The sequence below is a fragment of the Platichthys flesus genome, chromosome 5 (genome assembly GCF_949316205.1).
Source record: "Platichthys flesus chromosome 5, fPlaFle2.1, whole genome shotgun sequence".
Taxonomy (NCBI): Eukaryota; Metazoa; Chordata; class Actinopteri; order Pleuronectiformes; family Pleuronectidae; genus Platichthys; species Platichthys flesus.
This window is the reverse complement of record NC_084949.1, coordinates 14,547,958-14,683,076: the sequence shown is the minus strand read 5'-3', so window position 1 is coordinate 14,683,076 and position 135,119 is coordinate 14,547,958. Positions and strand designations below refer to the sequence as shown.

Here is a 135,119-nt window from a genome sequence, read left to right as displayed (position 1 = left end):
CCCTCAAACGCACCCCAAAAGTTGATCCCCCCGCAGCCCACTGGCCGGCCCTCTCCTGCACCCCCCTCAGTTCCTCCTGCTGCCTCCCCAGTAATGCCTCCGCAGACGCAGTCCCCCGGTCAGCCAGCACAGCCCACTGCCATGATGCCTTACCACGCCAAGCAGAGCCGCATTACCCCAATTCAGAAGCCCTGTGGCCTCGACCCAGTGGAGATACTGCAGGAGAGGGAGTACAGGTATGACAAGGCCTTTTAGGGATGTAACTTAATTTCTTAATTTTAAGACACAATAAAGATCTAACTCTTGTAAAAATATATAAAAAATCCAGACAGAGAAGTGGGTTATCTTTACTTCCGCAGGTTACAGGCTCGTATCACTCATCGTATTGTTGAACTGGAGAACCTGCCGGGTTCTCTCGCTGGGGATTTACGTACCAAAGCCACAATAGAGCTCAAAGCTCTTCGACTGCTTAACTTCCAGAGACAGGTACGTATGTACGATATCGTTTTTACCTTCACCTTTGACCTCAACACATCACACATTCCCACTGTGAATCTTTTGCCTTTCACAGCTGCGTCAAGAGGTGGTGGTGTGTATGCGTCGGGACACAGCTCTTGAGACCGCCCTTGACGCGAAGGCCTACAAGCGCAGCAAGCGCCAGTCTCTGCGAGAGGCCCGCATCACAGAGAAACTGGAGAAACAGCAGAAGATCGAGCAAGAGCGCAAACGCAGGCAGAAGCACCAGGTAGAGGACAAACTAGGCTGAGACAAGGCTGTTATAATTTTAAAGTTCGTTCTTTTGATCACCTCTTCTTTTCGTCCGTGGTTTCTCCCCAGGAGTACCTCAACAGCATCCTCCAGCACGCCAAAGACTTCAAAGAGTACCATCGCTCAATCACAGGCAAAATGCAGAAACTGACCAAAGCTGTGGCCACCTACCATGCCAACACTGAGCGAGAGCAAAAGAAGGAGAATGAGCGGATTGAGAAAGAGAGGATGAGGAGGCTCATGGTAAAAAGAAACAGCAGCAGTAACAGCGCAGACAGAGTTACACAAGCATGCACGTCACACACTTACCTGTGCACACACCCTTCAACTACTGCTTATCCTGTGTATGTGTATCTCCTCCCAGGCTGAGGATGAGGAGGGATACCGCAAACTGATCGACCAGAAGAAGGACAAACGTCTGGCCTACCTGCTGCAGCAGACTGACGAGTACGTCGCCAACCTCACCGAGCTGGTCCGAGCTCACAAGGCGGCCCAGGCGCTCAAAGTAAAGAAGAAGAAGAAAAAGAAGAAGGTATAAACAACTGGAGGAGAGAGCGATATTTATAAATCAACATTCAGTCTGGGAAATTGACACACTGAGCTGGACTGTGCATCTCTTAGTTTCTGATTATGTGATGTATGTTGTGTGGTGCGGCAGTGACTCAGTTATGATCTGTTTTGCAGATAGAGACCGCTGAGGGTCAGACTCCAGCAATGGGCCCTGATGGAGAGGTGAGCTGGTTCAGCATGAGGAGGAAGAAATGGTTACATCATACGTTCACTGTCACTGGTTTTCTTTCTAAACATATCCTCTTGCTCTTTACATATGCAGGGTCCCTGAAGCAACTGTGATTGGTCGTTATGTTGCTCTCTGTGGTCTCTATAGAGACGTTCTCTAAACACTGCACAGATCAAATATCACACAAAGCTTCAGGGGGTAGTGTTTTCTTTTTCCTTTTAAATGTTGTCATGGCAGAAAGTTGACTCTGCAGACTGCACAATGATTTCCTCTGTTCACTGTTGCTGTGCAACTTTTTGATCAACTAGATTTGAGCTTGTTTGAACAGCATCCCATCATGTACCGTACGCATATCTATAAAAATTATATTTTCTATAGCCACAAATTACAGCCCCAGGTGTCGGTGTGTGTGCATGAAAACAGTGGAGTAGGGAAGCAGTGTGTGTAGCTCAGTTGCTATCACCTGTTGTCATCAGTCCAAGAAAGAAAGATTTACCTCATCTGTGTTGACAAAAAGCTGAACTTTGATATTTACTTGATTATATTGGCAAACACCAGTGACTGTTTGCACATTTCAACTGTCTGAGGTTTAGTCTCATTTCCTTCAGCTGTTTTAAAAGACTCAAACTAAGCCAGTAATTAAAGTCAGCCTTTTCCGACGCCTCTTTTTTGGTACAATTCACCACAGAATGGTTCATATGATCAAGGCAGCAAATCGCTTGTTTTAATAAATCAGGGGTCCGGAGCTGGTCCAAAGGATCCATGGAAACATGGAGTGTGAGCAGTCAGGTCACTTCAGACACTCGGACCGTACAGTGGGAGCTCATGAATTGTGAGCTTTGGCCTCTCATCTCAGGCGACTTACTCATGCAGTGTTAGGTGGTATTTAACAATAACTTTATTTGTATAGCACTAATCTAAACAAGGTTACAAAGTCTTTCACACAAAAAAAAAATCTGTCGCAAGATGAGGAATGAATTATGATACAAGTTATTCAGTTCAGATCAATTTTAAGAGCCAAATCAAAAGATAAGAAAGTCAAGACCTTACATTTTTAGAGAGAGACACAACAGCTCCGGCAATGAGCGAGCGCTTTGGCGATTTAACAACAATGTTTCTAACGCTGCACAGTGTATGCCCAGATAGAATAATCTGTGTCCTCCCCCTCCAGCCTCTGGATGAGACGAGTCAGATGAGCGACCTGCCTGTGAAGGTCATCCATGTGGAGAGTGGAAACATCCTGACAGGTTTGGATGCTCCTAGAGCCGGACAGCTGGAGACCTGGCTGGAGATGAACCCAGGGTGAGACTGGAGGGAGAGGAAGGACTTGTGTATGTGGATATCGTGCTCGACCAATCACGTGTCAGTCTCAGCTCTCATTCATCAAGTAGAATATCATTTTTGGGAAAAATTAACACTTGAGATAAGAACTACCCAAGATTACATCTTTGGGACTTTATTTTACTTTATAGTTTGGTTTGCTAACATGGAGGGGGCGGGGTTTATAATCTATAGAACCAGCCAGCCAACAGGAGGTGAACAAGATGATTTGGCTTAGCTTTTGGGAGCCTTCATGGTTTCCATCTTTATATACAGCCTGTGCCGAATTTGTGTGGATGTCTTTTAGCCACACAGTAAAAGATACACAAGGCAGCTTAAGGGGCTAAAGTAAAGGTGCTAACATGCTATTATTGTGTGAACATAACAGTGTGCTACCTAACCTGCTACCTGTAAAATGGGTTTAGATCATTTGATAGTATATGGTAATTATATCATAACGTCATGAAGTTTGAAGGTCACATCATATAGTGTAGGAATGCGGTCATAACTTGTACAGATCTACATCTTACTTAGATTAACCAGTCATTCATCAATATATGGTAAAAATGTGGTTATTATTAAACGGCATGATTGCAACATATGGTATTTACAGCATGTGCAGGATCTGCCTACTACCACTGATGCTTTGCATTTCTGATGATTCATTTTTCAAGGGGCTTGGACTGTTGTTGGTAGATATAATCATGAGAGTGTTTGTGTTTTGCTCAGCTACGAGGTGGCTCCCCGCTCAGACAGTGAGGACAGTGAGGAGGAGGAAGAGGAGGAGGTGGGTTGATTTGTTTGAAGCCTTTTTCACACTCAATGCTCCAGTCGCTGACAAACTGCTCTTCCCAACATCTGGCAGGAGGAAGAGGAGGAGCGTCAGCCTGCAACAGCTCCGGTGGAGGAGAAGAAGATCCCAGACCCCGACTGTGAAGATGTGTCAGAAGTAGATGTTCGCCACATCATTGAGTGAGTGCTTATATTGAGTACTACAGTGGAATGCAACTCAGTGCCATTTAGGCTCTAAAACAAATTAGGTACAATAAAAGGTGCTCACAAAATGAATTTGTGCCGTCATTTAAAAAAACTTTTTGTCTGTGCTTCCTCTGCAGAAATGCTAAGCAGGATGTGGATGATGAATACATGGGTGCGGCCTTCGCTCGAAGTCTCCAGTCTTATTACGCAGTGGCTCACGCTGTCACAGAGAAGGTGGACAAACAGTCAAGTTTGTTGATAAATGGACAACTCAAGCAGTATCAGGTATAAATGCATGATTAGATGCAATGATATGATATTTTCAACCTTGGCATACACAGAGATGTGTTTGCTGCTGCCATGCGGTAAAAACACATTCACTGATTTCCCATGGAATATCATATATCTTGATTGTAAAAAATCGAACATATTTAGAGAGCTGATATCTATGAATTTAAGAAGTATTGGGCCTTTGCGGAGTTGTCCACTCTACCGAGTGCCTCTCTCTCATATCTCTGATTAGGGAGGGAATACTAGTCATGTTCGAAACCCTTTCAGGTTAAAGGTCTGGAGTGGCTCGTTTCCCTCTACAACAACAACCTGAACGGGATCCTGGCGGACGAGATGGGTTTGGGAAAAACCATCCAGACTATCGCCCTCATTACTTACCTCATGGAGATGAAGCGTCTAAATGGACCTTACCTCATCATTGTACCCCTCTCGTGAGCTAAACAAAATGATTTGACATCATATTTGCTGTTTTGTTTGATAAAATCACTAACTGATCGGCCTCTTGTTGACAGAACTCTTTCTAACTGGGTGTATGAGTTTGACAAATGGGCCCCGACAGTCGTCAAAGTGTCCTACAAGGTTAGTTTCTGCAGTTAACCACACTCTAATGTGTCTTTGCTTTTAACTTTAACTTAATAACACATTTTTGCTTTGTCTTTAATGGCTTTTTTGAATTGATCTTTTTTGGGGCTGCCAGGGGTCTCCTGCTGCCAGAAGAGCCTTCCTCCCCCAACTGCGTAGTGGAAAATTTAACGTTTTACTCACCACCTACGAGTACATCATCAAGGATAAACAAGTGCTGGCCAAGGTGAGATGATGCGTACAAACAAACACAGGCAGAAGGACATTCACAAACACATACCTTTCCCTCTAGACATGTACACGTGCCTGCAGTGAGATGTTTTTTGTTGTTATTTGTTAGATTTTGCTGTGTTGTTGTGTTTACCAGCATGACCTTATTTCCCAACGTGCTCTAAAAGTGTTTGAGCCCGACCAATCTGACTTCCCTCTTTACTGCGTCTCAGTGTTCTCTCCTAGGTCCTGCCACATACTGACAACCGCCTGTAAACCACGTCTTCCACTGTCATCTGTGACCATCATGCTGCTATGCACTCATGTAGTCATGTAGGCTTCCTGACTGTGCTGCAAGGTGGGTGTTGTAGTTCAGGCAAGAGTTTCCCCCACCAGGCTGTAGCATGGGACCGAGCCATTGTGGGGCCCGGGGACAAACTGGAAGAGAAATCCTCCGCTTTCTGTTGTTTTTTATTGGATTGGCAGAAACGGTAAGTGACTCCACTGGCAGATTCATCCAGGTGTTCTCCTCTCCTTATGTCATCCCCACCAGATCCGTTGGAAGTACATGATCGTTGACGAGGGCCACCGTATGAAGAACCATCACTGTAAACTCACCCAGGTCCTGAACACTCACTACCTTGCCCCACGACGAGTCCTCCTCACAGGGACGCCGTTGCAAAACAAGCTCCCTGAGCTCTGGGCACTGCTCAACTTCCTGCTGCCCACCATCTTCAAGAGCTGCATCACCTTTGAGCAGTGGTTCAACGCTCCTTTCGCCATGACTGGGGAGAAGGTGTGCAGGACGTTTAGCTGAGGCGCAGTCCGCCAATGCTGCTTCTGATTTGTCTCTTTGTGCTCGGGAGATGCCAGGATTCTCTTTGCTTCTCTCTCCAGGTGGACCTAAATGAAGAGGAGACCATCTTGATCATCCGTCGTCTCCACAAAGTGCTCCGCCCCTTCCTGTTACGCAGATTAAAGAAGGAAGTGGAGGCACAGCTTCCAGAGAAGGCATGGCTCCGTTCTTTCAGTCCACAAACAGCAGACAGACAAACACATGTCCAGATGATCTTCATTTTGATGTGTCCTGTCATTGACTGGCCTCGGGTCTCCTGCTCCGTCTTGAATTGACTGAATGCGTCTCTTCTCTCTGTCAGGTGGAGTATGTGATCAAGTGTGACATGTCGTCTCTTCAGAGGGTGCTGTACAGACACATGCAGGCCAAGGGGGTTCTTCTAACTGATGGATCCGAGAAAGACAAGAAGGTGAGGACATGAACACTCCGACATTTTCACAACAAAGGCTCTACCTCAAGTCTGAATTTGGAAGTGTTAATGTCCACATTGAAAATGTTCAATCTGCGTTTTTTTTTTAATAGGATAGAATTATATGTGGCACTAGATGATTTAGAAATGTTATTTTATTTTATTTTATAATAAGGTTAAGCCTTTGCTGCAAACAGATGAAATACACTTCAGGGTTAGTGGTGGAAATTGAAGTTGTATTTCTTTTTAGACTTAGCCTGTGTCCTTGGCTCGAAGAACCTGTTCAGAACCTCATTTAACTGGCTCTCACTGTTGGTTTCACGTTGCAAATTTGATCTCATCGTGTTCACCAGGGTAAAGGAGGCACTAAGACACTGATGAACACCATCATGCAGCTGAGGAAGATCTGTAACCACCCGTACATGTTCCAGCAGATCGAGGTACTGCTGAGGAGAGAGATGTTACAACCGATTTTATTTCGATATAATAAAGCAGATATTGTATAACAAATGTAAGAGGACATAAACCTAAACTTAAGCACAGATTGACTTATATGACATGATCTTAAAAAAAAAAGCCCCAATTAGACTGAAATCCTTGACTGTGTGTGACAGAATATTTCTGACTGATTTTGCAGGAATCCTTCTCTGAACATTTAGGATTCTCTGGTGGAATAGTCCAGGGGTGAGTTCTGATTCATCGATCTCGCTCTCTCTGACCCCTTCATTTGTCCTGATTGATCCTATCACGAGTGGTCAGCACTAAGTTCAGGTCTGAATGGATCCAAATACGTCCAAAAGATCCAAACAATCAAAACGCATTTGGAGGTGATTCTGGAGGCAGGTGGCCACATTCTTTTCTGTGTGAGCACAAATCCATCCTGGGCCACATATGAAGGCCATCTACTCAGCTGACGTCCTCTGACTCTAACAGTTTCACAATGACTCAAACTAATGTTTGTAGCCACCGCCATTATATCAACAATTAGAACCACACAATGATTAATAGCTTTATAGCTGCACACATTCATTCATTCAGTTGCTCCTGAGTCCGCTTGCTCTCCTACAAACAAACACATCTGTAAACTCAGACATCAACATCATTTAGTCTTTACATCGTGTTTTGGGGGATTTATCTGCATTTATGTAGCCGAGAAGTGAGATCCTATCACAAGAGTCCACAGGAGACACATTCAGGATCTTTCAGGACGGTTTATACCAGGTCTGAACAGGTCCTCTCTCTCTCTCTCTCTCTCTCTCTCTGTCTCTCTCTCTCTCTCTCTCTCTCTCGCTTTCTCTCTCTCTCCCTCTCTCTCTCAGTGAAACACACACGACTTTTAATCTGTCTCGTTTCCGTCAGACTTGACCTGTATCGAGCATCAGGAAAGTTCGAGGTGTTGGATCGTATCTTGCCCAAACTGAGGGTGACAAACCACAAAGTTCTGCTCTTCTGTCAGATGACCACACTCATGACCATCATGGAGGACTACTTCGCTTACCGCGGCTTCAAGTATCTGCGTCTGGACGGTGAGATTATAGAGGTGTTGTCTTGCGGTCACGGAGCAGTTTTGTTGCCAGTCAGTCCGTTTATCCGAATGCTCATCATTTTCCGTTGCCTTTTGTAGCATTTCCTCACTTCATTCGTCCATCTGTTCTTCTTCTCTTGTCCCACCTCCCTCACTCGTCAGGCACCACAAAGGCTGAAGACAGAGGAATGTTACTGAAGACGTTCAATGATCCAGAATCGGACTACTTCATCTTCCTGCTGAGCACAAGAGCTGGAGGTCTCGGCCTCAACCTGCAGTCTGCTGACACCGTGGTCATCTTCGACTCGGACTGGAACCCACATCAGGTTTGATGATGCTTTCATTTACACAAATTTAGAAAATCCAGTTGACAACGCTTTAAAGTTGCTTGGCTTGTTTATACTGTAGACTTAAGTAGAAAACAGAAATAGACGTGAACACAGCATGTGGGCAAAAACAGTTGCACCCACAGAAACTCTCTCTCCTTCCTGATTGTGTCTCCAGGACCTGCAGGCTCAGGACAGAGCCCATCGCATCGGTCAACAAAATGAGGTTCGTGTGTTGCGTCTCTGCACTATCAACAGTGTGGAAGAGAAAATCCTGGCCGCTGCCAAGTACAAATTAAACGTGGACCAAAAGGTCATCCAGGCCGGCATGTTCGACCAGAAATCCTCCAGCCACGAGCGCAGGGCCTTCCTACAAGCCATCCTGGAGCACGAGGAGCAAGACGAGGTCTGGGGCCAGGAAGTGTGTCTACGCATAAATGTGTGTGCATGCACCAGCGACACCACATTTTAAAGAGTGAGCTTTCTTATTCTCTGCATGCCAATATGTGTATGCTGTATTCAGGAGGAGGATGAGGTGCCCGATGATGAGACGGTCAACCAGATGATAGCCAGGAGCGAGGAGGAGTTTGATCAGTTCATGGTAAGTACCCGGTCTTTTGAAGTTAAATTCAGATCCAACTTCAACTCTAAAAAGTCCTCTTCCGATATCTTTGTCCGTCTCTTAACTTTTCTTCCTCGCCTTCCCTCAGCGTATGGACCTGGACCGGCGGCGGGAGGATGCCCGTAACCCGCGGCGTAAGCCTCGTCTGATGGAGGAGGACGAGCTGCCCACGTGGATCATGAAAGATGATGCCGAAGTCGAGCGGCTGACCTGCGAGGAGGAGGAGGAGAAAATGTTTGGACGAGGCTCTCGGATGCGTAAGGAGGTGGACTATAGCGACTCACTGACCGAGAAGCAGTGGCTGAAGGTGAGTAGCTTGAGGGTAAAGTGCAGAGCTGAGAAACGAGTATAAACCGAATTTAAAATCCAAGTGAAACATCCGTGCTTTGTGTATTAAAACTTCACTCTCGTGTCCATCATCACTTCGAGCAGGCGATAGAGGACGGCTCGCTGGATGAGGTCGAGGACGATGTGCGTCACAAAAAGACGACCCGCAAGAGGAAGAGGGACCGAGACTTGGACCTCCCCGGTCCCTCGTCTTCCTCCGGGGGACGGGGACGAGGGGACAAAGACGATGATGGGAAGAGGCAGAGGAAGAGGGGACGACCACCTGCTGAGAAACTCTCCCCGAATCCTCCTGCTCTCTCAAAGAAGATGAGGAAGATTGTGGACGCTGTCATCAAATATAAAGACAGGTAGTACAAATGAGCATGATATTAAATTTGCAGCTGTAGAGAATAATTATTCTGCATCACTAAATGTTTCTGTTCAGTCTTTGCACCTATTATTTCACTCAGCTTGTTAGAAATTCAATAATCTGATCTTTAAGGCCTTTAGATGTTTTAAATATGTTAAATATTGGGTCTTAAATACATTTGGGTAGGTCTTAATTTAATTAATGCTACTTCTATTGTGCTTTTAGATTAAGTTTATTTGGGGAAATGGATCTCTTTCAAAAGAAATGAGCCATGCGTAGTTTGTAGTTCTTTCTCAGCGTTCCAGATATTAGCATGGCGTTATCAAACAAATGTGGAACTGATAAGTGATACATACGCTCTGATCAGATTGGATCTCAATACACTCAGCTGGCCTGTGGGGAAGACTATGGCTACCAACTGTATCTATCTGTAGTTTGAGTTAATGTGGTGTTTTGAGGGTTATTCTCTATCTGGTTACTTCATCCTATCTTCAATTATGGGGAAGTGACAGTAATTCACGGCCTGTGACATAACTTCTTGGACTTAAATTTCATTCGTAATGGTCTTTAAAAGTCTTGAATTTAATGTATTAAAATCTGCATGTTTGTGGTTAAAATATGATGTATTCAGTTTTCCAGTCAGTTTATTTATGTTTTTGCTGATCCTGATGACACCACCTCCCGCAGCGCCAGCGGGCGTCAGCTGAGCGAAGTGTTCATCCAGCTGCCCTCTCGGAAAGAGCTGCCCGAGTACTACGAGCTGATCCGCAAACCTGTGGACTTCAGGAAGATCAAGGTACGAGCAGGAAAGGTGGTTCCAGCTGGAAACGTGGTCACAGCTGCTAAGAGTACTAAGAACTAAGTAAAGACAACGGTCAAGGATAGATGTAGGTTTAAAAAAATGTCACTTTTTGTTATAAATGTAGTATTACATAACACTACTTTCCATCACCAGGAGGGGATTAGAGGTCATCGCTACCGCAGTCTGAGTGACCTGGAGAGAGACGTCATGCTGCTCTTCCAGAACGCTCAGACCTTCAACCTGGAGGGATCACTGGTGAGACGGATCTGCTGGTTACACACAAACACAGACAAACCCACTCAGTGTATCTACCATGACAACATTTACAATTCAGGTCTGTTTTCTTTTTTCCTGGTTTTATATTTCAGAAACTAAAGAAAGTAGGAGGGTTGGTGGATTTATGAATAGTTTTTATTGGTATATTCTTTTTATTTATTGACACCAATGTCTCTGATTTCAAAACTTAAAGGTCAGTATTAACTGATGTGTGAACACTGGACGGTGTTTCTGTCGCTGTTTCTTGGACATACATGATGACAATGGTACTAAGGGGAGTACCGTATGTTTTCTACCGTATTTATCTTACGTGAGCAGATTTATGAAGACTCCATCGTTCTCCAGTCGGTCTTCACCAGTTTGAGGCAGAAGATTGAGAAGGAGGAGGAGAGCGAGGGAGAGGAGAGTGAAGAAGAGGAGGAGGATCAGGATGAAGGATCCGAGTCTGAATGTAAGCGGAGAGAAGAAGAGGAGAGACTCTTAAGACATGTGTATTTCAGTGTGAAGTATCCGCTGGTTTTTAAATAGTTTCTATGCCGCCACGCTGTCAACGGTCAGCACAATCCTTTGTTCACAATCCAGTGAACAAAATAATTTCTTCTAGTTTGGTTCAAATGTTCACTAGGACTCAATGATAAACTGATATTCCAAGTCTGTCTATAGCTAATTTGTTCAAGTTTTGAACAGTCCGACATTTTGACTCAAAGATGAGTTTATTCGATTTCAGTGGTCAAAGCTCATTGTGACCTCTTGAGTCAGGAAAAGACATGTATAGAGACTGAACCTGCATTTGTTTCGTGGAGGCATACAACTGCAGTGCAGGTATTGTTAAATTATCCTTTAGTCAATAATCGTTTTGCTTTGTGAGTGACTTGATTCAATTTAATTTATACAACGTGTGTTTGTCTCCAGCTCGCTCAGTGAAAGTGAAGATCCGTCTGGGCAGGAAGGACAAAGGGGGAGATCGAGGGAATCGACGCAGCAGACGGACGGGACGCAGCAGAGCCAAACCTGTCGTCAGTGATGACGACTCTGAGGACGAGCAGGAAGAGGTAGCTCCTGCTGTGTGCTTGTGTCCATTAGACTACATCTCAAATGGGAACCACTTGGGATTGCAGTGAAAATGGGTTGTTGTAGTATTTCTTTACGAAATCTGCACTGCTTTGCAATAGATGAGACTACAGTGTTAAAGTTAGGATAAAATGAAGGGCTGAAGGAACGATGTTCAGAGACCTTGGTGACATGAAGCTGAAGAGTTTCTTCTTTGCTTTTCTTGACTTGGACATGATCCGGCCACGTGTGTGGTCTCTGCAGACATCGGTACTCAAAATGTAGAATCTGTTTTCTCTACGTGCTTCATGATTCCTGTCAGGGAGGTTTTGTGTTACTCACTCTCTGCTACAGATTTCAGTTAAATTGATGAAAATTTAAGCTTTGAGGAGCAACAGATTCATTTTTTGTTAATTATCGAGGAATTCTTCATTTTCCAGACATGAATCTGTTTGTCATTTTTTCCAGGAGCGCTCTCCCAGTGCCACTGATGAAGAGTCCTGAGCTGCACTGCTACTTGGAGGAAAGGAGGGGCAAAAAGGGATATTCCACTAATTCAACAAAAATGTACAGTAAATAAAAAAGACTCAACTCCATTCACCCTCAGTCAATAACTCAAATAGAAGGTTTACAGTTCTACAGTATCACAGGGAAACCAAACTATCACCATCAAATACAAATTCATTAGACCATTTAATTCTTTGCTGAAGAAAGTCTGAACACTGAGGAATCAAATTAGTATTTTCAGACAAATGAGTTTGACGTCAGAACAATATCTGAGTTCAGTTGTTAAAGAACTTCACAACCTGCTAACAGTGTGATGGTTTAACATGTATGAAGACAGCGGCTTCAAAAACGTTATGAATCCAGTAGTTAGTGATGCCACGATGATATAACAATATATTGTGATAACTAAATATTCATGACAGCAGGATGTACATTTTTAAAAAGATGTTAATGAGCATCGATTAAGATGTGTTAAAAGAGGTGACATTTCATCGATTTATATACCAACCTCCATTTATGGGTCCAAACAGGAGGAGTTGTAGTTGTTGACAAATACATTAAACACTTTATATATTATATACTATTATATTTATTAAAATTTAGTAAATGTTTATATACTGTTTATAACGCTAGATGTTACTAACATGAGGGGTTGCTAGCCTAAACCAGCTTTAAGAACAAAGACCCTTTAAATTCAATTAAGCTGAACCAAATTTCACACACTCATATTTATATGAACTAATTTCATTGCACAAACAGTAAAGTCCTTAGCTAACCTGAAAAGTTAGAACTGTAGGGAGCCAGTAAGTGAAATAAACAGCATTAAATATAAACACAAAATAAAGCTGTTTCTATCCACCTTACCTTACTTTACCTATGGACACAAACAGACTTGATGTTTCACCTCTGCTTCCCTGTGGCAGATGTGTTGTAACATCACTCATTTGCGAGCATGGCTCAGTGTTTGAGTTGGAAATCAAACCCGCTGGGGGCACAGGGCGCGACTTCTCAGAATCTCTTCAGCTACTTACCACAGTTATTTGACTGAGGTTTAATGGAGTTGAGTCCAGGTCGCTGTCCAGGGGTGAATGTGTGGTACAGTATAGAAATATAAAACTACCCCGTACTGCTGCTCCGGCCGCTCACCTGTCTCACTTCCGGTCTCAGCACTTCTTACTGTTGATTGTAGACTTGTTGTATCGACGAGAACTGTAACTTTAAATGTTTCTTCTTCCATTGTTGCGTAGTGATTTAAGGATTACAGAACTATTTGTTGTACTTCGGCACTTTTTAGGTTTTATGATTTCAAGACAAAGGACCAGAGGGACAGTGGCTCTTCTCTGCTTGTGAATGCCTGATGGCCGCATGGTGTTGGATATACTGTATAGGGACATATAATGTCCATGCACGTGTGTACAGCTCGCAAGCTCAGTTCTGTACTTTTCTCATCATGCTAGGTCACTAGAGTGAAGAACATACAACCAAAGCATCAACATTTCCACCACTAAATTATTCATTTCTGTCTGTTGTGTTGTATCATTACTACTGGAACTTGAAAAGAAACAATAAACCACAGTAAAAGTGAATATTGACGTTATTTTGTATGTATTGCAGGATTAAAACAAATTAAATTAAAACCACTGAAGAATTTGAACTATTTTGATAATAGATAAATAGTTCAAATGACTTTTTAAAGCATAAAATAAATATTTGCCTTCTCGAGACTGTAAAACATAATAATTTGATGTTTTCTTCTTTGTGTCTTCTCTTGAGTTTGTATTAGTTGGACCAAATTAATACGAATATAATAATATAGTAGTAGTTTAAATATAATATTAATTTATTCAGTGTTGTTTATAGTGCTTTTACCAATGATCAAAGTCATTTTACATAGGATTAATAAAAGGCACAAGGCGGCTAAGTACAAATCTGAAATGCACATCGTACTCGCACATTTAAATATAAAATACACACAATTTTTAGTTTTAAATTAGTGGAGACTATAGAAGCCATGTGCATGACTGGGTTTCAATATTGAGCCAAAAAATACAAAATCGGCATAAGCTATAGTCATGAATGGACGATGTAATGCCTCTATTGGGCCACTAGAAGGAGGTATCATGTAGATTTAAGTCATACCGAACCATCATCAAAATAATTGAAACTGTTTTATTTCCCAAAACTTTACTAAAGAAACTCTACCTGAGTATTTGTTTATTACTTCAGTTCAACCTGACCTTATGTCTCGGGTCAATCCTCAAACCTGAAATCAACATCAAATCTGGGTTGTTATCCTTCCTGGACTCACCTGTCAGTTGGGTCATGTAAATATAGGAACACAGACGAGCTCTTTATGCAGACGATATAAACAATCCTGGTGTGACCCTCATATTTATGTTTATGTTTCCTAGAGTTGGCCCAGATGTAAATATTTTGAACATACAGTGTTCATTTGGAGCCAGTTAGTGGGAACGTGTGGAGATGTGTGAGGTTTTTTAGACTGAACCTGGACACTGAGGCCTGTGTCGGAGGTCGCCGTGTTTGCTCCATTTGGAGTAAAGGGGGGGATGGGCTTCACGGATTTCTGGAAACCCCTGGATTGCTTCAGTGTCTCAAAACCAGCTGTTAACATCTGCCAGGGGGGAGGGGCACGTCTAGAACATGGCACCACTTCAACAGTAGCAGACTCAGAGGCTTTCACAGAAACTACTCAGGGGTTGTAGAAGGATGTGACGCTGTTTCTTAAAGGACCACATCCACCACACAAGAGGACACACATGTTCAGTATTATATATACACATGTAACTGCTGACATGATGAATACTCATTCTTTTTGGGTGCTTGAGTAATTGATTCTCTAATCTAATATTGTCTCTGGTGATGGACGCTGAAGGTAAATTAAGTTTTGTTCATGTACAATATGTGAACAGAGTTGCCCTCACTTACTTGTGACCTTTATACTCCCGCATTTCCACTATAGATCTATAGATACAAGTTTTAAAAACCAACTGAGGATCTTTCATTCAAATAATGTTTAAATATTATTATGTGCAGGCTGGAAGGCCAACGTCAATGAAACAGAAATACATTACATCATGGTGTTGGTCAGATGACAGTTGAAAGTATTTTTTTAATTCTGACGCACTGCAAGACTGCTGCAAAAACTTTGAAAAACAACAGCTTACAGGTAAAAAAAACAAAAATCTAAATGACTGTAAGACCTTGGTTTTAAAAGTCATCTGTAGACATGAGAGAAGGAGTGCATGTGTGTCTGTGTGTGTGTGCCTGTGTGCGTGTGTGTGTTCAGGCTTCTGATATGTTGACTGTAATTTGATCAAATCCTGTTAGTTACCACTGTCATCACCGCTGTCCTTCAGTTCTGTCTGTGTGTGTGTGCGTGCAGTCTAATCACATCTGTTAACCCACTGGACATGACTAGGATTAGAAAACATGCACACGGTCACTATATTAGATAAAGCAGCACACAGTATGTAGTCCTGTTCTCTGATTTAGGGACGAGTAGTCATGTCAAGTGCATGATAAGAACTCTAGACAATGAGATGAGTCTGGCCTCAATGTAGCCCTCATTTAATTGTATGTCATGTCATGTGTAGCCTTGTTTCCTCCCAGTAAGAAGGTTACTGGTTCTAATCCTGGTTTTGGCCAGGGTCCCTCTGTGGTAGTTTACAGGTCCTTCCCATGTCTGTGTGGCTCAGCTTTCTCCCTTAGTTCTGAGACATGCAGTTGGACTGATTGAAATAAATTGTCCAAACGTGATTGTCAATGTTTGTGTCTCTCTGTATGTTGTCCCTGCGATGCACTGGGGACCTGTCCAGGGAGAACCCCGCCTCTCACCCAATGACAGGTTGTCTCCAGTCCCCCTCAGACCCTGAAAGGATACACAGTATAAATAATGGATGGAAGGAACAAACTGTTCAGCCTAGTGCTTGACTTCTGAATCACCACTGATTACATCTGATTCTTTGTAATAACGCCAACAGAAATAATCTTTTGACAAAAGGCCTGATCAGAGTAAGCACACAGTGAGCACAGCGTGCGCACAGAGTGACTGAAGCTAGATAGGAGCCATCAGATGCATTGGAGTATATTAACTGGAGTTCATAAAGCTACTGGTTTATTAGGACAACATGATAAGTTGTACAACATGTTGAAATCTAAATATGTTAAATAAATATGTGTTTAGCAGCCAAGCAAAACAACTGTTGTTTATATGCAACCATGCATATTTCACGAAGTGTCTGAACAGGAACCGGACTCACTGTATCAAATTGTGTCGAACAGCCTTGAAGGGACATCAGGGTCATGCTCTGTATTTGATCTGGAGGACAATGTATCGTAGATAAAAGGAGACACAGGTTCTTTTTTGGCGGCACATACAGTTCTGACTAATGACAGAATGATTACTTCATCACAGCCTTTTTTTATTACACCAAATCGTGGGACATGCAGGGATAGAAATGTACTGTGCAATCTCTTATACACACCACAGTGTGCACTTCTCAGGGGGTGCATTAACAGTGTGTGTATTCATGATGAATGTAGTAGAATATGTAATCCAGCCGCTATTTCAGCATTCCTCAAATAACACCCACAGCTCAGACTGCCCTCAGGAGCTACCCCCGTCTCTGCACACACACACACACACACACACACACACACACACACACACACACACACATACCCTCATGGAAACATACACACAGTTTCACATAAATATTATCATGGCCATGTGTTCTATCCCCACTGCAAAGTGATGTCATGAACCCACATTTACACTGCATGTTAAACAGCCATGATGATGGATGAATGAAGGAGAAGTATGAACATTTTGGAGCTGTATTTTATTTATCCTGAATTTCATGAATCTGGGGTAAGAATCTCTTTCTTTCAGTGAACATCACCAAGTGGGATACTAACCCTGAACCTTACTGCATCTGCCTCCAGGTAACTCGTAATTTGTTTTAAAATGAGAGGAGAGTATTTTATTTCGTGGACTCATTTGCGTCACTAATGACGGTGATGTTTTGCTTTGCAAATGCTCTGTTTACTTTTAAAGTTGAGCAGACTTCAGCGGCTGTGGAAACATCCGACAGATTTACATCTATGCAGGCCCATGCTTAGGCAATATATCAGATTTTCCAGGATCTAGACGTCTTCAGCTGTACAAACGTTACTTCTTTACAGCTTTCTTATTCCGGTGTAACATCGCTATTCTTATTCATCTATAATCTATGCTTAAGTGTGTCATTTTTTTTATTTTATTCAACTTTTTTCTTTATTCATTTTAGGAGTTTAAGAAAACATCATATAACCAGACAGCAAAATATACAAAGCGAGCAATAGAAGAGATGGACTCAGTCATGAAGACAAAAAAAAGGAGAATCAGCATAACATATTTTAAAGGGGCTGCTTATTGTACAGAGAATTCCAAGGTTCTGTGTGTTTAATCTCAAACATTCAAGCATGTGTCAAAGGTTGAAGCTGAAAGAGTCGCTCAGTCCCCCTTGGCCTCAGCCAAACAGAAATGTCTCCCGAATAGATGAAAGTATTCTAGTTGAGCTGGTTCTCAAAAACCTAAGTCTTTCCATCTATACGGCCAAAATCATTCAAATCTGACTCTCCTGTTATTGTTTTGATAATAGGAATCAGGCCAGGGTGGTATAACTTTTTAGGTGTTACTCAATGTGCTAGTACCAGGGGCAATTATGGAAATATATTCAATGATGTGTGACTTTGCACATAGCTATGTTTATACAATAGAAAACAAGGAATGACTCAGGGACAGGTAGAACTACAATAGTCACTTTGATCCCCTGCACAAAGTATGTCTTTTCTTTTACTTTTCCATTTGTTATGTGTCTGACAGACAGACAGAAAGAAAGAAAGAAAGAAAGAAAGAAAGAAAGAAAGAAAGAAAGAAAGAAAGAAAGAAAGAAAGAAAGAAAGAAAGAAAAAGAGACATGTCAGGTACAACAACGCTTTTCAGTTACATTTTGTGTATAGAAAATTGAAAAAAAATTAATTGGGAAATTGTGTTGAAATTCAGCAGGTGATTGTGTAAACAGATATAGGTCCCCACCGCACACACACACGCACACACACGCACACACACACACACACCCACACGATCTAAGTGATACGGCAGTAGCTTCCTGGCTCCACCCCCCAGCGATGATCTGGTCTAAATTTCTAACATCACACCACCGCTGTAGCCCCGCCCCCTGTCTGCCTCATAGAAGACGGTCAGTTGTGAGTCAAGCGTCATAATCTTTTGGCATCACTTTGCATCCTGCGTCTGAACCAGAGGCCGTTTTTACCCACCGCTCTCTCTCTCTCTCTGTGTCTCTCTCTCTCACACACACACAACACATCCAGCTTTTGACTTCAGCTGTCCCAGAAGGACACACAGGGAGAACAGGACATGTTGGGGATGTGGAGGGGACTCGCAGGACTGTCCACTTTTTGCTGTGTGCTGATGCTGATTCACTCTTCGCCTCAAGCAGGTAAGAAAGAAGCTCTTCGACGCACAGGGATGCTCCAGACCGATTTAATGCAGTTGCACTGAAGACAACTTTTCCCATCTTACATTCTTCATCACTTAAAATCAATATGAGTTACTGTTTCGTTTTGACTTTATCTTGATTCATTTCAAGTTTCCATGGAGCTTTTTACGCGTAAATGTTCAGGGGGATGAATCCTGTCCGATTTGGTGCATTTTTTGTAACTCATGTAAATTCTAAAAAACTGTCATCAATATAATCTACCGGTAGCGATGATCAATACAAATGAGAATCTCGTCCTTGAATGAACGGAATATACGCACTGCGCTTTGATTGGTTCGTTTCGCTCCAGAATGCGTCACAGCAGCCAATCGTGTTCTACTCGGTGCCGGCCGGTTTCAAGTGTCAGACAGCAGGAATAAATGAGGAAACAAGCGGTTGTCAAAGAGATGGGTGCGGCCGGGGTTTCTGGTCTCCTCCCTGCAGCAGGCTGGATTCTAAGGGATGCTGGAAAATCAGCATTTTTATTCTTGCAGTTGCGCACAAATGTTTGTTTGTGTGTGTGTGTGGGTGTGTGTGTGTGGGGGGGGGGGGGGTACTCCCCTGATAGAAGTTATAATGTGCTACACCAGAATAAAGGAGGAGGAAATGAGGGGGTATGAGATACAGTATATTTATGAGATATAGAAAACCATTTACAAGCAGAATTAAATGTACAACCTAAACAACAAACAAAAAACAAAGATAAGAGATGGTTTGTAAAGATGTGAGCGACCTCTGCAGGAAACCAATCAAAATATTTACATTGTATTGGAGGAAAATAAAGAATAAGTACATAATAAGATGAAAGAAGAACCTTCTCTGTTTTCCAATTGAACTCTGGTGTTCAGAGCCAGAGGCAAAGTCCTGCGTTATGGCCAATAATTATCTAATTGTTTTTAAAAACCACAAAAATGTGTAGTGAGTGAACCTACTGCCCTTCAAGGCTGAGAACTAACCCCACCTGCCAGCTGCTCCACTAATCCCCCAATAAGCTCAACTCTCCTCCAAGAGATTTACCGATTAAAACAAGACCCTTTTTACACTTTGTTGTGCTCACTTCCAGTCATAAGATCTACTCTGTGTGTGTTTGTGTGGGGGGGGGGTCAGGATTGGAGGGAAACATCCATAGGTGTGTTCTCTCTCTCTCTCTCTCTTTAGGTGAGGCTCTGCTGTCTTTAATTCACTTTGTGCATAGCAGACTCTGAAATGAGGCAGAGCTGGAAAGAGGAGGAGGGGAAAGAAGACTGGAATTTAAAGACTCTGGTGACTCGTGAAGACAAACACTGCAGTTTCACCTCTCAATCATTTAGAAATACCTCTGTGGCATCTCTCAGTAGGCAATCAATATAGCAATTACTAACTCAATCCATCACATTATAGCTCATGTTCACAAACCACAATTTGTCTCATTGGGTTTACAGAGGTGTGACGTCCTCTGCTCTTAACCCTCGAATAGAGTGAGAAGAAAAAATGAATTTATAATCAGAAAGCACAGTTTGAAACAAATTTCAAGCAAAATAAGACAGTAAAAGAGTAGAATAAAAGAGGTAAAGAGATCAGAAGAAATACAAAAATGGTGAAGTTAAAGTTGTAAAGCACAACAAATAAAGAACAGTGTAATATAAAAATAAGAGCAGAATGAATACAATGATGGTTGATCTCTAACTAGGATGGTTCGATATGTTGTTGCATGTGAGAATCAGAAGTTTGACTGTAATGCTGCACAGCAGTATTATTTATTACCCAGTGATAAATATTAACCTCAGAGTTTACTGATGAAGCATAAACCCAGATCCGAAGCAGAAGGGAGTTGCTGTTTCATCCTGGTTATTTATTAACTGCTGGGTCTATGTGTGAGTCAATATACACACCTCACACCACACCTGTGAGGGCTAGTCAGCTGTGTGTGCATGTGTGTTGCATGCATGTGCCGTCGAAAAGAGCCGTGAATGCATCGTTAGCGAGCAAAGTCACATGTTACCACAAAGGAGCAGAGTTGTCATGCAGCGTTGTACTGACGGACTGAACCTTACAGCAGCCGGTTGTGTGTGTTTGAGGTGGTGGCTGCTACTCCAGCAACCTTATTTGACTGGGTGGGTTTCTGGTTGTCAGGTCCAGCGGTGGGTATAAATAGGATCCACTCGGATTCAGTTTCACTACAGGGGCAAAGGATGCTCTCTCCTTTCTGGCATACTGTTCTGACTGGTAACCTGTACAAGTATAGCAATCCTTTTCTCTTTTCTATGATGCGATTGCTTTTTTCTAACTTTCTCAAGTGTAGCTGTCTGTTGTGCAAGTTCTTCGATACGGGAAGGATATGGCTGTGGTTTAGGTGACACCTTTCAATTTCCGCATTAGCTGCACAAGCCCAAAAAAGGTGTTTAGTTAAAAAAATTGATTAATGACCTATTAATAACTGATCTATGTGGTTATGCTAGTTTCCAAGAAAAGTGAAGTTGATGTACAACTTCACTAGCTAAACTAATCCTGCTCACTTTTAGTGGTGGAAAATGAAAGCATCTGCCTCTACAGTTTATAGTTTCCACGAGGTAAGAGGAGTCTGAATGTCAGGAAGTGTGAGCGTTGGACCTACTTATAGATAAACTCTATTAAATTTTATTGTTAACTTGTCACACAGCAAATCTTCAGGGGCAGTTGGGAGACCCTATTCATTACATTACATTTCATTTAGCGGATGCTTTTATCCAAAGTGACTTACAATAAGTGCATTCATCCCCGAGGATAAACCAAGAACAACAAGAATCAAGTAGTATTCCTGGAAGCTCCACTGGATGTGTGCCTGGCCTCCATGCAACGAGTGTAAGGGTTTGTGTGTCACACTTTCCCAGAAAGCATGAGTGTGTGGGTTAGGCAGGAGGATCATCTCAAGTTCAGTTTTCATTCCTCTATCAGTGAAACCACACATTGCCTTGATGGTGCCAAGAAAACGAGAAACGGTCAATGTCTCACTTCTCTTTTTTTCGTTTCACATTTTCAACGGCGGAGAGCATCCCTCTCGAGGAGCCTGGGGTAGAGAAAGCATCCTCTCCCTGTTTTCCAGTCTCCTCACACCCTTCACTTTGTTTTAATCTGCCAGGTCTATTCTGCCCTTGTTTTAAAAGATCTGTCATCGCTCATTGACACACCGAGGCTGACAGACTTCCTTGTGTTCAGAGTCGCCTTGTCACTGTGGTGATGCTGTTATGAGGAATGCCACTCTGTGACCAATCGGTAACTGGTGGTGTGATTGTTCAACTCCTCCCCTAGCCTATTGTCTTAAAGAGATAGTGTGACGTACCCGGCCACAGCCTCCAGGCATCAGGAGAGCCGGGCAGGGCAGAGGTGATGGGGGAGGACACACACACACACACGCACACACACACACACACACACACACACACACACAGACACACACACACACACACACTGTGGATGGCCTGTGTCCCTTTCACATGTTCCTTGATGTGGATGCCCCCTTCGCTCTGGCTGGAGGGTTCACTGAGGTGTGATCGTCTCAGGGGACGACCTCAGTGCCCAGAATAAATCTGGGTCAATTCACGGCCGTACGACTTCAAACTCAAACTAGTGAAGCTGTTGACACCTGCTTTACATAAGGTGTGTGAGGCCTGCTCCACACCTGCAGTGTGTCACACCAGGATAAAACCTGCTTTCATTCCAGTGACATTAATTAACACTGAGCAGACGTGGCAGAGACGATTAACGTGAATAACACGGAGAATAAAACAAGGAGAGAATGACCAAAATAATAATTTTGTGGTACATCCAGGACAATATGAGATTGAATTTAAATTTTCAATATTTTCATTGATATGAGTGTGTGAAATTTGCTGCAGCTTAATTGAATTTAAGGGAACTGTGTGGCCTTGGCAGAAGTGTGTGCTTTACTCAGGGCCAATCTGGTTCTAACATATTTTGCATTTAATTTGAATCTTTAATTAAATTTAAATCTTTTCTTTTTCTTTTAAATATGTCCCTTATTGTCTGGAAGTAAAATGAAGTGAACTTGTGGTTGTGGGGGGTGTGTGTCTCATCTGTAACCAACAGGAGTCAGGGAACCTCACCTTGTTGTTATCTTCATGTGGTGATTCCATGAGTTTGGCAAAGAGTAAAAGGTGTGGTTTTCACACTGTCACTTATCTGAATGTCTGGGACATTCCATTTTTTTCGTCATGTGTTTAATTTCCAGTTAAACATTAACCACTCAGGAAATCCTTTCCTCTGCGTATGTAGACACAAGCTCACGTTAACCCAAGGTGCTCACGAACAGAGAAATGTAGATTAAGCAGTAATACGCTGATAAGGTCAGCGGCCATTTGTCATGTTGAATGTAAAAGAAGCTGTCGGTTTGTTCTAGTATGACACTGCATGAACTCCTGTTTGTTTCATCCTTCCTCACAGATGCAGCCAGCGCATGCAGCTCCACTCAGTTTATGTGTGGGAATGGGAGGTGTGTCACCACAAAGTGGATCTGTGATGGGACGGACGACTGTGGAGACGACACTGATGAACTTCCTGAAACCTGCGGTGTGTGTTTTTTTTTTTTTTATCACTATCAAATTAAATGCAAATGTTATATATGTTATATAATTGAGATTAAGCCAATTATTATTTCCATTAATCTGACAATCATTTTTATAATTAATAAACATCTTTCATACAAAATGTGAAAAAATACTGGGGAAAAACTATTCATACTTTCAAAAATCTTAATTTACTGTAACTTGTTTAATCCAATCAATGATTAATATAACAAAGAAATTTACTTTAGTATCATGTACGAAAAGACAAACATCAAGTGTGCAGATTTGAAACGATGGAACACATTATTTTGAGATTTTTTCTTAAAAATGGTAACAATTAATCAACCTCTTCTGTTAATAACACATTATAACGCTACTACAGAGCAGTAGTTAGTTTGAAATGATACTCTGCTGTATAGTGACAGGCCTTATCTCTCTGTAAGTACATTCAAGTACTGCCTTGAGTTTTTTTTAACATGTGTTTTGTTTCTGTCCTCAGCAAGTAAAACCTGTCGGGAGACAGAGTACAGCTGTGGCCTCCCCATGAACCAGTGTGTCCCAGTAGGCTGGCACTGCGACGGCAAAGAAGACTGTGGAAACGGGGCTGACGAGAAAAACTGCAGTACGTTGAATACCGGAACTAGAAAAGTGTTTAATTAACCAATAAACCAGTTTATTCACTTTCAGTGGATGACAGTTAAACATCACAAGCAGCAACTGAGAATTTAAAGACAACAGGATTACAAAGAAGGACATGCAAAGCTATTTAAACCATTCCTATAATAACTATAACTAGAAAACTATAAAACATTTACCTAGATAGATGGATGCATTGATAGATAGAGTCTTTATTGTCACTGTGCCTCAGTACACAACTGAATTTCATTTGGCAGCAGTCCACTTAGCAGCATGGTATTTATGCTGATACGTTGTTATAGTATGTAAACCTGGCATTTAGAAACAAACACAATGTCTAGATTATAAATTAACTCCTCTCTTCTCCCGCCTCTGACTCACCACAGCAGCCAAACAGTGCAAAGGTGAAGAGTTCCGTTGTGCCAATGGCCAGTGTATATCCCAAGCCTACTTCTGTGACAGCGACATCGACTGCACCGACGGCTCAGACGAGGCCTCCTGCCCTAAGCCCTCCTGCAGCTCTCGCTCCTTCACGTGCAACAACTCGGTGTGCGTGCCGGCCCTGTGGGCCTGCGATGGTGACAAGGACTGTTCCGACGGGTCTGACGAGTGGCCAGAGAACTGCGCTGAGAAGAAGCCGGACGTGGCGCCACGCTGCGACGTCCAGGAGTTTCAGTGCGCTAATGGGGAATGTATCCACAGCAGCTGGAGATGTGACGGATCTCCGGAATGCAGGGATCATTCGGACGAGGTCCACTGCAGTGAGTTGGCTTCACCGGAATATTCTTTTATTCATGGTCCTCTCTTTGCTTTGAAGCCTATCCCTGCTTTATATAACAGCATAATATCCATCAAGAAGAGCCATGCTTTTCTCCTTGTCCTGTGTTGTCTCATTCTACCCATCTCACTCCGTTGCCTCTCCCTCTCTCTGTCTCTTTTTCACCCATTTGTCCTCTTTTTCTAGGTCATCCTACTTGTCGACCAGATGAGTTCCAGTGCATCAATGGCGATTGTATCCACGGCGCCCGCCAGTGTGACAATAAGGCCGACTGCAAGGACCAAAGCGATGAGATCGGCTGCCACATAGGTGACTCTCACAGAAATCCGGTCCGGTTTTCATCCATGGGAAAGTCTTAAATGTTAAATTCACACCTGCGTGTTCTTCTCTCCGCAGAAAATGCATGCGAAGGCCCGACCAAGTTTAAATGCAGCAGCGGGGAGTGTATCAACATGGAGAAGGTGTGTGACAAACAGAGCGACTGCAGGGACTCGTCTGATGAACCTGTCAAAGAGTGTGGTAAGTGAAACCTTATGTAATCATCCACCCAAAAGGGCAAAAATCATCAGTTTATAGCATGGGGATTAGAGTTCTGGTGTACGCTAAAGTGAAACCACGTCACAGTGAGGAAAATATATTTGGGAACATTGAACCAAGCGGAACCACTGGCCTAGATAGTTTGTGGTCAGTGTGAGTTACCGTTAGGAAAACAGTGGACATGAATATCATTTGTATTTCCCGTGTGTCTGCGTCTCCACAGGCAACAACGAGTGTTTGACAGGAAATGGCGGCTGCTCCCATCACTGCAATGATCTGAAGGTTGGCTTCAACTGCTCCTGTCCTCCTGGATACATCCTGAAGATGGACGAGAAAACCTGCGAAGGTGAGAGGAGGAAGGAGAGGACTGGCCGAATTTTAGAAACATTTGAAAAGTCCATCTTGTAGCCACATTTACTTCTAGGACAGTTCATTTAAGCAGTGGTGGAGGGAGTAACTCATTTTATTTTGTAAAAGTACAATTAACTAGACAAACATGCACTCAGGTAAAAGTTAAAAAAAAACTTTTCTACTTGAGTGGGAGTAAGTAAGTCCCTGGTTTTAAATATAAATAAAGTTTTAAAATAAAATAAAAGTAGCTGTCAAGTGTAGTCTAAGCAGGGTCTAGTGTTTATCTGCTCACTTTGATTGGATTAGATTTCCCTCTTGTTGTTGATTACTTCTATAAAAGTGACAGATACACGTAAAATGTAGAAAGAATACTGAACTAACTTACACAAAATTAGCTAGTATGCGTTTTTTCTTAACACAAATTAGTCCACAAAACAAAGCCGAGTGTCTATTTTTTCTCCCCAGTGAGTCATATTCTATGTCACAAACGCATCAACAACTGAGACGCTCTCTAACCTCAATGTTAGTACATTCCCCTGGTTGTCACGTTTCTATCTCTGCCGGGTCAGTGCCAGATGTAAGGAGATGTCGGTGGGTTTTTTGACCAGTGGAAAAGGAGCTTAAATATATGTACTTCTTTACAACCCGCCAATAAATTTAGCATACACTGTATTAGCAACTTGACTGCTGGTGTAACTGAATTTTCCTCCTGACTGTTCGTTCCCTTGCAGACATTAACGAATGTGCCGAACCGGACACGTGCAGCCAGATCTGCATCAACCTGCCCGGCAGCTACAAGTGTGACTGCCAAGGCGGCTATGAGATCGACCCCGCGACCAGGACATGCAAAGCTGAATCAGGTAACGTTTGAAAGAAAGCCTGTCTCTCCTCAAAATGTTCTCCTCTTTGGATTCATGGTGTTGCTGTGTTCCTGTGTGAAAACTCTTTTCTTCTGTGTCCTCCAGGCACCGTACCTACGCTGTACTTCACCAACAGACACGAGGTGAGGAAGATGATGGTGGACCGCAGCGAGTACGTCGGTCTGATCCCACAGCTGAAAAACGCAATGGCTCTGGACATGGATATGCCAAACAAGATAATCTTCTGGTCTGACGTGGCCCTGAAGAAAATCTACAGGTTAGAACGACTGAGGCCTTACTGCTGATGATTTTTTGTTATTTTCCGCTCCTTCTTGTAATTAGTGCTAGCAGTGCTAACCAAATGTAGAGAAACTAGTATATAGCTGCCAGTGTTGTCGTTATTTCTGGCGCATGCTCATTACACAAAGGAACAATGGGCGTGCATGAGGGTGTGACCTCATTGTTTCCCAAACATCGTGCTTTAAACCCGCGTCCCATTCCCGACAGCTCCAAGCTCGAGGTGGCCAGTAACTCCTCTTACCACACTGAAGTAATTGGCAGTGGGATCGAGGCCCCTGAAGGAATCGCAGTGGACTGGATCCATGGAAACATCTACTGGACCGACAGCATGTTGAAAACTATCTCTGTGGCAACGACTGACGGCAGCAAGAGGAAAACGCTCATCACAGAAAACTTGGAAAAGCCAAGAGCCATCACCGTGGACCCGGTGAATAAGTAAGTGAAAGTTTGAGAACGGTAGTCATATACAGCTGAACTCAAGTGAATCGCTAAATAAATGTTTTTCTTCCCCTGATTTATAATTCATGTTTTGTTGCGTCCCTTTTAGTTTTGTGTACTGGACAGACTGGGGTGAGGAGGCTAAGATAGAAAAGAGTGGATTGAACGGAGCCAATCGTGTTGCCCTGGTGACAGACAACATTGTGTGGCCCAATGGCCTCACTCTGGGTAAGCAGGAAACCAAGAATTCCAATCCAAACCTCACAGAGATCATACAGCCCTGATAACCAATCAAACGTCTTGTTGTTTGCTGTTCTCTCCGGACAGACATGGTCAACCAGCGTCTGTACTGGGTGGACTCCAAGATGCACACGCTCTCCAGCATCGACGTGATGGGAGGGACGCGGCACAGGCTCATTTACGACGAGGACAAGCTCTCCCACCCCCTGTCCCTCGCTGTGTTTGAGGTAAGCAATGAAATAAATGTATCCACAGATGAAAAATGGAGCCACTGAAGATCACAGATGTCCTGTCTGATACATTAAAGCACTTTTTGCACAATCACCTGAGAACGTCTGCACTATTGGGTTTCGTACATTCTTTGGTGATTGCGTTTCACTTATGAGGAATCTAGCTGGAAGGAACATTTCCGGAAAATGAAGCAGCTGACTCAGACATTTGTGCCCTTCCAATCACCCCCTCCGGACCATTTCAGGAGAAAGTCTGGAGTTCAGTGCATGTCTGAAAGCACAGTCTGATGCAAATTCATTCAAATGTATTTCACTCTAATTCAAACCAGTAACTCATTAATCCAACTCATATGCAGTTATCAGGCGGAAATCTTTATACTGGGAAGTCAGAGCTTTAACTGCTGTGGTTATTCAGTCCCAATAAGTAACGATATTGAACCTTGTCTTTCAATAACCATCAGCAAACTTACTCAATTTGAATCCTTTCTTTTAAACAGGAGAAAGTGTTTTGGACAGACATGGGCAATGGCGCAGTTTTTAGCGCCAACCGTCTGACGGGGAAGGATATCAACGAGCTGGCAATGGACCTGGACCAACCCGAGGACATTGTACTGTACCACAACCTCAAGCAGCCCAACGGTACGGAAACATCCCTCAATCTTGGAGTCATCATGACAAACAACGGCCATGTAATGTTTTGTAATGCTTATTGTTGCCACTCTTCTGTCGTAAAGGTACTAACTGGTGCAGAGAGAGCAACAGGATGAATGGAGGTTGTGAGTTTCTGTGCCTTCCTGCTCCTCGGATCAACCAGCGCTCTCCGAAGTACACTTGTGCCTGTCCTGACCACATGACAATGGGGCCTGACATGAGGACATGCGTGGCAGGTAAATACCCCCCTGTGCACGGCCCTGCATATGAACTGGAAATGAACAGAACCTCTATAGTGACCCTTTTACATTTTTTGTTTCCCATCAGGATCAGTCGCTCCTCCTGTGAAAAACACTACTGAAGCTACGCTCCCACCTAAAGTTCCCGCCAAGCCGACTACACCCAGGCAGCTCGTCCCTATCTCTACAGCCACAACCACAACCACCACTAGAGTGACTGAAAAGCTCCCATCTAACTCATCCATCCAGCAGCCTGTCGTCACTGCTCAAGGTACAGAAACGAGTCCTGTGTGTGGCTAATGAAAGAATCAATGAAAGGGTCTGAATTAAAGTCCATGAACCCAATCTCATGGCAGTAAAAAATTAGCTATAGCTTAGCATAAAGACTGGAAATGGCTGAAACGCTGAAGTTCCACCTTCCAGCTCGTCTAAAGCTCACAAAACACATAGAGCCCTGACTCACACCTGGTGCAAAAAAGCATGAAGTGGTGATTCAATTGTCATATTCCGATCCAGCCCCCATCTTGCACTTGCACCCAGTTCCAGGATGTATTATTAAGATCATGATATGCCTTTACATAGCAATCTGCTAAGGTGTTGACTTGACTTTTTAAAGTAGATTTTTGGGACTTTTTTGATTGGACAGAACCAAGGTTGTGAAGAGGGGATGGAGATAGAAAGGGGTTAACATGCCGCAAATGGCCACATGCCGGAATCGAATCCTTCAACTAGGCCTGAAGCCACAGTATGGGGCAACTACTCTACCAAGTGAGCTATACGGCGCACTGTGCACTGGAAGTTTTTAAATAATGGCAGACGACATTAAAAACACACCCATAATTAACATGACACTAAGTCCAACCCTGTTAAACAATGCGCCTGACGCACTGACATTTATTACGCAAAAGTGGTTAGGACACACCCTTGGGGCACCTTCGCCACGTGCTTCCAACTCTGTGCATAGATCATTAAAATGGAGCATATACTGTTTATTCCCAACACAAACCAGAAGTTCAAAATGATAATTTGCCCTGGAAGGCACATTATTGTTTGTGGTCTGGTCCAATGACTTCCCTGAGTCTCCTTTGCTTGTTATGCTAAGCTCATCTCTTACAGTATTTATCACAAAAACACACAAGAGTGACACTAACTTAATTTTTTCGAAGAAAAGAGGATGTATATTTAGAAAAGATGGTATTCTTTGTTTTTCCAGGTAGCAAATTTGCAGCTGTGCCTGAAGAAGCCGACCCATCCCACCCTATCGCTCTCTATATCGTGCTGCCAATACGTAAGTTCCACATTTCAGCTCCTCTGTGTCAAACACTCGAGAGCACAGTCTGTGCCCTCTACAGTCACACATACAGTCTGAATGACCTGTAACCCTTCTCCTGCTCTGCAGTGGTCATGTCCCTGCTGGTCTTTGGAGCAGTGTTGCTTTGGAGACGCTGGCGTCTGAAGAACACCAACACCATCCACTTTGACAATCCAGTGTACCAGAAAACCACAGAGGACGAGGTGCACATCTGCAGGAACAACTCTGACGGCTATGTTTATCCTCAGGTATGTTCACTGTGATGCCACTTTTGTTTTCTATCGTTATTCAATAGGGTTTGTTCAGTTTGAAAGCATGACTTATTGATTTCACGTTCAGATTGTGCAATGCTTTCACTCCGAACCCTGCACTTACACTCACATAGCTCCTGCTTTTGCTTAGATTTGCAATGCTTGTGCGCTTGAACTCAGATATTTTGTTGCTTGGACAGATTTCCTGCGCTCCGGTTTCAGCTCGTCTACTGTCAGATTTCTCCTCTGCCAAAATTCAAATTTATAGAATGCCAGGTGAAGTGTTGACAAATGAAATTGTCAAGCCCTAGTTGTGGGTGTGCTTTACTTCTTTGAGAGACCTATACTGGCGGTAACTGACTTCCTAAGATGTTTTTGAAGAAAAAATGAGGACACCATCATGGGAGGAGATCAGCAGATGCTTGGTCAACATTGCAAAAATGAAGGATCTCAAATAAGTGTTTTACATTGGGAACACAATTGAAAGTGCCCTGTTTCTTTTTTCTTCCCCTATTTTATGGGAACAGCAGAAGTATCCATAAAAAGGGAAGGACAACTTAATTTGAAAACTCTTAAACATGACATTCTATTGGTTGGGGAATTTGGTCTTATTCCACAAAACAAGAATCAAAGCGCAGAAGAAGAAAAGAGAGAGAGCAAATGTTTCAGGCAAGCACAGAAGCACAGTGAGCAAGAGGAGAAGAGCTGAAGCTGGAGCACAAATCTAAGCACAAACGTGTAAGCGCAGGGTTTAGAGTGAAGCATTAAAAAATCTGAAGGTGACATCAAGTCCTGGTCAAAAAACTGAAAGACCACGCGCTTGTATGAAAAAAACATAATTTTACAGTATTAATTATACAGTATTTCTTTTTTCTACAGAGACAAATGCTGGGCATGGAGGACATGGATGTTGCTTGAACCAAAGATGAAGAAGACAAACACGAAGCAACAAAGGCCATTTCTTATTCTGCTGCTGCTTACCAGCCGCCTCCGCCCCCCCCCCCCCCCCCCCCCATCCCCCCAACCCCCCCCCACCCCCCCACCCCACCCCAGTGACCTCATTTAGTGGCCTTTGTTTCTGACCTCAGCACTGTGCCGTCCAAGTCAGATGAAAGAACTTAAAAAAAGAAGAATAAAAAAACGTTGAACATGGCATAATAGAGTATAACCACCGGAAGCCATTTTGTTAAACCACAAGATGGTTTCAAAACGAAGGACCAATGCGCGCTTTTAGAAGAAGAAGCATCATGCTGCATGAGAAGGTGTAGATGGATGCTCGCTTTACAGCCAACACATCACCTCAGTATGTTGCCCACCTAAATACACATGGATCAAAATCTCTGATCAATGAATTTAACTTGAAAAACTTTACTGTCCCAAAACGCATGTGTGCCTTTCATCCACACTCTGGGTGTACACACAGTAAATGCCTTACTGATCCCACTTCCTCTCAAACCTGTTTCTGTGGTAGTTAATGCTTGAGTGCTTTAACCCCAGAGAGTGACGGCCTCCATTACAAACATATCGTGGCCTTCTCTTTTCCTGGACACAGCTTTGCACATTTAGTATCAGAGGCATTTTTCTACTAGCAACTATTATAGTCAATCACATCTGAATCAGTGCTTGTTTGTTGTCATTCTCTGAGTGAAGCATCTGTTTGTGAAGAGTCACAGATGGTTTGTTTCATAAATGGAAAATGCTGCTGAGTTTTCTGAAGTCAACCAAAATGAAGTAAATGTTCTTTTTTTTTCTCTTTTTTTTAAATGAAGATTGTTAAAGTAAAAGAAATGATTTTACTGTAAGTGACCACCTATCGTAACACTGTAAATAATGTCTGTACATATTCACATATTCACTCTGGTGTTGCCTTTTTACATTTGTAAATTTGAATCAAGAAATATTGTACATATGTGTAAGATTCTTTAATTTATTTATGGATGTATGATAGAAGGTTTATTTTTGGTGTTTGTCAACTGGCTGCAAGTACAGTATATACTGTATTTTAGTGATTTAGTTACATCTCAGCCAGATTAAACTTATTTTAACTTATGCCTGTCCAGTTTCGTGCGCGCCACATTCTGTATGAGTCAGTGCTGTGGGGCAGTGCGTATTGTTTGGAACCGTTGTACATGTTACAGAGAAACACTGAAGAAACTCTCTTTGTTCCTTAAATCACATAATTTATTTTTGCTCCTGCCTTTCTGATATGATGCAGTTACTATCTACAGTCTACAAAGAATGAAGTACGAGTATATTCATGCACAACAGCCTGCACGTCACAATGTTCATGTTTATTTGTGTTGATCTTTGTTTTAATAAAAGAAAAAAAGTTTCTCATATTCATGTTTGGGGGTTTTATAATTTGGAAAGGTTTTTATCATGCCACACACGGGTTTAAAGCCATTTGTGAGGATGTTGTGTTCTCACTGGAAAATAACAAAATAAAGTGTTATGGTCAGTATGCAGACGAAAAACGTTGCGGTGAAATGGCTCCAGTTTAATTGACACCCAGTGTTTTTGTATATTATCATGTTAATACTAGAAGTGCACTCAGTAGAGCCCGGCCCTCTGCCAAGTCCCCTGAAATTAAAGCAGGCCTCATTAAGGTCACATTATGTTTCTCAACTGGACAATGATGATGGTTACAAGTTTCTAGCCCTAATCTTTTACATTTTATACTTTTACAAGTTTAAATCCACTAACTCCAGATTTTCATTAGGATCTGGATTAAATCTATAGGAGTAACACAAAAAGGTCAGAAATTTGAGCTATCTTGCAATGTTAGAGAATTTTTTTTTAAATGTTCCTAGATCTGCCTACTGATACAGATCAATACCAAAATATACGTTTTCTTCCCATAACACATCCTTCAGCCCAGTTTTGTGTTAATCCATCCAGTAGTTTTTGGGTAATCCTGCTAATAAACCAGCACAGATGAAAACCTAACCTCCTTAACTGGCTGAGGTATAACAAGTTAAATAAGTCGATTCCTCATATTACAAATGCAACTATGCTGTAGTCTACTATGAAGTTAGGAATATAACACATAACGTGCACACTTAAGTCGTGTAAAATTGAGACACAAATCCAACCCTAATCATTAGACTATTTCAGCACATGAGATACAAACTGATCTCAGTTTCTCCTCTGACAACACTGTTTGTTCTTAGAGTACTATCAATGTCCATGAAAGCTGTTATTGTTTCTGTTGCCTGGTCACCATGTTGCCATTGCTCCCTGCATCTACAACACAGAACAAGCCCACGGATTGGACGGGTGCTTCAACTTATCACAGCCAGTATCTCATCCTTCCTCCCTGCCTCTTATCAAAGAGCAGATTTGTCACCACGTGATGGGAACTTTCATGTTTTTCTACCTGAACCAGTTTAAAGAAAAATATGGATTACTCTTTGTGAGGGACCTGCTGGTTTCACCTGTTGTTGTTGTTGTGTCAACAGAGTTCAGTGTTAATCACAGTGTTGTGACCTTTGGAGGAAGATGAAGTGATTAAAGCTCTTTTGTCTACCATTCCTAATGACATTCAGAGGACGATATATGGTTCAATGCTTGGAACCTAGAATTTTTCTGCTGATTAAATAGTCTGATACTGATACATGAAATTGTGCCTTTACGTCTGAAGTTGGCTTTTGGTTTAAAAAAAAAAAATGTCATAGTTTTCTTTGTATCTGCGTTTTTAATCCCTCTGTCCCTAACCTTTACATTTTCCCTTTAGAATTGAACTCCTCTCATTTTAAATGTAGGGTTACTGATTTCGTGTTAGAGTGAGAGAGTAGCGCTGTTTGGACTGACGGACCCATAAAACAAACAACCGGTGAACATCCTCTCTCTAACCTAATAAACCTCCTCCATAATTCATCTTCAATAATGCTTCCTGTCTGTAAAAGAAAAAGCTCCGGCAGAGCTGCGTCTGCTGCAGCGCACCAGAGAGCAGTGGGGGTGGATACTGAGTAAGCAGAGGGAAATCATATATCTACAACATACAGACCTCCTAACAGAAAGGGAAGCTATCTAGTGGTTGGGCAGGAACCAAACCTGCTGTGAACATTTGTTGAGTAATAAAAAAAATAACAAAAACACCATCCATGACAGTGCGACTAGAGGAACTGGATTTCCATTGTGTTACAAATACTTCACATGTCGCCAAACTCGTTTCTTCCTCACTCTGATGTCTGAAGGGAATTTGCAGGAGTTGCATTCATTTCATTCACACATGTCGAAAAATCCAACTTCAGCATCGGCCTCAGGGCACAGTCACACACATATCGTGGTTCAAAGGTAAACTCCTCGCAAAGCTAAACTGCGATTTGCTTTATTCACCTCTTCGCTTGTACCAAATGGAAGTGAACAGGAGGCAAAGGCTCGCTATTGATATGTCTTTGTGACCGTGCCATTGAGGACATTTTGGAAAAGACAGGACAATATGGCCGGTCTTTTTCCGTTTTAATGGGTTAAAGACTTTTTGGGTGAAGCTTAAACATAAATTGTGATTGTTGAGGTTAGGGTAAGGGGCTGGGGATGCATTATGGCAGTTGTATTAATCTAATGAATGTGAGGTGTCTCAGCAATGGTCTCAGCCCCATAGAGGTGTGTGTGTGTGTGTGTGTGTGTGTGTGTGTGTGTGTGTGTGTGTGTGTGTGTGTGTGTGAGTGTGTGTGAGTGTGGGATGTGCTGCTTTAACCTGGAAACTGTGGCATGTGGTCTGTCAGGAACTGGGTTTCACATTCCAGTGAGGAAGACTCCACACCCAACAGAGTCATCGTATCTGACGTGGGCAAAATGTCCCTATTGGCTTTGTGCATTTACTTTACTGAACATTTGATTTGACGAGAGGATGAATCTATGATTTCCACTGCCAATGGAACTAGTGGGATATCGTATGTTGCCATCACTATTGCAGCATCATTGTTGAGACTCGGCTCTACTTTACATATTAGCCTGGGTATCACTGTGTGGTGAAATTTGCTTAGCCCATGAGGCCACAGGCAAATACACCTGAGGCTCAGGTGAAAAGTGACACCTGCCTCCAGCTATGCTCTGTCAACCTTATCCTCATCTCTATTTACACAGCGATACCATCCTCTATTGGTTGGCTGGTACCCGAAGGGTGGAGCTGCATCTCACACCACCGACTCGTAAGCAAAGGGGAGTGTCCTCGAAAATTGACAGTGGGGGAGCAGTTGGAGGGGTGGAGGGTGGATGGATGATAGATGTTATGTTCCGATGATATGGTAACAGCAACAGCCTGGTTGGTCTCTGCCTGACAACCCTGGGCTGAACTACTGCAGCATCTCTGGCTGCATGAGTCAGGTGGATGTACAACTGATACATGCAGTGTAACACACTTATGCTGCTAAGTGGACTGCTGCCAGATGATATTCCGTTGTGTATTGATGCACAGTGGCAATAAAGAATCTATCTATCTATCTATCTATCTATCTATCTATCTATCTATCTATCTATCTATCTATCTATCTATCTATCTATCTATCTATCTATCTATCTATCTATCTATCTATCTGTCTTTCTATCTATCTATCTATCTATCTATCTATCTATCTATCATGAAAGCTGTTTACTTTAATGAAGTAAAAGGCAGGTGCTGAAAGGTCATGAGGATCTCTGTTGGGTATATTGCATCAATGCCAAAACTTTCACTTACATCCATTATCACAGCACCTATCACAGGAGGTCTCACTAATATCTCTTTCACTCTGATCCACCGTGCTGCGCTCAACTCGTCTGACCCTGACAGTGTGTTTTCACTCTCAACAATAGAGCCCTTGAGTGGTAGAAACATGACCAATCCGCAAAGGTCAGAGAATACAGCTCATAGTTGTCTTTCTCATGATGAATTCCAAGTGAGGATTGTCTTTGTAGAGAGCTCAGTTTAAAGAATGTATAAACTGGAGAAAAAGGCTCCTCCTGAAAGAAGTGTGTGTGACATGATGATCCTTCAGAGAGCTCACATCCTGTGTGAACACATGTCTAAGAATGGCTATCACATTTATATAGCTCTGATATCTCATTAGAAAAACAGTGTTCTGATAAGGAGAACCAGCGCTCTATGGACAAAAGGAGTGGGACACTGGAAAAGACTGATCTCCATCTGGCTCTCCACAGCACACATTTACACGCCTGTATTATGACTGTTTTTATGAATGTTTTTCTCAGTCACTGCCTTCCTACACGAGGCAGATAAGAGGCAGACAAGGGAATTTGAATGGAAAATAGGATCTGGGGCATAATACCACACCGATAGCCTTAAAGGCGGGGTGAGCGAGTAAAACGTGGATATCTTGTAGAGCAAGCTTTATGGGTCAAGAGGTTCCTGAGGCATGTGATCAGCAAGAGTTTTTTTACAACCCTGAGGCCAAAGGGCAGCAGGTCACTCAGGAAACTCCAGCAGAATCCAGTGAAGAATAAAAAAACATGTGAAGGTAAACATATATCTAAAGGTTTAAATTTGTGCTAAATAAACATTTTCTGTGTCATGCAAAAAGCCCAGGACATGTCCGTGAAGAAAAGGACCATGTTCATAGTTTACAAAGGACTTGTTATATAAGTATATTTTGAATATTGGATTGTTTTGCTTGTGCATTCAGAATATGGATTAGAGGAAATAAACAATATTTGTTCGATGTCTTGGCCCCAGGGGGAGAGATATAATCAAAAAGAATTAAGAATACTAATAAAAAACCTATAAATACTTTGATGTATAAATGTGTATGTATATATGTATATATATATAAATATGAATATGTATGTTTATATATATATGTATCATTTGTATCTAAATGTTGAAGGGTAAGTTGACCTGTAAATACTGTGGAATAAAAAGTACCCGGAAGTCTAGTCGAGCTTCAAATAGTACATATTCCTCTGATCTGTGTGTCTACAGCGCCTCTTAGCGGTTAGATTGGATCAGTACACCAACCTCCCCTCCCCCATCCCCCTTCCCCCTCCCGTACCTGCTCAGGTGAATGTTTCACCTGCCTGCGGTGACGTCACGGCACCTCCAGGAAAAAGAAAGGGTCGCGTCGGTGTCGAGCAGCTCGGGTCGGTGCGTGTGTCTGTAGCGTGGATGGAGAATCTCCAGTGACACCAGTGGAGCCTCCAGTTGAGCTTCAAGTTTGTGCGTGTTTGTGCGTGTGTGTGCTTGCGAGGCCGCGGCGGGTTCGAGCACGATGTCCGCCTCAGCGATATTCATCCTGGATCTGAAGGGGAAGGTAAGGAAGGAGCTCAGTGGAGACACACACACATTTGTTCACTTTATTTCCCCATTTGGAAAAACACACAACTTGTACAACTGCACTAAAGCGCTGAGTGTGTAGGCTGAGTTTGTCACTGTTGCTTTAACTGTTAAACATTAATGGCATCAGCGTCGTTAAAGATTAATGAAGAGCTCATTCATTGGCCCCTTCCTCTTCACTTCCGTGTGTGTGACTGTGTTATGTTGTGTGTGTATTACGTTTATTTGTTGTGTGGGTTTGGGCTTTTCTTTTCTGTCACCTTATTTGCCACGACATAAACAGAATATCAGCCATGAAAAGACAATACAGTTCAAATTGAATATGGATCAAGTCAATTAAAAAAACAAACACTTTTCATTATTTATCCCCCACAAAAGGTAAATAAATGAACTATGAAGAATGATAACATGTCAAAAACTTGCATCCAGCATCAGACAATATAAAACTAATATAATTCTTTTGTTTTTCGGGGGTTAGGGTAGATGACTCCAATTACAAATTCATTTCAATCATAAAATCATCATATTTTGTGGAGGACTTGCTTTATAAATGTGAGGATTACCAATGGTAATTACAGGGTTAACCATGTCAGTCAGGGGCTAATTGTTGGATTTAAATTTTGTGATAATGTTTAGGTATAAGGTTACAGAATGTCTCCTCAAAAGGTAAGGCAGTATTATTTATAAAGCATCTTCCATAACTGTAAGGTGCTTCACAGGGACATTCAACACAACACAGAGACAACATAGAGGTAAACTACCCCCGTTTCAGGCCCTTGTGAATTCAAAAGTTTTCAATCTGGTTTTAAAAATTGCAATGGCTGGGCCCCCAGCGCTGCACTGCATATAGAGACTAAAAAGCTGCTTCTCCATGTTTGGATTTGGCCCTGGATACCACAAGCAGACCACTCTCCAGGGATCTCCGGGGTCTCTCTGGGGTTGTATGACTTTATCATGTCCGCTCTGTACTCGTCAGCAGCTCCACCAGAGAGATTTAAAGATGAGTAAAAGATTGAAGAGTAGGAACAGGGACAAAACAAGTGCATCATTGTGACTGGCTCAGCTCCTGAACAGGTGAATTCGAAGAAGATTGTTAAAATTAATTTCTCCATCGTGTTTTTGTCGCAGACAGTGAGTTTTGTAGAAAATGTAAACGGACACATGAGCTGTTGTCACTGAGAGTTGTGGAGGAGCACATGGTTTCTGATGTTTGAGTGTTTGATTTCAGGGTGTGGGACTGGTACAACAACACCTGATTTGATATGACCCCAAAACTTTGCTGCTCCCTTGTGACTTTCAGCAGTTTTTTAGAAGAAACTTTATTAACTTGGATGGCACTCAGTACAGTTCATATCTACAGCAAGGTCCAACTTTCCTCTTATGAAATCACATTTAAAATCACTATCTCCAAATTTGTATTTTATTTCTTCAGCCTTAACATGTCTAAATTAGTCTCTGATCTAGATCTTCACCAAAAGTGAACGTGTTCTTCTCTGACACAAACCACATCCTTACACCAATGTGTGTGGTAATTGGTTCAGTAATTTGTGCAACATCATGCTAACAAGCAAACAACCAAAAAACACAACAAATAAACTGGTGTCATTAATGAATAAAACTATATTATAAATATTATTCTTAGACAAAGACTTAGATAAAATGGTAGCCCAGCCTTGTTGTAAACAGTGTTCCTCTCTGAGCATCAGTCCTGCTCTGACGTCAGGTCTGATGTCAAAATGTTTGGGGTCAGTTATTGTCTGATAGTCATGTTGTGTTATTCTCCCCGCTCAGGTGCTGATTTGTCGAAACTACAAAGGCGATGTGGACATGGCGGAGGTCGACCACTTCATGCCTCTACTCATGCAAACTGAAGAGGATGGGCTCATCTGTCCTGTGATGTCACACGGCAAAGTTCACTTCATGTGGATCAAACACAGCAACCTTTACCGTATCCTTGTGGCTGACGTTGTTGTTACTGTGGAGACGGAGTCATTATAGGCAGAGGATTGTAGTCGGCTTTGTACCAGATCATGTCAAACATATTCTACTGAATTTCATTCAACTTAAGGCAAAACTATTGAATATTTATTGCTCAACAGCGCCCTCTGCAGCCTGGTAATACATTCTGTCGAACTTTTTTCAGTCATCGGTCAGTTACACAATTCTGCAGGAGACACTCGCTCACTAAAGAGATTACATGGTGCAGGAACAGTGGTTTGGACGAGTGGGAATGAAAGCGGCACAATTGTCTATATTCCAAGTCATTGTACCAGCAGAATGATTGTGAAGATGATATTTTAAGTTTTTCTGGATAAATAACTTAAGCCTTACATATTACAGCGACTATAACTGTAACAAAACATGAACGTGTGGAGGACTCCTTGACCTGATGCACAGTGGTGGCCACTACAAACAAGAACTCCAACGCCTCTCTGGTGTACTCCTTTCTCTACAAACTAGTCGAGGTGAGTGGCACATGCAACGCATTCAGTGGTGACGTACCATTCAAATGATTATTATGCATCTGGTTTCCAAGAGTAGATTTGCATGCACAGTAGGTTGAAAGCTGGTGTGGTGATTATTCAGAGTGGGACTGTTGAGGCTGATGTGTGTCTTGGTATCGTGCAGGTGTTCACAGAGTATTTCAAAGAGCTGGAGGAGGAGAGCATTCAGGACAACTTTGTGGTCGTCTACGAGCTGCTGGATGAGCTGATGGATTTTGGATTCCCCCAAACCACTGACAGCAAGATCCTCCAGGAGTAAGACTCACCAACGTGCTCGCTGACGCACATACCGCCATATAAGCATGATGTGTATATTGATTACATCGCATTACGTTGAGTGTGGTGCTGAATTATAGCGTATAGTCTCATTCTTACATCATGCCCTGCAGATACATTACACAGGAAGGCACCAAGCTGGAGGTGGCAAAGACCAAGGTGCCGACCACCGTCACCAACGCCGTCTCCTGGAGGTCAGAGGGCATCCGATACAAGAAGAACGAGGTGTTCATCGACGTCATTGAATCCATCAACGTGCTGGTAAGGCCAGATAAGGCTCTTTTATTGTTGTGCTCGGTCATGGTGGCGTAACTGGCATCTGTTCACCTTTATATTTACTAAATGCATAGTTCAGTGTTGATTGATGAGAACTGTATCTTATCAATCAACAGATAAATAATTGAGTTACTTGGGGCATACTTTATACACAATTTTTATATTAACTAAAATGTTTATATATAATAATTATGGTATATATCAGTATGTTATATGCTCTGTAGTGCCTCTTTGTTATACTTTTTTTATTTCTTATGTCATACTCCATCCATTAGATGTTAGTTATTAATCCTTTATACATGTGCACATAGTATTAGTGTTTTTGTGTCAGTTTACTGCAGAAGATGGACTGATTGCATGTTTTCTGTTATACTGAATTCTCTGCTGTTTGTTGAGCTTAATATCTCTGGCTGTTTAATAAAGTAGTTAATAATCGTTAATTCAATAAAAACATAATTTCGCTCTCCTTTGTTAATCACTGTGCTTTGTTTGTTAAGGTGAACGCTAATGGCAGTGTGATGAGCAGTGACATAGTGGGCTGCATCAAGCTGAAAACCATGTTATCTGGGATGCCTGAGCTGCGCCTCGGCCTCAACGACCGGGTGCTGTTCGCCCTCACAGGACGTACGTACACGTGGACGGCTCCTGATTCATGTTATGTCTGCTAGTCCACTTGTATATGACGATATGTTGCTCATCAATCTGTTGAAGTTTAGTTTAAATTAATGAGCACTCCCTGTGTTGTTTTTATGTTCAGGTGACAAGGGGAAGACGGTGGTGATGGAAGATGTTAAATTCCACCAGTGTGTCCGTCTCTCACGGTTTGACAGTGATCGCACAATCTCCTTCATCCCTCCAGACGGGGAGTCTGAGCTCATGTCCTACCGCATCAACACGCATGTTAGTCCAATGAAGTACCAGGGATTTATATGGGGGGGAAACTAATAATTTTTTTATTTATCTCATATTTAAGCCTCACAGGTTTCATTGTTTTATGAAACCCAGAGAACTGAAAATGATTTAATTCAGCATAAATGTTTGAATCAGGGTCTTTTCTGCATGTTAGGGCAGCGTAATAATATATAAGAGAGATAAATATTTAAATAAGACTTTATTGAGAAATGTGCATGAAAATGTCAAATAAAATAAGTATTACAAATCAATAAAACAGATATTACATTTAAATGCTAAATATTACAGTACTTGAGCAAATATACAGGATTTGTGAAATGCAACCCCCAAAGGATAAGTGGTATAGCTAATAGTGACTCTTTAAGCCTCATATTTGAGCCTGATATTAGTTTGCATGTAAATGAATGGTTTAAATTGTCATGTTTACTGATTGATTTGCATATGAAAAAAAAAACACATTGTTTTAATTGTTAAATAATTTGTATAATGAGACGCCATCCTTTGTCTCTCACAGGTGAAGCCTCTGATATGGATCGAGTCAGTCATAGAGAAGTTCTCTCACAGTAGAGTGGAAATCATGGTGAAGGTACTACTGACCAACTGTATGTTTTACTACACAAGCAACAGAATTACCAGCAGTACTTAAATACACATTTTGTGTCAGTGACGGACATATCCACTCTGTAAACTTCTATAAAATATGTTTGCAGAACATGGAACAGAGCAGAAGAAATAGTTGTGTCTTGTCTTGTGTCTCCAGTTTTTGTTTATACAGAATGATCACTGGCCTGATACCACAGTGAGGAGGAGGCTTCCTTTACTTATCCTGCAATGTTGTTTTTTCTGTTTTAGGCGAAGGGACAATTTAAAAAACAGTCTGTGGCAAATAATGTGGAGGTGAGGGTCCCTGTTCCCAGTGATGCCGACTCGCCCAAGTTCAAAACCAGCACAGGCAGCGCCAAGTATGTGCCCGAGAAGAACATGGTGGTGTGGACCATCAAGTCTTTCCCTGTAAGAAATGCATTGCATTATCTTTATTTTCAAATTATATATATATATGTTCAGTGTTTGCTGACATTCAGACCAAGTGGTGACTTGTTTTGTTCGATTCATCTATCATTAGGTCTTTCATCCTGTCTGTGGATCTCTCAGTATGTATCTAATCCCTTTGTCTCTGTGTGCATTCATCTATCCAGGGAGGTAAAGAGTTTCTAATGAGAGCTCATTTTGGTTTGCCCAGTGTGGAAAATGAAGAGCTTGAGGGCAAACCTCCGATTACTGTCAAATTTGAAATCCCATACTTCACAGTCTCGGGAATACAGGTATGTGTGCACCCAGATTTTGGTTAGTTTCTTATTTAATTCCATAAAAATAATATATTCTGTGCAATACATTTATTCGGGATCAGAACTTCATATACTGTATCTTGCTTATGTGGATTTGGACAACTAACTCATTTTCAGACAAGACACGTTCGGAAGAACGTCTGCACAATTGGAGCCAGAGTTTCTTTTTTTTCCATTGTATTTTTCTGCCTTTGTTTTTTTATATTTTTTACATTTGTTGCCTGTTGGAAATTTCATCAGCGCGCCCACTTGTTCGCGGTGAATCCTCTGGAGCCTCCCCTGCTGTGTTCTGACACGAGCTGATTCAGATGTTCTCCTGAGTTTTACTAGAGGGCTGGTAGGAGGAAAAACTCTGAAGGCTCTCACTCAGACATTTGCCTTCTGACTCACAACCCCTCCGGACAAAATGTCTGAAAGCAGCTTTAGAAAGCTCTAACCATCGCCTGAGTGAATAACAGCTCTGATTAGGGCGTCTAGTTCACAACCGGTTAAAAGTCAAGCCTACTCCAGTACGAGCTGTTATTAGGTGGCTATTCTAGGTAATTTGATTTGATTTGATGATGCAAATCTATGTTTCTTGCCTCAACACGTTGTCTCTGTGTGATTCACTCTATATCCTCAGGTGCGATACATGAAGATCATAGAAAAAAGTGGTTACCAGGCTTTGCCCTGGGTGCGCTACATCACACAGAGTGGAGGTAAATGTCACATTTTCATTGGGCCTTGAGAGTTTTTTAAAACACATTTTTCTGTTTAGGCAAGTGGTGGTCTACCCATGCATTTAGAAGATGGATCCAATATAACCTGCAGCTAATATCTGTTCCCTTTTTATTTAGACTACCAGCTCAGGACCAACGTTTGAAGCCTGAGAGACTACACTGCTGTGGTTTACTCACTTCCTGAGGGAGCGTCAATGATCACATTTAACTGGACTGAAAGAATGTCTTTAAAATTTCACCGGCTCTTTGTAATGTCTGTTTGTTTTTGAAGTCTGTGTGCAGCTTGATTTTAATGTCTCTATTATGGGACCACTGCTAATTATTTAAATGATTTAATCGAATGATCCCGTTTTAATCTATTTGTGTGTAACCTGCTCCTCCTTTTGTTTCCGTCATGGGCTTGCAGCTCCGCATGAGCGCAGGTCACGCCCTCATTCTGTAAAAACACATTGTGCAATCACGTCACTAAAATTCCGCCTAAAATAAAAAACTGGAACCGCCTTTTTTCTCCACTTGCCTCCGCACAAACACACGCAAAGGTCAGAAATGTGAATGAACTGCCTTTTGAAGACAGCAACGTATACAAATCGCCCGCTTTCTTCGCCGCGCCCTCTGATTGGCCGACCGCAGCTGTTGCCACGGTGATAGTGTAGTAACCGAGTTGTGGCCCCGCCGCTTTGACCGTATATGGAAGAGCCACGCCCTCTCGGCGAGCGCTGATTGGTCCGCGTGCGTTCTCCCCCAATGTTTGTAAATTGTAGTCTGGAGACGCCGCAGTGGGGATCTCACCGCGCAAATGTATTTTCTAATGTTGATAAACTTCGCTTGCTGGGATTCCATTTAAAAATTCAACTCAACGGACTCCGGAAAGAGCGGGACTCGACCTCTGGGACGCGGTGGATCTTGAACCGAAGCAGGTACGTGGACGAGCTCCGGTTGTTCCCCCTTTAACAATGCTAGCGGTTAGCCTGGGTGCTATCTGTCTGTGACACTGCGCCGAGCCGCGTATCCCTCGGTGAAAACAGCGGTTCACCCGAGGCGGCGTCTGTGTAGGCGGACGGGGCTGTTCGGAAGACCCGACCCGGTGGAGTAAGAAGCTAGCACCGCCAGATAACATGGCGTACACGGGGAACCGAAGCTAACGTTAGCCGGACGCTGTAGCTAGCTGCTCCCTGGACGCTGGCTCCATCGTTCAGCTGTCAACACGGGCAGCCCTTTGTTGTTGTGTCGGTGGCGTTAACGCGACATGTTGGTCTCCCACCGAACAGGCAGCAGCAGACGGCATCATGGTGCGTTGTCCGATGGAGACCGGCGAGGATCTGACGGCGGCAGCAGCCCGAGGGAGTACGAGCGAGGTGCGGCGGATCCTGGAGGAGAGAGGAGTGCATCCCGACACTGTCAACGAATTTGGCAGGACCGCGCTGCAGGTGAGGACCTGTCCCCGTGTTTCACTGCGATCAAGCCTCTGAGCGACCGAGGTCTTCACTGCACTAGTGTCTGGGGGGAGAGATATGTATGACCAGAGGGTTCGTCGGCCACAGACTCGATCCCTCTCCTCCCGAAGCACGGTTCACGTCCTGTCTGAAGTCTGATCTGAATACTATCACCTATTATTGCGCCATGTATTGGAACCAAAGTCGCTGAGACAAGCACAAATTACCTGGAAACAGTTCAAAACCTGAAGCTGTTTACGTCACAACAAAGAGAAAAGCTGCCGATGCTCACATTTGAGGAGATGGATCCAGAAACTGTTTGACATTTTTCGTTCATATTTGACTTGACTGAATAAATAATCAGTCAGCTTTCTTGCCGATACAATTTCTGTTGATCGATCAATGGATTAAATGACCAATCCTTGTTTCAGCTCCATTAAATAGTGTATATACTATATCCTCCATAATTATTTTAAATTTGAATCTCCTCCTCCCTAGCCTGACACAAAACATGATAACTTTCATTAAAGTTGTTTTTATTTTAGTCTCCTCTCCCCCCCCCCCCCCCCCCCCAAATGAACCTGACAGTAAAGACATGCATTTTTTTTTTTAAAGTGCCACTTTTCTAACTTCTGTCCTGCAGGTTCACTAAAGCCGTTTCAAAATTTTACTAGATCCTGTTTGACTTTATGTCTAAAATTTGACCTTTTATTTTGAATTTGTCGTCTCAGTCCTCTAATGAAACGTTAACAACACCTCTGTGTTTGAGAATCACCATATGTATTTAATTCACTATGGGTCTCTTAATGTTTTCAACAGGTGATGATGATGGGGAACACCAAAATTGCCAGTTTGCTGCTGGAAAAAGGAGCAGAACCCAACGTCCAGGACAGGCACGGGATAGCGCCCGTCCACGACGCAGCTCGCACGGGATTCCTGGACACTGTGCTGGCTCTGGTGGAGCACGGTGCTTCGGTAAATATCCCGGACCAGAGCGGCACCTTGCCTATTCACATTGCCATTCAGCAAGGCCACCGGGATGTTGTGGAGTTCTTAGCCCCACGGTCCGACCTGAGGCACGCCAACTTAAGCGGGCAGACGGCGATAGACGTGGCCCGAGCTTCCGGCGAGCCCGATATGATTGACCTAGTTTTCGCTCACATACATCGCTAGGCATTCTGTGGTGCCGGGTCCCCGCTGGGTCACCATAACCTCACGTTTTGTTTTTGCTTCAAACCTGGTGACTTGAATTCATTGCTGTGTAAAGGATTAATGTTTTGTTCATAGTGGTTCAGCATTAATATGTGACACAGGACATATTGTCTTGGCAGCTTATTTTCAGTTGACGGGTGGCTACATACAGTAGACACCTCTTTTGCACAGTGCAGTTTAGGCACCTTATATCTCTGTTTTTCCCTATTAACTGGGAGTGCACATCTGTAGTTGGTTTTCCCTCAGTGTTTTGTTGTTATTACATTATTTCCATTGTGTAAGAATTGTAACAGTTGATACCATTTATTTGTTTTTTTTAATTTAACAAACTTGACATGGTGCACCCTGATTGCTTTGCATAGTTGTGTCTCTTAACTACATGAACTTAGACTTTGAATTTACTCCTTATTTATTGTTGGTATAGGACTGAATGTTCCTGTCACTTTGTAAATGGTGACATTTATTGTGATTTGTTGAAATGTTATTTATATAAATCCTTTTAAAATGAAAGTGAGAGTTTTTCACTTTGCTATTTGAAGATGAAAGCACAATAAAGTCATGAACTTAAAGTTGTGAAGTCGTAGTGTGGATTTTGTCCAGTATCATGTATGCTGTGTTTTTGGAACGACAACAATGTGGCTATTACTAATACTACTGTGGTCATTGCTCTATTTATTTCTGGTAATTTGGGGATTTAATAAATTTAATAGTAGTTTACATTTCATTATCAACATTTCCAGGTAATGCAATTTGCTGTGCTCTGTCTTAATGGATCACAAGATAAATCTGACTAATGAACATCTCTGTTAAATCATGTTAACAACATAACGCGTTCCTTTTAAACTCCCAATGATTTGCTGTATTTTAACCTTTGAGTCCAATCCGAGTGCTTCCTGTTGATTGCGTTGCTCAAACCCTCAAGTGTGCAGTGCGTCTTCAAGGTGATTCATCAAGGGCATTTATAAATAACTGAACAGTGGAATGTACGCACAATGAAAAGCCTCTCAAAGGTCAAACCGATAACTGGACTGAAACTCGGCATGAATGAGGGCCCTGTTGTGTTGCCGATAGTAGGTAAGGTGCGGCACAGTTTGCTGATGTCTGTGCTCTTGTGGTACAATGCCTATTCTGTTCTTGTTTTTTCTCTTTTCTGTGCCAGTGGCCAACTTCAACGGCCGAGAAGGGAGACACAGTTCAGCTCCTGATGTGCTGCCAGCTCTGCACAGAGGCCCATGATGTCACGATCATAAACACATTGTTCTCGCCACATTTTAATGTATTCAAACATTTAAACCTTTTTCTGAGTTGATTAAGCATCATAGACATTCCTAAACAATCATAGATAACTGTCTGTAAACGGAGAGCAGGCACAGATTTGTATATATATTTTGAGTGTTTTCATTTTTTTTCCACTGTTCACACTTCAATTTCACAACAGGCGAAAGAAGAATGGCCCTCCGTAAAGTGCATAGCTCCGCGTAACCAACAGCTGCCCTCAAAGTCACATCAAACTGCACCAAACTGCTCACACTCAGAGACATTATTCTCCATAAAAAGTGTGCCTGATTGTTTTCATCAAAATCCACGAACAATTCTCTGGAAAAGTTGTTCTCAAAATGTTAAACACAATTTAATAAAACCTGGACCACCAAAATGTATAATAAGCTTATACAATATAATACGGATTATTAATATAATTTACTACTAAATTGGTTACAATTGATTCTAACTTAATAGCTACAACAATAAGAGCTTGTCATCTCCAGTGTGAATGTTGCTCTTATTCTACCACTGGACTTACTGTTCTGCAGTCACATGTTGTTTTCACCTTCCTGTTTTACATATTCCCACACACCTGCTGCACAGTCTAGCCACAGTCTTTGACTTCTGGGTATTTAACAACTCTACTGCTCGAGCTGCTCGCGTTTAAACGTCTGCCTCAAGGACACTTCAGCAGATGTTGTTCACCAGCCAGTCTTGGGCTTTAATAAAAGTAAATGCATTCTATTTATGCCTATCTTTGAAAAAACTCTAAAATATAATAAAACAAAAATGTATAAATGTTAAGATGAATGTAAAATATGTGGACTAAATCATTATAGGCAGAAGTTTGCTTCTCTTTCTTTCGTGCTTCCTAATCTTGTATAATAAAGACAGACAACAGTGAATCATATTCCTATAAATCCCCCCCCCCTCCACTGAGTAAATCAGTCATAAAACTGTTGTTAGTAGAATATTGTGTTAAATTACAGACTCAGGCGGTGTCGCACACCCAGTCTGATGTCTTTGTTTTGTACTATTGTGGGTGTATTTGTGGGTGTGTTGTGCGATGTGTGAAAACACCCTGTGTAAACGCTGTTGTTGTTGGTCAGAGAGATAACTTCCCAAGCAGCAACAGAGAGCAGGAGTAGAAAAAGGAGAAAACAGTGTCTGGCCGCTCCCTCACACTCACGTGGGCGAGTGTACAGATGTGTGTGGATACATGTTGATAAGAACGTGGCTATATAAGGCTTGAGTCAAGGGTGTGATAAGAGCTTTTGTCTCTATCAGAGATTGAAGACAATGAAGAAGACATGAACTCTATGACCCATTCGTCTGACTGAGAGCATCCCCTCTATATAGTTCAAACCTGCTGGGGTTATCTGGAGTGTTTTACCGGTAGAACCTGTAGAGGGAGAGGAAGAGAAGGATGCAACACAGACCTCTGATCAGACTCCATAAGGATGCCCTTTTATTATACTTTAGAAAATCGATAAATAACCTGAATAGTTTAACAGGAGGAAATGAATTGTTTAAGTCGTATCTCTTTTTGTTTTTTTACTAGCTTTTACAAAGTTAAAGTATCATTTCAAAGTTTCAAATGCAATTGCTTCAACATATTAAATTGATGTCAGTGGATTCTGTCTGAAGTTTGGACACAGCAAGATGACTGAATACATAACTTTGGGTACATTCTTCTTCCCTTTTCTGCTGTTTGTTGCATTTTAGGCCAAAAAAATTAATCAGTAAATCAGCATGGCCCTTAAAAGTATAGATTTCAGATGGATAGATAGACGGGTATCCAAATTAAAACTTCCGCGAAACGTCCCTCCTATTATTATGATATTAAGACTTAAAAACCACAGTCCCTGTTTGTATTAGATTAAAATACACCATAAAAGTAAGAAAATCTTCAGAGTTTCCTTCTGAATTGTTTGGTCTGGAATTATCTTGGTTTTGATGGGTTTATTTCTTCGCTGTAGCCACATTGCATTGTCACTATGGAGATTCTCTAGATCCATATTACTTATTTGGATCTGCAACCACTCATAAACATCAGTTTCCTTAAATTGACAGATTTTTTCATCAAGATCCATGAATTACTCTCAGGCAAATAAAAGAAAATGTTGAAAAGAGTCCCATCTCGTCCCCTGATCCGACTCCACACCACGATTTAACGGGTGCTTTCTGGACCCATATTTCATCCTTTCACCAAGTTTTGTTGTAATCCGACAGACAGTTTTTGTGTTATCTTGCTTACATACAAACAAACAGGGACAGGGGTGAAAACATAACCTCCTCACAGGAGGTAATCATGTGTTACAACAAAAACACAGAAACTCCTTCTGGTGGTGTTGTAAATTGTAGATTCTGACCCACAGAAGAAGTTAGACGTTAGGAAATTATGTATTGCCCTCATTGTCAGAACACAGGGGGCGACCTTGTTCAAGTGAAGCCCAACCATTCCACTGGCATCTCTTACTGTACCTTGTTTTAGATGTAAGTTTTGTTGTAGCAGATTTTTTATGATTTCATTATATAATTCTTTGAAAAAATGAAATGATATACACAATCTTTAATATAAAGTAGCAAATTTCAGTTCATACTCAGCTCTTTCTTGTTAAATGATATGGTACTTACTGTGGTCAAATGACAAATTTGAATAGTTGTATAAATGTAGTCTGCTCTTAATGTTTACTTACCTATTTGTTATCCTAAGGCCTGAAAAGAAAGAAATTAGTTACATTTCAACTAACCTAAAGGTTCAGTGTGTCGAATTTAGTGCAATCTAGTGGTAAAGTTGCATTCCTAGCATGAAAGAGAAACTGTGGTAACCTTCATTTGTCATAAAAACGCAAAAGGTGTTTAGTTTGTCCAGTCTGGACTACTGTAACAAACATGGTGGCCTAAGTAGAGAAGAACCATTTCGATGTAAATATAAAGTATTTAAATATAAAGGACCCATTCATCAACAGTTTGTACAATCTAGATGATTAAACACTGGTGAAAACACTGTTAGGATAATTTTATGCCAACAGATCCATTTCTCCTAGATCTTACACACTGGCCCTTTAATTTTCATTTTATTACCTGCTAGATTAACATTGTGCCTTGTTTGTGTTTGTCAGTTTCTCTCTTTGCTATATTAACGCCTGCCGAAGTTAAGAGGACTGTTGATCTCAACATAAAATAGTTTAACAGAGAGCATTCTGAGGAAGTAGAGGACAAAACACACTTTACTGCACATGAACTATATTAAAAGTTTTAAAAAAAAATCACTTCAGCTTTCTTAGAGGTCTAATATCAGCCATATCAATCTATATAAAGACAGTGGTAAAATACCATAAAACATCTTATGAATTATGGACTTTGATACCAAATTGTTAATTTTACAGTTTAAATCCTAAACGTCCGTTATTACCATGGTGATTTGGTTGATACGCGCCAGCATCAACAACGTGGACAAAACTCTGTTGTTTAAAGCAATTTATTTCCTTCTTCTGTTGGACTTTCCTGCGCAACGATACTAAATCATTGATTGAATTTGTGTGAAGTTGAGTAAATCATTGAACTCAATACTTGAGTCAGGCCACTTTGCTGTCAAAGGGAACTGAACCTTTGAAAACACAGATATTAAACATGGTGTTTTCAACAACATCACATATTCTGAGTTGACTTCTTAACAAGCTACAACCTTCCCTTTTCAAAGTTAATTTTGTACATTTCAACAATGGTACGATAATGCTGACAATAGTGATAATTTGTTCACTCTTATCATCATTTAATCCTCATACAAACTTTTTCACTGTTTAAAAAAAAAATATGGAAATGAAAAAAAAACGATTATATAAGGTCATGCAGTTCTGAACCACAGATTGAACTGATTCCACAGTTCAATCCCCCTCTTTCTCTCTTTTGCTGAAAAGGTTCAGTGCTCGAATCCATAAAGGACGAAATGTGAAAGAAAAGAACAGTTGGCCATGGAGGTGTGTGTCACAGTGGGCAGGTCAGTGTACGCTCAAACATTACTGTGGTATGTCTGTAACCCGGCTGACAGGATCACATTTAATACTGTGCAAGCCAGGACATGATGGCAGAGCAGTTCAGGCAGAGAGGTGGACGTCCTGTGTGACGTAAAATGCAAATCGGAGTCTGGGACAGAGATACTGCTCTTATGAACATAGGGAGAAAGAAAAAAGGAAGGAATTTCTTTGTGTGAGAGAGAGAAAAACACTTAGTATAATATGTAACATTTAAAGCATTTAAACCACAAAAACTATAAAACTAAAACAAGTTACTAGATGGACCTTCAGTTGAGCTACAGAAACTTTTTAAATCTTAGAATTATATGAGGGAAATTACAATATAGTTTTTAACATGTTATTACTCAAATCACTTGGTTGACAGGGTTTTCTGGAAACCAAATACCTCACAAGTTACTAAAACCTGAGTGAAACTTTGGTAGCCATCAATTCATAACATGTTGAAATCAAGAGCATCATCCCTCACCGAAGACATCATTGTGAATCTAAGACATTTGAAGACTGATGTTTTGTCTTTTCTCTGGCTTTATGATTATTTACTCAGACCTGCTTTGCATGACCAATATTATGTTGACTTGACCTTTACCTGATTCATACTCATCTTTGAGTATTCAGTCTCCACCTCAGTTGGACAGAATTGTAAATGGAGGAGTGGACACTTATTATTCTCCTGCTGAAAGGCTTTTCTTCTTCCTACTTGTTTGGTGCCTGAAAGGCAGCAACTTGAGCCCCCACACTGTGGGACATGCGCTCAATTCTGTAGGAACCTGTTCAACAGGAAACAGCACAGTTACTAATCTCTGGCTCTGAGGGAACCTGCTACATATTGTGCACAGAGTGAATAAAAACGTTGGCTCATGAAAATTACAAGGTTTTTCTTTTATTAATGCTAATTATAAAAGAATTATAACATTAGTCTGACTCTGTATTTATAATAAAGTTTACAATAATGTGCAATATGCACCATTTAAAAAATAAATAAATACAGTTAGGTATTTACAGGACACATATGACCTTCAAAAATGTATTTTTAGAAAATGCATCTGACGTAAATTGAAACATACATGTTATAAAAAAGTTTCTTTTTTTTTGCAGGTTGACTTCTGGATTTAATGATGGTTTTCGTTGCAGAGGAAAGGAAAATTCCATATCCCCTCTTTGTCCTTCCTGTTTATCCTAGACATAACTGAGCTTTAAATGTTTAATGTTAAACGTCCATTGTGTAAGGCAGAAATTGAATATTAAATAACCCTAGAGATGTTTTCACTAGTGTGTAATAACCTAAATTGTATGAATTGTTGTCTACTCTACCCTTGAATGGGCCCTTTATATTTAAATAATTTATATTTACGTGGGGAAAGGATCCTCTCCACAGAGGCCGCTATGTTTTTTACAATAGTCCTAACTGGACAAACCAAACACCGGTACACAGGTTCTCTTTCACGTTTGGAGGTTGAACCTTTAATCTAAGATCAGATATTCGATTTTGACTTCTCCTATCCCATAAATTTAGCTCCTGAGAAAAAGCCATTCTCTTGTCTCAGTCTGATCCATATTTAAGATCGTAAAAGTCTCCCTCCACTTATCTTTATATATCTCTCTATAGAGATCCACAAGGGAACATGACTGGCTTGCACATGAGCCAACACAATATCTGAAGTTTGTGATCAAATTTAAGTGTAAAAAGAACTCTGAGAAGCCAATGAGCAGAGCAGAAGAAATCCTGGACAGGACAAAGTTCCCTCTAGTGCTACAGATCAACAAACTGCTAATTTTCCATGAGCTTCGACCATGACAGTCCACGGAGAGAAGAAGCGTCCATTAGCTCTACAAACTTAGCTCATCGCCTGCCTGCTTCGCATATCCGGTGGCAGCAGATCCAGCAGGTTGTCCTCTACTATCAACCCACTGACATTCAGAAGGGGACAATCTGCTATCTCCAGAGGAAGAGACTCCAGACGATTCCCCTTAATCTCCAGCCGGATCAGTTGAGGCAGGTTGGCCACGCTAGGGCTTAGGTATGACAGGCAGTTGTTTCCAAGAGCCAGCGTCTTTAGCTTTTTACAGGAGAACAGCTCCTCTGGCACCATCTCTAAAGAGTTGAAAGCAGCCGAGAAGAACTGGAGGCCTTGTGGGATGCCCACCTCAGGAGGAAGAGAGGTCAGCTGGTTGTGGGAAACATCTATGTGCCTGAGCTTGGTGCAATAAAACAGTCGAGAGGGAAGCTTCCTCAGCTTGTTCCAGCTGAGATCTATCGTCTCTAGGGAGTGCAATTTACTGATGTGATCAGGGATGTAAGTGATTTTGTTGTGCCACAGTCGCAGGGTCACTAACCGGCGACAGTGCTGTAAGCTCAGTATCTCCTCCACAGTGGTCAGTTTATTGTCTTTCAGGTCCAACTCCTGTAGATTGTTCAGGCTGAAGACAGCACTTGGGATGCGCTCCAACTCACAGCCCACTAACTCCAGTGAAAGCAGGTTGGTTAACTTCTTCAGGCTGCTGAACGCCTGGAGTCTGACACCTTCATTATAGATACACAACCTCTGCAGCTGCACTGCTACATCCCCCACGCTGGGCGGGATTTTTGAAAGGTTGGAGCGGAAAGTGAGGAGTCTCAGAGCTCGAAGGTCTCGGAGGGAGTCCAGAGTGGCACTTTTGGACGAATCAGTTAAGGGACTGTTCAGATGTAGCTCCTCCAGACCACTCAGGGTGTACATCCACAAAGGTACTTCATCGAAATTTTCAAAAGATAGACGAAGGATCTTCAAATGATCCTTCAGGTGGTTCAGGGCAGGCAGCTGGAGCTTTGCTTGGCAGTAGAGCAGCGACAATTCCTGGAGAGAGTCTAGCTTTACCACAGTCAGTGGGATGGTAACGTTTTTAACTTGCTCCAGTTTGAGCGATTCCACCTCAGACAGCTCAAACACGGTGTCAGGAAGCCCCGGCAACATTGACAGGTGCAGCTCCAACAGGTTATTCGTGTTCTTGACAAGACGGTCGCGTAGCTTTTTGGCGGTCCACTCGTGGTTGAGGTTGAGCTGATGGAGACGACTCTCGCTGACCTCAGAAAGAAAGACGGCAAATCTCTTAGAGTAGAGGGCATCATATTGGTCCACAAGGTGCAGGAGGAATGCAAAGTCATTCATTACGTCTGGTATATCGTTAATACCTGTCTCTAGTCTGACCTGGTCAAAGGAGTACACTTTGAGTGGCCGGTGGAACAGCCAGTAGAAGGAATAGATACACAGGAGACCATACACTCCCACAAAGCAGATGTAGCAATAAGCAAGCTTGGAGAAAAGATGGGCTTTGTTGTGGTTACAGCAAAAAATGTCAAAACCAGTCAGATCAGGAGGAACGTAACAGTGCACTACAATCTCAATGTTTGGTGCCATCACTGCAGTGTAGATGATGATCAAAAGGAACTTAAAGACCTTGACCGATGTCTGTAGCACATACATGACATAACAGAGGTCTGCCTCCTCTACATGAGTTCTCAACTTCTTAACCTTTTCAAATAGAGCTTTGGCCTGCTCGCCTTCCTTCTTGTCCAGGGCGGAGGGGGCAGACTGAGACTCTGGGGTTTTCTTTTCTGAATTAGACTTGACAGACAAGGAGCGAAGAAGCCCTGTGGTCTCCTCCTCATCCCCTCGTCGCTCTGCATGTTCCTTGGAGGTGGTGTTCCTCCTCCAAATGACCAGCTTCTCCTCTCCTCTTTCCTCTGACACTTCACTTAGGGCCCTTGTGGTCCACGGGGACTCAAAGCACTTCACGAGGATGGTCACAAAGAGGTCAATCTTAGAAGATGTTCCGGGGAACTTGAACCAGAAGCTGCTCGCTGCCATGAAGATCACAGTGTGGATCACGACGAGGTAGGGGAAGTACTTTGCGTACCAGTGGACGAACCTCTCGTAGCAATAGTGATTAACAAACAAATACTGATGGATGTCCAGGTTGTTCTTGCGGCCGGTCACCTCCACCATGATGGGACTTGCAGGTTTGACCAGTGTGTGCTGCCTTGTCTTGTTCTCTGCGTAAGTGCTGATGTGGCTGCAGTCGATTGCCTCTGGCGTTGGGCTGGTGAAGTGACTGGGCAGGCATGCAATCTTGTCTTGAGTGAGCTGTGGAAAAAGAGATGCATGAATTAATTAAGAAGGGAGCAGACAGCAAGTATTTATGATGAACCGTGAAATTAGAAATATGTATAAGTGAACAACAATAAACATGTCCCCTCCCACACAGAAAGCCCTGCTCATGAAATTACTTGTCAGCAGCCGATACTTTCACATGTGAGGCCATTGTGATGGCGCATGTTTGCATAATGCACTCCTAACTGCTGGTCTGGCACGCCCCCTAACAAAGGCAGGTAAAGCCAGAGAGGAGGCCCACATTTCCTTTACGCAATGGAGATCATTGACCAATCACAAATAAGTGGACAAGCTGACCAATCAGAGCAGACTGGTCTTTATTGGAAAGGGGTCTTAAAGAGACAGGAAGTAAAACCAAGCATGAAAAGAGGAATTGCAGCAATGGATAGTGTGAGCAAAGTGGTTTTACATTAGAGCCTGTAAACCTTTTCAAGTAATTAATTAAAATAATTTACCTGAATTTAAGCATACCATCTCTTCTTCAAAGGTTCAGTACGAAAGATTTAGGTGAAAGGGATCTAGTGGCAGAGATTGAATATAAAATAATCCTAGTGATGTTTTAACTAGTGTGATTCATCTAAATTTTCTGAATTGTTTTCTCTACCCCAGAAAGGGCTGTTTATAGTCAAATACTTTCTGTTTACATCGCAAACGTCAAAAACTGTTTACATGTTTTTATGACAACTGAAGGCTACCACAGGTTCTCTTTCATGTTTGGAAGGGGAGGGTGAGGTGAGGGGTATTCAGCTGCAACAGGCAACTTCACCATTAGATGTCAATCAATTCTACACAGAGAACCTCGAAGTAAGGGGTTTTGAAATAGAAGTCATTGTAGAAAAAATCTGCTGTGACTTGTATTTAACAAATCCGCACAATTACATTTTAGTGTAAATTAAAGACATGGGGCCAAATGGGTAGAGATATAGATATTTTAAGAGCGTGTACGAATGATTCCTGAAGCTGTTATATAAACTTTTAATTTATATTATAAAATTTGTTTTAAACTTTGTTACTGGTATGGCAATGACGGTCCTCCGCTTTGGATGGATTGCAATAAAACTTTGTACATTCATGGTCCTCAGAGGATGATTCCTTTGTAGTAGTCCTTTGCTACAGTAAAGTTGTGCTCCTGAGCAACACACGCACCCTCCTCACTGAGACAGCATGTATATGAAACACAGGAACGAGTAACAGAAGAGGACAAGTCTGTAACGCTTTTCTTCTGTGCTATATTAACGTGACACAGAAGTTATAAGCAGGTGGTGAGAGACAAATTAAGGAGCAAGTTAGAGCTTTGAATTTACAGTAAGTGGGTCAGGAGAGCCAAGTTAGTTTAGTCTCTCTTTGTTTCCACCTGACGTGGAGGTCAAGAGCTTGTTCTTTACACATAGTACAGCAGATACACATGATGCCACTGTCTAATTGGACAGGTCAGGCTGTCATTTGTTAATAATGATCATGTCACTAAACAGGCTAAAATAAACATTAAAGAGCATGTGATCAGGGTTAGTTGTTAGATGCCTCACCTGCAGGGTACAACCAAAGACTCCAATCATCAGCATGGCAATGCACAGGTACTCTGAGAAAACATCCCACCACGGCTTCAGCACCCGAAACTTGGAGTTCGGCTCTGTGCCGAGGTTTTTCAGTTCACCCACCGGGATCATCCTGGCTGCTGCGGCTGCTGCTCCACGCTGATGAGAGAAACGGTTGGCTGTGAACACTGAGGCCAAACTAGGTTTTCAACACAGTGCAGCCTCTGGAGAACATCTTGTCAAAGGTTTTAAGTCATATGGCGCAGAGAAGCAGAGCATGTGTCAGCAGTGAGGGTTTGGGTTTATTTACACAGCAACTACAGGCTTCAGGTATCTATGGCGTTAAATACACGAGCAGCCTGCTCCAGTGGTCAGGGTGGATTCAAAGTGGATAAACTAGTTTGACAACAAGGTCTGACTGACTGAAACTGAGAAGAACTTCCATTTAGGAAAACGCTGACAGCATTTTAGGGTATTTTTTCCCTGATAGATACAAAGTAATTTAGGTAAAAAAAATCCAATATATGTGGCAAATCTTAAAAGATATAATTACATTAAAAGTGTCAAAGTAGCCTGTTTAAATGCTGATGTGTAGAAGTTACACAACAATGGACAAACAAGTGCAGTTAACTTTTTAATCCTATTTGTGAGCACAGCTACTTCTTTGTGGTTCAGAGAAACTGTTAAACGTCACACCATGAAACTTCATACATGTGAAATAAAAGTCACGTGTTCTATAGTTAATTAATTTCTGTATATATCTTGTTAGTGGTAGCACAAAAAGAACAGGAAACACACATATTGTGTTTTCTCTGCTTTAAGCAGGTAAATTCAACTCACCTGAGCCCAGAGAAGATCCTCAGGTGTCTGTTCAGGATCAGGATCGGAACTCTACTTCTCATAGTTGAACACGAGCTCACCGTAGTCAAGTTACCGAGAAACAGCACAGCACATACCCCTTCAAAATAAAGCCCTGTGTTGTTGAAAGGCCAGTACAGTACCCGTGAGAGCAAATTTTACCAACGATCCTGTTTGTCATAGACATAACTGAGCCTTAAATGTTTACTGTTAAAGGTCCAGTGTGTAAGGCAGAAATTGAATATTAAATAATCCTAAAGATGTTTTTCACTATTGTGTAATAATCTAAATTGTATGAATTGTGGTTTTCTTTACGCTACAATTGGCCCTTTATATATTAATACTTTATATTTACGTCGGGAAAGGATCCTCTCTACAGAGGCTGCTATGTTTTTTTTTTGGAAGGGGAGGGTGAACCTTTAATTTAAGATCAGATATATTAGATTTTGACTTCTCATACCTCTTAAATTCAGCTCTTGAGAAAAAGCCTATCTCTTTTCTCAGACTGATCCTTATTGAAGATCGAAAAATTCTCCCTCCACTTATCTTAATATATCTCAAATAATGAGATTCTTGAAATAAAGATCCACAAGGGAACATGACTGGCTTGCACATGTGCCTACACATTATCTGACATTTGTGATTAAATTTAAGTATAAAGAAGTCTCTGAGCAGAGCAGAAGAAATCCTGGACAGGAGAACATACCCTCTAGTGCAGTGGTCACCAGCCTTTTCGAGCCCAAGATCACTTTTTAATTCCAAACTTAAGCCGAGATCTACCATTACATTACAGTTCATTTAGGTGACACTTTTATCCAAAGTGAGCTACAATAAGTGCATCAACCATGAGGAACAAACCCAGAACAACAAGAATCAAGATAGTACAATTTCTTCAAAAAAGCAAAACTACAAAGTGCCATTTAAGTGCAACTAAATTGTTAGTTTAAACTTTAATTCATGGTAAAATCAGAAGAGGTGTGTTTTTAGTTTGCGGCGGAAGATGTGTACACTTTCTGTCCTGATGTCAATGTGGAGCTCATTCCACCATTATTTTTTGCAATTTTTGTTAAAGGCTGAATGTACAAGAAATAAATATACACATAGAAAGGCAGTTATGCAAATTTTTCTATTCAATGCTCAATATTCAAATTATATCAATTCAAATTTACAAGGCAAATATTGTAGCTTCTCAGTTCCACATCATATTCTGCGAGGAGCTTCTACTACAGAACAATGTTTTTTATTATAGGCTTAGATTTGAATATAGCCACAAATATGATTATTGCCTTTTATGAAACAAGTCCCTTGTACTCAAATAAATACCAGTACTACACAGTATGAAGCTGTGCGTCTTCCGCTCCAGCAAATATTTCACAATAAAAAAAATTGTTAAAACAAGGGAATGGTTCCATCAACAGAAACGCTCGAGTGCTTTTATTTTGAAAAAGCATACAGAAAACGTTGCAACCATTTGTTTGTGACATAAATTCATCATATAAACATGAAAAATCATTTGAAAGATCATCTTCTTTGTTTATTCTGTTGTGTCCCACAATGTTAATCCCTCTATGACACAAACACATTTACATCACTTCTTGATCCCGTTTCAAAGTAAAAGCACTCCAGCGTTTCACCATCTGAATCCACTCATTTGTTCGAACGGGCTTTGTTATCGACAGACCGAAAGATGCACATCTTCATACCGTAGAGTCCGGACATTTACTTTAGTACATGAACCAGATTGTTCTTGAAAGAAATACAGGATATAAAGCTGCAGCTCCACTGCCAGTAGCAAACACAGAGCACGTGTGAAAAACATAAAAACGACACACAGCTTGTCTGTAGCGCGATGACAGCCAGTGAGTCCAAAGAGTTGGGGGGTCGACAGTGAAGACTGGGAGATCAGCCGGTGACCACTGCTCTAGTGCTACAGATCAACACACTGCTAATTTTCCATGACCTTTTAGTGTGTCAGCCTTTCATCAACCATGACAGTTCACTGAGAGAAGATGCGTCCATTAGCTCTACAAACTTAGATCATTGCCTGCCTGCTTCGCATATCCGGTGGCAGCAGATCCAGCAGATTGTCCTCTACTATCAACCCATTGACATTCAGAAGGGGACAATCTGCTATCTCGAGAGGAAGAGACTCCAGACGATTCCCCTTAATCTCCAGCCGGATCAGTTGAGCCAGGTTTGCCACACTAGGGCTTAGGTATGACAGGCAGTTGTTTCCAAGAGCCAGCGTCTTTAGCTTTTTACAGGAGAACAGCTCCTCTGGCACCATCTCTAAAGAGTTGAAAGCAGCCGAGAAGAACTGGAGGCCTTGTGGGATGCCCACCTCATGAGGAAGAGAGGTCAGCTGGTTGTGGGAAACATCTATGTGCCTGAGCTTGGTGCAATAAAACAGTCGAGAAGGAAGCTTCCTCAGCTTGTTCCAGCTGAGATCTATTGTCTCTAGGGAATGCAATTTACTGATGTGATCAGGGATGTAAGGGATTTTGTTGTGCCACAGTCGCAGGGTCACTAACCAGCGACAGTGCTGTAAGCTCAGTATCTCCTCCACAGTGGTCAGTTTATTGTCTTTCAGGTCCAACTCTTGTAGATTGTTCAGGCTGAAGACAGCACTTGGGATGCGCTCCAACTCACAGCCCACTAACTCCAGTGAAAGCAGGTTGGTTAACTTCTTCAGGCTGCTGAACGCCTGGAGTCTGACACCTTCATTATAGATACACAACCTCTGCAGCTGCACTGCTACATCCCCCACGCTGGGCGGGATTTTTGAAAGGTTGGAGCGGAAAGTGAGGACTCTCAGAGCTCGAAGGTCTCGGAGGGAGTCCAGAGTGGCACTTTTGGACGCCTCAGTTAAGGGACTGTTCAGATGTAGCTCCTCCAGACCACTCAGGGTGTACATCCACAAAGGTACTTCATCGAAATTTTCAAAAGACAGACGAAGGATCTTCAAATGTTCCTTCAGGTGGTTCAGGGCAGGCAGCTGGAGCTTTGCTTGGCAGTAGAGCAACGATAACTCCCGGAGAGAATCTAGCCTTGCCACAGTCAGTGGGATGGTAACGTTTTTAACTTGCTCCAGTTTGAGCGATTCCACCTCAGACAGCTCAAACACGGTGTCAGGAAGCCCCGGCAACATTGACAGGTGCAGCTCCAACAGGTTATTCGTGTTCTTGACAAGACGGTCGCGTAGCTTTTTGGCGGTCCACTCGTGGTTGAGGTTGAGCTGATGGAGACGACTCTCGCTGACCTCAGAAAGAAAGACGGCAAATCTCTTAGAGTAGAGGGCATCATATTGGTCCACAAGGTGCAGGAGGAATGCAAAGTCATTCATTACGTCTGGTATATCGTTAATACCTGTCTCTAGTCTGACCTGGTCAAAGGAGTACAGTTTGAGTGGCCGGTGGAACAGCCAGTAGAAGGAATAGATACACAGGAGACCATACACTCCCACAAAGCAGATGTAGCAATAAGCAAGCTTGGAGAAAAGATGGGCTTTGTTGTGGTTACAGCAAAAAATTTCAAAACCAGTCAATTCAGGAGGAACGTAACAGTGCACTACATTTTCAATGTTTGGTGCCATCACTGCAGTGTAGATGATGATCAAAAGGAACTTAAAGACCTTGACCGATGTCTGTAGCACATACATGACATACAAGAGGTCTGCCTCCTCTACATGAGTTCTCAACTTCTTAACCTTTTCAAATAGAGCTTTGGCCTGCTCGCCTTCCTTCCTGTCCAGGGCGGAGGGGGCAGACTGAGACTCTGGGGTTTTCTTATCTGGAATAGACTTGACAGACAAGGAGCGAAGAAGCCCTGTGGTCTCCTCCTCATCCCCTCGTTGCTCTGCATGTTCCTTTGAGGTGGTGTTCCTCCTCCAAATGACCAGCTTCTCCTCTCCTCTTTCATCTGACACTTCACTTAGGGCCCTTGTGGTCCAGGGGGAGTCAAAGCACTTCACGAGGATGGTCACAAAGAGGTCAATCTTAGAAGACGTCCCGGGGAACTTGAACCAGAAGCTGCTCACTACCATGAAGATCACAGTGTGCATCACGACGAGGTAGGGGAAGTACTTTGCGTACCAGTGGATGAATCTCTCGTAGCAATAGTGATTAACAAACAAATACTGATAGTTTTCCAGGTTGTTCTTGCGGCCGGTCACCTCCAACATGATGGGACTTGCAGGTTTGACCAGTGTGTGCTGCCTTGTCTTGTTATCTGCGAAAGTGCTGATTTGGCTGCAGTCGATTGCCTCTGGCGTTGGGCTGGTGAAGTGACTGGGCAGGCATGACATCTTGTCTTGAGTTAGCTGTGGAAAATAGTTACATGAATTAATTAAGAAGGGAGAAGACAGCAAGTATTTATAATTGTACCGTGAAATTAGAAATATGTATATGTGGACAACAATAAACATGTCCTGAAATAACTTGTCAGCAGTCTGGCCGCTACTTTCACAAGTGAGGCCATTGTGATTAAGATTAAGATACATTTATTAGTCCCAAACACATGCACAGACATGCACAGGCACACTCATGCAGGTAGGGAAATTTAACCTCTGATTTTAATCCATCTGGTCAGTGGAGTCACGGATTGGCCTCTTCCCTCAGTAAGGAAACGCTTCATCAGGATCTACAGTTCTGCATCAGCCCCTGACCGAGTCCCCAGACCGAGGAGGCCTTCCGTTCTCTTAGGCAGCAGTTCTCTTCTGCACCCATCCTCACCTTGCCTGACCCGAAGCTTCAGTTTATCGTCGAGGTCGACGCCTCTGGGGTGGGGGCGGGGGCAGTCTTCTCCCAACGCTGGAGGAGATTACGGTGCCATCTGCTCAGGCCTTGGTGTGCCGCTGCCATCTCACTTACGGAAGAGAGTGAGCGGCTCGTCTCCGCACCTCCAGCCGCTACAAGCATGTGGCTGACAAATGCCGTTATAAAGCTCCGCAATGCAGAGTTGGCGAAAGAGTCTGGCTGTTAACCCAGGACCTTCCTCTCTGCCTGGAGTCCCACAAGTTGGCACCCAGATTTGTGGGTCTGTTCCCGTTATCAAAGTTGGTAAACCCTGTGGCGGTGCAGCTCAGCTCCCCAGGACCATGACGGTCCATCCGATCTTCTATGTTTCCAAGGTCAAGCCTGTCAGGACAAGTCTCCTGGCTCCCTCCTCCAGACCCTCTCCAGACCCACTCTGGAGCCGTCCCTTGGGGGGGAGTTACTGTGATAATCTGTTCTGTCTGTTTTTTTTGTATTCACTTTGATGTCCCGGTTCTTGGGTCTAGTGTCTAGTTTTACTTCCTGTAGGTTTCCCCACACACCTGTATCTTGTAATTAAGCTTTCCCTTTTTATAACCTGTGTTTCCACTCACCCTCTGCCAGATTATCATCATCTCCTTTGTGTTTACATGCTTTCAAACTGTAAGTTCCTCGTGTTTGCTGGCCTGTTTTTTTACTCTGCCTGGATAATGTAATTTAGATTTTTAGTTTTTTCCCTTATTGGACTTGTTTGCTTTCACTGACTGCCTTCCTGTGTATGACCTTTGGATTGAAGTTTTGTATTTTGTATTTGTGTCTCCCGCGCTTCCTTCTGCACCTGAGTCCCAGCTTTGTACAAAAATGTCAAAGAACGAGTAACAGAAGAGGACAAGTCTCTAACGCTTTTCTTCTGTGCTATATTAAAGTGATACAGAAGTAATAAGCAGGTGGTGAGAGACACATTAAGGAGCAAGTTACAGCTCTGAATGTACAGTAAGTGGGTCAGGAGAACCAAGTTAGATTAGTCTCTCTTTGTTTACCCCTGACGTGGAGGTCAAGAGCTTGTTCTTTACACATAGTACAGCAGATACACATGATGCCACTGTGTAATTGGGCAGGTCAGGCTGTCATTGGTTAATAATGATCATGTCAGTAAACAGGCTAAAATAAATATTAAAGAGCATGTGATCAGGGTTAGTTGTTAGATGCCTCACCTGCAGGGTACAACCAAAGACTCCGATCATCAGCATGGCAATGCACAGGTACTCTGAGAAAACATCCCACCACGGCTTCAGCACCCGAAACTTGGAGTTCGGCTCTGTGCCGAGGTTTTTCAGTTCACCCACCGGGATCATCCTGGCTGCTGCGGCTGCTGCTCCACGCTGATGAGAGAAACGGGTGGCTGTGAACACCGAGGCCGAATTAGGCTTTCAACACAGTACAACATCCGGAGAACATCTTGTCAAAGGTTTTAAAGTATGTGTCAGGAGTGAGGGTTTGGGTTCACTATGTTCACAGCGACTACAGGCTTCAGGTATCTATGGCGTTAAATGCCAGAGCAGACCGCTCCTGTGCTCAGGATGGTTTCAAAGTGACTAAACTAGTTTGACAACAATGTCTGAATGCGATAGGACTAAATGCTGATGTCTAGAAGTCACACAACAATGGACAAACAAGTGCAGTTAACTTTTTAATCCTGTTTGTGAGCACAGCATCTTCTTTGTGGTTCAAAGAAACTGTTTAACATCACATCATGAAACACACTGGACTTTATACACGTGAAATAAAATCACATGTTCTATATTTCATTAATTTCCGTATATATCTTCTTAATGGATGGGAGTTTATCTCCCAGGTTTCAGCACAGACAGAACAGGAAACACACAAATTGTGGTTCAACTCACCTGAGCCAGGAGAAGATCCTCAGGTGTCCGGTCAGGATCAGGATCGGAACTCGACTTGTCATAGTTGAACACAAGCTCACCGGTGTCAAGTTACCGAGAAACAAGAGAGCACATCTCCCTTCAAAATAAAGTTTGGATTGAATTGTTCTTAAAAATATACAGAAGTATATTTCAATATTATTGAAGTAAAATGAAAAGTATTTTCATTTATTTGACTCAATCGCATACTAAATCACAAAGGTCATACCATACTGTATTACTGTGCCTGTGGATGGTCTTATGGTTGGGGGTCCTGTATTTCTGTTGTCAAATAATGTGTTTGTTGTCTGGTGAAATAAGGATGTCGTTTTATAAAAGTAGTTGTAATTCATTGCAGAGCATGCGTTTAAAAAAAGTCATTCAAAATGACTAAACCTTATTTCCCCTGAAGGACACAGCTAAGACTGCAGCTCACGGAGGTTTCCTTTGTTGTGGTCTGTTGTGGCCTTTTCTCAGTTTGGCAGGATTAGGTCTTGATGCTCTTTTAAATCCACATAATCGGGAAGTTTTCCTCTTGGATGATTTAATAATGGTCTGTCTCAGGCACCTGTCAGGTACAGTGAGGAAATGAGGTGTGTTGGCTGCCATCTTGGGTGGTCGATTAATAGCACATAGGGTTAAAACAATCTATTATTATTGCAATATGATTTCCTCAATAGCGATATGATAAAAATGCAGTATATTGATGTATTGATTAGACTGTGCAAACATAGTGAGGATGTATAATAAATGGACTGTATTTATATTGCACTTTTCTGGTCTTGTTGACTATACTAAAAGCGACTCATAATACAACCCATTATACTGCGCTTCTTCTTTCACACACACCATTTCTACACTGCTGGCATAGTTGTAATTTGGGGTACCATATCTTGCACAAGGACACTTTGGATTATGGACTGAGGGGATCGAACCAACAACCTTTTGGTAAGTGGACACCTCACTCTACACCTGTGGTTTAACTTATATATTTGAGGGATCTTTCCGTTTGTCACATCTTTGCCATTATCTGCTTAGAAAGAAGAGTTTTGAAACCACAACCTTCACTCTGGAGCAGAAATTAGTCTTTAAACTGAACAGAAATATGAGATTTATCTTGATTTATAATATACTGCCCTGCCAAAATGGCCCAAATACAATGGCTCATTGACATCTGCAGTGAAACCTAAATTTGTACCATTGACCTGTTCGTCAAAATAGCTTATTCAGTATTTCTCTAGTATTTAGAGCTTTAGCTCCCTCTATTGGTGACTGCTGGATACATGCTGATCTACATCAGATTGACGTTTTAAAACTAATATTCCAATTAGAGACTCAATGTCAAAACAAGAGACATTTACAGATCATTACCAACAAATAATTAAAGGACTACATCATTGCAATAAACATATCTTTTACTTTACAATGTACAGGACAATTTGCTGGAAAAGAAATGTACAAAGCAGACCTTAAATATTCTAATTTCCATTCCAACTACTGACCAACAGGAAACAAAGTCCCTTTTTAAAGTGAAGCAATTTTTTTTACAAACATTCAAAATTAGCATCGACAGGCATTCCTACTCAGTTACAATGCATGCTAGTTGTTTAAAAAACACAACACCGGGGTCCGATTCAATACAAAGCTGATGTCAGTTTAGAGGAATGAGAAAACCCAAAGAATCGAACAAATAAATAAAAAAAGTGAACTCAAATTCTGTACAAGGCTTCTTAAGAGTATCAATGTACAAAATATCACTTAAAAACCTTTGCAGCTTAAACTGCTGTTACAAATACACTTCTTTAAGTAAGTTGTTGTCATTAGCGTACAATAAATGAACACTAATGCACCACTTCTGTTTCTGAGGTCTGTTGGATTTGAAAACCAAAGGGTTGACTGTAGAGACAGGTTCGCATGTCTGTCGGTAATAAGTGTTTTTAGAAAACCCATTCAGTTGGATTCTTTATTCCAAGTTTTTTTTCGATGCTACAATATTCTCTGTCTCCCCTAAACACAGACAAAATCCCATTTCTCCATTTTCTTGGCACACCACAAACAACTTACACCAAACAAAAAGATAATTCCCTCAATATTTCCCCCCCAAATATTTTAACATTTTACAAACCTACCAGTGGCTTTTAATCAGAGGGCATGTTGGTTCCTATGCAGTTACTGTAAAGTGCTGCTTCTCCTGTCCGGACTCTTAAATTTGAGGCCTCGTGCAAGAACCACTTATATTAACTAATGGCATGTACAAGTACAAGAAGTTATGCGTTTGTATTGCCTTGTGTCTGGTATAAGTGCAATTTTGTGACTGTCTGTTTATGTGCCTTTCCAACACAAGCACCTTCAGACAAAATACTGATGACAGTATTGCCCAGAGGAATTGTAATGGCACGTTGAACTCTACTACCCACACTGAGGGACAAATGCTTATATTTTACCTAATGGGATCATTTAAATTTCTTTCCTCCCCTCTGATTAAATATTACCAACCTTTCCCCTGATGACTTCATGTGCCAATTAACCGCCCTTTTTAGTCTGCAGCCCTTTCCTCCCGCGGCTCAAACCTGGGAGATTATTGTCCGACTGAGGTCTAATAAAAGCTAAATGCTAACAAGTATTCTGACTGAGGTCCAAGTCAGATTTGGCGAAAACACAATTGACCACAAACAAATGAATCAAACGTCACATCTTGGAAACTTGTGTGAAAGACCAGGAGTCGTACATGGTTCCGACGGTCCAACTGAGATACTCAACTGACATTCGTTTTTTGTCACCTTATCAACATTGTACTTTGAAAAGTTGTCGTGTGATATCTACAACCAGTGAGGTAGCATTCAGAAGTTTCAGCTCACCTCTGTCTCTAATCAGTTGATGAGAAACCCCTATTTTGATTCGGGAAGACAGTGTTAGGTTTCTGGGTGCTTGTTTGTAAATGTGCATGAGTGACAGGGCCTAGCGATGAGCTTCAGGGCCTTTGCCGAACGGCTCGTTGTGCCGCTGACTGTGGTGAACACCAAAACTGGAGTTGGCTGACTGATAGGTCGGTGAAGAAGCGCCGTTCTCCCTCTCAGAGCCCAGACATGACGGCCCTTCTTTCTGGCACGGCTCCATGGTAATGGCCACGCCCACACCACTCCGCCCTGACGTCATGTGCGTCACCTCCGACCACGTGTCGTTCTCTGGGTCGTAACACTCCACGCTGTCCAGGAACGTGTTGCCGTCGTAACCTCCTGCAAACACAACATCGACATTTTCATATTTGTTCAATATAATTCTGCTCAGACCTTCTACACGTTCACTCTCAAACACAGATATAGACAAATTTCATTAGTAATGACTGCTTCATGTGCGCATCTTCTAGGACCGTGGCTTCTTTGGAAACACTGCTCATCCCTTTGAACGGAGTGATGTCCTGCATTGCCAAACGTCATTGCGGTTCTGTTCCTTCAGTTTTTTGCAGTGCATGCAGTAGAAGTTGAGAAAAGCTTAACCTTTCAGTCGGCAGCGCAGGCACCAGTCAATCTAAACAGAGCATTTGTAAATATTCAAGCACAAGCTCTGGTTCAAACTGACATCAACTGTCAAATTGAGCCTGGGGGAGGAAACAACGGCAGCTGGGCAACCTGGTTGTGTTTTGGCTGCAGAGTTTATCTCCCGTGTACTTTTGTACGTCGCAAACTCAAATGTAGTGTATCTATGAAATGAAAATGATCAGTTGCATCAGTGGCTCTGACTGTTGATGATAATAGGGTTGGCAGCCGAACTATACATACCTGCAGTAAAATGTATTCATGAATTAAGTGTGGTGCTTTGACTCTCTACTACTTACCCATAACGTAGATGTGTCCATGTAAAGCGGTGACTCCCAGCGCACTGCGCCGGTGCCTCATGGAGGCAGCAAAGCTCCATGTGTCAGTTTCCACATCATATTGCTCCACTGTGTTAAGCTGGTTGGTGCCATCGTAGCCGCCCATCACAAAAATGTTATTCCCCAGTGAGCAGACACCTTGAAAATGAAGGTTAGTTTATTCACATTAGATAAGTTTACCTAAACACGAGTATCAGCAAAACTTCTCAACAATGTGAGATGTGTGATGCAGAAAAAGATTCGATTTTAAGTATCAGTAAGATTGTTTAGACATTTTGCTTTCGTTTTTACTTACCAGCCCCAGAGCGCACAGTGTTCATTGCAGCCATGGTATTCCACTCGTCCAGCTCTGGATTGTAGCACTCACAGGAGCTCAGCCGGCTGGTCCCGTCGAACCCCCCCACAGCGTAGAGTAGCCGGTTGATGACGGCTACACCCACACCGATACGCCTCGTCAACATGGGGGCTACCAACTGCCACTGGTCCCTTTCTGGATCATACCTGTAGAGAAAATCCAGCAGTTTACAAAGGAGGTTATGTTTTCATCTGCGGTTCTCTGTTATCACAACACTGGTGGAAGGGTGTGATACATGTGTCAGGAGAGCATTCATAACATTTTGGTGCGGATCTGGATCCTCGCGGGATAGAGTGCTTTTCAAAGTTTTCATTGAGAGAATAATTAATGGACCATAATGAAATCAGGCATATGGCGAAACTGACATTTATGAGTGTGTGCAATCTGGTGCAGATCAAAATAAAAGATCGGATCTAGTGAATTTGTACGGGGACGGTTGGGTCTAGATGGAGGTGTGCGCTATGAGTGTCTTAGTTTCCATTTTTTCAAGGGTTTACATTCTTGTTTTCTGTAATTTGTGTCAGAGACTGTGCGCCACTGACTCACGTCATGGGCTATCAGACAGGTTGGACATGTTCCTTATTTTCACTCAGTCATTGTGGTTTACCTGGTTAATTATTTATATTTGTCACTGCATCATCTGAAGACTAAAACAGAGTCTGGGTAAATCTTTAATCACGTTCATTTTCATTATTCACAGTTTTATAGAAAACCTGACGGGTTAAGAATCATGCCAAAGGGCTCTGTCGGGGTTGGTGTCATGCAAACGCAGCAGGGAAAATTAACTGGGTGCTTTTTGGTGAGACCTGTTGATGGGCATCCAGCCTGATATACTTATCAATACTAATGTTGATGCTGGCTCACTCATAAAAATGCTATTTTACAGTTGTGAATTATAAAACTGTATAACCTGTGTGAAGGGTGAATGAGTAACTCAAGGTTTTGTTTCAGGTACAGTAAGTATGACTGAAATAGGATGAGTTCTTCCTTGAGTGTAAGAGGAAACATGACATCACTTACTAATATTTTTGTAGTAGAAAGAAACTTCTTCACTGAAGCTCAGTATGAACTAAAATAGATTACAGGAAGGGAAAGAAAACCATTTCTTTCCAGGAAGTTACCCGGCCCGAACATAGGTAAATACACTGCATTTATGTCGAGCTTTTCTTGTCTTAACCACTCAAAGCTCTTAACAGTAAAATATTCACCCGCTCAAACACATTTACACAGCCTTCCTATATCAAGCACATTTACAAGCCGTTGGCACAGCTGTTGTTCAGTGTCTGGCCCACTCAATGAGCCGGGAACCCTGCGATTGGCGCATTATATGCTCCATCTCCTGCAACAGGTTTTGGGCTACAGCTGCATGATTTTATAGAATTATTCACTAACAAAAAATGCTTTCATTAGGAGGACAAGATTCTTGAATTTATGTTGCATTCCATTCTCATGTACTCTGACCCAGTAACATGTTTGCTGGTGCTTACACCTCTTCAGAAATCTTAAAAGTGTTTCCTTCATTTGCAGAGATATATATTCTATTGATTTGGGGCATTTAGCTTTTGAGCAGAGCCATGGGGAAATGGCCAGATCAAAAGGGCTTTAAAAATAACCCATCACAAATAAAATCACACCTATGGCAAATTGAAAGTAGATGTAGGGAGGAGAATTACAGGTTATATTGGACTAGGTCTCTTTCTCTTCGGTTAAGATATCAGTATAACATAATGTGAGCCTTTCTCACGAAACGCTCTTACCTTTCAACACCATTATGGTGAATGCACCCATGTGATCCGCCAACTGCATATATCATGCCATCGATGACACCAACTCCGATTCGGTTCCTCGGCACGCTCATCGGTGCACATGGCAGCCAGCAGTTGTTCATGGGATTGTAGCAGTCCAATGCATTTGAGTCCATGTTGCCATCAGGCGCGTTGTTTCTTCCACCCACAGCATAGAAAAGCCCACTGATCACACAGGCGGCCAGGCCACTTCGGGGCACCTGCAGGTCAGCGAGCCTCAGCCAGCTTCCTGTACAGGGATTGTAGGCCTCCAGGTAGCTGAGCGACTGACGGAAATAGCCTCCAGCTGTGTAGATGAGCTGCGGCACCTTGGGAGTTCTGCAAGAAATGACTTTGGTTGGCTTGTGGAGGGTGAGGTCCTGGAAGATCTTGGCCAGGTAGTCTTTACACTGGGGGTCCCAATCCAAAGACTGGAGCTGGGCCTGCAGGAAATTGGGGGTGAGGGAATGGCAGCGGACAGCCTGGAGTAAGGCCTGGACATATGGGCGCCGGTTCTCCCGGTCGTAGCGCACCCAGGCTACACATGCCTGGAAGACTTCAGACTCGCAACGCACGTTCAGCTCATCCCGGCTGATGAGGGTGACCAGCTGACAGTGAGACAAATTGAAGAACTCCTCCTGGGTCGCCACCTGGAGGCAGGAGCAGGAATAAAAGCCTTTAATCAGTGTTTTTACATCACAAGTGCTGTGCTGTGATCATTCCTCAAAAACAAAGAAGTGTCTGTTAGTCATATCTGGTGTTGGATTATAAAAAAAAGAGGAATCTAAATAGCCATGTTGAGGAATAGGGAAGAACCCATTCAATTTTGGGGCAGATGCGAATTATGTGCAAGATTCATTCGTTTTATTTTAACATTGTGCGATTTCTCAGAGAATACAAGGATTTTGGCACTGATATTAATGACTGTTTGCTATGTTGTGTGCATCCAGATAACAATCTGGATCTAGTGAATTTAAGATCCTATGTATTCTTCCACTACCCTCTCACTCTCTGTTGAATCACTATGACTGAGCAGAAAATGTGATGAAATGCAACATTTTACTGCTCTGTTTAAAAACACTTGAGGTCTATTCAAACAGCAAACTGTGTGTACGGGCCAGGACAACACTCCCCTTTGATGCTGTTTTTGAGCTCAATGGAATATGATGTGGGCATTAGATAATATGTGCCTCAATCAACAGGCATAAAAAAATGTCTTGTCTTCATTATGATTTTCACAGCTTGTGTACTTAAACGTGACACAGCAAAATCAAGCATCACTTCCAGTAAACATTGACTGAAACCAGTTTAACAAATCCATTGTGTGACATTGGTCAAACATCTACATTGTTTGGATGTCTTAACAAACAAAAAACAGGTTATTTAGAAAAGCACACAAACTACATACCGATGAAAATCTGACTTCCTGCTTTAACACTCACAGTTCATTTCAAACCAAACCTTTAGAGGGAAGTGTATGCATCACATTATGAGAACCACAAACAGTTTTTAAAACCCATCTCTAACACTTGATCTTCATAACCTGTCACTGTTTGTCAGAAATCTATTTCAAATGCCGTTTGGTTTCTTTCTGCTTCACCGTTATGTCATATTATGCAATCAAGTTTTCTCAGACCACATGTAAACCCCCACGCCACTCCTGACTCAAAGCTTGCATTCATAAAAAACGTGAGCAAGTCTGAGGTGAGGAAAAAAAAGCCAGACAAAGACGCAATGGATCAAGCGAAACAGGCTCTGCTTATATCATGCAATGCTTTACATAGTAAAGTCCCCCAGTACAAATACAGCTATAAATAGTGAATTTCGTTTTTCAGTTATGAGTTGAGCAGATACATCTGTAATGTGTCACTGTTCTAGTCATAAAAATATGATTGATTAATTTATCACTTCTAGATTACATGACAATACTAAAGCTGCTACTGTTGCTTTTAAGCTTTAGGTCATTGTTCTCCGATTAAGTAAAACAACATTTTTGTACTTAATGTGGTCAAAAACGGATCTAGCATAGCACATATACTGATATAGTTGAAAACATAACTTTCTTGGCAAAGGTTATGATCAAATACAAACCAGTGGAGCTTTTTTTTACAAATAATGATCATCACCTGGCTGAAGTTCATGTAGATGTACTCTCTGGTCTTCTGGTAAAGCTCTGTGCAGCCAATCTGTTCAGCAAAGCTGGCGATGCCGATGGCGTTGCTGGGGTCGAGCTGCCCGACCAAGAAGTCGCAACAGGCCTTGACCACACTGTCGATCTGGTACATGACGGCTCCGTTCATCACGTGGATCACACACTTCTCTCCCACAGAGATGCTGGCTGTGTAGGCAAACTCTATCAGTCTGTCCATAACCTGAGTGGGCGAAGAGGGCAGAGGGATTTGGGGGGAAAGGTGAGGAAAGGTAGAAGGAAATGAGGATAAAAGAGAAAGTTAGAAGGAGAGCAAAGTGAAAAACAAGGTTCTAATGCTTTACATTCAGTTCTGCCAGGAAACAACACACAGATACACAGATAATGTATCTATGTGTCCATCTACAGGTGGGGGTGACTGAAATAGTTTTCAAATTAAGCAAAATTAACTGTACTCACCCGTGGGTGAATCCCTTCGATGGGTACCAACTCCGTACCGCACTCCTTCAGGCCGTTGGTGAACATGGCCCTGAAGACAGGAGACGAGGAGGCCAGCACCACCTTGTGAGCCTCGAAGTCAACGGCCTCCAGATCTTTGTAGCGCACACGCAGCGTGACGTCGCACAGCTGTCGCTCCAGACGCAGCTCGTTCATGATGGCGAAGGCGGCCGCCGTGTGGCTCTCTAGCGTGTAGCTGAAGACGCGGTGGCCGTTGCGCGTGGACGGAGTCACCAGCGCTTTGCATTCTGTCATGCACTCTGTCATTTCCTACCCGTTCTCCTCCTCCTCGGTCTCTCTCAGGAACAGCAGGCACAGTTATGGGGCATCCTTGCACCACACGCAGGCATGGGTAAATTAAAAGAAAGGCTCTCCTGGGTTCGCCTGATTTCACCTTTAAATCAGATTGATTTAGACATGAGGGTTCAGTTGATCTGTTCAGCCATAGTCCTCTTTATGGCATAACTAGACTCCTACATGAGCTGCCAGTCAAGGCTGAGTGCACTGTAACATGTTGTTGTCCCAACATCACCATAACGTCGGAGTTCAAAATTCTACTGGGTTCTGTCTGACGTTACTGAATAATTTTGTGACAGTGATAACTGAACAAGTAGACGAAGAATGAAAGGAATTTCTTTTAGTGTTTTCCTTTAAGCTCATGGGGATGGCGACACAATCTTGTCCATCAACCCTCACAGTAAAACCAGTCTATATTCAATATGTGTATCTTTTAAAACATATTTTCTGGGGGTTTTAGTCACCTATTTGTTTGTTTAATTGCTCTGATATACACCAAGTAAAAAAATTAACATATCTGAAGATTAAATTACTGTGCGAGATTCACTACTGGGGCGAGCCTATCCTGCATATTGCTTACTCTTTAGAAGGAATAGGAAGGCTGATTTACATCTTCATTTTAAAGAGGAAAACTATTATATCAGCGCTCGCAGTGGTAAGGGGGGAAGGTTTGGTGGCTTTCTTCAGAGACGTCTTCCTTGAAGTTTCCAGGCTCAGGAATTTGCTCGCACTGCTGTGTTTACTTGGAAGCCAGTGGCTCAGCTGTCAACTGAGAGGAAAGAGGGAGAGAGACATACAGTGAGGCAGTAGCTTTAAATATCGATTATACACTTAAATAGGTTGTTTAAACTGCTTTTCATATAGAGGGCGACACAGTACAAAATCTACGCTAAAAGAATGCCTCTGCAATTAATAGATTTATTGCTGTGGCACCCTATTCAGCTTGGTAGTTGCACTCACTGGTGCTAGTAAAGACCATGTCCTCATCTGTGAGTCCAGACAGCAAACAAAAAATCCTCAGCACATCGAGCTAGAGACCTCAGACAGAGATGTTACGACACGTTAAATTACCTTTGATGGAGGAAAATGAAATGCTTCTAAAAAAAAATTTGCTTGGGATATTGTTCCATGCATGTATGTATATTTATCCTACAAGTTAAAAAAAAGTCTTATGCAAGAGAACTTGTCTTGCTCAATCAACCTACACAGTAAAAGTGTATCAACAGGTGTTCTATTTATCATCTTTCCCACTCAAGGGCTATTCTCTCTGGTGCACTTCACTGGGGTCAAGGTTTCTTCCTTGTCATGATGCATTTGCAACTTTCACGCTCTCATAAATATACAGATTAAAAGTCTCTTTCCTTCATCTCTGTTCATAGATTTCTCTGATTAGACGATTCAACCTCATTTTCCTAAACATGCAATATAAAGCTTTCCAATGTTTTTAATTCTAAATCTAAACCCCAATAACTATTTAAAAACGTTTGCAAAACTATAGAGATTAATGATAATGTGGGTGTAGATCAAAGTGAGTATGTGAGTAAAAAAGGAGGGAGCAATGACTGTTTTGAAGAATGGTGGCGTACTGGAATTAGATTTGAATTAGCGGGCCACGTGTCATGTGACTGGTTCAGATGGGGATGTTTGTGCAACAGTTTGTGCAACAGGCCCAATTCTGACAAGCAGCAGATGAATGCCAGCCTGTCAACACAAGCTCGCAACAATTCGGACAACAAACACCTTGTTATTTAGGGCTTGATGACATGGCCCCAAAAATGTTTACCCGTAGACAAATAATAATCATGATGTCGCATTATTATTGATCTTAATTTTAATGACAGATTTTTGCTCCTGATTAAGGATAATGGTTTTAAACTCCTCTTAATGAGACAAAAAAACTAAGGTTATGTATTATATCCCCTCATTGCGCTAACCAATTGAAAGCATTTCGATATATATATTGATTCTTTGTTATATTCTATTGATGAAACTTACATCACGATTACTGTGATTGCTTTATTGCCCAGGTCTGTGTTTGCTCTAAGAACTCTTTTAAAACAGCGGAGGATGGACCAAGCAGGATATTGCCATTCAGAAAACTTTTGGATAAGAATACTTCTTTGGTAATTTGTGGGCTCGGGTCCAAGGAGAAGAAGACTCACACTGTAGTACTTCATTAAAATAACAAAAGGCATACAGCCAAGTGAAAAAACCTCTCTGTACATTCACTCCCACCTCTTTTCAGTATATGACCTGCCTGTAACAGTAACCAATTGTCTGCTGTATAATCGAGAAGAGTCAGAGTCACTCAGAAAACAATGCAACTGTGAGTGTTCAGAGTTATACAAGATAGGTTGTGTAAAGGTTAACCTGCATAGGTGATAAGAGGATGCAGTGCACAGGCCACAGTGTACGGCCTGCGCTGCTTCCCAGTAGATCACTGCGTATTGTTTATTTCAGTAATGTCCAAGCCTATTAATTTGAATCAAAGCTGATGACATACGCCATTATGGATCTCCTCATGAACTCAGCCATCCAGCGGTTAAAGTCGACTGTAATATGAAACACACTGCGACTAAGATTTACTGCTGTGTTTTTCTGCCTCTGTGTTTCTTGGTAAAACAGTTTCACAGGAGAACAAGTTGCTCAACTCGCCTGCTCTCAGAGGCTGAGAGAAACTGCTCACTGACAAACAGGCTGCCAGAGTCTGTACCTGCCGCTGATATCTCATGCTATTCAAATTTACAGCGTGTATTTCCTTTCTAATGCCGGGCTAAAAAGTCCAAGATCCACCACAGAGTAAGATATTTGTTGAGGAATATCGTTTATGTAGATCAAAACGATTCTTTCGTTTATCCAGTTATTTCCCTAGAGTTACACAGATTTATTGTTTAAATCATTTTGTTTCGGAGCATCATACCAGGCTCTGGGGAATCAAAAGGATCATAGCTGCATCCAACAACAATATTCACACTCGACTTATCTGCAGATTACTTCCTATAGTAACCGGAAAAAAATCGAATTTACCAAAGTCGAAAGAGAATCTCCAAATATGTCCGACCAACAGTCCAGACATTCAGTTTACAATCCTATTAAAATTGATTAGAAAAATTTTAAGAAAGAATTACATGGGACAGAGAAAAGCTAGGATATTTGGCATTTTTCTCAAAACATGACAAATCATTATTCAATAAAATTGGTTATCAATTTATAGCTGATAACTGCTAATTAGCTCATTTTTTGTTGGATTTTTTTTGTCGGTTTATGCAAAAACTACAGGACAGATTTACTTGAAACTTTATGGATGGATCCTGCGTGGGTCCCGTTATTTTAGTAATGTTGTGTTAATGTTCTGACCTGGTTCATGTGGAGTTTATAAATGTGTAATGTAGCCACCGGGACTGTTGACCCTGAACGCCCTGGAGATTCCTGGTTTGTCGTGAACGTATCCGAGTGAAGAATATCCTGCTGCATTGATCAGGTGTGAAAGGGAACCTCGGCAGAAAGTCCGCTCACAGCTCTCGATACTCGCGAGATCTCGCAATAGCAGCAGTTACTGAGATGTGGCTGAAACACTGTTTACCCCTGAAACTCCAAAAAGTGTCACTTCACCAACCCCTCCATCCAGTTAACTTTCTCTTTGATGACCCCCGATTTAAAAAAGTCAGAGCTCCACCACTGATCCTATGAGATCAAACTTTGCATCCAACTATTCCTCACTACGATGAGTCCCTGCAGCTCCACTGAGGCCCCCCCACCCCCGGTGCACCCTGCACCTCAGTTTGGGAACCACCGTGAAGGGCCTGCGGTCCTCGGATGCCATTCAGGAGGGATTGCCCAATGGGCCGGAGAGACTGAAACTTCGGGGCGGATCGCTTGAGGGAGAGTTCCGGGCTCAGACGTTCGGGCGGCGGTGAGTCAAACGAGGACGAGGAGTGCTGCGCGTGTTTTCTTGGGAATTTCTGGCGGAGTGTCTCCCTCGTCGGTGAGTCATCCTGAACTCTTCACCGAGCGAACAGTGGAACTGGATGTACCAAAACATGACCCAGGAGCGGGGGGGTCGCGAGTCTTTATATAAACCCAGCCGGAACGAGATTTCCGCGCCATCTGCCCAACACGAAGAGCGATCACACACATGCAAACACACACATACGTACATACATACACAAGCATGCAAACACAAAGCAGCAGCAGCAGCAGCAGCGTTTCTCTCTGACGGACCATTTCTGCTGCCGCCGCTTGTTTTCATCCAAAATAATCCGCTGCCTCTTCGGAAGGAACAGAGAATGACGGGGGACACAGGTGAAGCCGAGCGGGCTCTGTCCCTGCGTTCGCCTCGGGACGAACAGTGAACCTCGACGTAGCCACGACCAACAAAACACAATAGTGAGTTGAACGCTTCGGGAAATTGAGCTGACAGCGAAACAGACAGTAGCGTGGAGAGCAGCTCCGAGCACAACACATGCTAACAGGGCGCTCTGCGGGCACTTTCCAGCTACTAGCCGGTCCCCGCTGTGTCTCATCACAAACAGTTCTGGTTAATTAAACCTGTAATTAAAAGAAACTCACGCAGTCTGCCTCGTATCCTCCATTGCCGCCTGCCGACTGTCGAGCTGTGCGCCTCAGAGGAGGGAGGGGGGGGGGGCACAAGCTGTAACTCACCATGACTAAGCATTGTGACGGCCTCTCGTCCCTTTCACAATAAGAGTCCCCCTCCGCGCGCAGGCTGCAGGTTCGACGGCGGTGACTCAACGTCCACGGGGAGGGGGCTTTTATTGCGGTGGGGCGCTCAAAAATGAAGGGAAAACAAGGCCGGTCAGTGACAGCCTGCATCACACTGTCCATTTATCGTCAATCAAATTCGTGTTAAGCAAACACACAGAGACAGGGGAAACTTGTCAAATGCGTCCGCTGCCCTCTGCAACTTGTTGGGAAATATGTGTTGTAGTGTTGTGGTCGATCTCAGGTTACACAAGGACACCTTCCACCCTCATAGCAAAAAACTCATTCGGCCCATCGGGAATAAACCTTGCCTAAAGCACTGCATGGTTGCAAAGCAAGTCCCGTGTTTGTTCTGGGATATTTGGGACCCATTTACTTTTTTACAAGTGGACGGTATGCTGTGTGGAAGTGGCGGACCTAGGATTTGTCTAAGTTGGGGGTCTTTTTGGAGGCCACAATTTATGCACAGGGGCCAATTATGTCATATGTCATTGCATGATCCCTGATTCAGTAAGGTGCCATTTAAGTCATTCATTGTTTGCTCTATAGCTTTGAGCAAAGTCACATAAATTCATTTATTTTATTGTTGTTTATTCAAGCACAATATGTACTTACCCTTCTCATATTTATCGTAACTAATGTAAATAAAAAGTTACTATGGATATGATAGGGTGCACCTCGGGGGCTAATAAGATTTCGCTGAGGCTGATGCCCCTCTGCAACCCCCCCTGGGTCTGCCCTGAATTTGTAACAAATTCATTAATTACACTTTTAAGCAACACATTTTGAAATCTCAACAGGAAATTGCCAGACATACTCTTGTATGCTGGTGTTAAATACAACATAATGGTGCTCCGGAGACAAGGCTATAATGACCTATAATTACCCTGCAACTACAATTACTTCCTCATTTGCAGCTAACCCTGCTCGTCAGACTTCCTGTCTCAAAAACCCACATCTGTGAATGAGTCCTTCAGTTAAAAGCAGCCTGAGGAACGTGAGCTGCTCTGGGCCCTGGACAGACGCTGACACGCCATAATGTTTTTTTCTACAGCAAAAAACATAATTTGCGTATAGCGTTCTGTAGCCCTTATTCTGCCCAACAGCCACATGATGGCACCAAAGACCCACTTTTGTCTGCTGGAGCTCAAGAAGGTAGAGAGAGACGTGTTAACAGCATTTTCAGTCCATGATAGTGAATCCTACCCTCAATACGTTCGAGTGTATACAAATGAGTCAAAATAACAATAGATAACTGGGTTCGCTTTTTCACTTCCAGCCAGGAGAAAAGCTATTGAAAAAAAAACAACCCCAAAGTATGGGAGTCTATACAGTGGAGTTGGGTGGGGTAGTGAAAATAAAAACGGAATTCACATTAATCTGCTCGGGTTTAATTTCATTTCTTAAGAGTCTGAGGTGACTCAACTCCAGTCGTCAAGCTCTCCTGTTCTAAGTTTATTCCAGACTCGTTTAACAAGACATCTCAACTGGATGGACAGTTTAGCAAAACAAGCATTACCTAGAGAAAGAATAGATTTACAAGATCCATCAAACAAATCAGAAGTCAAATGAATAGTTTGAAAACAAACAATACAACAAAAGAGGAACAAACCAAACCTGTATATATTGACAAAAGTTAATTTAACAACAGGAAATATTGGTAGGCCCAAAAAAGAAGTAGTGACTTGCAATAGAATAAGCCTCTGCCATTCCACTTTAAACAGCACACTCAGAAGGAAAGCTTCATACTGTATAGTATGTGAGCAGTGTCAGGTCGAGGAGCCTGTGACTCATGTTGTCATTGATTGTACTAAATATAATCAAGAGGGAGCAAATGTGAAGGAAGAGCCGAGGAGGACTGGGGTTCAATAGTTTAGCATTGAAGCTTCAATGAACCAGATAAGTGTACATGGATCCTAGGATCTTATGTCAGGTCCACACTCTGGAGCAGAGGGTGGCAATAATGCAACTTATGCGCTGGCTGCCAATCGCCTTCAGAAACAAAGCAGAAGAACCAAAGACCCACAATCCAAACAGTTAACTTGTCATCATATGAGTTTTGAATCTTTTTGAAGTGATCTGCCATTAACTGAAATATTTCCGTTTTGACTCTCTATAGCCAGGATTCACAGCTGACTTCATTCAAATAATGAATGCTGTGATAACATCTCCACTCCCTTAGGCTAAATGAAATGTGTGATAAGGTAATTAAAAAGAAGTATGGCATGATATGACAAGCCGTGAGTCAACCTTCACTTCTGCTTCACCAGCTGAATGATGAATAGTTAGAGGAATAGGTGGGGTTGGCCTTGGGGCAACACATGGATATGTTTGCTTGTCATGGCTCTGCTGAGTTTAAACACTCATACAAACCTCTAGAGTCAGTTAATTGACTTATTTTTATATACAATACCATACGTGGGTGAGTCCTTGGTGACCACGACAAACGACTTATGACTTATAACTGTCCAGTTTGTTGCAAGGCTGCTGCAAGAGGAAGGAAGCTGTGGGGGGAGCTAGGAGAGATTCCCCAGACTCAATGACCTCTGTCAGCAGGAACAGTGCAGCCAACATCTGGAGAAACACCTGCACTCAAACAAGTCATATTCAAGGTGTCCCACTGCCATGTGGTACCAGTTATTGGAGGTGCATATGTCTTTGGGTCACTGAAGGTTGAATCAAAAATGAAACAACTATATAGTTTCTCCAGCTGCCTTATTGGCACCACCTGACTTTGTGTTGCATGAAGCTGTTTTTTCATGTATCTTTGCAAACAATCTGTTGCAGAGGTGTGAAATGTTAGTCCATGTCCCTAAATAGGTTACTGCGCGTTTAGTTTTTGTAAAAGCTCTAAATAGTTTTCAGTAGTTACGGCATGCTTTGATGTAGAGTCTGTGGGGTTTCTAATTGTAATAATGTGTTAGATTTCTAAGAATTGTGATTATTACACCAGAACTTTAGTTACTTCCACCAAGGAGGTTAAGTTTAGTTTTACAGAAAACCAACTGAATGGATTTCCTTGTAACTCAGAGGAAGGATGTGGGGGGAATTACTAATAGATCTTGAGAGGATGGATATCTATGAGTTTGTGAAATTTGGTTCGGCTTGATTCAACTTAGGGGTCATTTTGGCCTTTCTCTGAACTGATTGATCCCTTTGAAGACAGCTTCAAATTAACTTTCAATCTTTCAATACAGTTATGAACTTCAGGTCTGTGCGAGGTTTACAGAATCAGGAAACAAACAAATGTCTGAATAAAGGTGCATTGTGTGGCACTTGAGTCGTCTGCAGACATGCAGGGCTTGTTGAAGAAAGCTGTATGTAGGCTAATGTCATAACCAGATGTGAGACAAGGAGGCTGACTTCCTGTGGAGCTTCTTAACATTCAGACAACCTCAGGTACACACAAACTAAAACACACTTACACATTTTCAGTGAGCACACACTAAGAAAATAAAGCAAAAAACTCTTTGGAATATTTTAAGAAACATTTTTATTTCTTTCATGAAAAGAAAGCTCAAGTTTGGGCCTTCTTGTTACAAAATAGATATAATTTACAACATAGATGATAGAAAAAATGTCATCAATACAAAAACGTCACTACATGAATTACTGTACAAAAAAGCAAATGATCATTCATCAGTTGAGGTCTGGAAAGACCAAGAAAAAAATATCTGTAACAAAAAGACTGATGTCAAAGTCATTTCATAAAAAGAAACATTCTGTAACTTAAACTACAAGTGGAAATATTTGGTGAACATGAAAATTGTGATTGAAAGTTATCTGCCCTGATTTGTTATTTGGCTTAAATGTGCTCTTGATGCAGCTTGATAATGATGCTTAACACCTTTATTATTTAATATAGCTGCAGTTTAAAATGATTTTACAGTTGATTGCAGATTATTTGGTTTCAGTCAGAGTCAGTGTAATGTGTAATGTAATGTAACTGATATATCTGTCAGTCAATCACACTACAGGCTATAATGACCTTTAGTTCTTTTATCTACTGTAGACTTTTTTCCTGACTCACTGACCTTTCAAAAATCATCCCCAGCAGAGGCTAACCACCACAGGGGGGGGGGGGGGGATTTAAATTTTGAGCCCCGCTCCCTCCCCAAACATTCTTTCAACCGAGCCGTCTTTGTGAGAGTATCGCTGTATGTCTTTCCTGTTATCTGACAATCTTAACTTGGCTTTCCTGACATGTAGAGGTACTGCAGCTCAGCACACCACATAGTCTGTGATGCATTTAAGGCACTTTGATGTGGGGAAAAAAGCAGAGGCAATCCCACTTGTTCACCATTGACCCAGAAGGTCTTGGTGAAATGTTCATACTTTTTCGGTAACGAGAGCCTTGTATTTACAGAAATGCATTTTCATGGCCTTCTGTTGTCTGATCAGTTCACAATGAAGAATGTGAATGTGGTAACTGCACCACTCATACCTCCATCACATCTGTTTCTGGTCCATTCCAAAATTGAGAATAACAAGAACTGCTTCCTCTAGGGAACAGACATGTCCTCTTTTTAGTGGGAAACCTATTCACACATTTATGGACTCAAACCATCAGTCTATGTCCTTATGATTTGAAAAGTTTTGGGTAAAGAGCTTTAATCGGAGATGGAGAGGTGATGACATTTCCAGAGGACATGGTCGTCTCTTGGCCCACCTCTAACTTCTGGGAGGCCACCTCAGTCTTACTGAAGCTGCACTCCAGGAACGGCATCCCGATCTTCTTCACTTGGCCATCTCTGGTCATCAGACACGGCCGACAGAGCAGTCTCAAGATGGCTCGCCTCATGTCCTTGCTGGTTAGCGTGTAGATGATGGGGTTGAGGAGCGAGTTGACCATGGCTACTCCCAGGAAGTAGTCAGCCTTGTAGAGCAGGCGGCAACTGTGAGTTGGACAGAAAAAGTCCATAAGGAGGAGGAGAAAGAGGGGAAGCCAACAGGCGATGAAGACGCCCAACACAATGGTGACTGTCTTGAGGAGGGCAATGTACTTCTCTGACTTCCTTGCCAAGCCTTTCCGTATGCTGGCTGATATGCCCAGCCGCTGGCGCTGTGTGTTGGTACGGACAATGCGGAATACTCTGACATAAAGGACCACAATGGCCAGGAGCACTGCACTGAACACAGATACGCAGCAGAGGATGTAGCTCTTGGCGTAAAGGGGCAGCACTGTAGAACACTGGTCCAGTCTGTGCATGCAGTTCCATCCCAGAATCGGTAGGACCCCCAAAAAGCCTGCGAGGGCCCAACTTGCACCAATCAATGCCAACATTCGTCCCCGCTTGGCTCCATGGTATGGCCTCATTGTCACCATAGTAACATGGCGTTCAATTGCAATGGCCAGGAGACTAATGATGGAGGCAGCCAGGGTGATGAACACCCCTCCTTCCCGGACAAACCATAGTAATGGTGTTAGGCTCAAAGTATTACGTCCGGACATGATAATGTTAGCCATGTAGGTAATCCCAGCCAAAAGATCGGACAGAGTCAGGTTACCCAGCAGGTAATACATCGGCAGGTGGAACTTCTTGTTCCTCCAAATGGCGATGAGAACCACAGCATTCTCCAAGACAATGAGGAGACACACCACAAGGAACGCGATTCCCTCAGGTTTGAGCCCCTCCCGGTAGCGGTCTTTCTGCAGCTTGCCAGTGTAGTTGTAATGTTCCACAAGTACAGAGATGTCCTGGTACTCCCAGAAGAACTGCAGGTAGCCAGGAGAGGAGGGAGTGGGGGAGGTGGGGAATGTGGATGTCGAGGGCGAAGTCGCTGCAGTACTCAAAGCCTCCATGCTTTATGTTGCTTTTCTTCTATTACGCCTGCAGTCAGTGGCTATGAAGTCATTTTCGTTAACATGCTATTGGCAGCAGGGGCTGTGAAGAATTTGTTCAAAAAAGCTTGACCCCTTTCAACAGATGGAGGTGTTACATGAAGAGGATAGAGAGTAATCCACCAAGAATCACTAGATGTTCTCCGTTTTGCCAGAGGAAGGTGCTGTTGAGCTCTGTTAGTCCTGGTCAGAAGGTCCAGACCCTGCAAAGAGACAAAAAAATCCAAATCATTACAGAACAACTTGAAAATATCACAGACTTGAGTTAAAATAAGTGAACATTCATGCATTTTAACAAGACTACATTACACTGACACTCAAGCCATTTAGCCAATGAGTCAAAATTCATGATTCACAGTTTCACTGCAAAGCAAAGCATCGACTGGTGATGTGATTATTGAAAACGAACACGTCTCCTGACATATAAAGTAAAGTTTATTGTTGCTCCATGGGCTGAGTGTATATATTTAATTTCAGATGTCACAGGCCTTTGTGCCTTTGTGCGGAAATTAATCTTGACTTTGGTTAAACAGCTTGAATGTGAGTATGTGATATTTGTGATGATATGAAACTCAAACTATAAACTACTAACTAACTCAAACTATAACATCATTGTTGACATTGTGTTTGCAGAGCATAGTGTTGTAACGGCCAAACGGAAAAAGAATAACTTTAAAGTAAACCAAAAATCTAGACTTTCCAGTTGTGTTTAAAATGTAAGCCAGTCACTGCAATAACCAATCTTAACACATGCAATCAATTTTGCACACATGCAGAGGAATTTCCCTCCATTCGACTTTCACAGTATAGATGAGGTGCGTTTGAAATGTCCCATACCACACACAATTTAGAACAGAAACAGCACATCTTAAGTTAATAGCTTTGGCAAACCATGATCATAAATAGAGTGAAAGGTTGCGGTTGAAATATTGTAGCTTTTATGTTAAAACAATCAGGGTGATTAAGGTTGCATTCCTCTGAGTCTCTGTCGCGTACAGGAATGTTTTTTCCTGATTCTTGAGTCATATGTTAACATTTAACAAAGGATCCGGAGACTTTAACCTGTTCAGTCTGTTGCAAAAGAATTTGGGATGTAACTGATCCATGTTAGCGCAAACAAGGATGCAGAGTGTTTAAGAAGTATAACACACTGGAGATCATGAATATGTGTTTCGATGTCAAATTATTCTTGATGGATGTGATCCAGTGATTAGGCACATTAAATCATAATTGCATGCATCAGAATCAGAATATAGACAAGATTATAGTTATAGAATATTGACTTAAATTATGAAGATTTAAAAGAACATAAACAATATGTCATGTCAGTGAATTTGACCTCATGCTTATTTTTTTTAGGAAAATCTTCTTTCAAAAATTTTGTGGAAAAGTTTTAGCATCCTTTTCCTTTCCTTTTGTGTAAATTATTTCATTAAGCAACAGATTAATTAAAACATAAATCATCATGAATCTCTAAAGCAAATTGTTATTTTCCTCCTGACATTCTGTCATGTATAAACACGCCACAAATTACACATCATGAAAAAAACAAACAAACATCCGACTCAAATACAGCCAATAATAACCTTATCTAATAATATATTACATTGGACATGATGAAATTACCTTGAAATTGTTGCAGCATTGGCCCTTTTCCACACTTGATTTGCTTTTCAGTGAGGAGAATCCAAACATGAGCCCCGAGCGACTTACAGTCAAAACTAAGGCAGTGAGAGTGAAGGGAGACCTTAGTTGAAACATGCAACAGCTTAAGGGGGTTGGCCTATGCAAACTCTCTCTCTACCCGCTCTCTCTCTCTCTCTCTCTCTCTCCCTCTCTCTCTCTCTAGCAGACCTTTATGCAAAAACTGATACAGCAAAAATATTTCTCATTTTTTTAATCTCAACTCTGTGAGGAACGTGCGATCATCACGTTAAGATGTTGGTGATGCTCATCAGTGTGATCAGTGGCTCTGATCCCTCAACCAAAGCAGTTGTAGCTGGGCGTAATATGTTACTGAACTACAGTCTGTTAACAGCAGTGGTTGAGGAAGTATATGAATAGAATAGACAAATGGATAAATATACAAAAGGGAACTCAAGTAAACGTAAAAGTACCGCCTTGACTAGAAGGAAAACCTGGTACTGCCTCTTCCCTTATGCAACAGTCAACAACATCATTCAAGTTTAATTTCTTCCTTTTTAAATGTTTCTTCACTAGTGGCACACGTTACTGCAGAAGTCGGGGCATTAACGTCACCTGCACGCTCTGATTGGATCAGTGGACCGATTCCCCTCTCGTTTCTGACCCTAACCCTAAAAATATAAATACATTGTGATCATGTTATGCAATTCATTGAAAAAAATTGTAGAATAGAAAGTGCAGATGTTTATTGATACATGTAGGGGAGCAAAGTGAAAAGTAACTGAAAGTAAATCTAATTAAATAAAGGAAAGATACATAAAAAGTTTACTGAATTACAGTAACTAAGTAAATATACTTCGTTACATCCAACCACAGGTGAACACAAATGGGTGATACAAACTGAGTCTCCCTGATATAATCAAGCCTCTTCTCTTTCTAATACAATGATAATGTGATGACAGCAAGACAAAAACCTTGCTTACATGAGCTTGTCATTAATTCCCATGTGACCTAAATTAACACTGCATTTCAACACAAAAACATAAGATTAGGAAAACTTTTTGCTGGAAGAACCAGTTTAAAAAGAAAGGGCTCAGTATCAATTTTCCAACTTCTTGTGTTTCCTGAGTTCTTGATTCGTTAAGATCTAGATTTATTGCTCCCACGATTATCTGTTCACAACCCCCTACTTATGCAGGTGGGGAAGTCGAGTGAATCTGATTCACATGGTTTATGTTGTAATGACGGCATTCCAGTTCTGAGAGCCTTTCAGGGAGATTGTAGCGTGCTGCGACATGCCTCCGCGGCTCTGCTGCAAACCTGCCCTGCAGGGCCAGCAGGAGGTTTATCAGGACAAAACAGAGCAGAGGAGAGGTGAGAGGGATGCTGCATAAGCCTCACATAAAACGAGAATTGATCTGTATGATGCACATGCTGTCATGCATGTTCATACTGTGCACATATCATACTGCATGGAACAGTTAGGCACAAACTCACTGACCCCTTGAACGTGTCTGCAACTGTTTTGCTTTAGCTGTGATATTCCTCCACTTCCCTGGTATGTCGTTCTTTCAAACAAATTTCCTTACCCGCAGTTTTGTGACGGTTGGAAATCCTGCTCTTTGTCCGGCTGATCCTCTGATATGTTACACTGCAGTGTGTGACTACACAAACACAGGCTTCATTCAGCTAAACCTGTTTGTTATTGGATTACCTGGTAAAGGTGTAGAATCCTGTTGCTCCATTGTGTACAAATTATGTCCTAGCCTGTTGATCTTTCTTCTTTGTCCACCCACCTCTTCTATATTTTACTCCGTCATCATTGAATGTTCCTCGTCCAAAAGTCGTGTTTGTGCCTGACAGGGTCAAGTGGCTGCTTTTTAGGGCCCTGATAATGTTGATTAAGTGCGACTGTTGACATATTGGCCACAATACCCGAGCTGACTCATGAAAAAAAGGACAGTGCGCTTGGTATTGAAACAGTATCAGTCCAAGCTGTTGGTGGAAATAAAAACATGAATGTCTCCCATCACATAGGCACTGCTACAGCCTACTAACGTCACTGGGAATTTAGGAGGCTGCAGTTCAATTCAAAGTATTGTGTCCATTCGTTACTGTATGTGTGAGCAATATTGATGCACGGATTGCATAGACTGGGCTGTTGAGCCAAGCATACATTTGGATTAGGATGACTGCAGATCGGATTTGTGCATCTCTAGTGTGCAACTATATGAATGTGTGTTACAGCAGCACAAGTGTGTGTGTGTGTGTGTGTGTTTTTGTCGCTACATCAATACTACTACCAGTAAGTGGTTGTGAGTGTCTAAGTCATCTTTTCCAAACATCTTTGTTTCTGCCTGTCACGTCTATTATGCAGCATCTTGTTGGTCACGATAATCCTGCCCCCTGATGTAAGCAGTTCTCTCTTCTAGAGTGAGCAAAGTGTTCAGTGTGAAGTGTGAAGTGCCAGCTTCAAATAGTTTTTCTGGCCAAGAGCCAGATCTTTGGCTGTTTAAACACAAAGAACTGGTTAGAGACTGGCTCAGAATCCGTCCCTTGAACTCCCTTGGTGGGAAATGGGTATGTTGTGTACGTCTTGTGCGTGTAAATGTGACATGCTTTACCCACACTCCCCGCAGTCTGTACCGCTGCGCATAGGAGATGAGCCCTTCAGGAGATCATTAAAGTGTAATATCCTGTCGGGGTGAGCAAAGAGGTCTCACATCAAAGCCTCGGAGAGAAACTGGACTTTGACAGTGAGGATGAGTAGTCTAACAGACACACAGGGCTCACACTAACCTGCACTGGAAGGAAAACCAGTCCTCTTTCATCTCCTTGTCTTGATCTTTTGAGGGTGACTCAGTCTGGTCTGTGTCTGCGTCCCTGTTACTTTTCCTTTTTTTTAATCTTAACTCCCAGTTGACTCATGATTATCATGCAGGTGTTACTACACTTGCATGGATATCCCTCTCGGGTATTCTTAACATATGTTTTTGGCTACACACTTGCACACCCTGCTGTTAGGCTGACTGCTGAGCTGAGGTGTGGATGCAATGTTGACCTAGATGAACCAGTTATGTGACCAACAGGAGCCGTTTGTGGTGCATGACGGTTTTACTGTATATTTGGCCGACCACAGTCGCTCTGGTGATTTGACTCTACCAGAGCAGTGATGTTATGATGGCTTATGTCAACTGACAATGCTGGTGGCAACAAGGTTTTAGCCGTAGCATTAATATTTTCATGCCCTTGATGTCTTGCAAGCCTGTCTGCAGAGGACATGATTGTCAAAAGTAGGTGCACTCTAACATCAGATACTCTGGGAAATCAGGACCACCTACAGTTTGAGAGCTGGAAACATGATGGTGCAGTTTTGAAGGTGAATTTTTGACATAACAAAACCCGACCCGCACTTCCCCTCTTTGCAATAAAGCTTTAAAATACCCAAGATATCATTTCACAGCTTTTGCCTGTCAGACATTCATGAGGGTAGCAGTTTGAATTACCTACAAGGCAAAGGGATATTAATATGGCATTTTAAAATACTTTTTTCCTGTCGTCATTTCCTGTCTTCTTACTCATCACCTAAACACTTCAGGCAGGGGTCTTTCTAAGGCTATCGCACCCCTGGACCCTCCTGCAATCTATCACCACTCAGTCTTCAGTTGTAATCCACTGATAAGTCCTCAAAATCAAGACTAGCCAGACCAGCTCTGTGACGATAAGAAAACATTCCTCACTGTTAGCATTTCTGTCTCCTTTTCTCTTTCTCTGTGCCTTTTTTTCGTGTCACACAGCAGACTCCTCTTTAACCCTACGCTCCGCTCGCCACATTTCCATACAGCCTCACTGAAGCGCGATGTTTACTTTCCAGTATCCAATCGCTCCATGGACTCGGGGGGTTGTGTTGCATGACCTAAGACAGTCCAGCCCACTCATCAGTGCATTGTTTGTTTGGATTTCCCTGCGGTCTATCTCCGGTTTGCGGTCCGCTGAAGGGCGATTTTATGAGGATTCTGAGTTCTTTTGAAGTGATGGCAGGGCACAGTGGCTTCAGAAGGCTGGATGAGTCGAGGAATGAGTTCATAGGGAAAGTTTGGGGGGGGGGGGGTCTTCTTCTGACGACAGCTGAGCGGTTGCCGGGAGATGCAGCGAAGAGCAGTGAGCCTCCGCAATTAAGCTTGATTCCTGCAGGAAATGACCCGAATTGCTCCAATTACAGTGATAACAGTAGATAACACCTTGGACAAAGAGAAGCCAGTGGTCTGTGTGTGTGTGTGTGTGTGTGTGTGTATTTGTTCAATGCATGCATGGAAGTATACCTGTGCACGTACATCTGTTTTCTGTGTGTTTTCACAGTTTGCGGAAGGCAGACATCTGAACCCATCTGCAGTTTTCATCCAGTGGTTTCCATCCTCCAGTGTAGGGGTGGGTCGGGTCACTGAGCACTGAGCCAGTCTATTTCTTTTGGCTTGGCTGTGTCTCAGCGCTGAAGCTGTGTTGGGTGAGTGTGGCTGCTGTCTGGATGTGTTCACTCCTGCACTGGCAGACTCTACAGGACTAATGAGATCCAGATTGAGAAACTTTCTTGGTTTAGTGTTGACCCACCATCTAGCTCGACCCTCAGGATGATGTGTTCGTTCTTCATTCTAACTCACAACCCAACTGTGTCCCTGAGGGCATCTGGGCATGTGTCTACCAGTTAGAGACGAGACATGCGCTTTAATGTAAATGCAAACACACACATTTCCCCACATGTAAGAAAACTGCTCCACCATGAAACAAATTGTTATCTTCAAACAGTTCAAATGGCCCCTAGTAGAGCGCATAACATGGTCAGGGCTCAACAGTCATCTTAAGTTCATCAAACTGAACCATATTACAAACACTCAAAGATATCTGATTTAAAAGAAATCAAGATCAAACAAACAAACAAACAAAGACGCCTGTTTTTCTTTGAGTTCATCATAATTTACATTGCAATTATTTCCTGTTATTATAGATACAAATTTGTTCAATTAGTAAGGTAGTCTTCTTGTATCTCTATATACTACTAATAAAATTGACCAAAATGTTAATCTTTAAAGCTGCACTAATCATCAATGTAAATGCTAATTCAAGTTATCTCTGTTTGTCTTTCTGTATATGGCTTTCATACCTCAAGAACTATTCTTGTTTACAGCTTCACACTTGGCTTGTGTAATGTTAGTGGCACAATAAACTGCAGTGTCAAATCTTAGTCAATTTGGACACACGATCTGTTCATGATTCAAACAGGGGACCGATTCTCTGAAACAGTGGAGACTAGGACTCATCAGCATTACTGACATGGTCGATCATGACAACGGGTGCGTTAACGACAAAAACAACACCTGATTCTCCAATTTGGGGTTCTTTGTAATGATGATTTATATTTATGTATCATTTTCTACAGGGGTTGGTGGAGAACAAAACAGACCTAAAAGTAAAGAGGTCATTGTTTGTCAACATTGCTCTGTGTCTACTGTGATGTAAATAACCAGTTTGCATGTTTTCTATATCAACTTTAAAGTAAAGTGTCCCTGATCTGTGAAATGCTTGTGCAGCCACCAAGGGACTTTAAAAACTAAATAAAGATTTAACTTAATCCAACATAAATAAACCCACAACTATACCCATTAAATTTCAAAAGTATTTTGTATATTCACATTTATGTTTTAATATAAAACTTATATATTTCAATGGGATTATACATACACATTTCTGCTTACCCACATGTACACACACAGATTCTATCCTTATGGAGCCCTCTTGAGACATGATGGTAATCGGAGGAGATGGGCGGACAAAGACATTACAACCGCACGGCAGCCATATGAATCCCTTTGGGACGCTCACTCCGGGTTTTTGTTGCTTGATCGAGTCTTGCTCTGTTTCTTTTTGGGCCCCTTGAAATTCCATCTTTCTCTGTTTCTCTCTTTTAAAGGAAAAAGAGAGAGAGAGCAGGAAAGCTGCAAACCAGTAAGAATGTAAATGAATGCCAGATCTCCAAGTTCCGACCCCTTCCTGCATCCCAGAATAATTTGTAAAATAAACGTGCAGTCGGGACGCTGATAAGGTGAGAGTGAGGAGAAGTGCAGGCTCAGGCCTGAAAGGTTCTATTTGTTTTCCTTTTCCTTCTGTTTCTTCTTCTTAGTCTCCCTTCTCATTTTCATCTTTTGACCCCAACTCACTTTTTTCCCTCCGTAACCCTCTCTTTGTTTCCATTCTGGAGGTGTCTTATATGAGAGAAGCTCAGCCAAACATGGGCACAGTACCAGCTCAGTTAACCAGAGACTAAGGTTAGCGTGACTGGAAGTGATTTGAATTGAAGTCTGATTTCGCCTCTTTTGATTTCCCCCAGTGTTTGTAGTTAAAGAGCATACCATTCAGAAATTACTGAACAATTATCCCCTCACATCTCTTATGAACAAATCCAAATCGAAGCTGGCAGCATTAATGGTTATAAGACTCTCTCCTGAAGGCTCTTCAGTCAGTTCCAAGTGGTAAATCTGACCTTTGAATCAGGTTTGATGGTGCCAGTACGACAAACAGTAAAGGAGTAGGGAAATATGCTGCTTGACATTGTTGCCACATACATTGGAAGATAAAACTCATATCTTAATGCCTCAGAAATATGTAGCTTTTTCCTAGCATTGAGTGGAAGCCAGCTAATTATTAGTTACAGCATATAATACAACTTGCCTTCTTTATTTAACTGTTATATTGATATAAACAAGTTTAAGCTAAGCTATTTGACTCTTGGCTGCATTGTTGTCAATGTGGCTTTCTCAGTATACTTGGGAGCTTTACAGTTCCCCTGAAAGGACTTACACAGCTTTTGGACAGACTTTTACACCTGAAAGTCTGGACTATAGTCTGAACCGAGGTTTGTGCCTCTGTTTCATTGTTTACATTTCCTCCAGTTAGTTTTGGTTTCACTTTGCAACTTCCTGCCAATGGTCCAAAAGTTCAAACTATCAAAACCTCTAAACATCTAAACGAACCAAATCTGTTGGATCCAGTCCCAGAGACATGGGTCCAAAGTACCTTTCACACCTGTTATGTTGTTGCTGACCAGATAAGTGTGTGCAACCCGCCATAAATCATCAAGCACAAATTGATATGCTACAATTAAGTTGATTCAAAACACCGCTACTTTACATACTTGCAAGGATCCAAGATGAAGGGTTCAGCAACAAGCTAAACATGTGTTGTTGATGTAAGATGTGTTGTTATTGCATTTCAAGCTTACTTGTTCTGTTTTACAATGGGGAAAAGATCAGCAGCTCATAATTCAACCTCTAACTGGGCCTGTAATATCTGTCACGCCCGAGAGACAACAGAGGCATTGGAGAAAGTGAAAATGTTATTCAAACAACTTATAGCATACACTGCATTTTAATACAGACTTTTTAGGTTATATAAGCCTGCACTTCAAGTAGGATCTCTGATAGGCTGTTACGTTTTGAGCGACACCCTCGCTCTTTCAGCGAGCCCATTAGACAAAGTCAAAGCTCTGATGTCATTCAAACTCTGCAACCAATTATGGGCGGTTGATAGGAATTCAGATGCTGAAACTTAATGTTTTCCTCGGGTTTCTGAGCCTCTGCATCTATGTGTCAGTCATCCCTCTCTTTACTCCCTGAGCCCCACTACCTCCACCGCCACCTCCCCCTCCTCCAGAAACCACATTTCAGAGCTGCTTGTTCCATTGCGAGCAGTGAGATGTCAGGTCACAAGCTCACCAGCAGCTGGGTCCTGTTTCACTGGGCTGCGGTGCATTTTTAGGGCAGGTTTTCAGTAAATGGGGTGTCACGAGTGCAACAGCAGACTGTACAAAGACACAAACCAGCCGGCCTCTTGCAGCTAATTGGCTCCACGATGAGACGTGAAAGAAAAGCAAAGGGAAATTTAAATTTTATCTGTGTTCTAAATGTGAACTACAGGGTTTCCCCCTACTCGGCCTTGAGCAATCGCAGCAGCAGCGTAATCACATCTGCCTACACACCTGCATGTATGGGCATGTACACACACACATAGTCACACAGAGACCCACATGGGAATAGGCTAAATTCTTCCAAAGCTATGTTTGACTCCTCATTTTTCAGACAAACCTTCTCTTTGCCCTCCTGCTTCAGGCGATCAAAAATAGTCCCAGCTGACAGCCAGCAGGGACCTGAGAAACCTCCAGATTCACAAAGGCCCCGGTCAAAATTCCATCTGTTGAAAATCAGTCTGTTTCTCACGTTTTCAGCTCCATTCCGATTTGATTGCAAGCCACGATCACTTAAGGGATCTGGTTACTTTGCACGTATATGTCCAGACAAATTCAAATCTTAGAGTTGGTCGCTTGTCAGCAGCGTGCAGCTGCAATCAAAGTTGTAGAGTCAACTCAGCAGAGGGGGTTTCAAATCAGGCGCTGGTCCAGGGGCTCACTTGCTTGAAACCAAACATCCTGGCTCTCAGAATTTTACTCGTTGATCCCACAGACCTTTTGGCAGGTCTGTTGTATAGCTTTCCTCAAACCCACAGAACTTGTAAATTCAAGTCATGAAGCCAAAGCGTCCAAAGCTTTCAAAAAAGTCAGGAAGGATTAAAGGAGAATGTGTATGATATTACATTTAACTCTAATATTTCAATTAGCGTAAATGCAAATGTGCTGGAACATGCAGATAGTCCCTACTATCAAACCTGGTGGTTGGATTATCTTTGAATGTTTCTTCAGGGGAACTTCAAGAGAAATGTTTGGGATAATACAGTTGAAATACTTAAACTGCTTTCAGACATCCTGAAATTATCTAGAAGGGCTGTTTGTGAGATAGCAAATGTCCAAGTCAGTTGGTGCGGACATTATCCAGAGATTTTGCTGCCAGCCTTTGTGACAAAACAGCAGAATATTGTATGGCAGATTAACCACAAACAAGGTGCCACTTTAATGACGACTCTAACACACGTCAGATGCAAAAAGAAAGAATAGAAATATTTAAAGGAAAAAGAGGCAGACGAAAATCTCCATTTAGAAAGACAATGAGATTTAAGACACTTTTCCAACCAGCCCCCTGGTCAAAGCCCCAGAGAGGGTACGAGTGAGCCCATGTGAGAACACAGCATCATATTATCAACATTTTGATAATGTTATAAACACGGAATGGACACAGAAATCAACGATAATGTCAACGAGATCTGAGAGCATTTGGCGATATGGGCAGATGCAGATTTGGGTGTGCTGTAAACAAAAGCATGTGATTTCTGCAGCGGAATTCACACATCATGTCCTACCTCCAACATGCTCTACCCAGACGCCTCCCCTCGCCAGGACAATCATGTTCATGTTGTGAACAGACCCAGAGAATCTCCTGCTTTGCTCTTTATATGTTATAGGCAAAGTCTGAAGAAGGTCTGCATCCGATTGACCAATCATTTTCTGGAGTTCATGTCTGAAAATGGGTTGGGATGTGCACAATGCATCTTATAAAGTTTAAGTTGTTAATACAATAAAATGTGCATACTTTGTTGTTTGAAGGAATGTTTTCACATTGTGGGAAATATTTACTTTCTTGTCAAGATTTAGAGCAGAAGATTGATGATTGACTTTTTCCGGAGTGCATGTCTGAAAACGTCTTTAGTGTTTTGTCTCTGTATCGTTGTGTGTCACTACCGATCGGCACCATGGGACTGCAGAGATCAGCGGGTCACTGTGAGTTCCAGCTCCATGTCTTATTTTGGTGTTTTGTTGTTTTGTTGTTTTTCAGGAGGGAGGGTATTTTAGTTTTCCCAGTGACTGATAGACCTCGGTGTTTACGGAAGCACAATTATATGAGCGACTGGGCAGCATGCTGGTCCCAAATGAGTCCCCAGGGGCCACCCTTTAACAGTTGAAGTTTGGAGAACGGGTAGCTAGTGTCTTTGCTAGCTGTTATAAACCATTTTACTGTTCGCTAACAGTGCAGTCACTGTGCCGGGCCTCTGTTTGCAAGGTCTCCCATACTTAATGTTAGTATTGAGAGGGGAGAGGTATTTTTACATGTGGTGGAGAAGCTGGAAGAGAAGCCGGTGGTGATGGATTTCACAAGTTTCCTGATGTGCCTCTGACATTCCCACTGGGACTTGTCATCTTGAACCTTTCCCCTCACCCCCTCCCCAAACGGTACGATGCCAGGGGCAATTTAGAAGGATAGAGGAGAAAGAGGGGGAGGAATAAAAAGAATGTCAGTTTGAAGAAGAGCGGAAGAGAAAGCTGGACCATGATGAAAAGGACAACACCGAGAAGAATGATGATCCATTGATTTAAGTATTAGCCAGTTGCTCATTGCTTTTCTCCGAAACAGCATTAATGATGAAGACCTGAAAAAGAGCTGTGAGTGCGTCTCTCCGTGAACAGCCAAGAATATGCCAGTGTCTGAACAGAAATGGCGCTCTTCTGTGGAGCTTGTTTAGACTAGAAGAAAAGATCCTCTATTATTCTTCACGATGTAATCTAGTGTCTTTTCTTCTTCTGTAACCGAAACTTTCCTTCCTCTCTGATCATCGTGCTTTCCAGGGCCCTGCACATCTGTGCTTATGTTCCAACAGGAAAAAACTTAAAACCCACTGCAACACTGAGGCGGGGAGATTTTCTACATCAGCTGTGGTGTGTCTTTTAGCATGGTGCGTTTAATTACCTCACTAAGGACACACAGTGTACAGAACGTGCACTTACAGTGAATCCACTGGTTTGGTGTTGGACTATAAATTATTAGCTTCAGGTTTGTATGTCCATGTTCTGCAGCAGGGTGAATGAGACAGGAATGGGTATGCATTGTGATGTACTGCTTAGTGTGACTGTGAGAATCAGCTGGACATCCAGCAGCGCTCTCTCCTCAACGGGGGGGTGGTGGTGGGGGGGGGGTGTTTACTGTGCTGTCTGCTGTTTTACTCTTCCGTTCTCACCCTGCACTCAATCCTACTTTCACTGTTTCCTCAAACCCCCTCTTCCTCCTACTCCCCCATGCCTCAGCTCTTTTCTCTCAGCAGTTCACTTTCTCTGGAACACAGTCTACTGTTCTACTCAGCTTGCTTGTTAAAGTTCATGTCAGCATTTGGGCTTAGACTATGTGTGCTAAGGGCGTCTGTTTGCATGAAAACAAATAGCCCTTGGATTTTTAAACCGACGAGTTGTGTCTAGGAGACTATTCCAAAACAGATCATCCGCTAAGCATGACTAATACCGGAATTAGGCATGGTGAGCAGAGTTGATAAAGTTGGCTTTTAATTTATCTCCACATTTTCCTAGTCCACACATCTAATTCTATCACAGCTTATGTGCACAAATAGGTATCACTATGAAGTCAGAGACAGACTATCAAAAGGTGTGAGATAAATGAAACTCATCCCTCTCCACAATGCAAAGCTATTTAGAGCAGCTATAAAGACTTTGCAAAAGCTTTGTGACCTTCTCTGTAACCAAACACATACTCTGCTGAAACATATTCACATGACGCGTGTTGTCACCAGAAAAGACTGAAATAAAAAAATTAAGAATGGCAAATTAAATAAATCTTAATGCAACTAGAAACTCTAAAATAGGTCAAAATCATTTCAGAATAACTATGCAGCCTGACGCCTGACACATGAAAGGAAATAAAGTAATGATGTGATCATCCTAATACAGTCAATTTGAATGAGAAGGAAAAAGATTATAGGAGCTCACTTTCCAATGATTACTACTTCTCTGTCCAGTTCATTGCAGGGTTTTGTTGGTTGGTAATATTTGGACGAGTCCAATGGAAACAGAACACAGATGGGGACCAAATCTCCCTCCAGGCTATCGCTCAAACTCCGTCTCGTCCAGGACAGCTGACGATTTCATGCTCATTCAGGACCACTCTTTTCCTGTATCTATGTTACATGGGAACAAAACAAGCCAATGGCAACAAAGTCACAAAACGTTAGCATCAGATGTGTTTTGCAAAAATGTTTTCAAGTAAAAGTATTCACTTTTTTACTTGCTTTAAAAATAAACCCTTAGTATTATCAGTACTTGCTTGTCCATTGCCTGCTATGGTCCTTGTGACATTTTTGTTTTCATCTACTAATGTCCACAAGAGTGCGAATGGACTTCTGCTTGCAGCCAGACATTTTTTTACCACAGTGACTTTTTGTGTTGACTGCGAATGCTCCAGGTACAATAAATCTACCTATTGAGAAGGAATAGAATGTGGAATCAGGTACGCATGGAACACCCGCCTGACCGTTCTAGTATGAACTGTGGACATGAACATGTGACCAGAATGGGTAAGCAAATACCAGCGGACATGTAACATAACGTATAGTCGATTTCTCAATGTTACATGCTCGCTCTGATCAGTGGACCAATTCCAATTCCCCTCGTTACTGAATACTTTTAAAAGTATTTAAAAAACAATGTGAACATGGAACCCAATGCATTGTAAAGATCTTGCAGATAAATTATGTATTAAGTACACATATTTGCTGTAGTGTAGTAAAAGTGAAAAGTACTCACAAATTATTGAACGTTAGTATAGATACAAAAATTTACTAAAGCATGGTAACAAAGTAAATGTACTTTAATACATCCCACCGCTGCTTTCTAGTCAAACATCCTAAGTCACACGTTTCATGCCAGCAGGACATGGAAGAGTGATTAAGTGAACAAAGTAGATTAAATCTCCAGGCGGGACATGTTTATTTGGGCTCTTGTTCAAGCGCTCCCTAAGGCAGATGTGATTTACCAATGGCTCTTAACTGGTTTATAAAGATAAACACTTCACCAGCCTTTACGTTTCTGTAGGAAATTGTGCAGAACAGCGGGTTTACGGATACGTATGGCCCACTCATGTGTATTTGCATATGTGAAGGTATGTTTTTTCTGTGTGTGTGTGTGTGTGTGTGTGTGCGTGTGTGGCTGTAATGATGCCCCAGGCCAAAGAGGCAGGCAGAGCCATGTGCTCCAAAAAAACAAAAATATTTTCACGAAGCAGAGTTCAGCAACAGTATCTGTCACCTTTGACCTTTCCTTCTTAATGGGGATTCCTGCCGCTTGTTTTCATTCTTGACATTTACCTCGTTCCCACTTTAACGCCCCACCCTCTGCTGAGAAACCCCTAATCCAGGCCTCAGAGCTCGGCTTCACAAATTTTTTAGATGTGGCCGCTTGTTTTTCTTTGTGACACTGTGCCACGGCTCCTAAGAGCTACATTAACATCCATTTAAACAATTAAACCAGAATGCATGAAGAGTTAGCACGTTGCCGCTCTCCAGCCAAATATGTAATTGAGCTAATAGCAGCTGTTCGAGCCGAATCTTATAACACATTCACATGTTCCATTAGCGGCTGCAGACGCGAGCCAGCGGTGGAGTGACTGGCTCCAGATGTTCTCCATGGCAGTGGAACAAGCCTCACAGGATACAACATAGGAGATGAGGAGATGTGTTTTCTGTCACAGGAGAATCGTCCCTGGTGATTTTAAATACCCCAAAAGGAGCTCTATTTTTACCAGCTTCAAACTTGTTGCCTGCATTTAATCAGGAAGCCTTTCTTTGCCAAATCCTCGCCAGCAGTCACACCTGAGGAGCCGGGCTCTCCAAATGAAAACACCTCGAATGATTATGTTATTACATTCTAATCATGGGAAACTGAGCACTGTGGGTGTGAGTGAGTCACATTTGTGACAGTAAGCATGTAAACAGATCAGAGTGGCTCAAGAACAGAACTGAGTGAAGGAGACTCTTCCATTAATGTCCTGCCTCATTGTCAAGAGGATGTTTGTCTGGTGGTCTTTGTGTTTTTAAGAAAACCTGTCTTACGGCAATTTTGTCAATATTAGTTTTTTCCAGATGTAAAAAATGTCCATTTTTTATGAAGAGAAGTCGGCCTCTGATTAGCAGCATGCAAACTGCTGCTGCCGACTCTACCGCGGGTAAACTTGGTCCAAACCAGACAGCTGTGTTCTCAGGGGGAAGTTATTCACATCACTGCTCTCCTTGGGCTGTTCATGTAGAGTCAAGCTTTCAAACATTTCTCTCACGACTCAGGAATTCACGACTCTTTTCTCACCAAAGAAAACCTGTCAATGAGATAAAAAAGGGATTTTTCAGATAATGTTTCCATCTAGCTTGTATTAGGTTGAACTCCACTTAGTTTACCCCACACGATCATCATATATGACTTTTATTTTTGTGTCTTTGTGTGTGTTATATTTGTGTGTATATTGTGCATTCCTAATAACCTGCATTTTCTGTTTTGACTGCCCATCAGTTCTGGCAGCTCACTCATGCAGATAACTTGAGCCCCAGACCTGATGACAGCTCATCAAAAGAAGATTTCACCAACTAACTCTAGAACTGTCAAGTACTGGAAAGGCAGCTTTTAAAGACTGTTCAAGTGATTTAGTCTTTTTCACCCCCTGTTTTATGACTACAAATCATTTACATGTATCCGTCACGTTACAGTGGCTTCCAGGCAGCCATGATTTCTGTCCTTGTCTCTGACATAAAAATGAACAGAATCTTAATATTCTGTGGAAATGATTTGCAAAAATCACCTGAAAAGAAGTAAACAGCCGAAACATATACAAAAATATATATTTCTTGTGACACAAAAAGCTATCTTTGCATGGAACTGTGTTGGCCATTTGGGCTTTTACACCTTTCATTTTGGTGTGAGATCTTCAGACTTTTTAGTCTGAACAAAAACAGCATTTGTGAAAGGCGTTGGGCAAAAATTCAGCCCGAACAAAAGAGGCTGACTCCGTTCCGGTGTTAACACTTCTTAGGATAGTTGAGACTTTTAGACCAGTTTCAGGAAGTTGAAACTCCATCACACCGTACGTAAAGTTAAGAAGCAGAAGTGCCACAAAGGATGGCTTACAGTCTTCTCAGAAAGTATAATTTCCATTTGCTGATATTAATACCATAATGATATTTTAGTGTCAATGAAATTAATGCAATGAGCTGGTTCATTCATTTACTTCATTGAATGCGCGCCATTAAAATAGTAAAATGCAACTCCCAGATTGACAACATGCAGACATCAGACGCAAAGCCAATCAATGTAAAATGTAGATAGATGCAGCACGCGTAGGTTGTGATGACAGGAGGTACATATATATACATAAAAGTCTTTAGTCAGCTCCCTAAATTATGATGTGAAACCAAATCTTGCCAGATAAAAGAACACTTACATGAACATTGGTGCGGAACTTAGTCAGATGTGAAAAACATCAATTGCTGATGTTATTAATCAACACGCAATCGATTTAATTCATTGCAACATACCAATCATGAGGGAAAAAGAATAAGGAAATCTAAAAAGCAGCACTCAAGAACTTGAAAATCAATGTTCATTTACTTAAAAGACTTTACATACTGAGCTAGAATGTCACTCAGCCAGGCACATAGCTCTGCCAAGGCTTAACAATCCTACACATGACACATGACCGTTCTTATAGCAGAAAAATAAAAGGAAATAAGAAGGGCTCTGATAAAAAAAAAAAAAGTCCTTAATCCACCCCTCAAACACAATTTAATGGGTTCTTCCCAGGCCCAGGCTGGATCGCTCTACCAAGTGGAAATCGGTTTAGTAGGAACAGGTACAAGTGAAAACATAACCTTTAGACAAGTATTAACTATTTTAGAAACACACAGCTGACACATTTTTGAGTCCCAACCAGCACTGGGACGTTTACTTTTTTCCGCACAGTGCCAATGTGGAAGTTACTCCTGTGTCAGGCAATGTGGTTTTAATGAGCCACATCTTCTCATCTGTGTGTAGTTATCAACTGTTCTGTTCTCTTGTGGTGTTGGGTTATGGGCTCTGATCTCAGGAGCTAACTGCTCCTTAAGCAGTCGACTCAACTGTTAATCTTAAATTTCAAGCAGATCTGGAATCAAGAGAAGAGTTTTTTGCCACATCAGAGCTTCAGTAGTAGGTAATTTGAAGAACTGGTGTCTGGAGAGTTTTTTAAATGATGCAGTCATTGGGGTCGCTTATACGATTAACGATGCTAATGTGGTTAACATCTGCTGGCTCACAGTCAAACACGTTCAGATTGCTGAAGAACTGGATGCATGTGTGTGTTTCATGTAAACAAGAAATGTAACAAAGGAAGAGCTAAGTTCTATATGATCATCTTTTCTGTCTTTTATCTGTTAATAGACAAACATTTTGCGGATGTTTGCGAGCTAACATTTCTGGAACAAGCAAAAATGTAATATTCTTTCAGATATGCACTGTAGTTAGGATATTTTCCTGTAACCTTCCAGAGGGGCTGCCAGAGAGACTGCAAATGTCCACTTTTGTGGTAAAATGTCCACACAAATGTCCAAAAAGTGAGAAAACAGCCAAAAAATGTCTGTAAAAAACGCAAGCTAGCGGGAGTGTTGATGTTGATACCACGAGACAGATGAAAAACTGACAAACAAATATCTGAGGGTGATGTGTTATACATGTAGAAGACCCAGGCCAATGTGTCAAACTGGAGAGACGACGAGATCCCAGAAGGTTTTTTGATGAAGAGCCAATGCTGGTGTCGATGTCCTGGAAGTTAGATGATTTCTCTCCCCCCCCCCCCCCCTCCCACCCTCTGGACAGTATGTGAAAGGCAAAATCTGGAAAATGCCTGGAAAGATTTTTGCAGACATTTTCAGGAGTTCATGTCTGACAACATCTTTAGCAGCAACAACAAAAAAGCAAAACAAAAGGCTCTGTTTGATCAAATAGGCATAATGTGCATTTCATCGAGGTGCTGTCTGTGCTAATACAGCACAGACAGCAACTGTCTCACTCCAAACTGCAGCTCCCTCTAAATGTGCCTTTATACCCCTCGCAAGAGTAAGCACATTTTGAAGACAAAGAGTGTGTGCCATTAGGTGCGGCTTTAATGACATGGAATTAATGTCAAGTATACAACATGGCAGTCGACAGACCTGTGACTGACAGCACGGCCTTCCTGTGCTGTCAACCTTCCTGATGTCACTTCACTCACTAATGATCCCTTCAGAGAGAGAGAGAGAGAGAGAGAGAGAGAGAGAGAGAGAGAGAGAGAGAGAGAGAGAGAGAGAGAGAGAGAGAGAGAGAGAGAGAGAGAGAGAGAGAGAGAGAGAGAGAGAGAGAGAGAGAGAGAGAGAGAGAGAGAGAGAGAGAGAGAGAGAGAGAGAGAGAGAGAGAGAGAGAGAGAGAGAGAGAGAGAGAGAGAGAGAGAGAGGAGAGAGAGAGAGAGAGAGAGAGAGAGACATTCCCCACATTCCTGCTGCAGAGTCAGTTACTGTTCTTGAGGCTATGGTCATAGTTAAGTTTCTCACCGCTAAGCTTCGTCACCGGCCAACCAGCCGAGCTCTGCTCGAAACCTCAGCCGTAAAACTTGGTGAATTACTGCTTTTTTCACAACTTGACCCACCCTTGACCATCACACCATGTATTTCAAAGTTTTATCCTTAAGAAGCCAGATTTTAGATTTTAGATGAAAACAGCAGAGTGAAACCTTCGACTTGAACACACTGTTACTGCTGAACTCACTTTACAGCATTGCCCATTTTGGTTTCACCAGGATTTGAGTTAAAGCTTTTGTTTGAGCCAAGTTTACACAGTATAGGCCTAGCTGTTAACACCACCATTACTTAGCAGCTGCTACACCAGTCAGATCTTCATTTGCCATGAAGATCCTCCTGCTCGTCCATTAGATTCGACTCCATTTCACTTTCCTCAGACTCCTAGGGCCATCAAATCAAGGATCCTGTTCAAATGGCAACACACTGTGACATCACCCATGGATTTGGCATTTTCTCGCCATCTTGTTTTTTTGAAACATATTTGGAGGAGCTGGGGTTGAGCCTGACTGAGAGCTCAACGACATGCCTGACTTCAACCTGCACCCATTGGACGTTACTGGGTGTCAATCAAATGGTATCCACTCCCCAATGCATATTTTACATTATGGAATATTTAACTCTAAATATGACCATAATTCACAAATAGTAATAAAGATCGTAAACTACAAAGGAAAATGTTTATTGGGGTTATAAATTAAGTGAGAGGCAGGATAACTTTTTAGCGAACTCTCTGTAGATGGGCTCTAGATATTATTGATTAGCCAGATAATGCATTACTAGTAAGCTTGTGATCAAGAATAGATCACCAAGAGTGAGATCAGTTGATCACTAGGTCAAAACGTCACTTGAAAACTTGTCACTTTCTGCAGAGGATAATGGATTGTGGGCGTCACTCTGCCACATCGCTCTGAGTCTGTATGACTGATTTCTGATTGTTGCATGAAAACAACATAAAGTAACCAGTGAGAAACTCCATGCTGTCATTATCCTAACGATGCGAACTGTATAGCTAGCATGTCCCACTTTGCGTAAACACATTGTGTTGTTCAGCCCTGCTCCTAGACAACTGGAGCCATCAGCCGCCACCACAGAAACCCAAGGCTCTCTCCTTATTAAAGATCTGCCATCATCCATGGTCGTTTTCATAAGCCCCTCTACTCCCTCCTCTCTTTCCTGCACTCACTCCCTTCCCCTCTCCCCCCCTCTTCTTTGTGGGTTTGGGGTTGGCGAGTGTTCTGCATCTCAGAAATTGAGGCCCGCTATTTCTCTTTCTCTCACTCTCTTTTCTCCCCATTTTTCTCTTTCTTACCGCCCCCTCCACCCACCCTCTTCCTCCTCTCTCTTTCCTTCTCCCTCTTCCTCCTCTCTCTTTCCTTCTTTCACTCCCTTTCTCTGGACTGGGTGTTCACGTATTGTTGGTTGTTGTTTTTTTAAAGCGGGAGACCTTGCCAAAGCAAATGCTAGGGAGAAACAATGTGAGAACGTTTGTTTGAGAGAAAACACAGGAAGCCCAGATGTATGGACTCCAATGGGCCGGTACCCAGGTAAGAATGGGAGCCAGCTAGAGGAGAGAGTGCGGTTCCCGGGTGCGGCCCGTCAGGCTTTCTACCCAGGAAACAAGTGATTTACCTCACACAGGCAGAACCCGCTGAACTGGACACACACGCAGAAACACACACTCACTTGCCAGAACAATAATATTTGAACATTGATATTCTAAAGTCTCCATTTCCTCTTTTTTTTTCACTCCAACTGCATTTCATGAAAGCAAACCACCCCAAATGGTCCAGAAAGTTCTTCTCTGTTTCCAAGTGTGTTTGACTTCCATTTGTGATAGATTGGCAGATAGCTAATGGAAAGCTGCAGGAACAGATAAGGAGAAGGAAGAATGCTGTTGAGCGCTGAGGGGACACACGCAGCATGTTATCACCAGTGTGTGAGTGTGGGAGGGCAGATGGACCCCTGCAGATGTCGTGAACGGGGCCTCTGTTGATACCAGTGATGGATGACGTTCTCATGCTTATGAAGCTGTAGATGGTATCTGTTTTATACAGGAACAAAGGTGGGTGGGTGTCGGGGGAGATGGGCCACCCTCCCTTCATCATGCGAGGATAAGAAGGACAGAGGGGAAAGAGAGAGGGAAGTAAGAGATACTGGTGAACACTAGTTGTTTATGGGGAGTGCTGCTCCTTACATGGGGCTTTCCACTAAAGGCCTCTCAACATAGCAACATGAAACACATAATGGAAACAGGAGTTGGGAAGAGAACAAGAGCAATTACTGGTGCAATGGGAGTTAAAGAGTCATGAGGGAGCGCAGCCTGTGCAACTGGCATATCCTCCCATGCTGTGGTTTCTTATGAATCATTGAGAAGAATTTACAGAGGACTTTCAACTCCAGTTCTCGCAAGACATTTTCTCCGGACAATGGTTGCACAGTTGGAGTCAGACCTTCTCTCCGGAGTTTGCCGTTCACACATGAGGAACACAGCAGGAGATTTTCCGGTCAGACTTGGTCACGACACCACATAAAATCTCAGATCTTTTGATATATTTGTCTGCGTCTTCTACGTGTGTCGATCCTCTTTTTTTCTGTGGAATATCCTTGTGTTCTTTTTGTTTTGAGTTTTTTCAATTTTGAGTCCATCATCATTACACCAAAAAGGATCTTCTGCTGTACTCACACATGTGCTCATACATTTTTGTGAGTGTCTATTATGGGGGTGATTGGCAAAACTCTCACTCTGACTTTAGCGTTCTCACATACAGCCCGGGTCAAGAAATGATCCCTAGTTCAGTGCGTGTCTCAAAGCAGCTACATATGTACTTCTTATGGTAGCTGTTAACTGGTAACTCAGTGAATGAACCTGCTAAAAGGACACGTCGTGTTGTTCACCTCCCTGCGGCTCCTGCTGACATGCTTAACATTGTGGCTCCTCATCAAGCATCAAGCTTCATATTGAACACAGATGGCGAAGCTGACCTCGCGGGTGGAGGCAACCCAAACCAAGAGGCACAAACTATTCATTTTCTTGTGTAGGGAAAAACTTGCATCAGTGAAAGGCTTTATGAAAAATGTGGCTTTCAAGAAAAAAAACAACATCTGCTCGGAGTCTCTTTGCTGTGAGGGTTTGACTGACAGCCCACAGCCTGTATGTGCCACTGACATTTGGCATTTGCAGCAAAGGGAAGGTCACAGAGGAGAGTTTGAAGTGGCAAAGTGCCACTGATCAGGAAACATGATCCAAGAAGCCATGCTGCTGCACCAAACACCCTGCAGCCTGTCTGTGGGAAACAAATCAAATGAAGACCAAAACTGTATATGGAACAAATACACTGGCAAAATGCTTAAAACTGGATCATTAAATAAAAGTGTTAGTTACATAACATGCACTCAACCAAAGTATCTATTTCCATTGTAGAGTTTATATAGTAATGGTATAGTTGAGTAACATTGCATGTACTCTGTGGCAGCAACTAACAATTATTTTCTAATCACCAACATTTTTCTGATTATTTTCTAACTAGTTTATGGATAATTTTGCCCATGAAATGTAAGAAAATAGTGAAAAATCCTGTTTATAGTTTTCCACATGACTTAACCCTGTTTTATTTACTTCAATGTCATGTTGCATAGAGAAAAGCATCCATTCTTCACATTTGAGAACAGGACATAGTGCTTTTTTCTGAAATGTCAAAACCTACATTGTTTAATTTATTATTTAAAATATTATTTTAAGTCATTATTTTTTTGTCAATTGTCTACTTGAATATTCCACAGCTCCTTTAGAATCTGGCTTCACATTACGGCCAAAAGCTCAAGATTGCGTCACCCATGTCAGGATACTTGAGCTAAATTTTTGTAGAATGAGAAGAAGTGGAGACGCTCTGTCCATGTTTATATACAGACTACATTGTCAACTAATATTTGTCAAAAAAGAGTGATATTTTTTGAACCAGTCACATAGTTTTCTTAATTGCTCCACTGATATTAAACAAACAAATACCAAAACATGAAAACATGGACTGAGTTGAGGAAAATGGGAAAGCTTTTATAAAGAAAATAGGAGAAAGATAATTAATTAAATGTGCCAAGAAAGGAAGGGAATGACTTAACTTTCAAAAATGAAAACGAGTGGCTTATATAGGACATTATATAACCTCGGGCCTTACACACTCTAACCTATATAGTCTCCTCTCACATACATTTAATGCAACTTTCTCATGCAGTGCGTTCAGAAAGTTTGCCTTCTTTTTGTTCACATTTTCTTATGTTGCAGCCTCTTTTATCAGTTTTCAGGCTCAGTCAACTGATCTCCACTCAGAGAATCATTGATACTTTGGGCGAGGAAAAGCCTCGAGGAAAAGTCAAAGAGTCAATTCTAATTCTTTCCATGAAGGGAATTTCCACACGCTGGTGGGTTACTTTAAGACATGTCTTAATTGTATATCTTCGGTGTCAGTGGAATGTAGGCCCCCCACTTCCCTTTCGTTTACACAGCCCTGAGTGTAGATTAATAAATCCCCCCCCACCACCCCATCTATGTGTCAACTTTAATTAAAAGTCAGATTACTCAATGGATTTTTGGTAAATGACTTTGCAACCATAGATTTGGCAGATAATTTGTCTGTGGCTTAACTTCCAGTAAAGATACAGTCATTGCACTGTCTTTCCAATTATTTTTTTTAATTTGCCCGACATCATCTTCTTGTCAATATTTATTAAAGTTATCTGTACTTGTTCATCTACTTGTTTTCATTTGAACTTTCTGATGTAATGTTTTACTTCTCTGTGAATTATCGAACTAACTCGATGTGACTATAGAGTGACTGATTGTTTACATGAGGTCATGTGCAGGTTTATTTTTAGCCTTTATGAAGTAACGAGACCAGGTGCTGCTGTACAGACTTCAGAGAAAGGATGAGGTAAGTCTATCATGATAATGAAAGGATATCTTTTGTGTGTGTCTGTGTGTGTGTGTGTGTGTGTGTGTGTGTGTCTGTGTGTGTGTGTGTATGTCTGTGTGTGTGTGTGTATGGTAGGGGTTTCGTGCGCTCATTTCACTGTCTGTCTGAGTCTGACTACTTGTTTGGATGCGTTCATCGTGAGGTGAGTGTTTGTGTCTTGGAATGTGTGTGACTAAAGCTATATGTGCCCTGGCTGGATGTTACAGCAGCCGACAAACAGTAGAGTCTGACACACCTGTTCTCACCGTGTCACCTCCTGCAGTGTCTGGTTTTGGTGCCACTCTTTTATGAGGGGATCCTATAGACAGATACACTGTACGTCTTAGAGAATCCACCTCACTATATGAGTGGTGACGAGTGTGACTCGAAACCGCCTCTGGTTGCATGCGTTGTATATATATAGATCATACATTTGACAGCAAGTGTGTCTATGTGCGTTTGTGTGTGTGTGTGTTTGTGTGTTATGTGAGTAGACAGGAAACCCCAGAGTAATAACTCACACAGTGCAGTGACATAAGCTGCTGGTGATGCCCAGTGTAGATACACCACAGAAGACCGTTCAACTGCCACCTGCCAAGCCTTTATCATCACATACACGGTGTCTGTGTGTGCGTGTGTGTGCGTGTGTGCGTGTGTGTGTGTGTGTGTGTGTGTGTTTGTGTGTTTGTGTGTGTGCGTGTGTGTGTGTGTGTGTGTTTTTTGTTCCCCCTTGGGACATTCCGGTATATTCACTGACCTTGTCAGGACCACTAGATCTGTCCAAATGAGGCAAGATTTAATTTCTAAATCATGGTTAAAGTTAGTGGTAAGGTGTGAATTGTGGTTGTGGTTAGGCATGAATTGGTCCTGGTTAAAGTTGGGGATGGCGTCTTGGCTTGGTTGTCCAGAATAAGGACTAATGAGGAATGATATGGATAGCTGCGCAAACATTTGTGTGTGTGTGTGTGTGTGTGAGTGTGTGTGTCTGTGTGTGTGTGAATAAACCAGTTTAAAGTATTGCATAGTAATGAGTGTGTAAAATGTAAAATGTTAAGATAAGAATTAGGACATGGTTAAGGTGTAAATTGTGTAAATGATTGTCCTCACAAGAATAGGAGTGTAAGTGTATGTGTGCGTGGCTTTATTTCAATATTTCCAAATTCCAAAATCCTACAGACCATCTACACATAAGGGCACATTCTTACTAATAAGTTATAAGTAACATTACTGGTCTGAAAAAACACATTGTGAAGAGAGACAGGGGCCAGTTCGAAGTATATTACTTTTCCTGAGATGTGCCTGACCCAGTTGGGCCTTTTATATTCTTCTCTCACACGCGCCTCGATCAATCTCTCTATAAATCTGCCCCGCTATAATCCTTTGTTAGCCTGCTTCACAACCCCTGGAGATGTAAAAGAATGAAGGCTTTGTTTAAGTTCTTAGGCGTCGCTTAAATCTTAAATCTTCACAGCTCTGGAGAGACTAATCTTCTCGAAAGTCTTCAACCACAGCAGAGCTTTAAGTAAAAACACCAACATCAGACCGAGACCTGAGAAATCAATGACAATCTTAAAAAAATCAAGCAACGCTACAGAAAATCCTGGATCCGACCCCGGCTCATGATCTTCACCATTGTTCAAAGGATTCATACTGCAGCGTTCCAACAAGTTTTGTGGTCACCAATATAAACTTGCTACTTACCAGCCAAAAAAACAAACAGATGGTAATAATGTCTTCCACGTCATGGTGCGGCTCTATTTTTCCACTGTAGACTCCAAAAGGGCAGACAGAAAATCAAACATTCAGTGGAACAAATGATGCAAACTCCCTTCTTTTCAAGCAAATTCGACTCCGCATCAAAACAACAATAAAACCTCAATGAAAATCAAGTCCTCTCCATGTATGGCATCATCAGGCTGCCCGTGCTCCTCACTTTCAGGGGATTCTTTTAATTTCTTCGCTTCTTATCTTCCTTATATGCCTTTTTTTCTTTTTTCTCGAAAAGCGTCATTCTGGTATCAGGCACATCTAGACTTAAGATTCATAGTTTCTGCTTGTCCTTGTATTCTTCACTTCTCTTCATTCTGCACGTCCTCTGCTTCTAGCCCTGAACCCCCATCCCTCATCCTCCACTCCGTGACCAAAACAAAACACAAGCTCAAATTTGATTTTTTAATGAATCAGACAGACGTGTCTGCAGAATAGCCAGTCTAAACAGTGTTATCAGCAGCTGCTCGCAGATTAAACCAGCCAAAGCAGCATTCTGTGTGTGGTGCAAATATTGTTTTTATTGTTGAATAACTTGATGCCAAGTATCAGAGAATATCAACTTAAAAACTCAGATTACCAAGCATTTATTTTTTCATGACCAGAAACATAAAATAAGGAGCACAGTTATAATCTACTAGCAATTTGTAATGAGAATTTGTGTCGAGTCATATCTGAACAGTAAGACTTTGAAGGCGCCAAGTGTAGCATTTGTTTCATAATCATTACAGTGGTGTATCATATACAGTTTATTTTATTATTAAAATGGTTGGTGTGGTATATGGGAACATTTTTGTCCTATAAGGGATCATTTTTGTGGTATGTTTTTCTTATGTGTGTATGTTTCTCTTGCGTGTTTTGCACATGTTGGGACTGTCGTCTCCTGCACGCCTGAGTACTGTTATTATCTGGAGCTCTGGGCTTTATCGCTGCCCAGCAGAGACGATAAGAGACAGCTCAGGATGTGACGTAGTCGTCTGGGATATGTTTCTTTCCATATTAAACACAACGACTGTACACACTGGCACCTACACATGTAGTCCACAAATATCTGATTCAAAGTCTGATCCGGCGCCAAAATTGAACTGTAACAAAACTAGAATGGCACTTATTGGAGCCCAACAGTCTAAATTCAGAAAAGGAGGGGAGATCCCAAAAATGTTTTATATCAATTTGGTGCAGCTTGATTCAATTTAAGGGGACGGTCGAAGTATGCAGACATTCTAGCTTTACTAGAGCTCATACTTCACATATTCTCTGTGGTAAAATCTTAAAAAACACCCTTTATCACAATGTTAAAGAAAAGGCACAAAGCAGAAAAGACACAAGACTATGTATGGTGCTGATGTTCACTTAAGCCATGTGGGCAAACAAGAACCAGATTCTGTTCATGTTGGTTTGGTTTTGAGTCTGGATTCCTTCATACAGTGCGACCTGACCATTTGGGAATTGTAACGCTCAGCTAGACACAGTAATAGGTAAGACAGAGAGGACTGGTGTGCTTGTACACAGTGGCATACATAGTTTTCAATTAAAATGAAAATTACTGGCAAAAGTAAAAGCAAACCACTGTGACCACAGTCACAGTGTTTTCTAAAGGCCATTCAGTCATTTTGAAATATATTGTCCAAATGAAGAAAATTTACTGCGGCAGTGAAAAGTTGTATTGGATCATGTGGAGTGAAACAGTCCGGTTAGTCACAGAGTTTACACCTCTGCGTCCCCAGAGGGACATTGTGAACCGGTTTGGACTGAATGTTTCACACAAACTGCGTCTGCACCACCGAGGGTCAATTACAGTCACAGCCACAGCCATAATTCAACAACACAGACACACACACACAGGCACACATTCAGGCAGGTAGCCAACAATTTTAATGTACACGAAAAGGGCTTGTAGACACAAATACATTGTTGTGAAAAAGTTTTAAACGTCTAGATTCTTATATCCATCGCTCAATATGATCAAGGAGGCTTCCAAATTTCAGTCTGCGGCAGGACAACGACCTCAAACATGCAGCCAGAGTCATAAAGAACTGTCCTCAGAGACAAGGCAAACATGGAATCCTGTACCAGATGGCCTGGCCTCCACAGAACATGGATCTAAACATCATGGAGTCAGTCGGAGACAGAAGACCTGGAGACAGACGGAATCCACAGAGGAACTGTGGTGTGTGGACGCTGGAAAACAACCTGTGTGCCAAATACCTTCAAAAACTGTAAATGTAGAACTGCTGCTGTTTAAAGGAAAAGGGGATCACACTAAACATTGATTTGTTTCTATTTTTTTCCACTCAACTGCACTTTGTAAAAAGTAAATTCATAAATAAAAACCAGAGTGGGTCTGTACCTCTGCCAAGGCTCAATAGTACTCTAAAATCCAATCAAGCTGCAATGTTTTAGATATCAGTTCCCTATACACATGCCTGATTTGTTTCATACACAATACAATCCCCTTTGACTCCTGGGTCAAACAACTCTACTGCAACTTTTCTGGGGAGATGTTAAGAAAGCACTTCAAAAACCTACGTATAACCAAAATGTTGTAGTAAAAGATGTATAAGTATCTCTTAACCATAGAACTTTACTTGTAGCCTCTTACAAACTTCAAGTCACTAATAAAAGTCCAACAGATGGTACAGGAGAGTTTTGATTGATTGACAAACACATCCATTGTTGATGGAATTAATTGTCGAAAAGAGAAGAATAAAATTACACACGTTTTTTATTTAAATTGAACTTAAACTGTCATTCTCGCTTCAAGGTCTGTATGGCTTAGTAGCTGTTCTTGAGCAATATCTGTTAATCTGCCACATAATCCCTAAACAAATGCATCGTTTCTTTCTGTAGTGTTAGCTGAAAACTACAGGTTCCCACAGAAATAGGAAATTATTTAACCATTTTTTAAATACTCGTTCATTGGTGACATACTAAAATGCACATCTGGGGGGAACAACCAGGCCTGATGCTTAAAGCCACTTAGGCCACTAACTGGGGAAATTGGAAAAACCAATTAAAGCAACAATAAAACAATATATCTAACCCTATTCTTTTATTGTTAGGAAATCTCATCAACATTAATGGGTCTGTTATGTTGAAGTTTATAAGCTTCCAGATTTTTCCCACAAAAGTAAGACACAAAAGCATAATTGGAGTTGACCCGGAGCTTCCTTGGTGAGTTTAGATTTGTTGACATGATTCGTCTCACCTCTGTGACCTACCCAGTCTTTGACCCCTTTCTGCTGCTTTTTTTTATCTGGTGTCAAAGGTCAACAGTCTGTTGTCAGTGCTGTCTATCACACTCCAGACGGCAGCCACTGGGAACACAAACTGAAACCACTAAACCACATCAGGACCTGGGACTAAGCAAACAGTTCGCTGCTGGCCGCTGTGCAGTTTTTAGAGTTGTGTGTGAAAAAGGTCATTAATCACAAACACAACCATGAGCCGTGGGGAGGCTCCCGGAAATGCTCCTACCTTTAGATGTGTGAAACATAATAAAAAAAGGGTCCCAGACATATAAACATCACAAGAGTATGAGTAACAGCATGTTTTCGCTTGATCAAGGCTTTTGCTGTGTTTACTCACATTGATGATAAGTTCTCCTTTTGTCTGGGGGAGACTCAAGCGTTCCCACGCTTCTTTTACCTTAATTAAATGTGTTATTTGAAAACATTTCTGTTAGTCATCAGAGAGAAGGGAGACACAACACGGCTTGCAAAACAATGCTCATGTACATAGCTTCATGCACTCACAAACGCATGCACACACACACACACACACACACACAGTTGTGTCACCATGATTTCAGGGTACATTGCATTGACCTACATTTCCTGCAGACTTCATCTAATCCTAACCAGTTTCCACTTGCCAAACCTCAACCTTAATCTTCACCCAACCTTAAAACATGTCTTCACCTTAAAATGTGTGGTTTGATCTGCTGCCCAAATTACGATTTTGTATTGACCTACATGTAATTAGGACAGCAACACACACACACACACACACACACACACACACACACACACACACACACACACACACACACACACACACACACACACACACACACACACACACACACACACACACACACACACACACACACACACACACGATGTAATGAGATTAAATGGAAATTGGTGGTTCACCGGTATCCTGTTGTCCATAGATTCTCCTCTAACAGTCTCAGTAGGACGTCAGGTGTGAAGTTGCTGTATAACTAAGATGTATTAAAATGCATCTTTAACATTTTAAGAAAGACTATTGTGTCCTGTGCCGGGAAATGGGGCAAAAAGGGTCCATTCAGTTGTTTTTTAGCTGTAAATGTTTGTGTGCACATGGCTGTGTCATTCCAAGTGACTTTAAGTGCAACGTAGATCCAGGAAACATCCAAAATGCATTTTCCTTGCTGCACCCACCTGACATCCATCTAACTCTGAGCAGACTGTTCCTGAAGGAGGGAAGCAAAACAAGTGAAGCTGAGGGAAACAGCTGCTGTCATTCAACCTGGTGAGGCGATATCGATTGATTTCTTACAGCAAAGTCTGGACCAGCATGAGGTGTGGAAGGTCACATGTGCATACAGAGTAAGCATGGGTTAGAGTTTTGTGCAGTCACTTTCACACACTCTGACACGCTTGAGTAAACCTTACCTTTCAACTTTAGATATTTTCCAGTTTTTACTTTATTTGTCTTAATAATTTTCAAAATTTGTACAAACCGTTCGGCCTTTGAAAACCATTAAATTGGAGAAAGGGATTATTTTGTACTTTATTCACTAACAACTGAAAAGGCCGCTGCCTACTTCATCCCTCATTACTGTTTGACTTCCATTCTTGGTCTGTCTCAAAACTTAAAAGGCAAGTCATACTATATTCTTCATGTTTATATACATTTTCAAACAGCTCTGCTATTATAAACTTTAGTTTAATATAGTGAGTATTTATAGCAGCAGGATGTGGACGGGGAATTGATTGAAATAAAGTTTTTTCATGTTAATAGTGATAATGTGGTTTTATAGAGGAATTTGTCAAGTCAGACTTTGGCTACACAGACAATATGATCTAGTCTGTATTTGTTGTCATGACCGTATATAAATATGGACGACCTGACTGCTCCTCAAAAGTGAAGACAACACATCTCAATCGCCCGTTGGTGGCTGGCAGGAGTATAGCAAATAAACCCTGTCCCCTCCAAATCAAAGTAAGCGTCATATACAACTTTGTTGAAGATGATATCTCTTCATTTTGGGTCATTCGTATCACATAGATGTTTCATTAAGTATTCAATTTTCTTATAAGTTTGGTTTTTATTAATTATTTGTTGCTATATAACGGGGTGAAATTTAATGTTGACAGCTGACTCTGACTCTTGATTGGTCTGCGCAGACTCCAACTGGAGTCATCGGCAAGTTCCAAATGGAGACTCAAAAAATTCCATCTTCAGTTTTCAAGAAATACCAAAAGACTATGGCATAATAAACTATAATGGTAGGAACTGAACTGAACTGCACCCTATGGACGGCTGTTAAATGTTGTCTCTTTCCATGTTTTATCTGTTCTCAGAAATATAAGCTCTCCACAAATCAAACTCTGGGAAGACTCATCAGATCGCTGCAAAAATGTCCACACATGTTGCTGCGGCTGGGCCCCGGAAGAGGCACATGCACTTAAAGAGTGTTTGTGATTTGTGTGGGAGTCAGGGAGTGTGGGTTCATGTGCGTGTCTTTCTGAAGAAGTGACTGTTGCGTGTATTTCCGTGTGAAAGCGCTAAGAAAGATTCAAGAATCAACAAAAAGGTATACAAAGGAAATATACAAATAAAAAACATCTTAACAATAAGATGTAAATAATACCAAAAGAAGTATGAAATAAAGGGTATATGAGTTATTGTACGTCATTGCCATCAAAGTGTAGTCTAAAGGATCAGGATACATTTTACACACACACACACAAACACAGACCGACACACACACACACACAGACCGACACACACACACATACACCTGCAGAGGGCCCAGTGATATACTAACTTCCCATACTTCACAGACACAGGTAAACGGTCCCCAGACTCAACTCCGGCACAGGTGTGTGTCTGAGAGAGCACACGCATGAAAGTGTGATAGTGTTTTATTATGTGAATTCAGAGAATATATAAAGTGCAATAATCTATATGCCAGTGAATTTCCTCCCAGCACTCACTGTAGAAAAAACGCAGACACGAAAGCGCCCCATTTAAGTTTTACGGCCATCCACATGGGAGGAACCTCTCCAGTTATGGGTCCAGATGGGGGGTTAGCGTACATTTTAAGAGCGACTCTGTGAGTGTGATTCTCCCTTGAAGGACTGATCAGCATGAAACACAGAGGGAAAGATAAGAAAAGACAGATAAATTACAGCGGATGAAGTCATTATAGAGTCACTCAGGCCCATAAATCACATCTCAAACATCCACACATTGCTCCTCTGTGGGATCTCTGCAAGTCTGTAAAGGGATTACATGTTTAATAGGTTAGTTCTGTTTAGGATAACTTCCCCCAAGCAGATGCCAAAGACAGTGATATATATTTCCTCTTCTCTAAGAAAGATCTCTCTTTTTCTTTGAGAGGTAAGATTGAGACCAGGCTGTAGTCACAACAGCACTTCTCTGACTTCACACATCAGTAGCTGATGTCATGCAAACAGTTCTCCATGCACTGCCAGCCTGCATCAGATTTCTTATCTAGGTTTGTTTCCTCTGAAGCGCAAAAACATGGCAGAACATGTATTTACTGTTGTGTGATGCTTTGAGGAATGAATGGGACTGTGTGGAAATATAACATATTTTAATTTGATTCTTCAGAAGCAAGGGAAGTTTCACTTCTTCACAGGGATATGAGTTGACAGGTTTAGACTTGTGAGAACTGCGACCGGAACAAAACACAGTGACACCAAATGTGATGTTTATGTAAAGTAAGAACATTCAGACTAAATTACATTTGCATGGTTTGGTAATATACTTTATTATATAATCAATATTTTATTATAGCTCGTGAGACAAGTTGAGGTGAGAAATATACGACTAAACAGGGAGTGGTGGAATGTAAGGAAAAAACCTTTACTTCTGAATAAACACTGAATTAGACTCATTTGTTCACACATTAAAAACAGCAGACTAGGAAAACCATTTGGTTAAAAGTTATCATAAGACAACACAGATAAAAGAGACACATAAGATAAAAAGAGATAGAATCTTTGTATACACAATTACAAGGTGCTTTACAATTTAAAATGAAAAAAGGAAGGCAAACAATCGGAAACACAATAGAACAATATAAAAACTTTATACACAATAACTACTATATGAAAGGCCATGATACTAATATGACAAAAGACAACATTGACAGGAGCCCTCCTATATAGGCTGTCCATATGGAAAATATTGGTGGAAGAATAGTAGACTGGAAGATAGAATATGTAGAGATGGGGATAATGCACTTTGATATTATTGCTGTATAAAGTTGTAGTATTACTATTGTGTATAGTTTTTTATTAAACAGCATATAAATGCAGTCCATATAGATTGTTTTGGTCAATGACATTTTGTATTTTATTTTATGCTTACAATTCTTTGATTGAATTATTAATGTGTTTAATCTTATTATTATTGCTGTCTTTTTTATGGATTTTTCTTATTTATCACTTTTGAACTCGCTCTTACTGTTTGATTGAAGTTTCTCTTCAACGGTTTTTCATTTATTATTGTTTGACTAACAGTGATAATCATCTTGCTCGTTTGTTCCCATTGTACTGTGTGTGTGGGTAGAGACCTACAGCGCCATCTGCTGTCGGCGCTGCGCAAACTCCCGGCGACCTCGCACCGCCAGCGCTGTTTTCTCATTGGCCACTGTGGGCCTCGTGACCACAACAGAAACATGGCTGCCGCAGCTGCAGTCCGGTCGAGCGTGGGTCTGACTTTGAGACTTACTCGAGTCAAACCGGACTGTAGCACATGTCCTCTGTACCGGCTGAGTAGCGGGTTGACCGGCGGGGCGGGCCGGCAGAGGAGCGGCTCCTTCCCCAGCTGCAGGACCATAAACCGACATTTACAGACGAGCATGGGTGAGTGCTGCCGTTTGCTAACAGCCTTAGCCTCAACAAAACAGTGCCCATGTCCTTAGAAGTGAAGTGATCCCCATACGTTGTATTGAGCGGGGACTGGCAGTGTATTTTTACCAGTGACTTGTGCCAGTAATGTTTGGTTTTCATGTGATAGCTGGAGAAGAGCAGTTATATAAATGTGTCCTCTCATTAACACTCCCAGCATTCACTCTGGTTGAGAAAGTTTGTGTAACAAGTCTAATCCCTCCCCTCATCCCTCCCTTCCACAACCAGGAGCAGCTGATCTCACCCTCTCTGTCCCTCTGTCCGTGTTTGTCTTTCCAAAGGTCTCCACCACAGTGAGGAGGGGGTCTCCAATGCTGAGGACCCAGAGGATGTGTAAGTTTGTCTTAAATCCACGCACACATCCTGTATCTGTAGCACTAGAACAACTTCTCTGCTGCTCTTTAGCTGTAAAGTTCAACTTAGTCAAGGTTACATGTGGTTTGCGTTCAAGGTCAGTTAAATAATCACATTTTTTTCAATCCTAACTTCCCACTGACCATATATCTGTTATCTGTATCGCTGATCCTATGAGGGTCAAGGTGAGGGCGATCACAGCTGGTTGTGGGGGGGGGGGGGGGGGGGGGTGCAGCACCCTGGACAGGTCGCAACAACACATAGAGACGCACAACCATTCACACTCACATCCACACCTACAATGAACCTAACCCCAGACTGCACTTGTTGGACAGTGGGAGAAAACCCACTCAGACACGGGGAGAACATGCAAACTCTACAAAGAAAGACCCCGGCTGATACAGTTACAAAAATATGTTGTAACTCCTGCCCTCATCTTTGTTGTTCAGGGTGAATGTGGTGTATATAAATCGATCTGGACAGAGGATCCCAGTTAGAGCCAAAGTGGGAGATAATGCTATGTATTTGGCTCACAAGCATGGAATCGAGCTGGAAGGTGAGTGATTTAATCTGTTAAATATTTAATCAAAGTTTAAGTCAACTGCTTCTTATTCACTCCGGCAAGGAGGTTATTTATTGTACCCATATCTGTCTGTTTATTTGTTATCAGGACTATGGAAAAACTACTAGACTTATTTCCACCAAACCTGAGGGAAATAGATATTGATTAAGGGGGTGGATCCATAATTCTTTAGTTTTTTGTATTTTTACATTGCAACACCTGGCATTTCTCTTAAATGTTTCGTGCAACAACCACACCAAGTCAATTTCCTGTATGTGCAAATATACATGGCAATAAAAAGAATTCTGATTCTGATGGAATGCATAGATCTTGATTTTTCCAATGTTTAGTACTATGATTCCTGATAAATTAATTAAGGGCATCAGACCACCTCCTTTTTTCTTGTCTATTTTCTACTAACAGAATTAGTCAATCATGTGCAGGGTTGTGCTCTTTATTGAGGTCTGTTTTAATTATTTTATTGTTTTATTGATTGTTTGTTTTATTCAGGAGCCTGCGAGGCATCGTTAGCCTGCTCAACATGTCACGTCTATGTGAACGGTGACCATTTCGACAAACTGCCAGAGCCTGATGAGCGGTAAGTCTTGTGTCCAAACTAATGCAGATATTTTTCAGAACTTTACCCTCTGTCTGTGTCTCTTGTCCACACGCAAACTAAGTTTAAAGACATTACAGTGAAGATTTTTACAAATGCCAGATTTTCAAAATCACTGGTTCCTGTGTATTTGTGTAAACATGTAAAACTGAGCTTTTGGAAATTATGTCACAGGTTACTTTGCTCATTTTTCCTATTGCCTTGTATATATCCTATTGAGCTTTAGGCCAGAAAGATCCTGGATAAGATGGCGAAACAGTTGCCATATAACTATAAGTAAAAATATAAGCAAAAAACTGAGCTACTGTTTTGATTTTGAAGTAACTACCGCCAGAGGGAAAGAAGCTCACAATGTTCTCTGGCATTTGAAGGATCGTTGACTTTATCGGAACCTACTTGCCCGGTTGGCTTGTTTACATTTACATTTCAACGAATGTGTGTGATAGGGTGAAAGGACGATCATTGGTAATATTTACTGATTTGATTAATGTTGGTTGTCAGGGAGGACGACATGCTGGACATGGCGCCCATGCTCCAGGAGAACTCCCGGCTCGGGTGCCAGATAATCCTCACTCCAGAGATGGACGGTATCGAGTTGACCTTGCCCAAAGTCACCAGGAACTTCTATGTGGACGGCCATGTTCCCAAACCTCACTGAGAAGAGGCCCAAAAGACGAAGAAGGGGGACTGGGAAAGAAATGAGGGCGTCTCTGTGAGCTCGACACCACGTGTGCTGGTTGAGAGAGGGGGCGACGCACGGCCAAGATAGTAACGTCCGTAGCAACTCCCAAGACGTCTTGCTGACTGACAAATTCAACAGTTGACCAATGACATGACCGGCCTGCAGATGAGATCACAGTCAGATACTGATTCTCACTGAGGGTCAAACTAATGGTTTGTTCAAAAAACAACTGGGATGGTTTGACTGATTATGTATTTATTTATGTGGAGCATTCTCAAGCCCAAACTAGACAATTCAATCTAAACTGTTCTTTGAGAGGACTTTGACATTTTATGGTTGTCATTGTTGAGCCATTTTTTAACAAAGTATTGTTATGCCGTCAAATGGAACATTCCTTGTTACAGCTCATATACGCACAAGTATCACATGATGTTCTCAGTTCAGCATTTCACTTTTTTTGGTGCGTCAGATATTGTATACATGGCATTTATTCTCATTTCTACGAGTCTGGTTCTTTAGTAGCTGTTTTTGTTTTTCTCCTGCAAGGACAAAAGCCAGATACAGAGGAAGCAGCTGTATATTATGATAAATGTATCTGGAAACCCAAGGTTGGTGGGAGGGTGGACTCTTAAATACACAAACCAGACTGTAGAAACTAATTTTATTCACTATAAACAAGCAAATCATTCTTTGTGAGTTGTGTTTCTGAAGGTCAGATGAAAGATGCATGTTGAAGCACTTCCTGTCAGGTGACAGTGTGGCTCGACGAGTTGACGTGGTTCAGGTTTGCTGTGATCCTGGTTTGAAGCTGGTCGACACAAAATCAGTTTACCTCATCTCACCTTAACTTGTTCGTCTACTCTACTTAAATCCAGCTCACATTCATGTCAGTGAACTGTGTGTATTATGTATTAGAAAACATTAAAAGTTGTGCAATAAAAATTGATTTCAAAAGTATGTTTTGTACACGTCCTCCATTACCACTTAGAGAAAAATGGCAGAAGTGAAGCAAACATTGATATATCCAGACCTAAATATTCAGTACTAGTTGGTAACAAATATCAAATACGTAGACAGGCCTCACGTGTTGTTGCAGGGAGCTGTTTGCTGCAGCAGCTTCCAGGTGAAACTGGAGTTTGCTGAGGGGCCTCACTTTTATCCCCGTGCAGGTGTAATCTGTGTAAACCAGGAACACCCGTGCGAGCGGCTCAACATTACACGGGGGCCGGCCATGGCTACCAGCTCAACCAGTGTGGCCCCGACTCATCCGTATCAGCTGATGATCGATCCTGGTGGTGAATGGTGAGAATCAACACATGCAGCGATCGGTGGATGTTGGGTTTTGATTTTCAGTACAAGCTCTTGTACCGTTGATCCCCTTGATGGCAGAGAGGGGGTTAGCTAAAGAGGCTATGACAGGTCAGTAAGGAGGACTGACGATGAGGAGAAGAAGAAGAAGAAGGATAGGTGAGGTTGATGTGAGAATCTGATCGCGGGGCCCAGGTGATGTACGATCACAGGTTATGGATCAAAGTTTGCAATAATTGGATTTATTAAGTCCATCCATGAGATCTGATGCTAAAACGGACACCGATCTAAAGCTTAAATGGAGCCATGGTGAATTGAGGCGGACATGAGGATGATATACGCGGTGGTTACAGACAGTCTAAGTTCACGATCTGTGATCGTAGGAAAACGTTTTTCAACATTCAAGTCGCTTTAGTACACGTTCCTTTTAGTCGTTAATAAAACCCACCAGATCAATCACTGCGATCAGCTCGTGCGCTCGCGACAGTTTTAAAAGTTGACACCCGCGAAAATCTGCGACATCAACAGCAGCTTTGTTTCATCGTTACCGGTGAGTTTAAAAAAGTCACATTTAATAAAAGAAACGTCGCTATTTAAAAAAACAAAACAAACACACGGTGTCCACACGGAGAATGTGCAGCTTTACTTTATTTAACTTTTGAACAGCAGTGAAACACTTAATAAGAATGACCCGGATGTTCTGGTTTGTAGGCCACAAAGATGGAATGTATTTAACAACCAAAAAGAAAGCTGATCCTAACTGTCGAGTTATGTCGTCAACTGTTAAAATTGTTGTAGCACTAGCTTACACAGGAGCTCAGGTACAGCAGCTGTTCAAATGGTGAAGTAGCTGTTTTTCTAAATCCAAGACATCTTAATTACTCCCTAGAATTTATATAAGGTCATGTGCCTTAAGAGGTAAAAACATTAGGGGTTACACAAGGAAAAATAATTCTTAGATACAAGTTTTAAGAAATGTTTTATTATTGTCTTTGTGTGTGTGTGTGTGTGTGTGTGTGTGTGTGTGTTCCTTTCTGATGGAGACACCTCAACATGAGCACAGGGCCGACGACACAAGCCACTTTTATCCAAGGAAACCAGAAGACAGCCGGGCAGGATGGGTCTCACTCTGCACTCTTCTACCTCCTCCAAGAAGTGTCCAGGCTGGCGTCCCCTGGCCACAGCAGTGTCCCGGGTACGCACTCGCCCTCCGAAAGTCTCGACGAGGCGTCCACACCGGGGGGTGTCATCGTCGAGACGGAGGGAGAGGATGAGCATTCAGGATGTGACGGTTTCTGCAAGCACAGTTTCTCGCCTTTAAATCAGGTGAACAAAGTGGAGGAGGAACGTCACAGCAGCAAGGTCACGAGTTTGATCGAGCCGCGTCGCGAGGGTGCCAGCCCCTTGAAAGTGCTGAGTCTGATCAACCTGCAGTGTGACAGGATCCTGCATCAGGGAGATGTGGAGGAACCGCATCCAGGTTCAGTATCATCCAAGGCAAAATTAGGCCGTTCAGCTCTCACATCGTCAACTGCTACAACGGATGTTACAGTACAAGGGGTCGGAAGTGACACTTCTCATATCAAGAGACAACAAATTCAAGCCTCTGTCCGTGATGTGGAAGATGTTAGAGGGCTCAGTATTTATAAAGACTCCCAGGTGGGTTGTCGTCTTCAACCTCAGCCTGCTGAAATAACAGACACTGTTTTACCAGAGCTGATGAAGGATAATGCAACTGCCTCATCTCAACCGCAAAGTTGGGACAAAAGGGAAGCCATGTTTAATGTTAACAGACAATTAGAGTTGAGCCGGGAGTGTAAGATGGACTTTTTGAATGTGCCCTTCTCTGAAAATGCTTTGTCACAAGCACCATTGCACAATGCACCCATCGATACCCAGCTGATTGTAGATTCAAATGAAGAGACAGGTGTATATCTACCAAAGCCAGCACTGACAGTAGACTGCAACGCCAACATTGTGTTGACCCCGTGTGACACCCAGCTGTCGCCTCCGAGCGATGAGAGGTGTCATTCATTCCTAAAAACTGATCTCAAAACCACAGGACCTAACTCATCAAAGGACGCATCATCGCAGGTTGAAAAACTAAAATCATCGAGCTACAATGTGCCTTCCGCAAAGATACAACCAGAACTCAGGCCTGTGCAAATCGAGGAAGTTGCTCCTCCGTCTTCCTGGCGGTGGAGAACCAAGACTCCAAGAAAACAACCTCATCCCAGCCGGAGTGTTGACATCCAAGACCCAGACATCCTGGGTGTGACATTCAGGATGGGCTCGGAGCTGGACGACAGCAGGGAGCAGTGTCGGCTCCTCATAACTTCAAAGTACAGGTACTGACAGATGTACTGCATTTTTTTGGTGTGTGTGACTTTAGAAGATGGTGATTTAAATGTATAGAATTATCACACATTGCTGGCATCTGTTGCACGCGGCACCCTTCACAGCAAGGAACTCTTCAAGTGTGTGAGAAAGCCGAGGCTGAGGACACGGACATCCCAGAAAACCCTCAAAACTTGCAGCTCAGAGGAGGAGAGTGACCTGACGGTTTCCAGTGAGTAACACTTGAATACTTACACTCTTTGCATACCTTACTACACCTGCTCCAAAGGGTAATGTTGAGTCCTACAAGTATCTCATTAATGAAATAATCATGGATCTTGTCAAGTCAAGTTGATTATGTTTATGAACTGAAAATCACAAGGTTTGTCTCTAAATACATTTTCTATAACCTACAAGGAGAAAAGGAAACAAAATTCAAATGTGTATCATGCAGATAATGTTCGCTGCAGAAATGCCAATTTTCTCCACTAGGGGGTGCCACTGTTATTACAACATGTAAGGCAACAGTGTAATTTGCTTAGGACAGGGTTTAAACATTTTTAATTCTTAGGTGAAACTGCAGTGTAAACATTCTAACACCATAGTGTTTATCATGACAAGTGCCCATCATAAATTAAGTCAAAGTGGAGTAGATGTTCAAACATGTAATTGTTGTAGGACCATTATTATTTTTACATCGTTGGATTTCTAAGAGGAGGATTATCAGGATTTAAGTTTATCGCAGTGACATGGATGTTACATATGTTTGACTGTCTGTTTACAGATGAGAAGCTATTGTTTTCAGGCAATGTTCAACATTAACATAAATGTTTGATTTGCAGAATGACGTCAAATAATACAGATTAATAATCTAATCGGATGTGTCTTTAATTTGTGGTTCTTTTTCTTCTTCTTTATATTTACAAATAAACTGGTTTCAAAATGATTGTTTCTCTCTGCTGCATCAGAGGATAAAGTCTGTGCATCGTGTGGCACCAGGAAGACGCCCATGTGGAGAGATGCAGAGGATGGGACCCCGCTCTGTAATGCCTGTGGGATAAGGTAACTCATATTAATCATATATATATATATATATATATATATATACAAACACACACACATATTTCATGATGTAGAGAAATCCCTCATGGTTGACTCTATATATGTGGATATTGGCCCTGCAAGGCCCAGGATGATTTGAAACACTGGGTGGCAATATACATTTTTTTATAATAATGTGATGTAGAGCCGGAGTGTGTTTCATCAAAGAACTTTCATATAATCACTCTAATCACCTGTGTATCTCTTCACAAGGTATAAGAAGTACAGAGTGCGCTGTGTCAACTGCTGGCATATCCCCAGGAAAGAGGGGAACTCCAACTCATGCTGCCTCAGGTGTGGAAACTTGGTGAGGCTGACCTCAGCTCAACGGAAACACACAACCTAGGGAACCTACACAGAGAAAAGGCTTTTAATGTCCACGTGTGATGGAGCTCTGCACACACAGCAGCACAAGATTGTACCCTGTCTCTGCTGTTGTTCTTTGTCCTCGACAATTCAGTACAGATGTTAACGCAAAAAAAGAAAGAACCGACAACAGCCTCTTGTATTTTACTTGACTCAGGGTATTTAAATTAGTTTCACTGCCTCAGTTTTGCACCTCAGACAACATAATTAATTTACAAAATATATATAATATAAATTAACTAAATCAATAAACTGGTAAAAAATCCTTTAAAACTAGAACCTTCTAATACTTAAAAATGTGCACTGTTAAAGAGTGGTGTGCACCTCTATCTCGCCTGCACTGGTCCTTGTATGTAGCATGTCTGACAAAGTTTATTCAGTTGATTGGTTTTGTCTTCCCTCTGTCTGCTGAGCACAGAGCACAGACAGTGTGTAGCAGAGCTCGGAGTCATTTAGCACAAATAAATGGGATTCTTTAGTGCTACTGTAAGAACTACACACATTCTGTGGAAAGTGTATTCATAATTGTTGAGTTTTCATCTCAATAGCTTCAGTGTTGCTTGTGTATAATGGTCGTTGGTCTCAAGCAACAGCTGCAACACAAAGTTATCTCTGTGCAGGACCAAAACACTGCAACCTGAGCTCAGTGCTGTGTTCACTGTTATTCAATGCAAAATAATTAACATCATCTTGGCCTTGACAGCAAGTTTGTCTGCCACATATTTAGTTGCACAAGTTAAATTATTTATTTTGTTGTGTTCGTCGTCATTTCTAACTTATTTTTGGGATGTTTGTTTATCTTGGTGTATTTGGATTGTTGCTGCTAACGTTGGTACATTTTTTTCCTGTGAGGAAAAAAACCCTCTTTGTGTGAACTTGGATGGGTTCGGGTTTGTATTAAAGTCTACATATAACACTCTGTTTCCCCGGCTCTTTCATGTGTGTAGCTTCATAAGCACTGCCCGGTCCTGATTTAAATATAATACCCACACTAAAATGCAATTAGAAAATAGAATAATAGTTTTAGAGGGGTGCCCTACACATAACCTATCACATTAAACTGTATGTGAGGGGGAAGAATTGTTCATTAATGAGGCTTCCCACAGTTTCCTCAGCCCACCCTGCAGTATCTACTGCCAAGTGGGTGGCCTCACGCAGATTGATACAGTGCAGCTATTATTTCAAAATGGATTACGTCTTCTGATTTGAAACAGCCAGAGAGAGAGAGAGTTGTCTCTCTCTCCATGAGCCAAAACGTCAAGTGAAGAGGAACTGAGGGAAAATGAGCATTGTGTTGGCCAACAACATAAAAAGACTAAGCTCTATACAATTAATCATTAAACATACTTCAGCCCAAACCAGTTTCACCTGCTGTTGACATGTTACCATTGCAATTTCAAAGGATAATAAACATGTGATGGGAAGTAACTGAGAACTTTAACTTCAGTTTAGTAGATTCCTCAGATATATCCATATATATGCAATATAGAATTAAGTATTTTCCCACTAAGAGGCATGTAGAATACTATAATATGATATAATTGGTATATTATACATAAAAGTTATTTTTTAACTTAAAAGGATGTTCAGCTTCTACAACTAATTGCTCATTTACGTATCTTTAGTTAAAGTTGACCCCACATTGATTATTTACGAAGCTGATCGCATATGAAGTCAATGATAAAAGTCAACAATATAATTTATTATTAGAGCGAATCTCCATTGAGGGTCCTCTGATTAAAAATAGAGTTTGAGCTAGAATCTTTAACTCCCACTGCTGCTAATCAATACACATGGGGACTGTGAACTCCATGAAGGTACAGGCTATAATGGGCCTATAAATCGAAATAAACTAAATATTGTACAAACCATTAATTTGATCATAGAACTGAGTGGATTACCGGTCATCAGTTAATGCTAGGGGACCATTCATAATCTGAAGCTGCGTGTCTCAGCTCATTGCTGTGTTCAGGAGGAGGAGGGATTTTGCAGAGGGAGCTGAAAAGTGGAGGATACAGTCAGATGCAAGGGGAGAAGGGGGTTTGCGCCTGCTTCATCCAAAACAGGCGCTCGGCCACCGGACACTCTGGGGACCATGACCTTGGACTGCATGGAGCCGGAGACGGATATTGACGTGGAGGGACAGACAGATAAAGGAGGTCATGGGGATGTGAGGAACACATGTGGGTCACTGTTCAGTAACACGAAGGCAGACTTGGAGCAGAGCGCGTCCTCCCTCACTCCTCGGCTGCGGGAGGATGGAGGCTTCTCTGTGCGTTTGCAGCGCGGTGCCGGCTGGGGAGGGTCCTCGGCGAAGCCCCCCTACTCGTACATTGCTCTCATCACCATGGCCATCCTGCAGAGCCCAGGGAAGAGGCTGACCCTCAGTGAGATATGTGACTTTATCAGCCAGCGCTTCGCGTATTATCGCGAGAAGTTCCCCGCGTGGCAGAACTCCATCCGGCACAACTTGTCTCTGAACGACTGCTTCGTGAAGATACCCCGGGAGCCTGGGAATCCCGGGAAGGGAAACTACTGGACTCTGGATCCCTTGTCCGCAGATATGTTTGAGAACGGGAGTTTTCTACGGCGGAGGAAACGCTTCAAGAGGCGACACTTCCTTTTGGGAACGGTGAGGGACTCCGAGGCGCAAGAGCGCATCAGCCGCACGTCCGTGTTTCCTCTGCTCGGACCACGCAGGATGGTTTCCTGTCTCCAGGGTCTTGACCTGGACACAGGAGGGGGTTTAAGACCTCTCACTAGTCCCAGCCTCCCACCCGTGAGCCGGATTATACCTGAGCTCTCCTCGCTTCTCTCCAAGAGTTTCCCCTCGTCTTTACCCTTAGAACATCTCCACCTGGGACGCTGCGCCCTCGTTGCATCTCTGCCTCCAAACTTCATGCCTCCCGTCTCGCTTCGCGGAATCGCACCCAACTACCCTGTTACTCAGTTATCCACTGATCCTGTTGGCATCTTTAAACATTTCCTCTAATTTCATTTGATTTGATGATCTAATGATGCCCTTGAATGTCTGAACTCACAGAGAAATTAACTGAATCTTCTTCTCTGTTAAATAAACTCTTTATGTATATAACTCTGGCTATGGCCTAGACTTACAACAAGGCCAATTTATTTCTGCGTTTTCTTTACGCAAATTATGTTGAATAAAATATATTTTACGGCTCTTATAATATTTGGAATAAAATGTGATGGTATTTACACTGTCTGTGCAGATTGAAAGGTTTATCATTATTCATAAACACAATTGAATAATGTGTGTGTGTGTGTGTGTGTGTGAGTTTGTGTGTGTGTGTGTGTGTGTTCCCATGTATTATGTTGTGGGGACCTAAATCTCATTATAGGGAATTGCCTTTCTCATGGGGACAAAAAGTAGGCCCTCATAATTTAAATCATTAAATTTTAAGGTGAAGACATGTTTTAAGGTTGGGTTAAGTTTAAGTTGAGGTCATGGTTATATCTAAGGTTAGTTTCAGGTTCAGGTTAAGGCTAGGTTTAGGCAAGTATAGTAACTATGGATAAGCATATAGGTCTCCAGGAGATCATTGTAAATCAATGTAATGTACTCTGAATGGAGACACAACTGTGTGTGAGAGAGAGAAAGAGACGTGTTGCACATCATGTTAGAAGGTGGGTCCACTTCAATCAACACAGGCCTGTAGCAACACACACGGTTCTTGTATACGTCTCTACAGCTCAAATAAATAACACGTGCAGTGCTTGCTCCGTCAGCATGTAGTGCACATGAAATACATCTGGTCATCTGGTCGCCAGGTGACATCAGCCTGACACTGTGACTGTCATCAATGAAGGGAAGTCAAGGCAATGTCCTTACAAGAACAACATGGAACATAAAAGTGGTGAAACATGTTTTTCGGGTTATAATAAATTGACCCCTTAAGAACCTCAACTTTCTGAAACATGAAGATGTCCCAGTGTTTACTTCAGTCTATCAACAACTAATTTAGCATTAATCATATATGAATTAAGTGCAGTCAGTTTTACAATGTTGACTGTTTTGCACTAGATACATTTGTCCCTCAGATGTGTTGAGGAAAATGATGTTGGTCGTAACAGATATTCAAACAGCTGCCTTCCACGCAAACAACCCTTCCGGGAGCTGTTTTCTTTTCCTTTCATGCTGAATCATGCTTGATTTTCCTTCAATTATAGCACACTTACACACTTGTTTTCAAAATCTCTGTATATCTCAATTGAGTTTGGAACATTAAAGTCGGACAGAGAAAAGTGAACACAGCCCCTGAGATGAGCTTGAACTCAGTGGCAGGTTGGAGTGGAGTGTAAATATTTAGTAGAAAGAGGAAGTCGTTAGAACTGCAGGAATAGACAGATGACGCAGACACAGCAGAGTCCCCAACGAGCTGGTAATGTATTCATATCAGCTAAAGGGACACTCTGAGTTCTCACTGTGACCGAGACACCCAGACACTGTTAGACCAGAGTCTAAAATCCACATATCAGCAACACATCAATATTTAAAAAGCAGATTTGACTGAGTGACACGTTGGAAATAAGAATTTATCAGAAAGTTGTCCCAGCAACACCTGATGCATTTAATTACATATTTTAAAAGTTCTAAATTGCATTCTTGATAGCTTATATCTTGATGGCTCGGGCTGCTAAATGAAAGACAGATGAACAACAAAAGACAAAAATAAAACCGACAATATACTAAAATACATTTATATTTAAATAATTATTATTAAAAAAATATATAATATCCAGCTGGTTAAACTCAATGTCTGCTGAGAAAAAAAAGGTGGGTAAAAGTCTACGTGACTATAGATATGTTTAACAAGTGACTGGTGTTAGGGACTTTCCTTTCACTTGACAGGAGTCAGTGTTGTATATATATTGGGAACAGGAAAAATAGGTTTCCTGCTGATTTAGTTTTTGGCAGATCATCGGTTTCCTGTGGGTTGAAATCCTTGAAAGGAATTTTGACTGTAAATCAGTTACAAGCACATTCATTTCTGAAAAATAAACTTTTAATTGTTTTTTATATTGAAAACATTCTGCTCTTTAATGAAATCACATTATTTTGTACATTTGCACCATATTCATGGTTTGTAAAGACAGAGAAGTTTTCACATGTTGTAGATACAAACCAACAAGGATTATCTGCTTAATTTCTTTCCTCGCCCCACACTCCATTACACATGCAAACAAAACCTTAGACAGTGAGGTCTTAGTTAGCAGTCGTCTCTACTTCAGCGATGTTTGTCTCGCCAGCTGAAGACCCCAGTTATGAAGAGTGTGAGCACGGGCAGGCAGGCAGGTCGGTTAGTGACAGACAGGAACACCCGCCAATCAATTCATTTGGTCTATATTAAATGACTGGTCATGTTTATTACAGTCCTGTGAGGGCTACAGACAAAACTTTAATAAAAAAAAGTTTAAGAAACAACTGACTAATCTTGCCTTTATCAAAAATACAAGTCACAACAGCTCTTACAGTTTATCAGAGGAAAATTTGTTCATTCAAAAACAAAAGAAGAATTACATTGGAGAACAACGTTATAAACTAAATTGTCAATGCAGCATCGTTTTCATTGTTGTTTGAGCTGAAATCAAACAAACTCCACATGCAAGCATAAAATAAAATATAATGTTTCTTAATAATTTTAAGAAAAAAACTTTGATTATGATCTCCTCACCTAATAGTCATATCTATCGAGCCTTTGAAGTCTATGTAGGCTATAACACCGGTACTGAAATTGACATCACTGTCTAATGCCTTGCTAGACCTGGCTGTAGCTAAGCATCACAGAAGATATCTGGTATTTGTTTTGATGGTCCTACCCTCCATTTGTTTTTCCTCCCCATGCTCCATTAGACGTACAAACCGTTCCTTACCAATATAAGCCAGGTCTGAGTAACCACTGGTTCCACTGTTAATGATCCAGGGTTTGCTCCATTTGTCTGGATCCAGTGGGGATTTGTTCAGATACACTCCTAAATCAACCCTTTCTGTCACACGGGTTGTGTGGAAGAAGAAAAATCCTATACACACATCCCTCCTTAGAGTCAAAGACAGGCGGCTCCTGAAGTTGGTTGTCCTTTAAAATTATAATTACCATGTTGGCTTTACACATATAAGACATTCAAATGAAATAGTTAAAAGCATATGGAGAAATTGTCCTTGTCATAATTGTTCAGGCATATGCAGTGGAGCGACTACATAATATTCAAAAACAGCACGAGTATGAAGCCAGAACTTAAACAGCACCGCCTTGCAGCCTGTAAACATCACAAATATCCCTCTTTCCTCTCCTCCTCCCATTTCCCTTGTTTCCCTTGCTCCGCACCGCTCTACCCTTTTGCTCTTGTGAAATTCATCTTGAGATTTGAAATAATGAAATCCTCAGACTGGAGTTGCTTTTGAGTCTTTATAATAATAAGCTCTGCAGCGTTTATACAACAAGCACGGGTGCTCAAAATGGAACAACTGGCCGCAAGTTCACAAAAGCCAGAACTTATACAAAGAGGCGTTACACAACACATAATATGAAAAAAAGAATACATGCCAGAACTAATACAAAGAGGTGCTTCATAAAACGTAATAAAAAAAGAGATGAAGTCCTCCTCTGTGTCTATCTGCTGTGCCTGTCCGCTGTGGCAAACTCCCTGTATTCCAAGGTCACAGCAGTGAGACACCTACATTACCTACAAGTGACTTACAATAAGTGCAAAAAAGAACCAGGGTACAGACCCAGGACAACCAGAATCAAGAAAGTAAAATTTCTTCAAAATAAAGCAAAACTAAAAAGTGCTTTAAGTAAGTGCCATTTAAGTGCTACTAAAGTGTTTGAAGATGTGTAAACTTTCTGATGTACGGATGTCGATAGGGAGCTCATTCTACCGTTACGGGGCCAGGACAGCAAGCAGTCGTGATTTGATGAGTGTTAAGCAGTGAGGGAGAAACGAGCCGATTAGCCGAAGCAGAACGGAGAGAATGTGCTGGGTGTAACGTTTGACCATGTCCTGGATGTAGACTGGACCTGATCCGTTCAAAGAATGGTCAGGGGAATTCCACAACCTTAGACACTGGTCAGTGGAATTTTCCATTATATAAAGCTGCACTGAGTTTGTCTCACCTTGTTCCTCCCCCTATGTTGAGAGATCACTATCAGCAACCACACAATGTTAGGATTCTCTTCAAAAACAGAAGGGATACAAAGCAAGATAGATTCACATGTGCGTTGGGCAGACTCTTTCATAAGACTAAAAACTGAGTTGAAAGACATGAAAGCTGAGGATGTCCCAGCATATGGTCTCCAGATGTGTAGCAGAATTCCAGCATAAATAGAACCTTTCCTGGTTTTGGGGTAAGGAGGGATGAATGAGAGGAGCATCATGAAGTGATGTGCGTTTGTGTGTGTAAGTTTGTGTTATATCTGATGGACAGATCCATTTATAGTCATACATGCTTGGAATCTGATGCTCATTTTTGGTTGTGGTGGAGCAGAAAGCTCCTCAGGCTGTTTTCCACGTTAGGTTCAGTCTCTGTTAATGTGGTCATAGATCAATGCTTCAGTCCAAACTTTACTTTTTACTCGGATTTCTTTCCCAAAGCAAACAGACGAAAGGAGTCAAAGACTTTTCTCTCAGAATAAACGAACAATTGCAGACAATAACAGAACATTTATGGTAATATACCAATTAAAAGAAAATTCTGGTACATTTTCATAAAGTTATCAGAATGAGCCAAGAAAATCTTATTGAAATAATCTTGGAAGGCTTTTAAATTCACACATAAATGTCTAAAACATTTTCATAAAATTGCCAAAGTATGTCCAAAAAGAAAAATTCTAAACTATATTATTAATATTGAAGGATACAGGACAATTTTAATATAAATCCCGGAAACTTTCGGAATTTTTCCAGAAATGTTCCAAAATGTTCATGACTTTTTTTTTCATATTATGATCATTTCCCAATAAATCTCCAAACAGATCTCAAACGTTTACGTGATGATTTCTGAAGAAAATTCCTTGGTAATATCCTGACAAAAAAAAGTCTCTAGAAATATTTAGATAATTCCCCAGAGCACAGGTTTCTTAATTCGCTCTAAGTACAGGTGGTTCTCCTTGTGACAGTAACATTATTTGCACGTTAAAAATTGTCAATGGTACAGGTTTTTGTTGGTCATTTGATGAGAGCAGAACAACATTTAACTTGCAATGTTGGCTTTCGTTTTAATGACAGTTCTTTAGATGGAATTTGAATGCATTTTTATAAACAGATTGTGATTTAAGTACTAAATGCACCTTTAATGTCACACACTAATTTATCAGTCAGAGGCTCAACTGAGGGGCTGCATACCAGGCAGTTTGGGATAAAATAAGGATTTTATTTGAACTGTGAGTCAAGCAAAGCTGTTGTAGTGGAGCTCCAGAGAAACATAAAAAGGAATATTAGCACAATAGGTCCGCTTTAAAGGAATCCAGGCACTTTATTTCCAGCTTTTATTGGTCAATTACTTAAGTGACAAAAGTTCCACTGCTTTTCGCCGAAATAGCAACAACTATTACAGTGCCAAGTGGAATAAAACCTCATCGCACCCAATAACCAGAGCATCAACCGAAATAACTTTTAACTGTGCCAGGTAACGCATCATGCCATGGTTGCTTAGCTGGAGTGAACATTGGTTATGGCCTCAGGTTCTGTTATCCATGTGTGTTAGTCTTTAAATGCTCATTGGTTTAACTTAAGTGATTATTATGACAGAGAGGGCTGATGTGATGTGAGAAACATGAGGGATCAGGTAAAGGCCCCATAGGGAGAGGATAAGAACTTATAAGAAATAGCAACGGATATAAACACACACTCTTCTTTATATTACATTACATTACATTACATTACATGTCATTTAGCTGACGCTTTTATCCAAAGCGACTTACATTTTTTATGAGGGGCCATTTAGGGGTTCAGTATCTTGCCAAGGACACTTAGGCATGCAGATGGGATAGAGTGGGATTCGAACCGGCAACCTTCTTGTTGCAGAGCACCCGCTCTATCCCCTAGGCCACGCTCTCCCCGTGGCCTAGGGGGGAGAGCGTGTGCTCCCTCTCAACATTATATGATGTTCTATGGCCAGGAACTCATAAATACAGGTTGTTTTCTGTCAGTTAGGAGGGCAGTTTTTGATGCTGCGCTGTGTAACAAGCCACAGCTTTATCCTGTTAAACTTTATTAATTTGGCTTCAGCTTTCATCCACATTTTATAGGGCTTCAGAACGCCTGACTCCCAGAGGTAGGTCTTGTTGAACAGGGCTCACCCACTGTTAGCTATGTAAACAGCCATAAACCACACACACACACACACACACACACACAAACACACACACACACACACAAACAAACACAAACATACACACACACTGGAAGGACAGAAACAGCGGATCCATATAGGAACTAAGAAAAGGAGATGCTCAACTAAAACCTCAAAGGACACTGTGTAAATTGTAAACGTAGTGTACTGGCAAAATGCAGAAATCCAACACTGCAAATATCCTAAGGTGAGGGTAAAAATTATTTATACTGTCTATTGCAGAAGACAGTGTGATTAGTCAGTGGTAACTTGACACAATAATTTCACATATATGGCAACAAGTATGAACAAGACTATTTGTGATTCTTGAAAAACAACCTCATCACAAGATTCATTTAGTAGCTGTCTACATCAAAAGTTGTGGTTTAGCTCACTGTCGTGGAATTGCAGATATTTTTTTGTGGGACACAACATATGATATACGCTTTAGCTTGCAACAGGAAGATTATAAACATAACAAAATATTGAATTACATATACTACTACTATTATAATTATAATAATACAAATATGACAATAATTACACTACCGTTCAAAAGTTTGGGGTCACCCAGACAATTTTGTGTTTTCCATGAAAACTCACACTTTTATTTATCGAATGAGTTGTTAAATGAATAGAAAATATATAAGACATTGACAAGTTTAGAAATAATGACTTTTATTTGAAATATATTTATTTTGTTCTTCAAACTTT

The 135,119-nt window shown here is 41.9% G+C and overlaps 11 protein-coding genes across 17 annotated transcripts in view; 7 read left to right on the top strand and 4 right to left on the bottom strand.

Moving 5' to 3' along the window:
* The window catches only part of LOC133953275 (transcription activator BRG1), an 18,389-nt gene extending 4,845 nt beyond the window's left edge, over nt 1-13,544 (top strand). The window contains exons 6-34 of one of the 5 annotated variants that reach the window (XM_062387106.1): nt 1-236; nt 360-486; nt 572-745; nt 838-1,011; nt 1,133-1,300; nt 1,453-1,500; nt 2,679-2,809; nt 3,557-3,614; nt 3,693-3,799; nt 3,943-4,090; nt 4,364-4,527; nt 4,609-4,675; nt 4,794-4,904; nt 5,442-5,684; nt 5,786-5,899; nt 6,046-6,153; nt 6,507-6,593; nt 6,791-6,837; nt 7,513-7,679; nt 7,841-8,004; nt 8,183-8,410; nt 8,528-8,605; nt 8,715-8,933; nt 9,059-9,321; nt 10,011-10,119; nt 10,279-10,380; nt 10,720-10,852; nt 11,314-11,453; nt 11,920-13,544. The exon at nt 1-236 is cut by the window's left edge and continues 23 nt beyond it. In XM_062387106.1, the coding sequence (XP_062243090.1) occupies nt 1-236; nt 360-486; nt 572-745; nt 838-1,011; nt 1,133-1,300; nt 1,453-1,500; nt 2,679-2,809; nt 3,557-3,614; nt 3,693-3,799; nt 3,943-4,090; nt 4,364-4,527; nt 4,609-4,675; nt 4,794-4,904; nt 5,442-5,684; nt 5,786-5,899; nt 6,046-6,153; nt 6,507-6,593; nt 6,791-6,837; nt 7,513-7,679; nt 7,841-8,004; nt 8,183-8,410; nt 8,528-8,605; nt 8,715-8,933; nt 9,059-9,321; nt 10,011-10,119; nt 10,279-10,380; nt 10,720-10,852; nt 11,314-11,453; nt 11,920-11,955 (3,951 nt within the window). In that variant the 3' untranslated portion in view covers nt 11,956-13,544. Of the gene's footprint in view, nt 237-359; nt 487-571; nt 746-837; nt 1,012-1,132; nt 1,301-1,452; nt 1,501-2,678; nt 2,810-3,556; nt 3,615-3,692; nt 3,800-3,942; nt 4,091-4,363; nt 4,528-4,608; nt 4,676-4,793; nt 4,905-4,960; nt 5,247-5,441; nt 5,685-5,785; nt 5,900-6,045; nt 6,154-6,506; nt 6,594-6,790; nt 6,838-7,512; nt 7,680-7,840; nt 8,005-8,182; nt 8,444-8,527; nt 8,606-8,714; nt 8,934-9,055; nt 9,322-10,010; nt 10,120-10,278; nt 10,381-10,719; nt 10,853-11,313; nt 11,454-11,919 lie in introns of those variants that run through there. The other 4 variants (XM_062387105.1, XM_062387104.1, XM_062387103.1 and 1 more) reach the window with 4 other exon arrangements.
* A 4,747-nt stretch (nt 13,545-18,291) lies between these two features.
* Nucleotides 18,292-30,867, top strand: ldlrb (low density lipoprotein receptor b). Its single transcript, XM_062387114.1, has 18 exons — nt 18,292-18,482; nt 22,941-23,066; nt 23,562-23,684; nt 24,085-24,459; nt 24,663-24,785; nt 24,873-24,995; nt 25,237-25,359; nt 26,096-26,224; nt 26,330-26,501; nt 26,732-26,959; nt 27,072-27,190; nt 27,290-27,429; nt 27,930-28,071; nt 28,167-28,319; nt 28,411-28,593; nt 29,536-29,610; nt 29,722-29,882; nt 30,765-30,867. Exons 1-18 carry the CDS (start codon nt 18,401-18,403, stop codon nt 30,801-30,803), a joined length of 2,616 nt encoding a protein of 871 aa, XP_062243098.1. The 5' UTR covers nt 18,292-18,400; the 3' UTR covers nt 30,804-30,867.
* A 6,036-nt stretch (nt 30,868-36,903) lies between these two features.
* ap1m2 (adaptor related protein complex 1 subunit mu 2) lies at nt 36,904-43,689 on the top strand. The gene is made up of 12 exons (XM_062387171.1): nt 36,904-37,132; nt 38,947-39,103; nt 39,553-39,620; nt 39,784-39,914; nt 40,049-40,196; nt 40,709-40,835; nt 40,969-41,111; nt 41,638-41,709; nt 41,976-42,134; nt 42,320-42,445; nt 43,092-43,167; nt 43,306-43,689. Exons 1-12 carry the CDS (start codon nt 37,091-37,093, stop codon nt 43,329-43,331), a joined length of 1,275 nt encoding a protein of 424 aa, XP_062243155.1. The 5' UTR covers nt 36,904-37,090; the 3' UTR covers nt 43,332-43,689.
* Nucleotides 43,690-43,929: 240 nt separating this feature from the next.
* On the top strand, nt 43,930-46,388 carry cdkn2d (cyclin-dependent kinase inhibitor 2D (p19, inhibits CDK4)). Its single transcript, XM_062387204.1, has 3 exons — nt 43,930-44,105; nt 44,457-44,615; nt 45,441-46,388. The coding sequence occupies exons 2-3, from the start codon at nt 44,475-44,477 to the stop codon at nt 45,792-45,794; spliced, it is 495 nt and encodes a 164-aa protein (XP_062243188.1). The 5' UTR covers nt 43,930-44,105; nt 44,457-44,474; the 3' UTR covers nt 45,795-46,388.
* Nucleotides 46,389-50,394: 4,006 nt separating this feature from the next.
* On the bottom strand, nt 50,395-57,729 carry LOC133953282 (volume-regulated anion channel subunit LRRC8C-like). Of its 2 annotated transcripts, XM_062387117.1 has the most exons (3): nt 57,660-57,729; nt 56,811-56,978; nt 50,395-55,257 (listed from the first exon to the last, which is right to left on the bottom strand). In XM_062387117.1, the coding sequence occupies exons 2-3, from the start codon at nt 56,949-56,951 to the stop codon at nt 52,972-52,974; spliced, it is 2,427 nt and encodes an 808-aa protein (XP_062243101.1). In that variant the 5' UTR covers nt 56,952-56,978; nt 57,660-57,729; the 3' UTR covers nt 50,395-52,971. The 2 variants fall into 2 exon arrangements, with proteins under 2 accessions (XP_062243101.1, XP_062243100.1); XM_062387116.1 differs by lacking the exon at nt 57,660-57,729 and having other exon boundaries at nt 56,811-57,110.
* A 1,367-nt stretch (nt 57,730-59,096) lies between these two features.
* On the bottom strand, nt 59,097-63,808 carry LOC133953283 (volume-regulated anion channel subunit LRRC8C-like). Its single transcript, XM_062387118.1, has 2 exons — nt 63,643-63,808; nt 59,097-61,995 (listed from the first exon to the last, which is right to left on the bottom strand). Exons 1-2 carry the CDS (start codon nt 63,781-63,783, stop codon nt 59,710-59,712), a joined length of 2,427 nt encoding a protein of 808 aa, XP_062243102.1. The 5' UTR covers nt 63,784-63,808; the 3' UTR covers nt 59,097-59,709.
* Nucleotides 63,809-65,747: 1,939 nt separating this feature from the next.
* On the bottom strand, nt 65,748-77,988 carry keap1b (kelch-like ECH-associated protein 1b). 2 transcript variants are annotated; one of them, XM_062387129.1, is made up of 8 exons: nt 77,877-77,988; nt 73,888-74,076; nt 72,972-73,404; nt 72,490-72,735; nt 70,337-71,013; nt 68,520-68,725; nt 68,186-68,362; nt 65,748-67,586 (listed from the first exon to the last, which is right to left on the bottom strand). In XM_062387129.1, exons 3-8 carry the CDS (start codon nt 73,275-73,277, stop codon nt 67,309-67,311), a joined length of 1,890 nt encoding a protein of 629 aa, XP_062243113.1. In that variant the 5' UTR covers nt 73,278-73,404; nt 73,888-74,076; nt 77,877-77,988; the 3' UTR covers nt 65,748-67,308. The 2 variants fall into 2 exon arrangements, with proteins under 2 accessions (XP_062243113.1, XP_062243112.1); XM_062387128.1 differs by having other exon boundaries at nt 72,972-74,076.
* Nucleotides 77,989-81,556: 3,568 nt separating this feature from the next.
* s1pr5b (sphingosine-1-phosphate receptor 5b) lies at nt 81,557-85,593 on the bottom strand. Its single transcript, XM_062387177.1, has 2 exons — nt 85,498-85,593; nt 81,557-84,074 (listed from the first exon to the last, which is right to left on the bottom strand). Exon 2 carries the CDS (start codon nt 83,830-83,832, stop codon nt 82,609-82,611), a length of 1,224 nt encoding a protein of 407 aa, XP_062243161.1. The 5' UTR covers nt 83,833-84,074; nt 85,498-85,593; the 3' UTR covers nt 81,557-82,608.
* A 31,888-nt stretch (nt 85,594-117,481) lies between these two features.
* On the top strand, nt 117,482-120,898 carry fdx2 (ferredoxin 2). Its single transcript, XM_062387203.1, has 5 exons — nt 117,482-117,682; nt 118,009-118,060; nt 118,531-118,637; nt 119,154-119,241; nt 119,761-120,898. The coding sequence occupies exons 1-5, from the start codon at nt 117,496-117,498 to the stop codon at nt 119,915-119,917; spliced, it is 591 nt and encodes a 196-aa protein (XP_062243187.1). The 5' UTR covers nt 117,482-117,495; the 3' UTR covers nt 119,918-120,898.
* A 255-nt stretch (nt 120,899-121,153) lies between these two features.
* On the top strand, nt 121,154-125,955 carry zglp1 (zinc finger GATA like protein 1). Its single transcript, XM_062387153.1, has 5 exons — nt 121,154-121,243; nt 122,293-123,597; nt 123,712-123,818; nt 124,555-124,648; nt 124,901-125,955. The coding sequence occupies exons 2-5, from the start codon at nt 122,303-122,305 to the stop codon at nt 125,031-125,033; spliced, it is 1,629 nt and encodes a 542-aa protein (XP_062243137.1). The 5' UTR covers nt 121,154-121,243; nt 122,293-122,302; the 3' UTR covers nt 125,034-125,955.
* A 1,149-nt stretch (nt 125,956-127,104) lies between these two features.
* Nucleotides 127,105-128,282, top strand: LOC133953315 (forkhead box protein D1-like). Its single transcript, XM_062387190.1, has one exon. The coding sequence runs from the start codon at nt 127,149-127,151 to the stop codon at nt 128,043-128,045; it is 897 nt and encodes a 298-aa protein (XP_062243174.1). The 5' UTR covers nt 127,105-127,148; the 3' UTR covers nt 128,046-128,282.
* The last annotated feature ends 6,837 nt before the right edge of the window (nt 128,283-135,119 follow it).

Coding starts and splice junctions, on each gene's coding strand:
- ldlrb (XM_062387114.1), top strand. CDS start 18,401: ATGTTGGGGATGTGGAGGGGACTCGCAGGACTGTCCACTTTTTGCTGT. Junction 24,786..24,872: donor TGAGATCGGCTGCCACATAG/GTGACTCTCACA, acceptor TTCTCTCCGCAG/AAAATGCATGCGAAGGCCCG. Junction 26,502..26,731: donor GCCCTGAAGAAAATCTACAG/GTTAGAACGACT, acceptor CATTCCCGACAG/CTCCAAGCTCGAGGTGGCCA.
- ap1m2 (XM_062387171.1), top strand. CDS start 37,091: ATGTCCGCCTCAGCGATATTCATCCTGGATCTGAAGGGGAAG. Junction 39,621..39,783: donor TTCTCTACAAACTAGTCGAG/GTGAGTGGCACA, acceptor GGTATCGTGCAG/GTGTTCACAGAGTATTTCAA. Junction 39,915..40,048: donor GACAGCAAGATCCTCCAGGA/GTAAGACTCACC, acceptor CATGCCCTGCAG/ATACATTACACAGGAAGGCA.
- cdkn2d (XM_062387204.1), top strand. CDS start 44,475: ATGGTGCGTTGTCCGATGGAGACCGGCGAGGATCTGACGGCGGCAGCA. Junction 44,616..45,440: donor TTGGCAGGACCGCGCTGCAG/GTGAGGACCTGT, acceptor TGTTTTCAACAG/GTGATGATGATGGGGAACAC.
- LOC133953282 (XM_062387117.1), bottom strand. CDS start 56,951: ATGATCCCGGTGGGTGAACTGAAAAACCTCGGCACAGAGCCGAACTCC. Junction 55,258..56,810: donor TCTTTGGTTGTACCCTGCAG/GTGAGGCATCTA, acceptor CTTTTTCCACAG/CTCACTCAAGACAAGATTGC.
- LOC133953283 (XM_062387118.1), bottom strand. CDS start 63,783: ATGATCCCGGTGGGTGAACTGAAAAACCTCGGCACAGAGCCGAACTCC. Junction 61,996..63,642: donor TCTTTGGTTGTACCCTGCAG/GTGAGGCATCTA, acceptor TATTTTCCACAG/CTAACTCAAGACAAGATGTC.
- keap1b (XM_062387128.1), bottom strand. CDS start 73,277: ATGACAGAGTGCATGACAGAATGCAAAGCGCTGGTGACTCCGTCCACG. Junction 68,726..70,336: donor CACCATAATGGTGTTGAAAG/GTAAGAGCGTTT, acceptor TTTTCTCTACAG/GTATGATCCAGAAAGGGACC. Junction 68,363..68,519: donor CACTGTGCGCTCTGGGGCTG/GTAAGTAAAAAC, acceptor TTCATTTTCAAG/GTGTCTGCTCACTGGGGAAT.
- s1pr5b (XM_062387177.1), bottom strand. CDS start 83,832: ATGGAGGCTTTGAGTACTGCAGCGACTTCGCCCTCGACATCCACATTC.
- fdx2 (XM_062387203.1), top strand. CDS start 117,496: ATGGCTGCCGCAGCTGCAGTCCGGTCGAGCGTGGGTCTGACTTTGAGA. Junction 117,683..118,008: donor ACATTTACAGACGAGCATGG/GTGAGTGCTGCC, acceptor GTCTTTCCAAAG/GTCTCCACCACAGTGAGGAG. Junction 119,242..119,760: donor CTGCCAGAGCCTGATGAGCG/GTAAGTCTTGTG, acceptor GTTGGTTGTCAG/GGAGGACGACATGCTGGACA.
- zglp1 (XM_062387153.1), top strand. CDS start 122,303: ATGAGCACAGGGCCGACGACACAAGCCACTTTTATCCAAGGAAACCAG. Junction 123,598..123,711: donor CTCATAACTTCAAAGTACAG/GTACTGACAGAT, acceptor CACCCTTCACAG/CAAGGAACTCTTCAAGTGTG. Junction 123,819..124,554: donor GAGTGACCTGACGGTTTCCA/GTGAGTAACACT, acceptor CTGCTGCATCAG/AGGATAAAGTCTGTGCATCG.
- LOC133953315 (XM_062387190.1), top strand. CDS start 127,149: ATGACCTTGGACTGCATGGAGCCGGAGACGGATATTGACGTGGAGGGA.